Source organism: Diadema antillarum, unplaced genomic scaffold, assembly GCF_040938485.1.
Source record: "Diadema antillarum isolate AM-2024a unplaced genomic scaffold, OU_Dant_1.0 seq00001010_RagTag, whole genome shotgun sequence".
Lineage (NCBI taxonomy): Eukaryota > Metazoa > Echinodermata > Echinoidea > Diadematoida > Diadematidae > Diadema > Diadema antillarum.
The window spans coordinates 633,840-755,735 of NW_027271846.1; the positions used below are offsets into that span (position 1 = coordinate 633,840).

Genomic DNA, 121,896 nt, shown 5'->3' on the forward strand with positions numbered 1-121,896 from the left:
TTTAAATCTTGATATCAATGTAAATGACCAGCTTAAAGCTATACGGTCCGATAAGATATTCGAATGGAAAGATGAATCCCTAAAACACTGTTATAACAACAGCAGGTATCGACCATGATAAGTATCAGTACAATCTGAGACTGTTTATTTAAAGGATATTTCTATCCACTTTATCCTTTCACTTGGCGTTAACCGCAGAAACAGCTCAGTGTTCTGAGCTTCACACCAAACAACTAAGAAAACAGACGGAAGAAAGACAATTCTTCGAGGACGGTTGCGGACAAGTACCAGTTGCCCAAACTATAATCCATCTTGAGAGTACGATACAACCAAACAAGAGGAAGAAGAAGGCGACCGCATCGAGAAGAGCACGTCCTCCCGCTGCGTTGCTATGGCAACGGCAGTGCCTGAATTGCCGTGACTCGGCACTTCACGAGATATAAGAGGAGCTAACTACAATGATTTCTGATGTTTTTCGTCGCCTTACCGTCTGCTCTCTCCCTCTCCTGACTTTTATCCCGCTCTTTCCGATCATCATCACCTTGCGCTGATGAAATTACCTTTTCTGCTCTGATGTCAGCGAAATTTCTTTGCTTCCGGAAGATGGGAACACAACAATACCATCGGGAATAACGAGAGCCGGATAGAGTCGTGAAAAACTTAGAAACACATGGGCGCTCCCCCTCCCCCCTCTCTCTCTTTACAGACACACAGACACACGCACGCACACAAATAAACATTAAACTGCAACATGTTGTTATTTGATTAATACTGCTGACTTGTTTGTAGTCTCACGATTTTAGCAATGAACAGAGACAAAGTTCCCTCTGGGGAGTCTTCTTTCTTCAAAGACACTCGTCTGGGTGTGCCGGCAAATATATTTACTTGGCGAAAATAGCAAGAGATGCGTATGCTTTATGCGCATTAACAAGTTTGTGCCTCTGTTTTGACGAACCCGAGCTCAAGCAAAAGGGGTAAAACAATTTTTGAAAATCTGAAGAGGCTGCTTCTGTTGTGAAGTACTTTCTCTTCGCAATCACAGTTACCATAATGTTCTTCTTTATTCCCCTCCTCTTGTCGCGGAAATCTTTTTTCTCTTTATTGGTTCCCGTCAAGATGAAGAAAAAAAGATGCGGTGAGGATGAACTCAAGATTCTGTTCCATCCCCTCAAGAGACGGGGGGTATCGGGCGATATTATTTGTACGTACCGAGTCGCGGTAAACACAAGTTTGCAGAAAACAATGGTGCGTTTCCGTAGAACAGCGATTGAACAATACCAGACTCCCCCGACTCAGCTCGGGGCAAAATCTTCCTCTGAAGCCTTTGAAGTGCGCAGGTATCTTTTTTTCTTCTGTAGCTTAACTCAAGAACCTCTGATAGTAATAGACAGTCCCAGTTTGATGAAAGAGCGAATAAAGTCCCCCCTTTTATAGTTGGCGGTGGTATTTACGGACTCAAAGTGGGCATTTCAAAAATGTCAGCTGTGGAATTGGTGGTAAGATAGAAGTGGGCAGGAAAGCATGAGATTTGTACTAGGCAATATTGCTCCTATTTCTAGAGTGGTGCTGGTCCGTAAATCTCTCCCTCATATCTATCAATCTTCCAAGACAAGACCCTATAAGACACTGTCTTACAGAAATGAAGAAGATACAAAAAGAAAGAGAGAGAAAAAAAGGAAAAGAATGAAGAAAGAAACCACTTTACTTGGGCTGGTATACATTTTGCATCACTTCTTGTTTCGCTTACTTGTAATAGGTTTGACTGAATATATTTCTGCGTTTGTTTCTTGCTTGCCGTGCATGTCGCAAGTTTCAGACTGACGTCAAAGTAGAATCTGTGATTTGATTTCCCCCTTTTTTTTTCTTTTTGTTGATGTTGATGATTATATTTCTTTCGAAATAGATTGTCCTTGTGTATCTGGAGTTGGTTTATGTTGCATTTGATTAGATGATAGGAGGATATAGAAAAATACAAACCTGACACCCTTTCTTTAAAGATCATGAGTGTTCGTTTGACAAGAGTTAATTAAACCGATGAGTAGCTGTAAAGACTTACCATAAAAATGCACAATTATTACGACAGAGACAGTCAGACTTGCCGGCTGTCTGATTTCTCAATTGAGATGATGTCATAAATTCTGTCGAACGGACGGCGCGTGCATGAAACAAACAAGCAAACAGACGAAAACAACAAACAAGCAAGCAAGCACACAACAAATAATTAAAATAAAATCAAAATATCATCTCTTCTTTGCTCAAGGAACATGAGATAACAATCGGAACTGCTGCGTCTGAATCGAGAGCTTACGACCGAACTTGAACTCTAGGATTATCATTATCATCATTATTATTATTATTATTATTATTATTATTATTATTATTATTATTGTTATTATTATTATCATTATTATTATTATTATTATTATTATTATTATTATTATTATTATTATTATTATTGTTATTATTATTATCATTATTATTATCATTATCATTATTACTATTATCATTTTTTATTTTTTTTTTTTGGGGGGGGGTTGTTACGTCATGAATGATCATAAGTGTAAGACATGATTTTGCTTCCTAATACAAAAAGAAAAGAATAAAGCATCTGGGTAACTCTTCGATACCAAAAGCACATCCTTTTCGTTTCTTGTTTGTACACATTAACTTGCTTTCATTTCGTTGAACAGAAAGCACACACGGATGATTTACATTGCTTTCTTCATCTTCTTCATTTTCTTTCTTCATCGTCTCCATCGTCTTCTTCGTCGTCTTCTCCTTCTTCTTCGTCTCCTTGTCCTTTCCTCCTCTTCCATTTTCCTTCTCTGTTCTCTTTTTTCTTTCCCTAAGTCCATCTCATCTCTCTTTTTCTTTCACTTCCTCTTCTTCTTCTTTTATTCTTCTTTTCTTCTTTATCATAATCGACGTATTCTCTCTTCTTTTTTCTTCCTCTCTCATCCTTTTCCATGTCCCTTCTTTTTCCATTTCCCTTCTTTTCCTTAATGTCTTTCTGTCTGTCCCTGAAATCTGGATGTCATCATAATGTTCAGCCGTGAAGTATCTGACCTGTATAAATTTCATTCTCATCGTGTGATGTTGCGAAGAAAAAACAAAACAAACGAAACATATTCAAATCGAACTGTACTGTCAGTGTGCACTTCAATTAGATAATCACATCACCCCCAGCGGGTGCTCGTATAGTAGTACCTCGGTTACAATTATTACATTACTCCACCGTCCAGTTTTTCCAGCCATCTCCAATTGATCCGCATCAACTAAAGTCAAAATAAAGCAATGAAGGAATGTGCAGAAGCAGAAGAAAAATATGGACTGAGAACCCCCCCCCCCTCTTTTTTTTTCTTTTTCAATTACACGAGCGGCCATGAAGTCAATTCTAGCCAGCTGCGGCTTTGTCAAATCTCTATAACGAAGACAAGTTTGCCCCCTTACACTATTGATCGGTCCGCACAAAATAGTGGCGCAATATAGGTCGAGGGATCATGTACACTTCAATGCTGAGGCCAATCAAGATTTCATATATGTGGGACCATTAACAGACGTCGCATCAGTCACCACCAGTACTTTCTCCCCCCCCCCTCTCCCCCCCCTCTCCCCCCTCTCCCCCCCTCCCCCCCCCCCCCCGTGCCTGATATTCTGATATCTCCATAAGGTGTGCTGATATTCCGATAGCATTTGAAGCATTAGCAGCTACAACTTACCGTGCTCATCAGGGCCGAATTGAGAAGACCATTACGCGTATACCATCATGTTATTCCAACGTGATGGCTTAATGTGCACCGAATGATTGACATTCATGCTTGTTTCTGTTTTTTAAGTAACTCTTTGTCTTGATATACAAGTTGTGCCTCCTATAAACGACATCATTTCTTGACGACCGTCCCCAAAAGGGTTACAAATGCAATATCCAAAGAGCGCACGTTTGCTTAAACGCTATTAGATGGCCCTTCCCTTCAGAGTATAGGGGGGAAACGAGGTGTTTAGGAGCCGTTATAAACGTGTTTGGGAACATTATTCCGGTGCGATGGATATACGTAGTGCGCATTCGAGTGGCCTTTTTCTTCTATTGCCTACTTAGTGGAGCGACAAGCACACAGACACACAGACAGACAGACACACAGACACACAGACACAGACACAGACACACACACACGCACACACACACACACGCGCGCGCGCGCACACACAAGAAAATGACCACAACTACAACATTTGAGAATGTTTGAACATTATTGAACGTTTGAGAATGTTACCATGTATGAAGTCATTCTGAAAGGACTTGCCTCACCCCATTACGCTGAACTAGCTTCACTATTTTTCTCTTTCACCCCACTCACTCTCTCTTTATTTCTCCCTTGTCAATTGTCATACACTATCGCACACAGAGTTCGAGGTGATAATGATATGTAATGATTATCCGCAGTGCCATAAAATCTTTCCAATCTCGGCTCAACTCTGTAGAGACATCAATAAATTGGAGGAGAAACTGCTCAAACTTTCTATTAAATTTTGCAGACATAGAATCGAAACGCCCACTCTCGCTGCACTTGCATTCATCATTATTTCTTTTCCCTTCTGAGTTTGAAGACTCAGTCCACACTCCCAAAGTTCATGATGACTTCGTTCTGATCAGCTAAGAATACATACTCCTTCTTGCATATTAAAACTACCAGACGGGTTCGCCATTATTTCTTATACGGGCAGCTACTAAAGGGCAACAGAGATAACCCATGTATGAGAAATGAACGCAATAAAACTTGCCAGCCTAATCAGATTGTTCCCTTATTTATAGCACCCGATTTCTGTTTGTGGCGTGCCAACCGATCCATTCGCGTCTGGAGTGTGCGAACATCCCAGGCTACATAGAAATCATTATCTTCAAGGCTATACTTTAAGGAAGGCTGTTTACACGTGATGTATATCACTATACACCCGAGCTGTTTCCCTCGCACTAATCAATGTCTTCTTCTTTGTTTCGTCAATCCATATAATCGCGTAATGCCCACCCAGACAAGACGTAGTGCGGTGTGGATCCACGAGGTATACCCCGTATTTTTGCTGGTTTAACCAGTGGTGGCTGCTGACCGACAATGATCGTCTGTTCCTCCTCTTTCTCCTCCTCCTCCTCCTCCTCCTCCTCCTCCTTCTTCTTCTTCTTCTTCTTCTTCTTCTTCTTCTTCTTCTTCTTCTTCTTCTTTCTGTTTCTCCTTCTCTTCTTCTTCGCCCTCCTCTTCCTCCTCCTCCTCTATCATTTTTCCTTCACCCTTTTTCCCCTCTTCATTTCTTTCTTCTCCAGGCTGGAAACGCCATTATGGTCATATCTTATAATCTAATCTTCTGTAGATGCTAACTGCGCGGCTGTACAATTAGTACTAGGAGTCCATGGCGTCGCAGCATTGGTGTAGGGCAAGATTCAGTCCGGGTCAGAGAGCTGATACGGTGGCGATGGGGGGTGAAGAAGCCGAATAAAGAGTTCAAGCAGAGAAGCGCCATGTGTTGTTCAAGAAGTTGATGACACACCCTAAAAAAGGCTGTGCATTCATGTCATAGTTTATGTAGGTTCCTTCGAGTACCTCATACTTCCAACCTTTAATATATTCTATCATGCGCTTAACATCATGAACATGAGCCTTCACGTTTGCCAGAGTTGCGGAAGAAGGGCCGTTGGGTTATGGCTGGGTATTTCCTTTCTCTCTTTTTTTTTCGGTTGTATTGATCAATGACAAAATTGAATATGAAGATATCGTGGATATTCGTCGACTTTGTCACATCTTCAGAATGGCAAGAAGACCGACGTCGATAATTGCCTCGAAGTTAAAGCAAGACCCGTGGCAGATCGTGGGCCAACGAGTGGGGCAAATTTTCGTGGCCTGCATGTGGGGATGAGAACGCGCATTACATATTATACTATGTAGCGCAAAAGTGAATGGACTTGGGATGATGGTCGATACCATTACTGCTTGTATCCTCTTACGTATCCTTGAGGGGGACGAATGAAAAGCTGATGTGAAATCATCTATTTCATTTTCTATTTTTTTTCTCTCTTTCTTTTTAAGGCGCAAAGAGAGCGTGGTACTGGCAGGCGATTACGTGCAGATGACACCTTTTTTCTCAAGAAGAAAAAACTGAGCTGCAGATGTTTATGCTTGTATGGTTACGGGCTATGAATGATTGTTTTGGGGGTCGCCATGTGGATCGCGGCTGATGGATATTGGATGTTTTGGTCGTGATAGAGCTGTCAACATTATTGATAACCAAATGCGTCAATCTTAATCCGATGTAATTCTCGTATTTTGGCTATCAATAATAGATTATTATTTACAATTAGTTCGCTCTTTCCAGCTCACTGACACCATCAATTTTATAATCTGTCTACTTCTTCTTCTTCGTCGTCTTGTTCTTGTTCTTGTTTTTTCATTATTATTGCTACTACTAGGCCTACCACTACCATTATTTCTACTACTACTTTTACTATACTACTAGGTGTGAATTTTCTTCAATTTCTCTCCCTCTAACTAATAAAATTTGGAAGATCGCAACTGCTGATCTGTAATTTAACAAACAAGTCGGAAAGTCGGAAAAAAGGAACCACGGGACTCGAACCTGTCATCTACTGCTTTCCGGCAGCGACACTACCACCAGGCTATCCCTGGTTGCCGGCAGGTGATACGATGAACTTGGAACAAATACCCAAGCTCCGAAATTCCGACATTGTTGTTAAGTAGTCCAAGGCGGACAATGCATTAATGGAAGCAAGAGAATATTAAGCAATGGGGTGAAAGGTTGAAGTGTGAATTTCTCTTCAATTTTTCTCCCTTTAACAAATGAAGCTTGGGTATTTGTTCAACCCAAGTTGATCGAGTCACTACCGGCTACCAGGGATAGCCTGGTGGTAGTCTCGCTGCCCGGGAAGCAGTAGACAACAGGTTCGAGTCCCGTGGTTCCTTTTTTCTGACTTGTTTGTTGAATTACAGATCAGCAGTTGCGATCTTACAAATTTCATTTGTTAGAGGGAGACAAAAGAGGCAAAGAGAGGAAAAAGCGGGAACTACTTTTCTTTTTTTTTTCTTTTTTTTTGAGCTTCCGTTGAGGTTGGCGTCTTATAACAGTATTACGACATGTGTATGAATCTTTAAATAGAAAAACTGGAGTCTCGATTCGAAGTAGGTGGACATGAATTATACTCACTCGACTCAAGCTGGCATTGTTCCTTTCGATATTTTTTTCTACTCCATAACTCACCGAAGCGCAATACTAAATGTCAATAGTGTAATTTCGAAAGAGACAAAGACAAACAAACAAACAGACAAAGACAGACAAACAAACAGACAGAGACAGAGAGACAGAGAGAGAGAATAGGTGACATCGACAGGCAAAAAAAACATGAGACTTGCACCGAAAAGGCCACTATTGACAACTGTATCCTCGTAGTAGTGTAACGGACGTGTCGGTTAGACCACAGGGGGTTGAAAATTTCGGATCGTCGCAAACTTTACCTTTTTTAAGTTTCCAACGGTATTTTGAATTATCTGCCGTGGAACGCTGCCTACATTGTACGTAACTGGATTTGAAAAAAAAAAATGCCCCAGTTGTTGTGATCCCTTGTCGACAATACTCTTCTCCCGGTGCGCTCTTATCCCACCTACTTTATGCTACCCGTTGGTCTCTACTTTGCGCAGGGTTTAGTTGCTCAGTGGAGGTCGCCCTAAACACTACTGGAAAATCCTCTTATACGTCTTTGCGTAGTTTCCCTGTCAGACCTTTTTCTTCTACTTTTCTTATGTAAATGATGTCCAATAAAATTACAGAAAGTTACATCTTAGGTCTCAATGATGTTAATCTTATTTATCATAAACACTATACACACGAGGAAAGTTATGTACTCCCTTAAGTTACACTGATATGAAATACCCGTTGACTTCTATTATGTATATTCGTGTTTATCTCATGTTAAATTAGACTACTCTTACGCTAAAAAAAAAAATACAGAAGTCATACTATGCACTGGAGGGGGCTTCATGTTTTAGATGACGCAAACAGCTTTGCTCCCCCATTTTTGTCCATATTGAACAAGCAAATCCGCTAAGAAATTACCATGAGTGCTAAATAGAGGTACCGTGAACAAACATCAGTCCACAAATTTCCCCTTCTCCCCTCCCCCTCCCCCCCCCTCCCAACAAAAAAAAAAATCATCGCATGACCTAACGCGACTGATAAAGAGTAGGAGGAGAGAGAGACTGTGTACGGTAGACTGGCACTGTTACCATGGCAACCCATCCGATAATTTCAAGCTCGGATGAGGCGCACGAAAACATCACGTACAGTTTGTCATCACGAGCAAACGTTGATCGTCTGTACCGCCAAGTATTTATGCGATTACACGAAATGTTGACCCACGGATTATGTCTTGTCAAAATAGCGGTATGATAATAGGATTCGTTTCTAACAATACCAAAGTCCCCTTTTGCTGCCAATTCATCAGCTAAAGAGCCAAGGCAGTGTGACAAAATTTGTAATAGTCTGTAAATTGGAGATGGTAAATTCTCACTCGCTAATAGGTCACTATAAAGCCTCATCTCAATAGTCTAGCGCGGAGTTTGGTGTCATCTTTAACACAAAACTTGGACAAGGTGTAAGTGAATATAAATACGTCTACTTTCTATCATATCATAAGCATGAATCGTTTTTCATTTCTAAAAGAAGACACTTTATTGTGATTGAAAGCAGTATAAATATGTAGAGTATATCCGGCTGCACAACATTAGAAACGACATTGATTGAGTGTTATAAAGTACAATGCATTGGCTTGCTCAGCGAAGTTAACCAGTCGTTTATTGACACCGGCTGTTCAATACATTCGATACATATAATATTATTTCATGAGGGACAAGGACTTAAGTGACAACTCAGCTTTCATATTGTATCATTTCGTCGGGCAGTCGGGCTTGAATCAGTTTTATATCCAACAAGAGATTATTATTTTAAAGTCAGCTTGGAGTCAGCACAGGGTTACACAGGGCAAGCTCCTCATATAAGACCAGCCACATCATAACAGTACGTGGTGCAATATCATCATACATAATTAATGCGTCCCCAATCAACAGCGTTATGAAAGTCATAGCGACATCATCTCTCCGCTAGAATCTAATAAGCAGGGGCGCTATGATTAATATAGCAGGCACTATATAACGGCAGTCTAGTGCCAACACAGCCGCGCTGAAAGACAAACACACGCAGGCGAATTAGCAGACATGGCTTCGAGGAACAGAAATACACACACATACATCCTTTCATTTCCTTTCCTGTCTCGATAAGTGCAACCTCACGTCTCAATATCTAGCACTTTCAAGACATGAATTGACATCACAATGGATTTCATAGTCAATACCAACACTGTATGATGTATACTCGGTACTCGTAATTACGAATTGATCAATTTTAATCTGAGCATTTTCTAAGTTTCTCTCCCGCAACGTACGCACTGAATTTTACATAGAGTGAAGTATAGTTGCGTTCCACACTAACGCTGAAAACATTCATGAGAAACGAATAGTAAAAAAAAAAGGCAACTTGACAAAATAATGATTTCTGATAGTATGATGGACCGTTTGAAATCGCACTTATGTGTTTTTCTCCTCAGTTCATTATTGTTACCTCTAATCCGGCCAAAGAATCTATCCGCAATTAGCATAGCCTGTATAGTCTTCAGGTTTTCACAGGGGAAAGAATAAACTCTCTAAAGTATTTGTATTCACACGATATCGTATTGGCAGGCGATTTTTTTTTTCTATATCACTTCACCCCTTGGTGCAAATCTTCTTTTATAGGACAGAATCACTGTTTCAGGAGCAAACTGTTAATGACTTACGTCTATATGCTTGTACTGATGTTTATTTCCTTCAGTAGGGATGTTAGCTTTCCTCCCATTTGAAGTTAGGCGCTGAGAGTAAAACCAAATATCGGCGAACGATGCATATTGTTTGCAACGCTTTCGAACAACATTTCGTTGGCTACCGTTAGTTGTTAATTGCTCATCGAGTCGAATGAATAGGGATAAGGGAAGGGTAATAACCAGGCGAGAGAGATTTCGTTGGGGTAGTAAGAGGCGTAAAGTTCAATAGGTTATGGTGTGAAATGTAAACATTGCCACTGCTCGCCATCCGTGGATTTTGTTCCTGCTCTAGAAAATGGCTTATTCTCCCTTTCCGTCAAACTGATCATGGTGTAAGTGATTTTTAAACGGTCTACGGTTGCCCCCACCCTCACCCCTTTCCCTTGTCCACACACAAACACCTTTGGATTGTAAAATCCTCTTCGTCCATTGATTCCTTTTCTGTTCAAATTCAATCCAATCTATCTAAATCCGTTTTAGGAGATTGACAGCAAATTCCAAGCATGCCGGACAACGTGTTGATCATATTGCCATGTCACTTGTACTCCAAAATGAAGTTTGATTTGGAATATCGACGGAAAAGGGCATCGTATTTATTCTTATAAATAAAACAACTATCTCAATAAAGAGGTGAAATCAAACATCAGAATACGCCTCTACTAACTGACAACAAAAATTTTGTTGACTCTTTTTATTACTGACCGTCACTATTAACGACTCTTTGTATTAATGAACTATCTATATTATTTTTTACACTAATAAAAACATTTCAAGTGACACTGAAACATAATTAGCCATCCACCTCTGATCTCAACGAGTAGTAGACGTAATAGTAGTGGTGATGGTGGCGGTAGTAGTAGTAGTAAGAGTAGTAGTAGCAGAAGTAGTAGTAGTAGTAATAGTAGTAGTAGTAGTAGTATAGTAGTAGTAGTAGTAGTAGTATAGTAGTAGTAGTAGTAGTAGTAGTAGTAGTAGTAGTAGTAGTAGTAGTAATAGTGGTAGTAATAGTGGTAGTAGTAGTGGAGGTGATAAGGGTGGCGGCAGTAGTAGTAGTAGTTGTAGTAGGTACAAGTGTTGTTGTTGTTGTAAGACAGAAGTAGCACTAGTAGTACTGGAAGTACTGATTCTTGTTTGAACAAATACGACAGCAGGATGCTTGTATTCGTCTCATTCTCAAGCATCACAAGTATTTTTATCATAAGTCACCATTTCCACCATATCCGGTGTAGTGTGTAGCCTGTCTGTGTTATCAGTATAAAGATCATGAATTAATATCAAAGCGATCATAATTATTATTACCTCTCGACCTTCCGTCGGTTTCACTCCATGAATAATTCGATTTTATCATGCATTATTTCGTTGCTAGGGTGCAGTCTAAACGGCTCTGCGTGAATGCTCGACCGATAATAATGATATCTATCGATCGATCAATCGATCCGTGGTTTGCTCAACGCGATGTGTTCAACGTCTGATTGGTGCTCATTACTCGGATATGATATTTTGTCCACTTCCCGGCGGGCTCGCTGGATTCTAATTAGTCGTTGTAAGAAGAACCCAGCCAATTCGCAAACCTTGCCCGTCGTCAAATGTAATGACGACACGGACAAAAACCAAACTAATATCGTAAAGTGACCGGCACTGACCTCGTAACGGGCCCACACCATTTTGTAATTTCGCGCCCAAAGTCTCGCGATCAATAGGCATTGCATCGCACGAAGCTCATTTAGCGTGTAATTAAATCGGCGGTGAATGTCGCTGCAGCGCCACTTCTAATTTGTCACATTTCATTAGAAACCTCGTAAAACATCGTCTAGTCTGCCTTGCCACCAAGAAGGGTTGTCGGCGGAAGATGATAAATTCCTAAAACATTTTAGCGTCAGTTTATCTGTATTCTGTTACCAAAGGGTGCAGTGGAATGCAAAAGACAAAAGGCGTCGAAAAAGCGACAACCCCTCCCCCCAAAAAAACCCAACAACAACCGCACACACACACACACACACACACACACACACACACGCACACACAATACTCGTAGCACTTTGTCTAAGTCACAAAATCTTGCGACAACACACAATTTACGCTTTTCTGTCCCCCTCTCTCTTTCTATCTTTTATTCTAAGATGAAGTATAAAGATGTCTGATTTCAATCGAGATCCGATGACGATGTCAGAATAATCATTCGGAAACAGAAATCGTGTCAAAATCGATTCTCACAATGTTCTTTCTTGTTTCGTGTTTTTGTTTTCTGACACCAGTGGTGACATTATTGTTGGTGATCGATGTCGTCTAAGCTCGTCATAGAAGAGTCGTTTTATACTTTTTAGTAAAATCTTGTAATCTACACTGTTTGGACATCCATCTTTATCCTCTCTGTTCTTGGAAACGAACTATATCGGGAAAAAGCAAAGTCACTTGATACTTATGTATGTTTCCTGTCTATTTGCTTGGGTTGGTTTGTGGTTTTGCGGCGTACAGCATTGGAATGTATAGACAAATTCTCCTAACGGATTCTTCAATTTTTTTTTTCTCTCTCTCTCCTTTGTGGTTGACGTATGAAGGGCACCATACAAACCGTAGTTAGATTCAGCGAGACGCATTTGCTTCCGTTTTCGGCCTGCTTGAACTCAGCGGAGGGTCAGTGGCGCCAACACCTGACGGGCGGCGGCCAGTCGACCGTGGTTGCAGGAATAGCGTCCCTCCCAGAGACATCGCTACTTCCTTTTTTCCCCTAAAATCGATACCCACTTTGGTCAATCACAGTGTCTTGTTACTTTCAGGAGCTTCTATCCATCTTCTTCCCGCCACGATCCATTCCCCAGCTCGATGTGTAGAGGACAGTGACGCCTACGATAGGACAAGAACCTCACGGAAAACTTCAAACAGGGATTGGGGTGCGGAGGGGGGTATTACAACATCAGTACCACACATTCACGGCATGTTGTACTTGCTTGGGGATTAGATAGGCTGCTAAATGAGGAATCCAAGACATACATGCTAGGAACAGGCGACGTGAGTGTGCGAGGAAATTAGTTTCGAAATTAAGGACACCGATATTCTTCACTTCAGACGTGATGTATAGCGTGCGTTTCTTATGTCACGCCACTAGCGTTTCTTCTGATCCGTCTAGGTTTTCTCCGTGCCATACGTTGTCATTTCCCTTTCGTATAAGATAGCTCTTCCGATCGAATGTCACCCCTTGCTACGGTACTACTGCTTGTGGTCGAGTTGATTCCGTGCACACTTCACGCACACGCATACACAATAAACAGATGCACAGCAATCACACACATAACATGCAGTACCACACACACACACACAGACTCAAAGTGAATGTATTCAAAATATCATTATGGTCACGTGATCAGAGTTAAAGACTGTATTTCCTACTTCGCATAAGATGATGCCATGTCATAACATGACAATGACATCCACTTTGTTGTTGTTGTTGTTGTTGTTGTTGTTGTTGTTGTTGTTGTTGTTTTGGTGTTTTTTTCTTGTTGTCTTTGTACTTTTCGTCTGATTCTGCCCAAATTGCATCAACTCAACAACATCGATTTTACCAATTTCAATCCAGGGCCTATACAATTTATTTTCATCATAAATTCCAAGATACCCTTCAACCCATTGTGTGCTTTGAGTACTGGTCGGCGCAGAAAACCCCTTAAATTGGCGTTTTACACACTGCCCACAGTCCCTGGCACAGAAAGGGTTAACACTCTCTTTCATATCGTTCTTCCTCGCCCCTTCCTCCTCCCTTTTCCTCCATTTATTCATCTCTCCAGCTCACGCTTCTTCTCTTTCGCTATACCTTCTCTACTCTTTCCATGTCACCCATAGCACGCCCCTCTGTATCGCAAATGTTTTAATTTGTCGTCTTGCATCCCGCGAACTCCCCGGAGATCCCGCTTTAAATTATTGCCTAGACAAACGTGAAGACATTTAACGACGCTATAGGGCCGCCCAAGCATCTCAATTTGGGCATCATACTTTTCACCTTGTCCTTCGGACAAGCTGCGATAGAAGACGAACATGAAAAGAAATGTTGTTGTAGGAGCTATAGGAGAGTCATATGAGTACACTGCCGAAACTCCGTGAAAAAAAGTTCTTTGAACCCATAAGTTTGTTGTTGTTGTTGTTTTTAGTGTTTCTGTAATATCACTGGCAAAACGGTAAGAAATGATTTGTTCCATTGCGATATAAAAGCAGAGTGCACATGACCTCTCTCTCAGGAGCTTTGCTCATAGATGAGAAAATTCCCTTGAAATGATAGCGATTATTCGCTGATTGCTTCATTATTTACTTAAATTGTATTTAACATGACAAGAGTATAATCACCGTCGTGAGAAAAGAGCGCACAAACTTTCGGATAACGTTTTATCACAGACGCTGTTTTGATATGCTTGTCAAACATTGTCAAACTTACAGTACTTAAGGCTTTTATATCCTGCATCTTGATTGAAATAACTACTTTAATTTCAAACCTTTCGGCTATGTTCTTTTTCTCCTTTTCCAACCTTAACCATTGTGATATTTCAGATGTTTTCGTTTATTACAAAATGAACATCTTTCACATTTTGTCAAGCACCTAATATCCTATCACTTTTTTATTTTCTTACGCTTACTGTATCCATCATACTTATCGGATCATTGTCATTACTGGTTCTTTCACACGTTTTTTCCGGCATTGGTATCATTCCTATTATCCCCATCTGAGCAAGCAACATAAAAAAAAAACCTCACTGTAGACTTTTGCATTCGAATGTCATTCCAATTCCGCTCTGAACATCCCTTCACTCAGTATATCAGGTTAGATTGTCAAAAAATGACGAGGATTCTTCTTGGAAAGCCGAGAATGATATTTCGAGTTATGTTACGTGATCAGAAAACTTGACAATGAATTATCTTATTCTTGTGAGAGACTGCTTGAGGTCAGATGAAAATTATTATACACTGAAGTATACTCCATCACAACAATGACTGGGTACTGTCATTGAAAAATGATCCCCTCCTTTCGGATGTTTTGCAACTCTTTTGTCACGATTTCAACGACCTGTATGACAAGGCAGTACATTTGAAACTATAGAAAAGGAGCAAAAAAAAAAAAAAAAATCTCCTTTTACTTCATCGTTACCTCCAACACTGGCTATACGGTTTCCGTCGATCCAAGTACATCTCGCTCGCTGCGTCAATCAACACAATTCCTCCCAAATCAATTCTGACTGCCTTGCCAATATTTCCAAACCGGAGGAGAAGGACTATTTTCAGCCTTGAGTCGCGGAAGTTTGAAAGGGAAATCGCATCGCAAACAGGGATATTGAATTTGAGACGGGCGACACACTACGTCACGTGTCATCATTCCTCATTATGACGTCATTATGCCATTTCAAAAGATTAGGACTTGATCCGCTACAGTATCCATAACACGGTGCCTGGATTTCTTTTCTCTTTCTTCTTCTTCCTTGTCTTCTTCACAACCATCATCTTTTTCGTCCTCTTTGATTTTTTATTTTTCTTCTGCCTTAATGTCAAAAATTTGAATCTCTCTGAAATGTAAAGGGATAGCGAGGCACTGACAACACAAAAGCCACTAGTTTTGAGCAACATGTTTGTCGAGTGAGGACTTTGACTGAAAACAGAGGATATTTGAACGATTTTCAGTTTTGGAAAAAGATGTGATTCACAAGCTTGAGATCATCAGAGTTTTATCAGCCGTTTTTATGGGCGAACGTTTGGAAAGAGTGGTAATTGCAAATCTGACAATAAAAAAGAGTGGTAAGAGTGGTGGCATAAAACAACAAAAGAATGGTTTTCTGCAGTTACTGGGGATGATAATGATGATGATGATGATGATAATGATGATGATGATGAAGGTGGCAGTTTTATTAGTGAAGAGGATTAGGCTGATGATCAAGGCGAGCAAATGAGGCTATCGTCGTTTTGTACATCACAGTCATCATCATTATTATTGTTATCATCATCATCATCATCATTTTTATCAATGTCATCATTATCATCATCAGTATCATCAACATTATTATCATCATCATCATCATCATCATCATCATCATTTTTATCAATGTTATCATTATCATCATTGTCATCCTCATCATCATCATCAGTATTATCATCATCTCCATCATCACCAATATCATCATCATCGTCATCATCATCTTTATCATTATCATCATCATCACTATCATAACAATCATCATATTTTCGAACAGCGCAATGATCACTATAATCGTCTTGTCTCATCTCAAGTGATTGCGTTTGTATAAGGCACGACGAGAGGCCCAATGGAGTCGTTTTGATACTGGTTCAGCTCTGCCATTTTGTAAAGTGTACGTGAAAAATTACAAACTACATGAACTTTGATTGTTTACCATCACTACGTCCGCCTTCTGAATTGACTGATTTTAACAACTCCTTTTTATCCTCTCTCCCATTCTTCCTCATGTGCAGCTATGTATGGCGGAAACGAACAAAAGCTGTTCGAAGATCTCTTCCGGCACTACAACAAGCTGGTGCGACCCGTCTGGAACTCGTCGCACGCCATCAACGTCACACTGACGCTATCCATTAACCAGATCAACGATATGGTAAGCAGAAGGAGATGAGCTTTCAGCCTTCTTCACTTCTGTATTTTTTTCTCCATCTGTCCTTTCTTGGAAAATGAGGTTGGTTGAGATGGAGATGATATTGATGATGATGATCATAATGATGATGATGATGATGATGATGATGATGATGATGATGATGAGGAGGAGGAGGAGGAGGAGGAGGAGGAGGAGGACGAGGAGGAGGAGGGGGAGGAGGAGGAGGAGGGGGAGGAGGAGGAGGAGGAGGAGGAGGAGTAGGAGGATTGTGATGATGGTGGTGGTAATTGAAGTTTTGATATGAAATAGTTGTGATATGTTATTACCATTATTTTATCACCGTCATTATAATGCTCGGCATTGTAACAACCAGAAAAGTGCGGGAAATTAGTAATGACAATAATGATAATGATGATGATTATGAATAAGATGAAGATGATAATGTTGGTCATGATAATAATGATAATAACAATCATCGTCATCACCACCACCACCACCACCATCATCATCATCATCATCATCATCACAATAATGATGAAAAGAATAATACATAAATAGTCTTATGTACCCAGGGTAGTCTCCACAATGTTAGTGCTGCTCTTCCAGGGGCTCTGTCATTATTCTCCTATTTACACCTGGGTTGAGAAGGACATAATGTGTAAAGATATCTAACGACGTATTAGCATTATATGCATCGAATTGGGGACCTCTGCTTCGAAGTAAAGATTCTTATTCACTAAAACCCCACAGTGCCCCCGACGGCATATAGCAAAATTGAAGACCTACACACAGACACAGACATACACACACAGACAAACAGATGTGACACACATACACGCACACGCACGCACACACATATATATATATATATATATATGTATTATATAGATAGATTGATAGATAGATAAATAGCTAGAAAGACAGATTTTAGGTAGATAGATGGGTAGGTAGATAGATAGATAGATAGATAGACAGAGAGATATATAATAGATAGGTAGATAGATGAATAGATATAAATCCAAAGAATTGCTCCAACACACGAAAGTAACGACCAATCGGTATTGGCAGACGATCAGTTTGCTGTAAGATCGTTGCTGCAGCAGCAGCTATCTTCTGAAGAAGTACCGGGACCCATCAACTATTGATGCGTAGGCAGGAAGTTACGCACACAGACACTTTTTTTTTATCATGGGATGATGCTGCTCATCAGGGTGTCAGTCGAGGCGAGGATGTCCAATTCTGCTCCTCCGTTATAACAACCAGGCCCATTCTCCATCTCAATCTTGAGGAGACGGGGAATGTAATATTGCGTCGGCGCGATCTGCTCCAAACGGATATATTGAACAAGACATCCGCATCATCGGCGCGGGGTGATGAATTTCCTGTAAATTTGCAACAACATGGGTAGTCTCCGTGAGAAAATGTCTTTACAAGCCAACAAATATTTTTTTTTATTCCTTATGAAGGCGATGACAGCGAACCATGTCGGAATCTTGTCTCTCAACCTCGTGACGCTAATGTTTTACACGATTCCGTGGGCTGTCAGTGACCCCACATGATATTTTACCATCAAACATTATCATGCGATGGAATGACATTTGGAACGTTGATTACCTCCCATCATGTGTTATAAGATTTCATCGCACACGTACTTTCTAGTAAACTCAAATACCATCATCACCTATGACCCCACAGTGGTATATACACGAACTACTGAGCACTCTTCACTGCGTTCTTGCGCTGACGCTTATCTAGTCCCCATTGCTACGGAACGTTCTGTGACGTTTTTGACGCAACTTTCATTTTTCGACACTCTAACTCTCATATACTTACTTTTGTTGTTCTCAGTCTCCTTCTTCATCAAAAGGGTGGGGGGGGGGGTTGCCCATCGTTTTGTCCAAGATATCTGTTTCTTCCTTACGGAAATCTTTCCTTTCCTCACTCTTATTTGCCAGTTCTTTTTGTTGTCTTGTTTTATGTCCTTCCTTCTTTTTGAGTTTTTTTTTTGAGGGGGGGGGGCGGGAGATCTGCTTACCTTCTTCTGATAGTGTATTTCATCTCTTGTTTTTTTTTTCTACCTATATTCCTCCCTCTTGTGATTTTTTCGTCGTGATAACATTTCTCCTCCTCCTTCTTCTGCTTCTCCTCATCATTCTCCTCCTTCTCCTCCTCTTCTTTCTTTTCCCCCTCCGCTCATCCCCTGTTCATGTTACCTTCTTTTCTATCCTTATTTCTCCACCATTCTGGAATTTACCTTGTGCGTATTCTCCTACGTGTTCTGTATTCATTTTGTAATCAGGATGTTAAGACAATCTTTCAAATAGTTTTCATTATCAACACGAAAGCAGCTTAGAGGAAATAAATGAATAACTAACTAAATGAATAATGATTTCGAGATATGTGAGTGATGGAAATAGGCGTAAACAGTAGATAAAAGGGCATTTTTGACGGAATATTAAAGTCAGCAAGTCTGGGCTCTCATTTCATGGGACGGCGACATGTACATTTAAATCGCCTGCAATCCCGACCGGGACGCAAAGGCATCATGTTATCGTGTCATGTGTGGAAGAGACTGGCGCAAAACCGCTTCGAATGAGAATAGAGAAAATGCCCGCCCTGTATTAAGTTCGGCGGAGTGCATGTATGTGCATTACCCCCTGACGTGCAAAGGGGAGTCACTCGTGTCTTGGTTTCCCGCCAAGCGAGAAATCGGCAGACGGTAATGTCGGCATCTTTCTGCGCAGTGAACAAAGTGCGCCATACGTCCGTCGATGACCTCGTACACAAGGATTACAGAGATTTTTGCATCGGCATACGACATGGACTACCATTTTGTAAACCACAAGTCACGCAAGTCACGCAAGTCACGACTTTAGATTCGTTGAACGTTGTTGGATAGTTAGGTTAAAAAAAAATCGAAATGAACAAAAATGAATCTTCTTTTAATCCCCATCTCAAGAGCGCTCTCTCTCTATCTATTTCCTAAATCTTTTATATTTCTGTTTATCAATAATGACACTGACTATCTGTTGTTAAATAAATAAAATTTGCCAACATTTTTAAGAGTATTTGTTTGTGTTTTTTTTCAGAATCCTGCTACTCGCATACGTTTATGTTTAGACACGCAATCATTACGCACTGAAAATAAGGAAGGAAAGCAATGAAAATCATGTCTTTGTCACAAAACAATCACTCGGCAGAGAATTGTTTAGTCCCTGTGGTGGTCACTGAGAGTATAGTCAGTAGATGACAATAAAAAAAAAAAGATGGCACCGTGGAGCAAGGGGAGGCTTTGCTCATCCCTTCGTTTACATTTAGTAATCGCATCTTTTAACGTAAGCGAACGTTAATAAAGGAATAAATGAATGCATGGGTGGATGGATGAATGACTAGATAAAGGAAGGAATGAATGAGTGAATGGATGGATGACTGAATGAATGAAAGAACGAATGAATGAATGAATAAATAAATTGACAATCAATCGGGATAACGTAGCTCAGATCAAAGCACTGACGGATTTTCATTATTAGTTTTTTTTCTCGAAAGTTTGAATAACCCAGAATATTTAACGTGCAGACCCCCGTCAAGAATGAATTAGGACCGGCCCGGGTATTGGATGAAAAGGAAATAAAGATTCAGGGATATTTAATGTTAAATCGCCTTGGGGAAAAGCCAAAGACGGTGTTGTTGCTGATGGTGATAATGATGAAGATGCAGATAATGATAATTACGAATAAGAAGGCGATTTTGATATCACTGATGTCACTGAAGAAGGAACAGAAACTTTTGGTGATGATGATGGTGGTGATAGAGATGATGATGTGGATGATGAAAATGCTGACTGTGATGAAAACTTCACAAAAATAATGCAACGCGCTTCTGGAATCTTGAGGATGACGAAAATATTTGATGCAAAGCCCACACATCATATCAACTCCCAGAGGACATTTTCTCATTACTTCCCTTTTGTCATCCTTTACGTATCGATGTTCGGGGTGGTTTGTCGGGACAGTTTTTCTCATTTCGAACCCCCGAATCAGTCCAAACGCCAGGATGATAACTATAGAGGAACCAGGATCTACCCCCTTAACGTTGCAGGAGAGTTTCAAAGCTGCCGATTGTTGGTTGTTTTAATACATCTTCCAAGTACAGTGCGGATGTAGGCTGGCTACGACAGCTCCCGGCCATTCGATGATCGATAGGCTTTTCCATTGCTAAACTATTAAGTTTTGTATACTTTCCCTCGATTTTTTTTTCTTCCTACCAAATTTCTCTCTCGCTGTGAGGTAGGTAAGGATCTACACCGCAGGAGGCGGATGCACTTTTCCTCCTCTCCATACCCCCCCCCCTCTTCCCTGATTCTTTATCAGTGACGTCACAGTAGCGCTGTCCACTGTTAGTCAGTTTGTATTAGCATCAACGCGTTGAAACGTGAGGAGGCGGATCCAGCGACTTAGCACGAGGGGGGGGGGGAGGCATGTTATAGAAAATGAAAAGTTTGCTTTTATTTGAGGCATATTATGCAATAAACGGTGAACGACTTTGATTGACAGGTTCTCTATTATTCGGGAATGAGGAGATCAGCGAGTAAGTAGGATTACTCTCGTGTGTGGTTTCTCGTGTAGTACGCAGTCGAGTGGATGAAGGGTGTTATCCTAAAACAGAGATTTGCCGGATTGAAGAGGACGTTAGAGGGGCAGGAGATGAGAAAAGATGAGCGGTAAAGGATGGGGGGGGGGAGGCTGTTGTGAAGAGTGCAGGCAAACGGTATTATGATCGATGCATCACTGTTCTCTCTCGCTCCCTATCTATCTATCTATCTATCTATTTATCTATCTATCTATCTATTTATCTATCTATCTATCTATCTATCTATCTATCTATCTATCTATTTATTTATTTATCTATCTATCTATCTATCTATCTATTTCATCTCTCCCTTTCCCTTTTTATCTCTTTCTCTCTCCCCTTCTATTATATATAGAAGGGGAGAGAGAAAGAGATAAATAGCTATCTCATCTACCTGTTTGTCTCCCTCTCTGTCTGTCTATTAATCTGTCTGTCTGTCTATCTGTCTGTCTATCTATCTTTCTGTCTGTCTGTCTATCTGTCTGTCTGTCCGTCCCTCCCCATCCCTCCTTATCTCTCTCTTCACGCTTACTTTCTACCGTATGCATTTTTGGAAGCCGGAGAACCATTTTGTGAGAGAGATAGGAAGGTGCATCAAGCAAACTTTGAATTCAAGTTTAGCCCTCGAAAGTTTTGGGCACAGACCTAATCCTGGTACGATGACATGGCACACATGATATCACTGTCTCTATTTTGTAGCTCATTGCAGCTTTCTCCGTTCGTAAAACTTCCCAGCAGTGTCCAGTCGAGATGAGGCAACATGTCCATTGACTGCCAGTCTGTGAATTTCAGGTTACTCTTTGAAGGAAATCTTAGACGTGTATATATATATATATATATATATATATATATATATATATATATATATATGTGTATATATGTGTGTGTGTGTGTGCGTGTGTGTGTGTGTGTGTGTGTGTGTGTGTGTGTGTGTGACTGTGTGTGTGTGCGTGTGCGTCTGTTGTGTGTTTACTTTTTGTGTATATGGGTTCTGGGGAATCCAACTCAATATTGGTGAAGTTGTGGCATCTCTCGTCAGTTGAAGACCTCAAATGAAATACACAAAAAAAGTAATTCAGAAAAAGTAATTCGCAAATGTAAAAACATAAATTTATCGAGTTATAGTACTTAGTGCAACATATCATACATATACATCGATATTTATATACATTACGTGTTTGTGTGCGTATATGTACATTAAAGCAGATATTATGTGATAAATGATAAAGATGATAATTTCTAGGAGAGTTAAGAGACTTCGGTGTGCTAGCGGCCATTAAAAGCGTCACCCCGCGGCCGTTGCTTACCTCACAACGGCGATTCCTTTTCTTCTACATTGGAGGCACCTGTGTCGTTTTACCTTGGACACCGAATGGATGAAAACAATGGCAAATACAAGAAAAAAAAAGAAGAGGATTAAAAAAAATCTTCAAAAGTGCCTAGGAAAAAGGACAACGATCCGAGCCTGATCTCATTACATTAATATGTCTGCAGATTCTCGTCTTGGACGCACTCCGAAGAAGGAAACTAATTTCGGAGACAAACAAGTCCTCAGAAAAAACACACTCTTGCGAAAATGTTAAAGCGCCGACTGATCGGAGCGCACGCGGACGCTAGCAGATCAAGCCCCGCTGACAGCAGCGCTACGGTGATGACGTCATAGGGAGGTTAACATCACCCAGCTGCACTATGCTTGTATGGCGCACTGCGACCAGGCGACTTTACTATCCAGAGCCGAAAGGGGGTAATTCGAGAGTTCCCGCCTATTCCTGGAGTTAATATTCCATTCCACAGGCATTGTTTCCCAGGTACCTTTCAAAAGGCGTGCTGACACCGTCTGGAAAAGTGATAAGAAGCGTGTTTGTCTTGTCAAGCACACGCTTCGATTAGTAATTGAAGCTCTTCGAGTGATAATCGGAAGTCGATCTCACTCCTACGGACAACGGTGACAAACCGGTGCTTTTTGTTTGTCGAGAAGGATAGCCTTACCGACCACTTTGATCATGCGTAGGTGCGCAATTTTAGTATGTAAATGTGCCCCACCCTCAACTCGGATAACAATATGTCACGTGATATTACAATTCGACAGTATTTAAGCCAACAGTTGTCGGTGAACACTCAATATTGAGAGTCCTATGCTTTACAAATCGCATCGCCACTATTTTCCTGATTGGAAACCCCCCAGATCTATCTGCGGTCGTCGTATTATGGCTTCAATAAAGTTAAGGAACTCGCTTCTTTTTCTTCTATCATTATGGTTAGATAGGTTTAGTATTTAATGACGCAAACGGTAGAGGGCGTTGTACTGAGTAGCGAAGAAACGTTGGATCATCAGGAGTGAATCCGCGTGGTGTAGCACACTGTCCCAAAATTGACACAAGATGACCATACGAACATGAAATTTTCACTTACGCGCAAAGTATAGCCCCGAACTTTGTTAAAAGCAAATCAAAAGCCAAAGCAAGTACGGTCTTTTGATAGCAGACTAAGAAACTTCGACGGCGGTTATAAGATAGCTTTAAGCTGCCCTATACCCAATAACCAAATTTTTGTGTAATCAGCGCCGAATTTCAACATTTCCTCTATCGTGTGTCCATCTTTGTTCAACTTCGGGACAGTGTGACGCCTGCATTACAGCATACGAGTCTAATCGTTGCCTCTCGCTCTGTTAAAAAAAGTAAGACTTTATTGATGCCGAACAGATAAAATGGAATAGCGGCTTATTCACCTACAGCCAGCCCGTTTCTGTTTTGTTTTCTTGCAATATGCTGGCTTACTAAGTACTAGTACTTGAAATCCTTTTGAAAATAGGGCAAAATTCTCACACTACACCATACAAACAAAAATTGAATGATTTTAGTGAAAACAAATCAAATAGGGGGATGTAAAGGCCTAGTGAAGTAACACGAGAAAATGGGGAGAAAAGTTCGTTTAGAGGGCACTCTGAATGCTGAAACAAGTAACTCTATGACTTTGTTCTATGTGCATGTGTATGTGTGCTTGATGTGCTCATTTACGCTCGGCTATGGTCTTCTTACTAGATTGACATGGTCGAAATTTGCACGCAAAAAAGAGGTCCTTCGCCACCGTGCAGTACTATGCTAAGTCTATTTGCGAGGCAAGATGGCGGTCCTGTGACAACATTATAGCTGTATCACTTAGCCGAACCAATAAACGTGTTAGCTGCTTGCAAACCTTGCGACACTCAGCTTGTCATATCCGTTGCTAGCCCTCTCACCTGTATTTAACTTTGCGACACTCGGCTTGTCATATCCGTTGTAAGACTTCTCATCTGTATTTGAAAACTTCATCTCAAACACACGTCGAAAATAGTTTTAAGCGTCTTGACCGTTGATTTTTTTAAAAGAACTGAAGGCAAAATATCTGCGTTCGCATTTTCATCATCCCATGATTTGAATGATCGTTGCGTATGTGAGGGCAAGGATAACAACTGCACATTGCCTTTTACAGCAGTAAATAAATCAAAGCAGCTAAATTAATGACGGACTGACTGTCTGACTGACTGACTGACTGACTGACTGAATGAATGAATAAGAGAGTGAATGAATGAATGAATGAATAAGAGAGTGAATGAATGAATGACTGCATGATTGAATGATTGAATAATTGAATAAATACATAAAAGACAAAATAGATGTTAAGCGACTTCTTTGCAGACTTTCTTGTTGTGCTACTGGGTCGTAAGTAACATCTTTTTTTAAACAATGATGAGTCAAAAATGGATGAATGACAAATCAACAACAACAAAAAAAGAAATTAAAAAAGCATGCACTAGCGAAATGAAACGATGGCTTTTTCATCTTATATATTATTTGCGCACGAGAGAGAGAGAGAGAGTCAGGGGAAAGAAGAAAATGATAATCTAATGACGTAACCTTTTTACATCTTTAAAGTAAGACTATCAATGTGTCCCCTTGAGAAGACTGGGTGTGAATGAACTCGACATACTGTAGTTCCTTTGTTCACTGCGAGACGATTTTTCCCCCCCTGTGTGTTCACTTTTCTCACTCTTCAAGGTTGGTCCAATCCATCCTAAATAACCATGTTTCTCACACATGCTTATTCAGGGAGAACTCGTGTGTGAAAGAAGGAAGTAACCTCCTTTCTTTTTGTTCTCTTTTTTTTTTGTTCGTTCAAACAGTACGATGGTGAAGAATTACTCAGCTTCACCCGACTGCTTTTGTTAGGGAATTCTTTAGCAAAATTTTTGAATGACCCAAAACTTTTAATCACATCTTTCCCCTTCTCTCTGCTCTGACACGCTTTAGCGCAACATCAATCTTTGCGCACTGCAATGTAAGGTTCTTCTTAAAATTGATGATACTGCTGAATCAAACAGACTATAAGTATTTGGTTTATCTTAAATTCTCCTTGTTACTTTTTTTTCCATTCTCCTCATCTTCTTCCTTCTTTTTTTTTTAACTTCTTCTCTCTACCTTTTCTTTTCCCGTCTTAATGATGACTTCATCTTTATCTGTTATCTTCACCATTGTTTTGCTTGTTGTTATCTCTTTTGTTTTCGTCTTTTCTCCTCCTTGTTTTTTCTTCTTTCTCATACCCACGCATAAACTTAGGTTCTATAGTAATCAAAGTGAGGTGTTTCACAATGCATAATAATGGTGTGTGCAGTTACCTTTTTCATTCTGATCAAAGTGCGTTCATATCCAAGTGAGTTTAATGTGTACAGTAACATCAAAGGTAATGAGAGAAATATAATCTAAAATCAGACGCAAAAGAAAAGAAGGCTAAAAGAATTTAAGTTATCAGAATATAATTTTTCAATAAAACAGTGAGTTTGGTAGCAACCGCATCTTGTAAGTACGGCAAGGCAATGGCGTCATCACCGACATTATGTCCATTGGTTTCTTTTAAAGACATTTCAAACAAGTCTCGTGTATAGTCGATGATTTTAGCAATTACTGCCGCCTCTTGAAATATGTCGCTGCTAAGACGTCACAACTCGATCTGCGATGTTTCGACCGGAAGGTTATAATGAATTAGTTTCTTGATTCCGTAAAAATCATAAATTCAGTGAAGATTTCAGTGCAGTTCATAGGGAAACTTGTGACGCAATGGCAACATCACTTCATCTGATTTCAGTACACATGTATTGTGATTTGGACCAATACACGTGTATAACCCAATTTACCGTGAATGTATAAGTTTCAAATTTCATAATGTCATTATGCGCGTGTAAAATTCCATAGAATATTCCTACCATTCCATTGGTTTAATTTCATTTAATGTAACTAACTTCAATCACTTTTACTTGAACGTTCTATCTTTGACTTGACGCAAGTACTTGTCTTGTTTTCGTGTCCAATTTAAGTTTGCTGTCCGCGGAAAATCAGGGAAGCATTTCCATCCTGTAGAAAGATTGCGGGTAGGGATGAGATGATACGCTAAGTTACGCATCTCTTCGATTCCACTGCCTCAGACCTTCTTTACATCTTCCATTATGGGTGTTTAATCCGTCAAGTACGCCCTCCATCCTCCATCTCCCCCCCCCCCCCCCCTCCCCCCTCCCGTCATCCATCCACTCCTGGTGTTTTTTACCCCCCACCAATGACTCTCATCAGAGGCTGGCTGTCTGCGTCACCAGCCCATCGCGTCGAGTACTGCCCCGTGGGCCGTCGTGTTCAGCGCTGCCATTCCAGCCTGGCTGGATTAACTTGGTACACACCAAATACTCGCAGCCCTTCCATCCCTTCCTCCTATACCTCCTTGTACAGTGTACATACCGACATGATGCTGGAGGAACGGTGGTGTGGTGAGAGCAACTCGCTTCACAGAGCAACCCCGGTGTAGCTGGCTCTCCCCGGGGCGAAAATGATAAAAAGAAAGATACCTACACACGCAATAGACTGACTGAAAGAGAGGGAAAGGAGAAGGGGATGGGGAGACAGACAGACAGAAAAAACAGACAGACAGACAGACAGACAGACAAGCAGGGATGGTGGGAGAGAGATATGAGAGAAGGGAAAAAAAGGGGGGGTGAGACTCAGAGGTGTTAGGGTATGTACGAATGAGATGTAATGAACAATTAGTTTCTTGATGCCCTGCGGTGTAACAGCTTTAGCATTACGTCGATGCGCGGTACATAACACACCCATCACCACAAAAGTGCAGAAACATGCACTCACATTTAAACATGCTAACACACGTCACATCCATAAATAAAGCACGTTTATTATCAGGTATGACTGCCAGGCCTTTAGCGTTTCTTGTGTCTACATTGTACACTTGGCCTATATATAAATAGTATAAACTAATATAAAGTATCCTTGACTTTGATCCTACAGCAATTCGACTTTGTCGACTCATACTTCTCTTAATACTTCTGTACCTTGTTCCTTTAATAGGAATGAATAGTACAAGCCCTGCTGTTTAGCTTTCGCTCCCGAAATGCATCTTTGCTTTAAAACCTATCATAGTGTGTATTTAAACTAAATTTTGCCATATGTGTAAAATATACATATATACATATTTTTTTTCCGGTAACATGATATGCTTTGAACATTTAAATATATCAAAAAAATGGTAAATGGAATAAATGAAATGAAATGAAATGAAATGTAAGGTAATGAAATGCTATCAAATGAAATAAAATTTCATACGTGGATGGCACACTATTAGAAAATCCAGGTCCTGCATTCCAGACCCTGTTTTTCTTTTCTTTCTTTTTTTGTCGTGTTTGTTTTCACATCCGTCCACATACTCGTCAACGAAACTTGTAATGAGTTGTATAGTTTTTTGTTTTGTTTTGTTCTATTCCTTCCCATACACTGTCCAGTTTAAGTTCCTTTGCGATTTAAATTGAACAATAGAATCAAATGAATAATCTGCAGCATATAGTATCTTATGTTTTTATGTTACACACTAGTATCCGCAATCATAATACTATAAATGTATAATATGATCTGATTATATGTTTCCTTATTTTGTATTCTCTTTCTTTCTCTTTTCCTTCATCTTCCTCCAGGACGAACGGAATCAGATTTTGACGACCAATGTATGGATTGAACAGGTGAGATGAAGTTTAAACAGAAAAAAAAAAACAAATCACATAAACAAAACGAACACAAAACATGAAAGAAACAACAAAAATTTCAAAACGCCTTTTGATGAATTATGATGAGAATATACCCGTGGGATATCAAATATAAAAAAGTCACAAACATAATAAATTCTGACTAAAATGTGTCAAAGATTCTGATTGGCCCAAGGAAGTTAAGAGCTGGCATTTATAGTGTTAATCTGCAAAATAATTTCCAAAAGTTCAAAAGTGATGGCATGATTACTTTCAATATTTTGCTCAGCAATAAGAGCATCTGCATCCTCTATGACGGAAGGCTATTACCACTTTGTCGATATGGGTGACCACGTGACATCTCCGCGTGCTCACGAAGATGATGCTACATCTCATCATTAAAGCACACCAACACATGATTTGTGAATAAAGCATGGGCCCAGAGGGAGCTATCCCACCACTGCGTAATAGCCGGTGAGGGCATCTATTGCGAACATCAAAAAGAGGGCGCCATAACGTTATCTTAAGATACCACCTGATGAGACGGGAAGGGGGGGGGGGGGGGGGGGTAATTGAACACCTTCCTCAGTCTGGACATAGCACCGGAGTCGTTGCAAACAAGACTGGTTACCGGCACTGAAATGAAGGAGACATTATAGCCGCAACGTTCCATGAAACATTCAATCATATGGGATAACAGATACACACTCCACTGGCATGCAATCGAAGGGAAACGGTAATTACGCTGTGCAAACGGGAAATGTGCGAGTACAGTGTATAAGAATTCAAAAGGGTATTGTACTTTTTTAAACTTGAGGGCATTTTGCGGAAAATGTACATTTTTTATAATCAATTTTTCACTGAAGGTCACGAGACAAATGTTTCTGGATAGCTGCATTGCAAGGTAGGTTTTAGTAAACATTTAAATACTTTCCTTCAAGTGATTAAAAAAATTAGATGCACTAAGAGAGCCCAAACCTCCGCCAAGTCAACAGTATCACACTTGCCAAGAACTGTGAACGAATCACGAGTTTGATCTTAATCATCATTATCCGGATCACCACCCAAAGCAGAAAAAAAAAAATCGGATGCTCCTTTTTCCATAACAGACGTATCCTCAAAACTTCACCCAAATATGCCGATATCTTTTCGAGTAATATAGCTAACATTCATACTAGGAAATAAACAAACGCCGGCAATGACATAAAGTTTGAGGAGGCACATGATGGTATTTCCGAAATAGTCGCTGACATCCTCGTAATCTGTTCTTATTGATCTGTTTCGTCACATTCAGCATTGGCACGACGAAAAATTGGTCTGGGATCCAGACGCCTATGAAGGAATCAACATTCTGAGGATTCCCGCCACTGAAATCTGGATTCCTGACGTCACACTTTACGACAAGTAAGTATATTGACCGGACCGGGTCCAAGTCGTCTGATCTTGAGGAAGCGAACGAATTCCTTGAGAGCGCTAATGTGAGAACATGATTATAAGTCCATGTGATCCATGATAAAGAATACTGTAATGGTTAACTTTAAGAGCCTGCAGCTTTAAACACAAGTGAGAGTATTTTGGAGGACCTCAACCAGGAACCAAAAGCCAACAACTCATTCCTCCTAAAGTAATTGTCAATGAAAGCTATTAAAGTTAGAGCTACAGACCAGAGAAAATGAAACGAACAAACCTTTTTTGAACGATGTGAACAATTCAATTCAATTCAATTCAATTCAATTCAATTCAATTCAATTCAATTCAATTCAATTCAATTCAATTCAATTCAATTCAATGCATTAACTCTTGTGTCTGCTTAACGTGACTAACTAGAGCTCTATTCAGACATCAGAAGTGACTTTCATTTTGCTCAAACAAACGAGGTTCCCATTTCAGGTGGAGTTTGTTTGTGGCAGTCAGGTATTGTCAGGTGACCGATTTCACTTGCCCACAAATAAATCGTGAAATCTGACTCAACATTGAATGTTCTTCATTAATACTCCGATATTGAATCTCCCCTGTGGTATCAAGTTTTTTAAATGTATGATAAAATTAATTTCAGGCAGACTGAGATTCGCTTTGAAAAAAAAAAGAAAAGACACAAATATTTGATACATTCAATTTCGCTGACGATTCCCAAACGCAGACATAATTAAATACTAAGTTGCTGTATTGTTTGTCGAGGAGTGTACATACTGATATCTCCGATCATCGAACACAATTTGTAAATAATGTTGAAAATGAAAGCGATGGATGGGAGATGGAGTTCTAAAGTTAAGATGAATCTCACTTCAAACAAAGCTGTGGTTATCAGAGAGGTACATTTTGCGGAATGTATCTGAAATTAGACCACATGGCACTGATATAAGCTTATCGATAAATTGCGATCCTTTCATCATTTTTTATGTCTTCTTCTTTCACCTGTCTTTGAATGAGATAAAGATGTTTGAAGTGCCGCATATGGACGGACAAGTTATATAATGTTTTCTTAGGAAATGTTGCATACATCATACTTTTAATAATATCATTTGTCATATCACGAACACACTTTGAATAGCACTGGTTAATGTGACTTCTACGAAGACTCTTTTTCATTACTGACACGACATCTAGCCCCAGGTGGTACATGTCGACTGAATTGTTAATGGCATCAAACGGGGTCGAACGTCGTTCGCTCCGTGCGTGCTCCCCATAATTGATGCGATATGGCTGTGCGGTGTGTGAGTTGCTGTGAGCATGTTCGGGTGATGTGACACCTGCTTTTCGTATTCATTCCTACCACCTTCTCACTCACTGCTTGAGATCGGTTTTGAAGACATTAGTACAGAGGCGAGGTTCACGTCAAAATGACTTTGCCGATAGACTTTAAGGTGTAAGAGCAGATCAAAGCGCGTGTGTAGGTTGGGAAAACAAAACCCGTCTCCAGATAAATAGTAAATGAACAATGCAAAATGATGTCATCTAGTAGCTGTAAAATAATGGTAGTATAATTATTACTTTTTGAGTCTCATTTCTTGACAGTCAGGACTGTAACAGGTGAACTTTGACCGAGAAGTAATAAAAAGAATGTGTGCAAGCAGCTTCACACGTATACAAGGCAAGTTGAGGAGAATGTTAAGGTAACATTCAGTTTGAACGTTTTATTGTAGGGCATCAAAAAGCTACACAGTTGGATTCACCTGCTCAAAGGGCGCCTACACGTTTCTTCACTGAAAGTTGGCTGGTCAAAAAGGGTTCGCATCTTTCAACAGCTTGGAATGTATAAAGCTTCAGCAAAAATATAGATTCATCGGAACATTATAAATTCGCACTTTCTCGATCTTCAACTTGCGGTATACAATACTTATACTGTAGTCATGAGAACGTAATTGTCATTGTTTCTCTTTTTTGTTGTTTCTTGCTCATCAACCTCAGCGCTGATTCCAATGACTATGTGGCCCATAGTCGCTCTTCAAACGCCCTGGTGAACTACAACGGCAACGTTGACCTCTGGTCCAAGCCCACGCTGGTCAAGAGCACCTGCAAGATCGACGTCAAGTTCTTCCCCTTCGACGAGCAGATGTGCTCGATGAAGTTTGGCTCCTGGACCTATAACAGTTTCCAGATGAACCTCGACAAGCACACCGATGACCCCGACCTCTCGACGTTCGTGGCGAACGAACAGTGGCACATGAAGTACGCCGTGTCGCGACGTCACAACGTGAAGTACGAATGCTGCCCAGAGCGCTACCACGACGTCACGTTCTACATCGGTCTCAAGCGCAAACCGCTTTACTACATCTACAACCTCGTCATGCCCTGTATCCTCCTCTCCTCGCTATCCATGCTCGGCTTCTTCATGCCCTACGACGTCGGCGTCGTCAAGGTGTCGCTCAGCGTCACGCTCATCCTCTCGCTCACCGTCTTCTTGCTGCTCGTCGCCGAGATGATGCCGCGGACGTCGGAGGAGGTGCCGCTTATAGGTAAGCGGCTGTAAAACAGTCTAGCTCCTTGGAAGTCTGGGCAATTATGTAACACAGCCACATAACGTTCAACATAAACCCATGTGCCAAGCCTTTTGTTGTTGTTGTTGTTTGCCGTATTTTCCTTTGCTCATTGCTTCTTGTCAATTTCAGATTATTATCCGGATGACAGAAACGGGCATAATTCTGACAGAGATGAAATGCTAATCTGTTGCTGCAAGATACTATCCTTGCCATAGTAATCGTCGCTTGTCTAATGAATTGACTCCTATTTAGAATTTGAATAAGTGCTTGGTACTGAAAAATCGGAAAATAGCATTCACAACAGACTTTTAGAATTTAGAATCTATAAATGAAATAAAATGAAATAAAATAAGAATATATAAAGTCAAATCAAATCAAATCAAATCAAATCAAATCAAATCAAATCAAATCAAATCAATTCAAACCAAACCAAACCAAACCAAACCAAACCAAACCAAAAAAAGAAAATAGAAATGATAGCTTATGATAGAAATACACAATCAGGGTTTTTTTTAAATCAAAAGTAACAATTACCGACTACAAACTATGTTTGCCTTTGATAGGCAGATGGAAGAGGTTGGAACATCTGAAGACCAAATTAACGATATCCAATTAACTCTAATGAGCAACATTGCTGTTTCATATCATAATTTGATAAATACTGATCTGTTCATGAATACACTGTGTCCGACGAAATGTGTTGGACAGTTGAAAAGCATATGCTTCCGTAAAAGGGAAACCACACTGAGATAACACATTATCAATGAAAGTCCTTGATTTCCTGTTGGAAATTTTTTCATACCACTGAAGTGTCACTGTGCCTGTCTGGACTGGTTTTCGTTAATTTCTAAATCCCCAATCGTAACACTTGGTTAATACACATTTCTCTTTTCGAGACAGTCGGAACGTAGTTCAGATGCTTTAACAATACGATTGAGATATAGTTACGTAACATTCCTTGTCCTTTCACCTATGTTGCCAGTTTCGAGTCATCATAAGTGGGTATGAATCGCAGTTCTGGAGTGACAATAATTAAAATCCGTGCTCGGAAAAACTGCCGATATTAGGTTTATCAAAATTTGCCTTAGCATTTATACCAATATCTGTGCTTACCATTGCAGGTCAATATTACGCGGCCACTATGTTCCTCATTTCACTCTCGACGGCGATGAATGTGCTAGTGCTCAACGTGAACCAGCGTGGTAAGATCGAAGGCCAGGACGTGCCCCGGTGGCTGCGCATCATCGCACTCGACTACGCGGCCAAACTGCTCTGCGTCACACCCTGCACGGGCAACTCCTCGCGTCGGTCCGGACGCGATGCGTCCGACTACCGGCAGTACGCCGGTCACTACTCATCGCAGAATCATCACGTGACCTTCAACGGCACGCATCAACGCATGGAAAGCAACGCGCATGGCACGCTAAATACATACGGCCAGGCGCTCAGCCGCAACAGCATGCACGTGCGATTCGGCACCGCCACGTCCCCGGCGCCTACCGAGTCCGATATGCTGTTGGAGGACCGCGATGTTAGCGGAGGAGAACTGGAAACTATGCAAGAAAAGCGCCTGGCGCGGCTTGAAAGAACAGTCACCGATATATTAAAGCACATGAAAACTCTACAAAAGAGGCGAGAACGACAAAACCAGCTTAAGTCGGACTGGGGCAAAGTGGCGCAGGTTCTAGACAGAGTGTTGCTGCTTGTCTTTGTGCTTTGTACTATGGCAACGGCATTGGTTTTACTGCTCAGGAGATCACCGGGTGTGCTAGCGCCACCAGACGACGAATGAAGGGAGGACTTCAGCTGTTTCACGTTTACAGACTACTCTAAAATTTGCTGTCGAATGTACATAAGTCGCTCTGTGACTCACAGTCGATCCTTGTGCGAAAAAAGAGAAAGAATTTGGACTTGCTTCCTTTCTCCAAACCAGTGCCCCCTCCCGTGATGTTCGTGAAGTTATTTAACAACATTTAACGACAGTAACCGTTGTTATGGTTTCCTGTAAGGTTGAACGCAACAAGAAGTTCGTGGAAAATGTATGTCTAATGTAGAAAATACTGATGCTTTCCGGTATCAAGGCTGTGAGATACGCCGATGCAATCAACATTACTGTATTGCCACGAATTGACTTCACTGCAACTCATATTCACCGCTCAATAGTAGTGGAAATGATGTGGCGTCATGTCAAAAGTAAGCTGAATAGTTATTTCACCAAGCGTCTTGACGGGTGATGAATTTAATATATTGGGCTCTTTTGACCTGAACGAAAGAGGGAGCTTTACACTTGGTGTTTGTTAGTCTGGTTCCATTTTTGAGAGACAGCCTTCTTACAAACATAATCAATAGACAACAAATTAGCCTCTGGAATTGATATTATGGGGTAGAAAATGCAAATGCTATTGAAAATGAGACAAGCATTATTTATATACAGGGTGTCAAAATCACTGCAGAACATTTTAGTCCTTAGAAAAGGCGTGTAAGACTTAGCATGCAACATCGATTTGATATTAAAGTCTTACTGGAATTGATTGTACCGGTATCACATCAGAATGATAATGTACGAAACGTTATTCTTGTTGTAGCATTTCACTTCTTCTTTCCGTATCAACACGAGGTGCAATTTCATCTAGCGTAGATATATTATATATCTATATCACTCTGCCTTACGTGAATCCATTAGGCAAATTTGTGTGCTTTCTTCCCCTTAACAAGTATTTTCGTGTGCCAAATGCCCATCTCTTATTGGGGAGAATAAGCGATAGTATCCTATAACTGTTCGGCCTGCAATAATATTTTGCTCATTATACGGGACGTTTCCTATGGAGAAAAAAATCACTTTCGATTATGGTCTTGCATACATTTGCATGACATGAATTACGTTGTGTTTTTCCATTGTACCACTGTGATGTCATGGCCTTTATGTCGCCATTTAGTTATGCCAATAAATTTTACACGAGACAAATGAATAAACTCATTACTTTCACGAGCACTGGCTCACTCTTACGTCATGCATCCCACTTTAATCCAGCTAAGACACGTATTGAAGTGTAAATCAGATAGAGCATTTCTCCCCCTTTTTAAATCAGAATTTTGTCTGAGAAATGAAACCCATAATAATGTATTTTATTGCCTTCTGTAAATACCCTTTGCATGCTTTGAGTAATAAATTCAGGAAGTCTATCAAACAGGTTTATGCATTTTGGCATGGAAGGAGATGAGAGGTAGAAAAGTATTTCCTCATTTCTGCCTATGGTACTGGTCTTTGTCCTTGCCCATGTGATTATTCTTAACCACTTTTGTGATTGTGATCTTTTGGCGAATGCATTTCTTACTGTCCAATTCGCCATGTACTGGCGTACAATTAACGTAGGGTTCGCCAGTCAACACTGACAATTCTGTATTGGAATTGCTTAATCTTTCTATGATTATGATTGTATGACAATTGTGCTTTGTCTGGCTGACGAACCAAAATGAATGCTACAATGTTAAAGAGTTAGGCCTCTGTTATGATGATTATGCAGTTGACATACACTTGTGTATCAATGGTTGGAATATGACAACGCATCGTGTGGTTGCTTTACATTAACAAATCAATGATATTTTATGTCACTTGCGATAAAGTTTTGATGAGTAGGTGGAACATTTTATTAACCCATACATTTAATCGATGTGTGTCATCAGACTGCAAATTATTCATTACTCGACAAGCTTACGATTCAACTCTCGCAATCGAACCGAGATATTAACGTGTCTGGAGATTATAACGAAATCGCAACAAACGCTGTGAACGTTCACACCGGTGGCTAATGCTGTAGCTCTGTTGTGCAATAAGATTTATCCATCCATATTCAGCGAGGCAGCCTGAACAGCGCGCTGATGATCATGACTTTGTGTCATTTCGTGCGTACTTGTGTTTGCGTGTGTTCCTGTATATACGTTAATCTTCTTTTTGTATGATACCAACCTGTACATGTTATCAAATATTGTCTATAAGATTTGTTGTATTTTTATAAACTCCACGTTCTGAATCCAACTGGCGAGCAATTTTTGCGCATTGTAAAAGATACTATTTGCATAATCAGTGTGTCAAAGTAAGAATTTACTCATTTTACAATTAGCCTGTGTACATTACGCATGTGAGGAGTGATAATGAAGCCACGATTTTGTTGAAACATTAAACGAGTTGCAAACATTTATACTCTCATAGCAGCATCGAAATCTGACAGGAATATTGAAGTAATCTGTAGCCTTGGTTACTCATTGGCGTTGTCAACATAGTATATTTGATGTAGTGATACATATTTCACACAGCTTCACAAAAAAAAATGCATGTTTTACGAGTTTTATTGATGCGAAATATCTCAACCAAGGCAAGTTTTAAACAGCAAATATTCTCGTTCGTTCTCTCTTCCTCGCGTTTGTTCAATTTCGACGTATCTTTCGGTGTAACTAGTTGATGTTTTAAATCAACAGTTGATAGATTCGTGGCAAGAAAAAATGAAAAAGGTGATGAGTATTTTGCGAGGCTGCTAGAATACGGAAGTGGACGAAAGTTGGCGTGCTGCCTCAAATTTGTATACAATTTAATCGAGGTCTTTTCTTTTCACCATAAATTTCGATACAACTGCTACCCGTAAGATGAATCTAACAGTAGTGAACTGAAATGCTGTTTTCACGTGATTGGAATTGTCCCCAGTTACGATAAACTCGTGTCATTTTACCCACGACATAAAAATTGAAACTCTTTCCCTTTATGCAATATCATTCTTCTTTTTATATTTTTGTTTCCTTCTTTGGTTGTTCTTCCGTTTCTCTAGTGTGGCTTCGGTTTTTTGTTTGTTTGTTTGTTTTTGTTTTTTTTTTAAGTAAAGGCAAACGAAGAAAAACATATCAAATGAAAGAATGATATTATTCAGAGGGGTGAAGGTTCAGGTGCGAGTTTCTTCACTTTGTCTCCCTCTACAAATTAACTTTGTTAAGATCGCAACTGCTGATCTGTAAATCAACATATTATTTTGTATTTTGTAAATTTTGTTTGAGAAGTAGTTGATGCTCTTGCTTTAATTCTATGTTAGGGACAGTTTTCGTTTCTTTGTGTTTATGGTGTCTAGCAATATTTGCATCCCACTCGTTTCGTAATAATATGCCAAACTTTAATAATAAACCAATCTAGCACGATTTCTCCAAGCCCCCACCCCGAGGGTTTGGTTAGATAAAGTCAAACATATCTTGAGTGTGAGTTTGAAACCAATGCTACATTCATTTTTCTTATTCGGCTTCTTCTTCTTCTTTTTTTTTTTTTGTTAAATCATCTTGCTGTTGTTTTTTCTTCCATGGAAAGAAAAGAAAAGAAAAGAAAGGAAAAGAAAAGAAAAGAAAAGCTAGAAAGGAGGCTCCTGGGTTGATATAAATTGGTATTATCTGGCAGCCTGAATTATCTGAAAGGTCACTTTTTCCTACTCATCGATGGATGATATGAGAATTGAAATTATTGAAATAGGGCCTACTGATTTTCTATAATGCTAAACTTCTAACGCTAGTTGGCCTTTTCTTTTCTGTTTTAGTTTACTTGGCTTGACCAATGATTATGATTATGAAAATTATTGGAAGAATGCGTATATACCACGAATATCACGTTATGGTATACGATGTAAATGTTCGAATACATTTCAGATTATCTGCGTGTAATCGTGGATGGGGGTTTTATTAGTTGTTCTTTTTCTCCTTTATGACTTTTGAAATCACCCAGGTATACCCCCTCCACCATAGGTACACTTACGTAATTTCTCGGTTTAAATGTCAAAAACCTATACAATGTATAAATGTCGAGTTTTATCACGGACATTATGTACACAACTTCTTCGGAGTAGCCCCAAAAATGATATTATATTATTATTCGCTATCGTTTCTTGTTCCTGTTTTGAATATTTTTCCTATTGCATAGACATTCCCTTATCACTTTACATACATTATAGTTTGAATTAGATTAGTGAAACGCAGCTTAGTATCATCATTTTCGTGCTGACACCATAAAACGGGGAGTGGCGTGTTCAAAAAACTTGAATCAAGATAACCATCATACATCATGCCGACTTCAAAATGCACAGGTTTTGCAGTGACTGGAAAAACGATTACAAAATATTTGTGTAAAGATGACAATTCTACGGACTGAACTCAAATCCATATTGACGTGCAACTGCGTTGTTTTTGTTTTGTTTTGTTTTTTTCTACTGCCCTCTCCTTTAGCAAGTATACAATTGTGTTTATTGACTAGTGTTACTTTGTTTGAAATCGCCGACTAATAACGAACATTGTGACACTTATTGTATATTCAGTTGAAACTATCGATGAATGAATGGCAACACGGGGTACTTGACCGATGTTCATCGGATTGGATTCGTGGAGGAGATCGTTTGTTATCACGATTACATTGTAATGTCATGCTTTCTTCCATAAAAAAAACGATGAATATTGTGAGTAATAAATTTCATATTGTGATGATCATGCACTAGCCATGTCGTCGACTTTTGTTTGTCCGTTTGCAACATCAATGAACATCATTACAAGCTCTCTGTTATATACATAATTATATCATTATATACATATATACATGCGTGTACACATTATACATGCATATATAAATATGTGCATATATCATACACACATACACATATTGTACACGTGCACACAGGCACACATTCACACACACACACTGGCAATGAATACAGCAATCGGATTTCATCCAGTTGATACAGTCATCATTCATCTACATGCCATTTCTCCTTTCTTTTTGTCAGCCAAGGTTTCAAAAGAGGCATTCACATCACACCCTCAATAATTGCAAGCATGACATTGATGAATTTCAGATTTTCCTGCACATTTTAATTCTAATATGTACAAGGTAACTGCTCAAAGCAAACACAGTAATTTCTGTTTTGGGTCATTGACAGTATCAACCATGGCATTGCTTCCAACTTTCTGCATCAATGACCCAGGTGGAGTTACGATAGCTAGAATTAAGAATGGGTTGAATACCAGAGTGGCAGTACTGCATACATGGAACGAGCATTTCATTTGATCCTTTTTACCATTCACACTGTACTTTGGAATCAGCTTTAAGGGCTTAACATGCTTAAGATTCACTATGCTCTTTACCGCTGTAATACAAAAAAAAAATTATTCCCTATAAGGATGTTAAATATTGAAGAAAAGTCGCAAACAACAGGACTGATATAATCTTATGTTGAACGTTTCCATTAATATATACAATTATTTCATTCATCTTAACATCACCAAAGATTCAATAAAAGTGTGCCAGGCATCAAAAGGATAGATAAACTAATTTGTGCCCTTTAATTTCAAAGATTTACAATACGAGAGATAAGAACAGTTTAGCTGGCAAGACTAAGACACATGAACTACTTTTATTTCAAAGAGAACTCCTTTCACAACCATCGATGTTGCAATCTTGACTCTATGAAGAAGAATGATATTTTGTTTTCTCTTTGAAAAAAAAACATGACACTTGTCTTAACCTTCCCAAAAACTAAGTAGAAATGACCCTGTGAGGTAAACCACTTGAGCTTCAGAATTTGCTCTTGCAGCAAAACCTGGTATTGTGATAATGGAAGAGAATTTTCTGCAATAAACAGGAAACAAATATTCCAGTGTGTTCAAAATGTTCATCCTACACCTAAGAGCAAAGCTATTATACAGACTGTGGTAATAACGCACAAGAAAGTTCAGTCTAGTACAGCAATGAATAGTCATCAGTCTTCTATCATTTACTTAATGTCTTATCAGTATGCCCGGTAACTATGTATTTTCAACTGTCTTCATGCAGTTATTCTTGCAATGCCTTTTATAACCTCTCATCTGGGAAGACATACAAGTAATATTTGGTGTTGTTTTTACTTCCACCATGGCTTATTTCAGACAAGTTCAGATACTTTTGCAATACCTTTATAGCCTCTCATCTGGCAAGACATGCAAATGAAATTTGCCATTGTTTTTGTTTTCACAATGGCTTATTTCAGACAACTTTGGTTTGCAAAACACAAACAGTAAAAGACAGGTCATTTAAATAACGATCTGCACTGTCAATCACTATTGATTTACCCAACTTCAAAGAAGAACGGATATTAAAATCAAGACTCTGGGGGCTCAGAACAGGCAAAAGCCACCCTTGCCTGGTTCACCGCCCCAGCCTTCTCTTTGCCTCGCTGGCGACCCATTGTCAAAATTGAGACTGAAGCCCACCGCCCCCTGCTGCGACTGGTCCTGCTGGGCTGCGACGGGGGAATCCCCGAACATGGACATGGTGCTCCCGACGGGACCCGAGGAAAGCGGGGCTGTTGGGGGCATCTGAGTGCTTCCCTTGGAGGTATTGGACTCGCCTGCATTGCACAGAGCACATGGAAGTCAGCTTATTGCTTACAGCACACACTCTTGGTGATGGCAGATTACTGTGTCCATTGGAATATCTCATGAGCAAAGCATTTAGCAAATGTGGACTGGTCAGACAATCTTATGAGTAGATGAATTGCAAAGGAGAACCATAGAAACGAAATAAGTATGTAGCAGCATTTATCTTTTTCAGAAGCAAATTTAACCATTTCCTGCCAAAATTGTGATGTAGATACATATCACTTATCACACAAGCAAAAGGCTTAACAAGTTTGTTACCATGAACATTAGTTGATTCATAAAATTTAACAAAAATAAAACACCATGAAATGTATGGCTTAATTAATTATGCTGTACGATATCACTAGCACATCGAATGGGTCTGTAGTAAAGCCATGGACAATCAACAAAAAAAAACAACAACAAATAGCATGCATTTTTTTCTTGGGGGGGGGGTGATCCACTTCTATTGCAGCTCTGCTTTAAAGGGATGGTACAGTATTGGTGGAGATAAGAATGGGGCTTTTTACTTTTTGTGAGATACCAAGAAACACTTATGATATACCGGTAGTACAAAGCATACCATTTTATGAGGAATTCAAAGTTTATTCGATGAAAATCGGGTTTGGAATGACTGAAACATCCAAAACAAAGTAAATCAAAGGGATCGTAACAAAGTGTGGGTCCCACACTTTATTAGAATCGCTCTCTTTTGGATATCTCAGCCATTTCAAAACCAATTTTCATCAAATAAACGTTGAACTCCTCATAGAATTACATGCTCTTTCATATTTCGTAAGAGGTTTCTCAATATCTCACCAAAAAATGTTAGAAACCTGAAATTAGGTCTCAACCAGAACTATACGATCCCTTTAAAACTCTACATCAGAGAATCAGGCTTCCTTTTCATAACACCATACAACCATATATGATAATTGCCACAACAGCACTGGTTTGTGCAAAAGACTATGTTCACAAGAGTTCATATGGGCCATGATGGGGGAGGAGGGCTGCAGAGGTCACAACTACAAAGTGCCTTAACCCCTGGTGTGCTGTTGGGCACAAAAAAATCCTGTAACATTGTATACACATTGTCCAAAGTCCCTAGCACAGAAAGGGTTTATGGGAAAAATCAAATAAAAAGTAATGCTTACCGTCCCCTAGCATCGCCTTTGGACCTGTACAATAGTTGGATTGCCTGGAGTCCTTTTCCATCTGAAACAAACAACCAGACACAATACATTAACAACTAAGGAGAAAAAAGAAATCCACATTATGAACACAATATTTGTCTTTTCAAAAGAAAATGTGTATCATTTCCACACTAAAAGTTTTGTGCTTTGAGCAGTATTCATCAGAGACATTTTGCGACAAAGTAGAAACAAAACAGTTTACATGTACATGAAAATATCTGCAGATGAGAATATACACAATTGATGTACAGTACTTTGAGGTGCATAGCACAGCATTGTGTGCTTAGAAACATCTGTATAAAGCACCAAATCATCATCATCATCATCATCATCCTCATCATCCTCATCATCATCATCATCATCATCATCATCATCATCATCATCATTATCATCATTACCTGGTAGTTTGAGGTACATAGCGCAGAAGTACGGTCTGCACGGTCCCCCCTCCCAAATCATCATCAGTTAAGTGCCCCATAAAACTGCTTCCACCCCTGCTTATCTGTATCAGAAACCTTCGTGTGCTGAGAGTACCAATCAACCGAGAAAATCCTATATCGTTGCACACACTGTCCAGAGTCCCTGGCACACATACACATAAAGGATTACGGATAATGACCTTACACTTTATATGCCTTGAATTTTCCTGTTCAACATGAAACACAAGATATTCACCCTAACCTTTGATCCTTGAACTCTTTTTTTTTTTTTGGGGGGGGGGGGGGGTGGGAGGTACAAAGCAAAACATCCTGCCATAGATGAAGTCACAGCTGTGCCATTACAATGAAATTTTCATGAATATATCTAACATGGCAAATGGAAAACAAAACAAAACAAAAAGTAAATCAATCGATGACCTGCAAGACAACCTGAAGAGTATGAATTCCTCAGACAACTTTTTTTTTTTGCAGATACGTAAATACCACGTTCATGCCCATGGATCATGACATACCATTCCAAACATGGTGCTGAAGAAGGGATTCTCTTGGAATGAACTGGAATCCAATGTCATGTGCTCATCCTGAAAAGCAATGTTTGTAAAATTAGGCAAAGTAGAAGTACATCTAAATTGAGAAAGCATCACATCCAGTAATCTGTTAGAGAAAAAAATAGGATAATCTATATCTGACAAAAGCAGTAAAAGCCAAATTCACAGATTTCTTGCATATGTTGTGAGTATAATTCTGCAAGCCAACCACACAGTCAAGAAGTGAGCACTCTGATCGCATTCATGCTTTCTAACAGTGAAATACAGGAATTTTGGCACAAGACTCTCATTTCAAGATGAAAACATATTTGCACTGATCCATCAAATCATAGTATCCACTTATAATGGGCATATTTTGGTGCACAACAAGAGAAATTAATGGCTATGGTCTGATAGCGAGTGATTGAAATCACAATGAAATTAAAGGAATTGTTCCCATTAAGAATCCCAAACTTCGATGAGGGGTACCAAAAGACCAGAAATTTTTGTGTGCATTTTAATTTTGTGAATTCCACTAGAGCTAAGATTCATGAAATTACAATGGGCGCTAAAGTTCTTATAAACACTATGCATTGAATGCCAGTCGCAATTCATGAAAATTTCCTGCTGCAAAAAAAGGCAGTCAGCTCTACTTCGCAAAAATTTCATGCTGCACGTATTTATTGTTTGACAGTAATTCAAAGAATTTTTAGGTGTCACAATGTCATGCGATATAACAGGCTGCTCTAAAATCTAAAATTACTGTGGATATCTTGCAGCATGGCAGACAGACCAACGGAAGGACAACACAAGATATGTTTGATAGGTATGTGAGCACCGTCCCACCTTTGTGCCACTCTCTTGGATAGTCTCATCGAACATGGGTCTGAAGGAGTAGGAGAATTCGCTGCCTGGCGACTTGGGTGGAAACTTGCTGTGAATGGCGTCCAAGTCTAGGGGACTCACTGGAGATGGCTGGCTGGTCTTATCAGATGACTGGCTGCACTTTGGGGTGTAAGGATAGCCTGCTGTGGTGGTCATAATACCAATACAGGCATCACATTGGTTTCAGGAGTTGGACAAGATCAAAACTTTTCTCTGTTCAGAAACATTGTGTTCCACCATCAGTTTTTCCACATTTACCCTTTCCTCATGGCTCATCCAATGTCCTATTTTTGTTTGTTTCATTTTGTTTTCTTTATGACCACAGGAAAGGGGGACACATGCAACATCAATGGCACGCTTTCATTACTAGGGGGAAATAGCACACGAAATGCGCAACACAATAGTGTGTCATATGAAATTTCTTACACTATGGCGTGATTCATTTTGTGTGGGTTCTTCGCAACCTTTGCTCTCGGCGCACATTCTCCACCTACCTTCACCCATTTCGAAGTCACCGGTGGCACCCACATCGGAAATGACACTGGGTTGGGAGGATGAATCGAAATCCATTTCCTCTGGCATTGGATCCCTACTGGGACTTGGCTTTTCGGCAGAGGGCAAATCAAAACATGCTAATTGTTATTGCCTCCTGCTCCTCAAGACCTTGATCACACAGAGATGCCAACTTGTCTTACTCTCTAAAATTTTACAGTTTACAGCCTTATTTATGTGTCTGAATAATCCCTTCAAATTTTTACCGATCTACTTCTCTGATTTGTCGGTTTTCATTTTTTTTAAAGTAGCATGACAGCAGAATGGAATTTTTCTTTCAGATGGTGATCAGGCAAATACAATTATAGTGGCAGCAGGAGAAGAATGATATTATCATCAGAAATAGCAACAGTAATAGAAGAGGTAGTACTGGAGGGAGGAAGAAAGTGGAGTGATAAGGAAGAGGGGGAGGGGTAAGAAAAAGAAAAGAGGGATATTAAGTAAGAGTCACAGAGACTGTAGGAGCAACACCTGTGATAGGATCATTTGGAGATGACAGATAAAGCAGAAGCATTAAACAATATACCAGTAATGTGGACATACAAACATTCCCTGTAGCATGACAAGACCACGAAAGGGACTATAGTCTAAAGTTTTCACAGATTAGATATTAATCCAAAAAAAAAAAGAAGATCAGCTCCAGCAACTTAGAATATATGAAAAACAAGTCTACTTTGCCAGCAAACAAATCAAACATGAAAACAAATCAAACAAATGAAACAATTTCCTCTGATACTAAAATGCACTATAGCTTTTATATGGTAGTGACAGAGAATATCTAATGCATAGTTTGCTTACTTGTGCATCTCCCCCAGGCCCCACTGGCATTCCACTCCTTTTAACCCCAGTGGGTGTGGATGGAGATGGGTGTGCCCCTGCTGCACCACTGCTCCCTTTGGAAAGAGGGCGGGTAGAGGCGTGTCCTGGCTCCACCAGAGGCGGGGCAGCAGCAGTTGATGTTGTAGGTTTGATAGTCATCTGATGCATGGTCTTCAGAAGGGATGAACTTGACATTGCAAAATGCTGTGGGTCCTAACAAAGAGATGTTGAAGAGTACAGGATATCACTCATCAAAGTGCATTCAACTTTAATACCTACTGCTTTTAATACTACGAAAAAAAAAAAAAAAGATCCTGAAGCATACTTTCAAGGAATTGTAGAGCCACATCAATATTCATGGATTCTGAAATAAACCAAAAAAATTAAAGCAACAATCTGTCAAATAATACAGGATGACACAACCACACTGAAATGTGGTTGCATGAAATGTGAAAGATACACAAACGATTCCGTAGCTACATACCATGAATTGAGGTAATGATGCATTGCAATGAGTGTGAACATTCTTTCAATGAAAGTGAGTTCAGGAGCTCATGAAGCGCTGTCGTATGTGGCTGCGCTGTGGTTTACTGGATAGTGTGGTTATTAGTGTGTGGCTGTACTGTGGTAAAGTGGATACACCTCTGGACCCTCAAGCACAAGATCCTGAGATTACATCCTGCATGGTTTAGGCCAGTTTTGTGGAAAAGATGTACTATTCACTATGTCCCTCTTGACCCCCATGTATAAATGGATAGGTGACAGTGATAAGTAACAGACTCCTCTGGGAGAGTATATGAAAGAGCTAGGTTACCCTTTGGATGAAATCAACACCACAAAATTTTATCTAAATAATGTGACACATGTGAGAGAATTTCATGCAATAAAAATAACATGCCAATGCCTACCGTGGCTGCTCTACCAGCTGAGAGGAGGTGCTCCCTACCCTCCACGCCAACAGCCCCCTGTACTTTCCCCTGCCTAGACCTTGAAGGGATAAATGGGCTTCTAGGAGGCATGTTGAGGAAGTACTTGCTGGGCTGCTGGGGCCCTGTCACCTTCTGGGCGGTGGCTCCACTAGCCTCACCGGGCGTCACACTGCGAGTATGCACAGGCACCCTCGGTGCACCATGCTTGGTAAGCGGTGCCTGGGAGTTGGTGCTCGGTGCTCTTGCTGGGACCCGCACAGCACAGCGGGCTGGGCTGGCGATCAACAGGGGGATGCGGGGCGAAGGAGGGGGCTGGGCTGTAGGGCTCCCCTTGGACAAGCGCTTTGGCTGATCAGAGGAGCGATGGATGAATTGGCCAAACTTGTACATGCCAGGTTGATTGGAGGATTTATTTTCCTGCCCCTTCCTCCTAGATAAACAATACAGACCATGCAGTATTCAACCAGCACACAGCTGTATAGCATTATCGTCTGTCACTTAGAAAAGATATTAATTGCTTTAAGAGCATTAATTACAACCCAACAGACATCGGAAAAATTTTATGAAACATTTTTGCATTTGAATAGCATTATGTGATACAGTGTAAGTGCAACTAAAGACAAACAATATAATATCAAAAGCTACATTTTTCATGTATGGTATCAAGGCATGAATTGTAAATGTGTGAGTGGGTAATTGCTTCCTTTATAATTGGGCATGGACTAAAAGAATAAATCTATTTCACTTTATCCATCCTGCACTCTGTGTGATTGTAACAAAATTCTATTTGGTGGTCTAATGTTTTCAGAAATTTACTGGCTTGAAAGTCCAATCAAGTTGTGTTCTGCCATCTGCTTTCACCAAGATCTTCATCATATACTTTTATCCAATGGATATCATACAGATATTTATCCACTCTTGGAAGTTTAGAAAATAAACTCCTGATATTACATGTTTCATTTCAATACAAGTGATAATGATCTCAATAAGGTTACATGAGTATTACAGCAAAATGATATCTGGTCAAGAATGTTAATCCCCAGTTCTCTCTCTTTATTTGGTTTGTTTCCTTAAGACTTAGGTTTCTGAAAACCATCATTTCTTGCTTGACTTTACCTGGCCAATTCTTCCTGTTGTGCCTTTTCCCTTTGGATCTTTTCTTGTTCCTTCCTTTTCTTTTCGGCTTCTGCCAGCTGTTTTTCTTCTTCAGCTTTCTTTAAGGACAAATAACAAATCTTACTAATGGCGATAATACAGCAATAGAGATAAATGCATAGCACATACCTTTCACTCATGAAATAACTGCACCTGTGATGAGCACATTCTAATTGACATCTGATTTGTAGATTTATTCTAGTGATGCCTGTAATGATAATGTGCTGTAAGGCAAAGGCATAATGGATGACACTGCATAAAAAAAAAAAAAAGGATTAAAAAGTATACACTGTAAAGACAATAACATTACACCCCACCAATCAACAAGTGTTCACAACCTTCTATGTCCGCTGTTCTGACAATCTGTTCATAGGTGTGTATGTATGTTTCACACAAAACCCAATGAAATACACAAGGCAACATGAGCAAATCCCCCCCCCCCCCCTAACAAAAAAAAAGGAAAAGTAGAAATTACGCAGTGCGTAATATATGTCCCCGCCGGAAGTAGCATTTAGTAGCAAAATGTACAATATAGGTAAAAAGATCAAGGTCAAATGTCAAAGAAGTCAAAGGTCAAAATTCTGTGTAGAAGTTTTGAAGCCCTCACCTAGTGCCATCACATAAAGCAAACGGAATCGAAATCGGGTTAGAAATGGCGAAGGAGTAGCATTTTGTAGCCAATGTACAATATAGGTCAAAGGTCAAAGAAGTCAAAGGTCAAAATTCTGTGTAGAAGTTTTGAAGCCCTCACCTAGTGCCATCACATAAAGCAAACGGAATCGAAATCGGGTTAGAAATGGCGAAGGAGTAGCATTTGGTAGCCAATGTACAATACAGGTAAAAAATCAAGGTCAAAGGTCAAAGAAGTCAAAAGTCAAAATTCTGTGTAGAAGTTTTGAAGCCCTCACCTAGTGCCATCACATAAAGCAAACGGAATCAAAATCGGGTAAGAAATGGCGAAGGAGTAGCATTTTGTAGCCAATGTACAATATAGGTCAAAAATCAAGGTCAAAGGTCAAAGAAGTCAAAGGTCAAAATTCTGTGTAGAAGTTTTGAAGCCCTCACCTAGTGCCATCACATAAAGCAAGCGGAATTGAAATCGGGTTAGAAATGGCGAAGGAGTAGCATTTTGAAGCAAAATGTACAATATAGGTCAAAGGTCAAGGTCAAAGGTCACAACTGAAATTCTGTGTAGAAGTTTCAAAGCTCCCATGTAGTGCTATCATATAAAGCAAACAGAATCAAAATCGGGTTAGAAATGGCGAAGGAGTAGCAAATTGAACATTTTGATCACACACGGACGCACAGACGGACGGACGGACGGACGGACAGACGGACAGACGGACGGACACACAGACACACACACGTACGGAGCCCGTTTCATAGTCCCCTGCTCGAACTCATTCGGCGGGGACAAAAAAATTCACCTTCATAATCTGGATCTGATTTTCTTGCAGTTCCTCAAGCTCTTTCTTTGAAGATGAAATGGAGCACATCAGATCCAGCGTCACCCTTGAATTAGCCATAGTCGACAGCTTCAGCTCCGCACTTTTGTTTGTTGTCATGGAAAACAGAATGGCTGCCTCACTACGGAAGGTCTAAAGATTACTCAAGTTCCCCCCCCCCCCCCCATTTACCTGTTGCTGAAGTTGTTGTTGGGTTTTTCTCTTCTTTTTTTTTTGGAAGAGGGACATTCAAACCAAGGGCCCTCCTCTCAGCCCTGATTACATCTCATTTCTGAGAAGCCTGATACTATAAAAACACATATCATTTTTTTTTTTCTCGTGAGCATAATATCAGAATGATGAACAATGCAAATGTACATTTTATTTTCAATTCTTCCCTGACCAGTATAACAGCCTCAACACATGTCAGTATTTTTTTTTTTCAATCAACATTCCACACAAGCATGCAAATAAACTGTGCTATGCACGAAATACGTTTAGGTTGGTTTGAATATAGAAGTATTAATTGTTCTGTACTTGAATTTTCCAGAAGAGAGAATTTGTGCATTCAAAAATGAATTGTACACTACATAGTTATAAAAAAAGTAAAAATCTTATCTATGCAATTTCACATTGTTTTCATAACATAGGATACATCTTCAGAATGAAGTCATTGATGGTTGGAAAAGGAGATTCACCTAAACAAAGAGAACAGAACAAGGGAAGCATGATTATTACAAACCAGTTTACAAAGACTGAAAGCAATATCAGAACACTACATATTACCACAAATGTTTTGCATGCAACAAATGAGAAGTTTATGGAATAAGATACTGTAACAAAACAGACAACAGCTCAACAGTCCGCATAAGGACTTCAGCCATGCATCAATATTTTCTGGACCAACCACCCTCGAAGAATATGGTTCTTTAGCGATCAAGGCATCACTCTGTTTTGTGGTCATTTGTTTACTTTAATAGGTACATAAAGTCAGATGTACATAGGTGATCCTGCATCTCAAAATCGATAAAAGTTGCCAGGTAAGATTTTTGATTAGCAATTCAATTCTGACAGAGGAAATTTTCTGCATAGAATGACATGCATTTCATTAAGATCAGATATTCATAAACCAGCAAAATCTTAAATGGTAAAAATAGATAGGAATACTTCTCAGACAATTTTATTTATTTATTTGTATTTATTTATTTATTCAGTTTTCTTTACCCAGGGTAGCCCCATCAGTGGTTTACACACTGTTATCCTAGGGGGCCCCGCAACAGAATGACAAAATATAACAGTTCAACAAACACAAAATAACAAATCAAAGACATCCCTTTCTGCATCGTAACATCAACAATGGGATTTGAATTGATGTATTGGATTTATCAATTTGCACAGTGTCACCATTTCTTGTGTGTGGAAGAAAAAACGGATCTATAATTGCAATCACTCTTCATTCTTTAATAACATTCTATTCAAGATTCTAACACACTATCACAGCTGCTGATAGCTGCTTTTACCATTTCTGTGCATGCTCTGAATGCTTACGACATGGGTGGAAATTAAAAAAAAGCAACCAGGCATTCAGATAATCAGTCTTAAAAAAAAGTTAAATACATGTAAATGCCACATGCTTACAAGTTTCAAATAATATGACAGGGTAACTCTGTCAGTAAACACCCAAAAATCAAAATCAACTCAGTTGAACTAAATATTTATTGTCGGGCTCACAAGAACATCAGCCCATGTGACTTTTGGTGGGTATAGTGATGCATGATTATATACAATGCGCAACCATGCATAAACAGCACATGTATAGCCTCATCAACTATCAGGTGAAGATATGAACACAGCATAAAATTGTTACACCCACAAACCGCATTTCTGGTATGCCAAGAATTATTATAGAATATAAATTCCCTAAATGTAGGATTACTTTTTTGCAAACCCTGGCAGCACTATGATGAGGCACATATTTTTGATTTCACTGTACACTGCTAAATCTCTGTGTTTCTAAACATTGTCACCAATATTGGTCACACAGCAAAATCTGCTGCTTCTATGATACTTAAAGAACTCCTGCTTCTAACAAAATATGCTACCTGGTTGCATAAATTAAAAATACAACAAAGCCAGATGTGTACACATAATTTCATCGACATACACACTGCAATTTGTGTTTAAAAATGGGTTTTCATTGCCTCCTTGTGCTTGTGCGATGAAAATATCTTTGTTTTTTATTAATGAAAATTGTTTCTGAAATGCTGAGATATCCAAAAACAAAGTAAAAGAGAGTGGCCGTAATAAAAGTTGAGTCCCACCTTATATTGGGACCTCATTGTTTTTGGATATCTCAACCATTTCAAAACTGATTTTCATCAAATAAACTTAAACTAAATACAAATAAACTAAACCTCTCAGCATTGTATGCTTTTACTACTTCATATAAATGGTTCCTAATTATCTTGCGAAAAATTAATATCTGAATCCCCATCTCAGCCACAATTATATACCACCCCTTAAAGTTTTTTTTGTTTTTTTTTGTCATTTATATTTTTGTACTCACGGGCCTCAATCTCTGCCTCCACTTCCTCTATGCACCCCTGGAGGTGGGTTATCTGAGCCACGCCCTGTTTAATGGCCTCTTTGCGCTGGAGGACCTCCAGCTGCCACTTCTTGAGCTCCTGTGCCAGCTCCTGCTCCATGTACACCTCCTCGTAGGACCGCCAGATGGACTGGTAGTGCTCCAATGTCTGCTCATGCTGCGCACTAAAGTTTTGGGCAAGAAAGGCAGAGAATCAATCTTGAAAGACCTTCCTGTCTCAATTCCTTTTAGAATCAGACTGCTATCCCTGAGAAAGATCGGAATGGTAGCATCCCGAAGAAGGTAGGAATTCAGAGCTTCAATTTGTTAATAGTGCAAAGAGTGTCAACATTTTCAGGTTCTTTCACCATTACTTTTGAAAGATGTTTCATTTTCCACAAAAAGTGAGAAGCAAAAATGACAGAAATGTAACAAACAATATTTTTATTTCTATACACACACAGCCTTGCACATGTAATACTCCTGAGCTTCAAAAGGAGACAGTATACAATCGCAGGGTTTAGATCTTAATGTTACAGTTCAGAAGAAAATAACTTGGTAGTCCAGAGGAATTAGACCAGATACAGGGGCGGATCCAGGAATTCTGTAAAAGGGGGGGGGGGGGGGGGGGGGGGGGGGCGTGACTAATATTTCTGGTGCCACTTCCGGGTTTCATGTCATTGTTTTTCTTTTTATTTCTTTTGTTTTTTACAAAAAATAAAGGGGGGGGGGGCGTGCGCCGGTTGCGCCCCCCTCTGGATCCGCCACTGAGATATATGTAGAGCACACTTGTTGGAATGTGCAATATCACATATTATGCTGTTTTTTTGCTCATCCTGAATATAGAATTGATACTTCATTAACACTTCTCCTACAATTGGTAAGAAATAACAGCAACGATAATGCAATAATAATATGTGCCATAACATGGATATATATGTCAATAAGATAGAAAAACAGATGTCATAATAAATGATTATGCTAAAAATGTAATGATACTGCTAGCTAGAATGTTGATTACAGCAATAATAGCAATTATAATGTCTAATTCTGATGATGATAATAATACTGATAAAGATAATAAACATATTACACACCAACTCGGCAGAGCTTTGACTCACTTCTCTGATTTGAATTTCTTGTCCAGGTCAATGATCTTTACTTCCAGGTTTTCCAGGTGTGCATTGAGGACAGTGGCGTGCTTCTTCAAGCTGAGAGAAAGTCAATGAAGAAAACGAGTCAACCTTGTGGCAATGTCTCAGTCTCCTTGAATAAACTCATACTTTAAAGAAACAAGATGTCTACATTTCTGCTAAAAATTAGCTAGTCAATTGAATGGTGAATCACCCTGATTATATGACAGAGAACCGAAAAGGTATTGCCTAAAGAGTTTTGAAGGATATTGCTTCATAACACAAGGAGAGAGTTGAATTACTGTCCTTTCTTGGGAGTCAAATTATAACCTCATATATATTTTGATGAAAGTTTATATCCATAGACACGCAGTCCAGATATGGCAGATTAGGTAACAATTCCATACCAAGGTAAGTTTGCCAAAAACAAAAGTCTTGCAAATTAAGCAAAGTTTTCCTTGAGAATAAAAGTATTACAAAAGAAAACAGGAGAAAAACATACTGAGGACAATCACGTTTCATATTCCGAGTCTGCATTGCAGACAATACATTGTGGTTAAGCAAAAAATTAAAGTGTTTGTACAGAGTAAGAATAGAAATCATATCACAAGTTTTCGGAGGAAGGCACCAGCACACAAAGGAATCTTCAAAACATTTAGGCCGGCATGTGTTCTTGCTTTACCTGCAACATGATGTGTGCCAAATCACATTAAGCTGAATTATGCAAAGAGTAAATGTAACATTTTACTGTTGGTAACATAAAAGCAATCAAGATGTTCATAATGTTAGGTTGCATCCATGCAGGCAGGCTTGCCTTTCTTTGCTCTCCTTGTTCTGTCTGAACTGCCGGTGGCAATTCTTTGTCTCCTCATCCATTTTCGTCAGTTCTTCCTCCATCCGCCTTATCCCGTCCTGTTTTTCCTTCAGGGAAGCTTCAAGAACTAGGACAACAATGCACACACGGGTATTATGAGCAAAACCAAATTCACAAGAGTCTTACAACAAGATTTTATAAAAACAACAAGGACTTCACAGCAATATGGCAGACTATGAATTTGGTAAGTGGTCTCTATGGCTTTTGTGATTCAACACTCTACGATGTTTTTGCCTTGGGTCAAAAGATTATAATCAGAATTACACTGTACACAGAAGACTACATACTTCTGTTTCATTTCCTAAATTATAGTGAGTTACCTAACAATTTTTCATGTGCAGACTGATGCCCCACGGATAGCCAGCCTCATACTTCAATGACAATGGGGAAACATCTCTTGTGACAGCACATTACAAGCATTATGGATGTAATGTCTTGTATGGCAAATTCAAGACACATATGTTATTCAGAATGTAGCAAACAAAATATGTCATTGTTTCTATATACGTAAACCAAAACTTGATTATGAAAACACATACAGGTACATTCTTTACAAAGTTGATATGTATGGCATGGAATATGCCCATAGAGCAATGTTTGTGCGATGGATGCCAAAGAAACTTGGGAATGAAGTAATGTCTTGTGAGATGCTTTTTTCCCCCACAAACAAGTAGATGAAGAATTCTAATGAAAACTATATTATTCTGAATTCTTTGAACATGAAAAAAATGCTATGGCTGGAATAGATAAAGAATTAAAATCTGTATATAAAAGGAAAGGGAAATTACCAGATATTTGCTGCTGTTCCTTTTCAAGCTCCCTTAGCTGCTGCTTCTTCTCAAATTCTGTAAAAGAATTTCAGAAAACGAGTAAGTTGGTACTGCATGTTTACATTCAAGTGTAGTAGATTTTGCATTCTACATATATGTTAACTATGTCTAGTCAGCATGCAAAGTATTTCCTGGTAACAAAATACTGATGATACAAAATGCACACTCACATACATAACAGGGTGTGACAGTATGTTGGCAAAGGTAACACCCGAGGCACAGACTGTGATTATCTTTTGCATTTATCAAGTTGCTTCCTTTTACACAATTAAAGTATTAATGTTTCAGTGAGCATGTATGCCTCAACGGTGTCATGTAGCCATGTGCTAATGATGATAAACTGAGGTTGTCATTATCAGAATACAGCACAGAGGACAGAATGAAAACAAAGATTCCATTAGCATTCATTCTGTAGTACTTGGGAGTGGTAACATGAGTACATGTAGGTCCCAGGTTCCTATAACTTTTCTGTTTCAATACACCATGGTCATAAAATGTGCAATTGAATACTGCTCTCTATTTGGAATCATTTGGAAGTAATGCTGTAGAACATGCATTTTGGCAAAATGCAGTCACAGAGTGTGAAATATCACTAGTGAAAAATGTAGCATCAAAGACAGTACAATGAGAACAAAGTTACCATTGTATTGTATTCATTTTTACAGTTATGACTGAGATCACAAGTGAAGGTTTAGGTTTATTTCCTATTTCAGGGGCAGATCCAGGAATTCCGTGAAGGGGAGGCACCTTTACAAAATTAAAGGGGGCACCAGCAGCCCCCCATTTTTTCTTTTTATTTCTTTTGTTTTAACAAAAGATAAAGGGGGGGGGGGGGGCGCCCGGTGCGCCCCCCTCTGGATCCGCCACTGTATTTGACAATGCAGGGGTGTGAGAGTACTTGCAGATCAAAATCTAAAAAAAAAAAAAATGAAGCTTATGAACAGAAATTCATTTGAAATGACAAAAAGTCTGAAAAATGGGTTTAAGGTAGTGTAAGAAAAAAAAATCACAAATCAGACTACTTTGAACTCTCAGATCGATAATAATTCTCTTAACCCGTTAAGGACTGATTTTGCTACAACACACATTTCCCATAGACACTTGCACGAGTATACTCGGGACTTGTCCTCAACGGGTTAATGTAAATGTCCCCAAAATCTTGCAAAGTTCATCACCAATCCTTTTATGTGGGCACCACTATAGAAATTTGTCAACAAAATTCACATTGTTCAATACTACAGTTGTGTAAGACTGCTAAACAGGCATTTTGAGCACTTTATAATTGCATAATGAGGATCTAGCTGTCTCCACAAATATAAAGTTACACAAACCAAGATTATGAATGGCCCTGTCCAAGTCCTCTGTGTCCACAGTCATAGCTGAGCTCTTGGCAACAAACTGAGATGCCATTGCTGCTTCAATGTTCGATCTTTGATTTGTGGAATGTGGTGCTGAGATTTCTTTCCTGTAGAAGATAATGATGAACAATTTGCAGATTGTGATTACTTCATCTGGGCACCGTTTCATGAAAGTTATCATCAGCCCTGACAAGCTGTCACTTTCTGACAATCATCATGGTAACAGTCAGATGCCAGAGCTCTCAGCCAATCAAAACCAAGGATTTTACTGAAGTTGCCAGAGACTGACAACTTGTCAGGGCTGACAATTTTCATGAAACGCAGAGACTCCAACCCCAAGCACCTTCTGATCTGGAGATTCTCCCGCCTGAAAGCCCTAGCAAACGGGAGACTCCAAGTTTATGATCATGTGCACGAAGCGCGAACTTCCTTGCGGCCGGGGTCCACGGCCCGCAAGGGCCCTGGAAGCTCTAGGGTTCTCGATGCGCTCTCATGCTATCTAAGGCTTATTTTTCAACATACTATGGCAATAAGTAAGAAATCCTTTCCAATGGGAGACACAGAGCCAGGGCGGGAGAAATTTAATCTAAAGTGGGAGAACAGGAGATTTTGCCAAAATGGGCTTTCGGCGGGAGATCTCCCGTCGCGAAAGCGGAAGAGTTGGAGTCTCTGGAAACGGTGCCCAGATGTAACAATGCAATGAATCCACAGCTTGCCTCTCAAGTTGTAATTTAAAGGGATAGTTTTTGTGACATATAATATTTATGACATGTCTTTAAGGTGATGCAAGTACTTGTACCTTTTGTGATTCTTAATTATGGTGAAATCTGAATCTGATCTACCACATTTGCTACATTGTTGTTGCTGGGTCCAACAACAACAACAAAAAAACCTGAAATTGTTCTTTAGAAGGTTAAGCATGAACTTCTGACTCTGATGTGTCTGAAAACAAAAACCAAAGAGGAACACACACATGCAGATCCTACACATAAATCTTTTGAAGAAGGATGTTCCTGATTAAGTGAAATAGAAAGTAGATACCGTACATGTAGTTCTAGACTTATTCCACTAGCACCTAGGCCTACTAGATGCTTGTCTCTAGTCTCTATAGACTACTACAGATTGACTATAGACCACAGCTGAGCCAGAGGTCTGTCCACAAGAGATGTCTAATGTCAGATCTACACTCAAGACATGTCTTATTGTCTTAGACCCAGCATAGCTCACCATAAACCACCTACACCCAGACACCAAAGACATAGAAAGTAAAGTCAGTGGCTCCTTTCTTTATCTTCTCTGCAACAACACTCACCCTTGGGTCAACAAACACTAGAATCTAGACATGGGCCTAGGTCTAGAAGAGGCAGAGGACGTACAACTTGTCACGATATAGACACGATCTAGACATAGGCCTAGAGTAAACACCTAAAACTCGAAATCACCAGGAAAGCAAAACCACACATAGACTTCCAATAAAAACACAACAGCTCAGGTTTGATATAGTCTACTCTACAATGCAATGACAATAGACTCTATTATGGTTTTCCAGTGTGCATAAGATATTAACATGATTATGAAGATGTCACATTCAACTATATTAGGGTTCTAATCTATATCATAATTAATTTGGCATAGATCTAGCCTGAACAGACGACGTGCTTCGCACGGCTACTTACACAGCGACTGGGCTGTGTATAGACGTCTAACGTTAGTTAGCATAGTATAGATCTATGTACTAGACGTAGGCCTACCGGTAGTTAGTTTATCAATAGTGCTCTATGTGATTATGCATCGCAAAACCCAACAAATAGTTTGATTAGTTGCACACCTGGTGATATTACATGAGAACTCAAAATAGGTCTAGTTCTTCTAGATCTAGGGTCTAGGTGAAATGGGTCAAGACAGATAGATCTACTCGTAGTACTACTCCCTAGGTCTCGATCCAACGTTAGTCAATCTACAGTTTTTTTTAAATATTTTCTGAAAGAACTAAGGTCTATTCTTCTTCTACAAAGACCTCGGCCTTGATCTAGGGGTCTAACATTAGATAAATAGATCTTGAAACTATTAAACGTTACAGTTTGAGATCATAAAATTAAAGGGGAATTAAGTTTTTTTTTTTGTGCAGTTTTTCTAACATTGTTAGAACTCTTGTTTGTAGGATAAGACCGTAGGCCTAGTGTCTAAACTGTGTGCAATTTGAAATGGTAGAACTTGTCTAATGTTATGTCTTAACTACTTAAGACTGAGGCCTCTTTTCATTTCTTAAAAACCCTCCCTTGCTTTTGGCGTAGACCACACTCTACATTTTCAACAAGGCAAAGGGGCATCTAACGTTAGATCTATAAATGTTAGATCTAACGTTAGGTTGTAATGTATCTAACCTAACACATAGATGCTCGTGGGTAGTCCAATGGTTAGATCTAACTTTTGAAAGGATGATATCACCGCATTATAAGAATATAACCGTTAACTGCTAACGTTAGAACTAGATTAAGATTTGGCACAAGCTAACGTTAGTGACTTAGTCATTAATACTAACTTGGTTAGACTTAGATCATCATGAATAGGTGTTTCTACAAATCAACGCAAGTGTCACGTGTTAAATTTAGTAAGAAGACTCAACACATGCAAAATTTCAGCCTCTTAGACCCAACAATTCACTGACTGAATTGACTGTAAGCATCGTTGCACAGATGCGCAGCGCAGTAAGATTATCAAGCACTTAAGTTGGATCTAAAACGTTAAATAGATCCCAAACGATAAGGGCCTCTTGCGAGTCTTGGCCCAACATGGGGAGTCTTTACGACGCCTATGCCCCGTGGAGCATCTTCACAGAGTAGAACCCATAGCATAGGGCCTACGTATTTGATGTGGGAGCTTCACGTTCGGGCTGCTGGTCGCAGTTAACGGTCTCCGGGGCTACAGTTAACGATGCCGCTAACGACTAGAATCTACGCCCAGCCTACAAATACGTGGTCGTTAGTTTCCAGAATGTGTAACGTATTTTCTTTCCATTACAAAGTCCAATTGTATTGAGTGATACGTTCATTTTGAAGCATATAGAGTCTGCTCTTTTAGAATCAATGTCTGGCGACCTTTTAGTGGTTTTGTGATGCAGAGGGCAGAGTTGACCGAAAGATCGGTCTGTATCTGTCCGTCGGGGAATGTTCCGCGGAGACTGCGTCTGGCTTCACGGATCCCCTCCGTATACAGACCGAAGTCAATGATTGCGGCTCCTGTGTGGAGCAGTCGCGCACAGATCAAACGTTACGATAAACCAAATTTCAGACAGCTTTTTTACATTCAAACAAGTATGACATGACATGACACATTATGCAGCAATATTTGGGATAAATTTCTCACATTGTGCAATCGAAATACTCACATAACCTCGGTTATAATGCAGAAATTTTATCGATATCGCAACATCGCCGTTCGCGAGCAGTAAGTCGCCATTTTGAATCTGTAACAATTGCTAAGCCAATCACATGCGAGGTACGTGTTTTAGTAAAACAAACACGTAGAAACTACCTCGCATGTGATTGGCTAATAGATTCATAGTGTATGTTTCTGCAGTTTGAATGTGACGACGCGACAGGCTGTGTTTTACGTTGAAAATTCTCCTAAAATGTTGGATTATTCATTAATCTGGTGAGTGTAACGTATTCTTAAAAAAATCATTTCACCATACAAGCTTAAATTTGCCGACCTAGGGCCGTGATTTAGACGCAATCGAGAAGGGTGAGGTACCTCACCCAATTTTCCATAGAGACAGTGGTTAAGAACATCCACACAGCAATGGGTACTGCAACCTTCCGTCTGTCTACGGAGGACAGCGTTAATGGCAAAATATAAAAGAGTCCTCCGGACAGACGGATCTTTCTGTCTAAGGGCAGAGTCACTATAATATGCAAATTGATAAAGCCACAGCATAGCAGCCGGCGCCGGCCTCGCTTGTTTCTGTGTGAGCGGCGGCGTGGATCACTGACTCGTGCGTCGACGACTACGAGCCGCAGGCCTACGTTAGTAGCCGTAGGGCGCTCCATACATGATTGACTCCACTGTCAGTGTCAGTGTAAGCATCGCTTTCGGAAAGTTGATGCTAACCTTAGAAACCATAATACTCACTTTATTCTTGCCTTTACCGATCCAGCGTTACAAACAATCAAACAGTTTATAGTGTGAGAATAAAAAGTTTCGGATAAAATTTACCAACGATATGAGCCACCATTCATCATCCGTCGTGCGTGAGACGTGCGTGTGTGTGTGCATGTGTGTGTGGTTACTATCGATCGATATACGTCCGTCGGTGATATCGCGATATTATGAGCGGCGATGAAGAATCGTTCATCTACGATACTAATTTAGTAGATGTGGATTTCATACGTTCGCGGAGGTGGGTAGAAGCTGCACCCCTACCAAACTTTTTTTTTCTTTTTGCTAAGAAAACATAATGAAACAAAACCAAAAGAATTCTCATGAGGGTTCTGCCCGAGAACTGGGGCCGGTCTTATAAAGACTTGTGATAGAAATCAATCACAAGTTTCTTGTGAGCTGCAATGCAAGTTGGCGATTGATTTGGGGACTTGTGATTGATTTAACAGGGCCCTGGAAGGGGAGGCCTTGGGGGAGGACGGAGAATATTATTTCACCCGTCATCCAAGTGCAACTACCGGTACTCAGTATTCCCCCTACAATACACGCTAAAAATAAATAGATAAATAGATGGATAAATTAATAAAAGAATCAAAAAATAACAAAATTGATACATTGATTAATAAATAAATGAATAAATAAATAAATAAATAATGCAGTGGCACCTGGTTAGCAAGCAAACAGTAGGCCTTTGAGATAATATGAAGAGTTTTTATAGCCAAATTAGCTGCAATTACAGAATTACTATGTCTCTCATTAAAGCATGGTAGTCATTATGTTTCATTGAATTATCTAAAAATAATGGCAACACATACATTGTACACTGGGATTCCCATGACGATCAGCAATAACTGGGCCTTCAAAAGCTACACTCTACTGAGAGCGTGTTCTAATAATTTGTGTTGTAAAGATGACTAGTGCACAATAACACACAAAGACATCTGCATTTCATTCAAATAGATCAGATTTTATTCATAACCAATCAAAAAAATAAGGTGATGAAGGCCTACCGATATTTCAAAAGTGCAGTTATATATGCAGAGAAGATTGTACAGATTCCACTGGAATCCCTGTGTGTAGTGTTTCCCAAAAAACCTCTTGTGACTTTTAAAGGACACTTTAACACACATGAGGATTTAGTGAATGCAGCAATACTAGTATAACACATTATCAGCGAAAGTTTGAGGAAAATCAGACAATCCGTTCAAAGGTTATGAATTTTTAAAGTTTTTACACAGTCACTGCTGGATCAGAAGACTACTACAGTGTATGACGTCACATGCGTAGAATAAAATGATAATAATAATAATAATAGTGGCTACTTGTATAGCGCACAGGTCCACTTTTCAGTGCTCATGGCGCTTCAAAAATGAAAAGATATCATATATTTACATGCATATATATATATTCAAACATTTCAACAAATACTCTCTAAAAAAAATCGAGTGAAAATATTCACTCTTAAAGGAGTGAATACAAAAAAGAGTGAATTTAGAGTGAAATTGGAGTGAATTTCGAGTGAAAATGTTCATATTCACTCATTTTGGAGTGACCTCAGGGATCACTCGAAGATTTTGGAGTGATCCCTGACGTCACTCTAAAACGAGTGAAAATGAACATTTTCACTCAAAATTCACTCCAATTTCACTCTAAATTCACTCTTTTTTGTATTCACTCGTTTAAGAGTGAAAATTTTCACTCGATTGTTTTTAGAGAGTAAGGAAATGGTAAACAAAAACAATATATACCAAATAAAGAATACAACATATACCAATTAAAAATACAATATTGATCCAATATTAATGACATACAGCAATTACAGTCCTCAGTATGAAAGGAACAGATAAGTTTTAAGTTTGGATTTGAATGACTCTGTCGATGACAGTTCCCTTAACTGAAGAGGTAACTGATTCCACAATTTTGGTCCCATAACGGAAAAAGCACGATCACCATGTGTATGTTTTACTCTGGGTGTTTGAAGTAAGAATGCATCCGATGATGAACGTAGCCTTCGTGTCGGAATGTATTTTCGAACAGAATTACTTATGTATATTGGGGAAAAAGAATGAACTGAATGATACTAATAACAGAATCTTGAAAATAATCCTTTTTTCTACAGGTAACCAATGTAAGGAATGGAGAACTGGTGACATGGAATCAAACTTATTAGTAAAAGTTAACAATCGGGCAGCAGAATTTTGCAACCGTTGAAGTTTTGTGACATCTTTTTTTGAAAGATTACACAACAATGAATTCGAAAAATCCAACCGAGAAGAAATCAATCATGAATAAGTATCTCAGCTGCAGATTTAGACAAATATTTCCTTATGAAACTTAAATTACGCAACTGATATCGAACATTCCGCTGAATATGAGTTACATGACTTCTGAAATGACATTTCCTGATCAAATATGACACCTAAATTACGGGCTGTTTTCGACGGAGTAATGCAAGTGCTACCGATGTTGACATGACATGACTGATAATCAACTTTGCTTAACATATGCTTTGATCCCAATAACAGAAACTCAGATTTATCATCATTTAGTTTAAGGCCATTGGATGTAAGCCAGATTTTCAGCTTTTGCAAGCATGCTTCGAGTTTTGCATTGGCAGATGACGATGAAGACACAGTGGGTTTAAAAGACAAAATATAGTTGTATATCATCCGCATAACAATGATAACTAATACAATGCTAGCAAATACTTCACTAATTGGTTGCATATACAGAGAAAAAAGCAGCGGGCCTCCAACAGAACCTTGAGGTACACCAAACTTTGTCATAGTTTTACAAGAGGTAGAATCACTAATTCTGACATAATGAGATCGATCACATAAGTAGGATATAAACCAATCAAGAACAGTTCCTTTGATGCCCAAATATCTCAGTCGTTGAATCAGAATAGCATGATCGACTGTGTCAAAAGCTGAGCTCATATCAAGCATGATAAGAGCAGTGATGTTACCACTATCTAATTCTCTGAACACAATATCTGATAAGTTGACTAACAGTGTTTCTACACTATGACCAGGCTTGTACGCAGATTGAAATGAATCAAGCAATTCATTATCTTGCAGATACATTGTCAGTTGTGAGAAAACAACCTTTTCAAGCAATTTACTTAAATAAGGTAAATTTGAAATTGGGCGGTAATTTTTTAGACACTCCTGATCTAAGCCTGCTTTTTTCAAAGTTGGATGAATAACTGCTTTTTTTACACACCTGTGGAACTACACCTAATCTCAGGCTAGCATTCATGATTCTTGTGATAACGGGTGCTAAAACTTTGCCACACTTCTTAACCAAATCTGTTGGGATTGGATCAAGTTCACATGATTTGTTAGGTGAGTTCTTAATAAGCTTTTCTATCCTAACAGTGACAGACTGAAACTCACTCAATTCTGACTTGACTTCACATACAATGTCATTTGGCTGTTCACAACGAGTTGGGAAACTCCGTTGGATTGCCACAATTTTATCAATGAAATATTGATTAAAACAATTGGCTAACTCAACTTGATCACCATGAGTGAGGTGTTCTGGGAGATCGCTGTTTTCGGTAAAGGAGATCGCTGTTTTCGGTAAAGTAAAGCATTAGCAACTTTGTACAACTTCTTTGCATCTTTCCCACAATCCGTAACCTTTTTTGAATGATATTGTAACTTAGCATCTTTAATCAAGGCATTTACACATCGCCTTTGCGCATGATACATCTGCTTGTGAATCTCCAGTTTTGTGGAACTTGACTTCCTTTCTAACTGTCTGCGAAGCAGTTTTGCTTGAGCTATTTCTGGGGTATACCATTCAGTATTGGGGTGTATTGTGACCTTGATTCGTTTCTCAGGTGCCAACTTATCAAGGAATGATGTTAAAAGGAAAATATAAAGAGAATTCCACAAAATTTCATTTTTTGAAAAAAGTACACATTCCCTTGACTCGCTACTGACATAATGCTAAGGGTAATATTACTCCCCCTGCCTTCTGAAAGAGACAAGTCAAGTGCTCTATTATTATACGAGAAAACTGAAAATATGTTGAATTTTCCTTATACTTTCCTTATTATCCTTCTATGCGTGTGACATCACAAGCTGTAGTAGTCTTCTCATCCAGCAATGGAGGCACTGAAACTTCAAAAATTCATAACTTTTGAACAGATAGTCCAATTTTCCTCAAACTTTCACTGATGTGATCTACTGATATTGCTGCATTCTCTCAGTCCTTGTATGAGAAGGTAGACTTTCCCATTAAGTACATGTAACTGCTGTTACTGAACTCATGACATAGGCGTACCCAGGATTTTTTAGAGGGGGGTGTTCAGTGGCGTACCGTGGGTCAAGACATTGGGGGGGGGGGGGGGGGGGGCGCACCTCATGGAAGCAACATCAGAATTGCATAACTGTACAATTGAATGCGAGCGAGCGGAGCGAGCGAGCTTGAAAATTTTGACATCTTACAGTCCCCAAACTGCCGTTTGTAGCTATATATGATAATAATAATAATAATAATAATAATGATATATATATATAAATATATATATATATATAATATATATATATATATATATATATATATATATTTATATATATATATATATATATATTTGCTTTGGAAATTAAGGGGGTTGCACCGGGCGCATCAGGAGAATGGCATAACGATTAAATGCGAGCGAGCTTGAAAATTTTGACATTTTAAGTCCCCAAACTGCCGTTTGTAGCTATATTTTTTCGCTTTAGAAATTAAGGGGAGAGGGCGCACCGGGCGCAACCGCTGGTAATTACTGACAGCAACATCAGGAGAATTGCATAACGATTAAATGCGAGCGAGCGAAGCGAGCGAGCTTGAAAATTTTGACATTTTACAGTCCCCAAACTGCCGTTTGTAGCTATATTTTTTCTCTTTAGAAATTAAGGGGAGGGGGCGCACCGGGCGCAACTACTGGCAATTACTGACAGCAACATCAGGAGAATTGCATAACGATTAAATGCGAGCGAGCGAAGCGAGCGAGCTTGAAAATTTTGACATTTTACAGTCCCCAAACTGCCGTTTGTAGCTATATTTTTTCGCTTTAGAAATCAAGGGGAGGGGGCGCACCGGGCGCAACTGCTGGCAATAATTACTGACAGCAACATCAGGAGAATTGCATAACGATTAAATGCGAGCGAGCGAAGCGAGCGCACTGGCGTAGCCAGGGGGGGGCGATGGGGGCGGTCGCCCCCCCCTAAGATTTGGACCGGGGATTTGGGAGGCGGAAAAAAAAATGCGTGTATACTATATGCATGCACATGAAGCGGGTCTCCTTTGCAACCTTTCATCAAATAAGATTTTTTTTTTTGGAATATTTCACTCAAAGTGTGCACCAGATCGTTGAATTTCAATTCAAAATATGCAAAATCTCTCGTGCTTGGGAGGGGGTATCCCCCTCCCAAACCCTCCCCCTCTGCGCCTCTTTCCCTAGCTAAGTACACTTTTTAGATTTACAAAAAATTATGAATAATTCTGAGTGCACAAGACTTATCACTTATATTCCGAAAACTCAAGGTTCCTTCATGTATAAGGGGAATTTCCCCTTTTAATCGACCCTTTCCTCCCTCAGCCCCCCCCCCCCATTTTTTTTTTTTTTGTGATTTCCCAAATGTTGATTCCATCAAATATGCGTATACGAGATATCTCAATTTCAACCTTAAAAAGGCAAAAGCTCCATTGGAAGGGAAGGGTGGAGATAACACTCGCCAACGCCTTCTCCCTGCTCGCCCCCCCCCCCCCCCCCCCGCCATGCATAGAAGTAGACTGTGGCTATACCCAGATCGCTTTATTTCAATTCTAAAAACGCAATAAGCTCCACGAGCGGGAGGGGGAATCCCCCTTCCCCTAAGCTCTACCTCACTAGACTTTATACATACACACAGATGGTTCACATTTGGAATAAGAGCTAAATTCCGTGATTTTAACACTTCGATGAAAAAGTATTGCACCAAAACTTTGCACCAGATCGCTGAATTTCAGGTCTGAAAACGCAAAATCACCTTCGTGTGGCAGGGGATATGCCCCTATCTACACCCTCGTATGCATGCTTTTTCTGCTTGATTGCTGAACAGACAGCGTTCATGATATTCAGTGTAAGAATTAATACAAGAAGACTAGTGTATTTAAATTATACCATTTTATAGGCAAATTGTTCAATAATAAGCTACACTAAAATATACTGCAACCTTAAACAAGTGGGACTGTTTCAACTCGTTGAAACACGCAAAAACATGCATCAAATTGCACCATTTGCAACGTCAAAATGCAAAAAGTTCTCACCGTGGGAGGGGGGACACCCCCCTCCCACACCCTCCCCTCCCCCCTCGCTCGCTCCACTCGCTCGGGTTCAGTCGCGTTCATGATATTCAGTGAAAAGAATTAATACAAGAAGTGCATTTAGATTTCACCATTTTAAAGGCAAATTGTTTCATAATAATCTACACTAAAATATACTGCTACTTTAAACAAGTGGGACTGTTTCACGTCGATAAAACGCGCAAAAACATGCATCAAATTGCACCATTTGCAATATCAAAATGCAAAAAGTTCTTACCGTGGGAGGGGGGACACCCCCCTCCCACACCCTCCCCTCCCCCTCGCTCGCTCCGCTCGCCCGGGTTCAGTCGCGTTCATGATATTCAGTGAAAAGAATTAATACAAGAAGTGTGTTTGAATTACACCATTTTATAGGCAAATTCTTCAATGATAATCTACACTAAAATATACTGCTATATACCTTAAACAAGTGGGACTGTTTCACGTCGATAAAACGCGCAAAAACACGCATCAAATTGCACCATTTGCAACAACAAAATGCAAAAAGTTCTTACCGTGGGAGGGGGGACATCCCCCCTCCCACACCCTCCCCTACCCCACCGCTCGCTCTGCTCGCTCGGGTTCAGTCGCGTTCATGATATTCAGTGAAATGAATTAATACAAGAAGTGTATCTAAATTATACCATTTTGTAGGCAAATTGTTCAATAATAATCTACATCAAAATAAACTGCTACCATAAACATGTGGGACTGTTTCACATCGATAAAACGCGCAAAAACACGCATCAAATTGCACCATTTACAACATCAAAATGCAAAAAGTTCTTACCGTGGGAGGGGGGACACCCCCCTCCCACACCCTCCCCTTCCCCGTCGCTCGCTCCGCTCGCCCGGGTTCAGTCGCGTTCATGATATTCAGTGAAAAGAATTAATACAAGAAGTGTGTTTAAATTACACCATTTTATAGGCAAATTGTTTCATAATAATCTACACTAAAATATGCTGCTACCTTAAACAAGTGGGACTGTTTCACGTCGATAAAACGCGCAAAAACATGCATCAAATTGCACCATTTACAACATCAAAATGCAAAAAGTTCTTACCGTGGGAGGGGGGACACCCCCCTCCCACACCCTCCCCTCCCCCCTCGCTCGCTCCGCTCGCTAGGGTTCAGTTGCCTTCATGATATTCAATGAAAAGACTTAATACAAGAAGTGTATTTAAATTATACCATTTTATAGGCAAATTGTTTCATAATAATCTACACTAAAATATGCTGCTACCTTAAACAAGTGGGACTGTTTCACGTCGATAAAACGCGCAAAAACATGCATCAAATTGCACCATTTACAACATCAAAATGCAAAAAGTTCTTACCGTGGGAGGGGGGACACCCCCCTCCCACACCCTCCCCTCCCCCCTCGCTCGCTCCGCTCGCTAGGGTTCAGTTGCCTTCATGATATTCAATGAAAAGACTTAATACAAGAAGTGTATTTAAATTATACCATTTTATAGGCAAATTCTTCAATAATAATCTACACTAAAATATACTGCTATATGCCTTAAACAAGTGGGACTGTTTCACGTCGATAAAACGCGCAAAAACATGCATCAAATTGCACCATTTGCAACATCAAAATGTAAAAAAGTTCTTACTGTGGGAGGGGGGACACCCCCCTCCCACACCCTCCCCTACCCCCTCGCTCGCTCCGCTCGCTCGGGTTCAGTCGCGTTCATGATATTCAGTGAAAAGAATTAATACAAGAAGTGTATCTAAATTATACCATTTTATAGGCAAATTGTTCAATAATAATCTACATCAAAATAAACTGCTACCATAAACAATTGGGACTGTTTCACGTCGATAAAACGCGCAAAAACATGCATCAAATTGCACCATTTACAACATCAAAATGCAAAAAGTTCTTACCGTGGGAGGGGGGACACCCCCCTCCCACACCCTCCCCCCCTCGCTCGCTCCGCTCGCTCGGGCTCGGTCGCTTCGCTCCCTCGCAGACTAACCGCCCCCCCTAAGATGAAATCCTGGCTACGCCGTTGAGCGAGCGAGCTTGAAAATTTTGACATTTTACAGTCCCAAAACTGCCGTTTGTAGCTATATTTTTTCGCTTTGGAAATCAAGGGGAAGGGGCGCACCGGGCGCAACTGCTGGCAATTACTGACAGCAACATCAGGAGAATTGCATGACGATTAAATGCGAGCGAGCGAAGCGAGCGAGCTTGAAAATTTTGACATTTTACAGTCCCCAAACTGCCGTTTGTAGCCATATTTTTTCGCTTTGGAAATTCGGGGGGGGGGGGGCGCACCGGGTGCAACTGCTGGCAATTACTGGCAGTAACATCAGGAGAGTGGCATATAACGGTTAAATGCGAGCGAGCGAAGCGAGCGAGCTTGAAAATTTTGACATTTTACCGTCCAAAAACTGTCGTTTGTAGCTACATGTATATTTTTTTCGCATTGGAGGGAGGGGGCGCCCGGTGCGCCCCCTGGATCCACCACTGGTAGTCAAAGGTGTCGGTTTATGTTCATGATTGGGGGAGGTATGACCAGCGAGGGGGCGTCGAAGTGACCAAGCGGGAGAAGGATGTCCAAAATCTGCACTTTATATAGAGCATCCCCTAATTTGTTTGTGTTTGTGAGTGTGTGTGTTTCATATAGATGGAAAAGTTAGGAAATAGCCAAGGTCAAGTCTTATTATTGGCAGTGCAAGGCATTTTAATATAGACTAGTATGTAAAGCAATACTGCAAAATCAATGATCAAGCTTTGATAGCAAATGTGTACAACCTATCAAACATTGCGAAACATTGCAGCGACTCTTTTTGCCATTCCGATATTCTGAGTACACTGCGCACATCCTGCTTGTATTCAAAATGCCAACCAGGAATCACGCTGAATCACAATCTTTTGTCGTCTCCGGGCTTTTTGAACAATGTTATACCTCTTTAATTATATGGTTAAAAGAAATCTTAGAAAAATATCTTTTTTTCTTGATCATCCTTTCATGTCGATATCAAAAGCAGTTTACTAACCCTTGAATTACCATTTTCGTAGTTTTTTGTTTGTTTGTTTGTTTGTTTTTTTACCAGCGGATGGGGGGGGGGGGGGGGGGGCACGTGCCCCCATGCCCCCGTAGTTACGCCACTGTTCCTAGACCTTAGATATATAGTGAATTTTAGGCGCAATAAAGTCATCCAACCACAATTTGTAGACTCACACTCAGTTATCTTTCAGTTTTAAAAAATTCATATCTACTATTACTAAAGATTACCAAGTCCGTGTGCTATTACTAATTACATTGAGTTGCAAGTAACTTGCTACTCCCAGAGCTTCCAGAGCTTGCTGCTTCCAGTAGGCTACTATACTGACTGTACTTGGTAGTCAGTGGCGTATCTAGGGAAAACGGCGCCCGTGGCAAGCGCGAAAATTGCGCCCCTAATTTCTGAAAAAGTGTTCAACCCCAACCTCATCCCGGTAGGGACTTAAAAAAAGTCCTCATGATATGCTTTTTGAAGCACTTAAGAGGGGTCTTTTGAGGGTGAAAATTTTTGTATTTCAGCTTTATACATAACATGGAATTCTTGTCATTTTTGGTTATTAAATCTTCGAATTACAATTCTAATCATAGTGACGGCCTTATAGATAACGATTTATACCAACAGTGTCCAACCCCATCCCGGTATAAAATAGGGACTTTAAAAAAGTCCACATGATATGCTTTTTCAAGCACTTAGAAGGGGTCTTTTGAGGGTGATTTAAATGTAATAGATATTGAAGAATTTTTGCGAGCGAGTGCAGCGAGCGAGCCGAAAATTTTTGTATTTCAGCTTACAAAACATGGAATTCTTGTCATTTTTGGTTATTAAATCTTCGAATGACAATTCTAATCAAGATATAGTGACGGTCTTATAGATAACGATTTATAACAACAGTGTTCAACCCCAATCCCATCCCGGTAGGGACTTAAAAAAAGTCCACTTGATATGCTTTTTCGAGCACTTAAAAGGGGTTTTTTGAGGGTGATATAAAATCTGATAAATTTTGATAAATTTTGGCGAGCGAGCGCAGCGAGCGAGCCGACAATTGTTGTATTTCACCTTACAAAACATGGAATTCTTGTCATTTTTTGGTTATCAAATCTTACAATTCTAATCAAGATATAGTGACGGCTTCATAGATAACGATTTATGCCAACAAACTAAGGACTTGGAAAAATACTCTAAATTACTACGAGTGAGTGAGCCGAAATTTTTATATTTCCACGTCATCATTACGTTTTGTTCTTCTTCTTATTTTTTTTTTGATAAATTTTGGCGAGCGGGCGCAGCGAGCGAGCCGAAAATTTTTATATTTCAGCGTTACAAAACATGGAATTCATGTTTTGTTTCTATCTTGTTTGATTTGGTTTTCTGCCTCCCCCCCCCCCCCCCCTTTCTCCTTCCCCCCGTCCGGGCGAGGGTTTTTTTTTTTTCTTCTTCTTCTTCTTCTTTTTTCTCGTTTTTTTTTCACGTGCCCCCCTTGCCCCCCCCCCCCCGATACGCCACTGTTGGTAGTTGATACTACTAACTTAGCATGCAATGTGCCTATAATAGGCTGCAGCGCAGCATGCATTGTACACACATAATATTATGCATCATACACAATTTACGGTACCGCGTACGGTAAAATACCGGTAAACGGTGAACATTATGCGCAATGTATCTTCGCGATTCGGTCAGAAAGCAAAGCAGGGATCGGGAATGTCTACTGTTTGCGCGTCAGCTTCGCGCGCGGTGCAGTAACGTAGTATTAACACGTACTGTACACGAGTTCTTTAGTGCGTATGATATTATGTAACTCCATGATGTATCATCATCCACACAAACATTAAAACAAGGAAGAGAGAGAGAGAAAGAAAATGAACGCAAAAGAAAGGAAAGGCGGAATTCAAAACGGAAATAAAAGCGGTAAAGACAGCTTTTGTTTCATTTGTCAACATCTAAACATTGCTGAAGAGGGGTGTTGAATAGCTCAAACACCTCCCTTTTGCCCAAGGGAGGTGTTTGAACACCTCAAACACCCCCCTTTTGGCAAAGGGGGGTGTTTGAACACCCAAAACACCCCCCCTCGGTACGCCCTTGACTCATGATATGAATATAGAGTAATGCACACCATCTCCCTATTCACATCACATATGGGCCGAATGCATAAACGCTAGCAATTGCTTGTGCTAGCCTTTTACTCGAATCCGTATGCATAAAAACAAGCAATTGCTTGCGAGCAGAAGCTTTTGCTGGCAAGAACAAGCAATTACTTGCTGCCCGCAAGCAATTGCTTAGAGACCAAGCGTTTGCTTAAAAACGTATGCATAAACATACCTTTTGCTTGTTCTTGCTAGCAATGCTTACGATTTCCAAGCTCTGTAAAATGAACTTGAGTACGTGTGTGTGTATAGATGTGTGTGTGCGTCTGTGTGCGCATTTATGAGTGCCATTTCATAGCTCTATTGCTATGTCAGGAAATGTTTCGCACACACACCCCTTTCAAATACATGCTGTCACACTCGCCTTTGTTCTTGTGTTTGCACAGGCGTGACGTTCCTTTTGTTGAAAACGCAAGCAATAATGATTGCTTGTGCGGGACAAGCAAAAGGTATGGGCACAAGCAAAAGGTTATGCATATAGATTTAAGCAATTGCTTGAGCTAGACCTTTTGCTAGAAGAGCTTGTGCTTTTGCTTGAAGCAATTGCTTACAAGCAATTGCTTGTTTTATGCATTCGGCCCAGTGCGCCCAACCGCTGATTGCGACACTCCACCAATTGGTACTCCCGTGAGGGGTGAATAACTGGTATTGTGTAATACAGTGTACACACAGACGTCACTAGACACCATCAACGTACGTCCGTACGTACGCGGGTACACTGCATACGAATACAGTCCAGGAAGTGGACTAAAGTGCCACCTGCTGAGGATACACACTGGCTGGCTCTGGTACTAATATTATAAGTTCCCCTCATTGATGGTATGCCGGTAAGGATAAAAAAACGGGTAAAAAAAAGGGGGGGGGGGGTAAAATTCATGCTCGATTCCTGTACTTTCAAAACTAAGTTGCGATCGAGTTATTCACTATTTCAAAAAGATTAACTCTCATTCTTTGAGGAAGAAATCGTTATTGCTTTTACATTTCATTTTTTTATTATTTGAATTATTAAGCACATTAAAGATCATAAACTTTTGAATACCTATGAATTCTGAACACCACGTGGAAAATACAATGGTGATAAAAAATAACCACTCCAAGGATCCTAATTTAAAATCATAAACTCTTATCAACACCCCTGGACTATATAATGTAAGAACAAATGTCCGGCGATGCGCTCGCGCCATATGAGCGTACCGTCATGTTTTTTGTGATCGGGATAAACGATCGTAACCCGTTTATCCCGAAAGTTTACTCTCGTAAGTCGTATATACGTATATTACTAAGAAGTGCACAATCTTCCGTGGGACTTGTGGTAATGATGACACGTATTCCTGATTCATCAAGGACGATTACTCGGAGGGGAGGCCGAGCTCATTGGCAGGAGAGTTGAGATAAAAGAAATAATAAATCATAAAATCAAACGTAAATCACAGATTCCTTGATTCTGATTGCTTGATTAATGATTTAGATTTCTAACTAAACTATATATGCTTATTAACTTCTTAGTTAATTCTAGTTAGTTAGGTAAGGTAGCTGGTAAGTGAATTACTTATTTGTTTTGTTTCAGTAGGGTAGCCCCGTCAGTTGGTGAAAAAAAGCTTGTTTTTTCGAAGGCCCTACACATACATCACAAATTACACGGTAAAAGACACAAAAACGATGAAAAAGAAAGAAATTGCATTTTTCATCATGCAGTTAAGGTTTGCTTACACTACCATGGCCACATTGTTGAGTGCTGGGTATTGCTGAAATAGAAAATACATAAATTATCTTATTCATAACATTGCAAACATGACTTAAGTTTTTTTTTTTTTAACTGATTAAGTATATGCGTGTGTGTGTGTGTGTGTGTGTGTCTAATTATGTCTGTGGGTATGTGTATTTGTGTGTTTAGTAAACTGCCCACTAAAAAAAGTTTTAACAAAATTTACACAAAAAAAAACCCTGCACAAATATTTCGTTATAATAATCAAGTCTATGAAAGGTCCATAGATACGAATGTTTACTAGAACATGTAACATTTTGTAGTACCTTAGTGTGTGGCCAGTACACTACAGACTATTTAAGTTCTTATGGGTACTGAATTGTGACTATTTAAAGCCATACCTACATACTGTCTGCACCAAACTCAAACATATACAGTACCACAATCAACACATATTAGTGAACCAAAATATTCTTCAAAAAATAATGATAATACCTTGTTCTATTATCATGAACAAAACATTGAAGTGGAATTTTTTTCCGTTTTGTCTCTCTCACCGCACAGTTGTAGAGCTACCAAGTCTCACGCATTCTGCGTGAGACTCCCGCATTTAGGGTCTGTCTCACGATCTCACGCATGGCACCCATTTTGGTTACGCAATCGGGTGAAGTCTGCAACTTGAGCCAAAAATAAGGATCATAGCTCAAAGGATTAAAGTGATAGTTGCAATTGAAGGTATATTTCCCTTTTGTCTTTCAAAATAAGTACAAAATAGTCACTTAAGTATGCACCAGATCGCTTATAATTGAAAAAAAAAAGTTTCCTACCATCGGAGGGGGGACACGCCCATCATCAGCGCGCGAGCGCCGAGACGTCGAGTGATGAAAATCTCACTCATAAAATTTTTTTGAACTTCCACCTTGGTATCTCTGCAGTTGGAACCAGTGGTATGTGCTTCCACCACCTCCCTCCACCCTACCGATCATGTTCTCTACCCCTCCCACCCCATCCTCTCTAACTTCCTTTACAGACATGTTGCTCCAGTCACTTTCATACTTATAGTTATGCCTAAAGATTTTTCGATCTACTATAATCAATAATCATATTATACAGTAGTTTCCCTCATTCATCGAGTTTGTTTGTTTTTTCCATAATCGAGTGGAGTCGAGTGGAGTCTATGATCGATTTCTTTATTTTAAAAGCAAGTTTGCAATCGATTCTTTCACTTTTTTTTCAAAAGCAATATTTATACGCATATCATTCCTTACGGGAAAAAAATTATTATTAATCTCTTCATATTATTTTTAAAGTGTTTTTATACATACACATATATTTTCAGATCCTTTTTGATTCCGCATCACACCGGCAGAATAGAACAAAGATAGAAAATAACCACTTTATGTTCATACTTCAGGTTATTCAAGTTGTTACTTGTCCACAGTTAAGGTGAAAATGCAGAGAGTGCTGTACGCTCGCGCACAGAGTGTACTGCTATCCAATTTTTGTGATCGGGATAAACTTATCGTTGCGTTTGTCCCGAAAAAGTTTCACTCAACGAGAGCCGCAACAATGTGACCAGAACTGTCACTCTGGTGACAAAATGTTCTCATATCATCTGATGCTGTATAGAGAGGTCCCATTCTGCAGTAGAGTTGATAATTTAGTAAGGAATGGTACAGTATTGGTGGAGATGAGTATAGGGCCTTTAAATTGTAGTAAGATACCAAGAAAATACTCATGTTTATGCTACAGATCATATCATTTCAAGAGGAATTCAAAGTTTCTTTGATGAGAATCGGGTTTGGAATGACTGAAACATCCAAAAACAAAGTAAAACAAAGCGATCGTAATAAAGCATGGGTCCCACACTTTATTAGAATCGCATTTTTTGATATCTCAGCCTTTTCAAAACCAATTTTGATCAAATAAACGTTGACATTCCTCATAGAATTATAGTTTCATGCTCTTTCGCCTTTCATAAGAGGTTTTTTCATTATTTCGCAAAAAAAAAAAAAAATGTCAGAATTCCGAAATTAGGTCTCAACCAAAACTGTACAATCCCTTTAATTAAGTGTGGTATATGCTCGTCATCGTGGTAGTAACTGAAGGAAATAAAGCTGATCTTTTGTCACATGGAGCTTTCCTTCCACTAGCAATTTAAATTGTATAGGGCCCCATTTTCTCTCTCTTCTTTCTTTCTATAAAACAACAACAACAACAACAATTTAAATTGTATAGGGCCCCATTTTTCTCTCTCTTCTTTCTTTCTATAAAACAACAACAACAATTTAAATAGGCACGCACTTTTTTTCGTGTTTACCTCCCTTCGTGAGACAGAAGTTTAGCTTTAATTTCCTTCATATTTCATATAAATTAAAGCAAATGTTAGTAAGTGATAAGTACTTCCTTTAATCGTGTGATTAATACTTTGCTTTCGGTTGCATGACTAGATACTCTAAATAAATAAATAAATAAATAAATAAATAAATAAACAAATAAATAAATAAATGTATGTATAAATATATATATGAAGAGTTTGTTCTCAAAACCTGATAAGTCCATTTTTAAGGATTTTGAAGTACAGTCTCTGTCATAAAGTACAAAATAATACCTTTTAAATGATATATTGGTCACGACATAAATATGAAGGTACATTTTTGGAGTTATGGTCAAAAGAAGCAAATATTTTCTTATTATTCTCTTTATTTTTCTTTACCTGTGCGCAAATATCTCCATTTGGCAAATATGGACTTATCGGTTTTTGCGAACAAACTCTTCATATATATATATATATATATATATATATATATATATATATATACATATAATAATGACTGAACGTATAAGAGACTACGTTACGTAATCTGCTAATTCTTTCATTCACTCTTTTGTTTATTCAGTTACTTATTAATTTTTGGTTGTTTTTTCGGAAAGGTAGCTCCGTCGGTGCTTTCATCACATACAATCACTAATATTCTCATTATGCTCTACACATACATCAGAAACTACAGTACACACCAATAGACGAGAAGTGATGCCACTGAGTTGGCTCAAACCTAGGAATGATTTATTATAGTAAGAATCATGTAAAATATTCCTTCGCAAGTCTGTGAGAGTATTTCTGAAGGAGCCACCAAGTATCACATTCTTAATCGAGCAAAAATTTAGCTTAAGGATCGATCGCGAATAATAACGATAATGATAATAATAATGATAATAATAATGATAATAATAATAATAATAATGATAATAATACAGATTTCGCAATTTAGTGAATTTGTTTTGCTGAAAGTACAGCTTGATTTCATTATGATTGAGATATGCTGAATTGTTAATTTTGAAATATATGTCATTTGACTTGTCATGAATTTTGTTTTAAATATGGAATAACATGTTATGGAAACACAAAATTACATGCTTTACCAGTATACCGCATCATACTTGCAGTATACGGCATTGGGCACTAGAGGGAAAAATACATTGTAATACACGTACTCGCACACAGCCCAATGTGCGCTTTGGGGTGAGGCTCAACATTATTGTGTGTGTGCGTGACTGAGTGTGTAGGCCTACATGTTTGCGTGTTGGGGGTTGAGAGATAAAGAGAAGTAATATGCAGGCCAAACCTGCTTTAGCGGATACCTTTCTCTAGCGGTGTGTGAGAAGGAGACTGTGTGTCCTTTATGCACGAGGTTAATTCGAAAGCTTCCTTCATACTTAATTGTTCGCTCTTTTCCAGAAAGAAGTAAGCCTGCAATATTTCAGCATGAATGATGATTATCTACTATATTTAAACATCTTATTATTTTGGATAGATTGGATTTTTCACAAATATCCATCTTACCTCTGAGATATGAAAATAAAATGCAATACACTGGCACAGAAGATAAGCTAATCCTACGATAACTTACGATAGGATACGCATGATTTATCGGTGCGAATCCTGGCAAGGCGAGTCTCATTTTCCGTGTTAATCCGTTATCTACGGGACCCTGGTGACCTGTGCATTAAGTTTATGGGGATTCAAAAATCCATTATGAAACGGGTTAAGATGGTACGTGGCATCTTCGACGTCTCATAGCAGAGTTGCACGCACTGATCACGCGTTTCACGCTCTCCCTCTGTAACCTCATTGGTCAAAACCAATGTCATCAAGTATGGTAGGGCGATTTCGCTTCTAAACGATAGGAATGACGTGATCGATTCATTTATATTACATTCTTACCCAAATTATATTATCATTATAGGTCGCAGAAAAAAAAAAAACCCATTCATATACCATAAAACCATATACCCTGTATATTCTATAATGCAGTAAAAGAAATCAAGTTATCATAAACAGAGTAGTCATTAATCTCACCAAGAATATGAGGTCTATAATATAAAACTAATAACCTCGGAAATTTACAATTTTATTCAAAATACATGACACTCGCCTGCTTTCAACAATTTAAATACACACTACATCTTGCTCGCTTAATGAGCAAAAGTATGTGTCCGAACGATGAAGTAATTTTTGATTTACGGGATTAATTTGTATAGTTTATCCCGTTCATTACCACATTATTGCAAGTCTAGAAGAAAATACCTTCAGTTACCTTCAGAAACCCTTGGGCACGTGTCTCCCGGTACTGCGTGATGATGAAAATTCAGTTGGTTCTCATTTAGTCCATGGGCCAGGCCAGATATTGATATACCATCTGAGGTGGCAATACCTTTTTGGTGTCATTTTGTTTGTCGGGCAGAGATATGCTTATCAAGCTATGACAGCATTTCCAAATGAGTAGCTTAGTCATAGTAAATGAATATTAAACCAATTTGGTCTCGTTGTTACATCCCTGTACTTCTGAATCGAGACCAACCGCTATACAAAGAAGAGCACTGTTTTCTGTATGTTCACAGGTGTTCTGTTGTATAAAACGCGGTGCGCTTAGTCTTTATTCAAGGCAGCGAAGGGAATATCCAAGGGTTATGATGTCCACAGCGCTTAGTCTAATATTCATATCCCTTTATCTAAAAACAACAAAAAAAAAAAAACAATTTCTCGGGAATTTTAGCGTATTTTTCAATTATTTAGCATTTTCCGGTGAAAACGCTACGTTGAAAACGCTAATACCACGCCAATGTCGCTTTATTTCCATCCAACAATGAAAGATAATGCAAAAACAATGTACCGGTACACTACAATACATTATGATTAATAATGTTGTAAATGAACAGAGTGATTTTTGTTTAAAACTGATGTATTTGTTGAGAGGGTGGTATAAAAACAGTATAGATAATCCCTTTTATTAGGAACTTTAGATATGATAACGGTACATTGTTCTAGATAAAGACTAAGCGCACCGCGTGTCAGCTGTGGACATTATAACCCTTTGGATATTCCCTTCGCTGCCTTGAATAAAGACTAAGCGCACCGCGTTTACAACAGAACACCTGTGGACATGCAGAAGGCAGTGCTCGTATTTGTATAGCGGTTAGTTTCGATTCAGAAGTATAGGGATATAAAAACGAGACCAAATTGGTTAAAAATTCATTTATTATGACTAAGCTACTCATTTGGAAATGCTATCATAGCTTGATAAGCGTATCTTTGTCCGACAAACAAAATGACACCAAAAAGATTTTGCCACCACGGGTAGTACCAACAACCCATTTTCGGCTCTTGGCCCATGGACTACATTGGGATAGAAGGATGGTACATAGTATCGGTAGAATAAGGATTGGGCCTTAAAGGGGACCTCCGAATGATTTTCAGACTTAAACATTTGAACAACTATTTTATAAATTAGTCAAATAGAGTACAGAGATTCAGAATCCATAGTGATTGGGATGAGGAATGAGAATGTTTTCAAAATCTATAACAAATTGCAATGAACAAGGATGGTGACATGGCAGCCTCACCATAAGAATGTATGAGTTGGGGCTCAAGGAAGCAGAACAAAAGAAGAAGGCATGCATGGATTTTTCACAGGTGAACTTGTTGAGCAAGTGGTATTGTAATGGAATTACACTGCTTCATTTCTGAAATATATGAGGCTCTGATGTCATCAACATTGTTCAGTGTAATTTGTTTAAAGCCCCCGTTCCACTATCACGATCTGGACCCCGATCTGTCCCGATCTAGCAGATCGGGAGAGAGCGGCAAAAGCGTACGGGGATCGGAAGCATCGTAGCAGCAGCGTGTGGAGGTCGGGGTTGGAGCGGGCATCTTTTCAGATCGGGAAGAAATTTTGAACCTGGTCAAAATTTCTTCCCGATCTCCCCGATCAAAATTGACCTATTTTTAATCGTACGGCAAGCGGGGAGAGCGTAGTGACAGCGTAAACGCAGCGGGATGAGCGTAACAGGGTCTTTCTGAGCGTAGTAACATCGGCACAGGAACGGGAAGAAACTTACACAAAAATGTCCGCCAGAAGAAGATCAAAGAGATCATGCGAGAGGCAGAACTGTTGAGGAGGAGGAGGAGGAGGGCACTGGGCTGAATGCATAAACGCTTGCTTGTGCTAGCCTTTTACTCGAATCCGTATGCATAAAAACAAGCAATTGCTTGCAAGCAGAAGCTTTTGCTAGCAAGCACAAGCAATTGCTTGCTGCCCGCAAGCAATTGCTTAGAGACCAAGCTTTTGCTTAAAAACGTATGCATAAAACATACCTTTTGCTTGTTCTTGCTAGCAATTGCTTACGATTTTCCAAGCTCTGCAAAATGAACTTGAGCTTTTGCTTAACTTGGACATTCCTTTTTAAGTATCATTGTCACATTCATGCAAGAGAGACCACACTTGTGCAGGAGTGGTATAAATCTACAAGAAATTATTCTTTAGCAGTGTTAGAAACTTTTTCATTTCAACAACGGGAAAGTCCAGTGGTCAGCACGCAAAATGTGATGAAAAACAGGTAGATGTCTGACCTCGGTGGAGAGCAAGGAGACCCCTCTCCACGTGAGATCTGGCAGATCCGGGCTATCTCTATAAGCAGTGATGGGAATCAGCCAGTACGTGTGTGTGTATAGATGTGTGTGTGTGTGCATCTGTGTGCGCATTTATGAGTGCCATTTCATAGCTCTATTGCTATGTCAGGAAATGTTCGCACACACACGCCCTTTCAAATACATGCTGTCACACTTGCCTTTGTTCTAGTGTTCGCACAGGCGTGACGTTCCTTTTGTTGAAAATGCAAGCAATTGCTTGTGCGGAACAAGCAAAAGGTATGGGTACAAGCAAATGGTTATGCATATGGATTCAAGCAATTGCTTGAGCTACACCTTTTGCTAGACGAGCTTGTGCTTTTGCTTAAAGCAATTGCTTACAGCAATTGCTTACAAGCAATTGCTTGTTTTATGCATTCGGCCCATTATCATATGTAGGAACACCCATAAGCTGGACAACAGTCTAACCAAAGACATCTACAAAGGCCTACACCCTTGCAGGCACATGTTACAATAAAGGCAACTCCAGTTATAATGAAGTCTTTGGGGAGCCAGCAATTTCATTTCATTACACTGACATTTTAATAGTACTCGGTAGCCGAACAATAAAGTGTTCAAAGATACACCCTTGTATGTACAAAGTGTATAATCGTGAGTCCTGCATTTTTAGTTCATTGTGTCCAGAGTTTCGTTATAATCATGTTTGTTTAGGGGAGTGCACTGAACATGAGAAAAAGAGAAATTTTGTATTCAACTGCCTTACTTAAGATGTGGACTGCTTATTCCATATTATGACTGGTAAAGCAAACACTTTATATCAAATTAGACTAAAAAGTGATGATCACCAACATCTACTTTTTCTACTGGAAGAGCATAGAGAACTCTGATCAATTATGTCTACATAAGAATAGCCATAATTCTTGACATTTTTTCTAAATTCAAAAAGCATCACACATGCCTAAAAGTATGAGAACATTTAAGCACAACTTCTTGGACTTTCAATTTCATAGGAGCATACAATTGCATGAACATCCTCCTCTCATTTGTAACATTCTTGCCTTCATCAAAAGTAAAAGAAAATCATCTCATTAGTTTGCTCAGTTTAGAGTAATTTTGACACTGGCATTAAAATGATGCGTGACCAAAATAACATTCAAAATATCTTTATTCTATCTTATGATAATATACAGTGTACTATCAATGAATGAAAAAGAATAACCGCAGAAATACTTTCTTGGACTTCATGGGTTAAAGAAACATACCACGGTCTGTTGTCCTTGTATCTGCTTTCCTTCAAATACACTGAAGTGCACTTAAAGTTCGTTACCTTTGGGAGCAGTTATTTCAAAAAATATTCAGGTTATCACATTTGATGCATATGTGTTGGTCTGTTGTATCACAAAACATCCTGCCATGTAAAATTTTAGCAATAAAGCCTAAAATATAAGGAGATACCAGTATTTTTCTTTAATAAACCACAACTGTAGATGGTTTAGTCTGGAAACATTTTTATTGTAACTATTGTTCACATTTTGTGTATTTAACAATACTTAACATCGATAATACGGATTCAAATTTTTACAGTGGTTGTTTCTATCCCAAACTCACATTCTAGAACAATTTTAAAGCACTAATGCTGGGTTTTGTTTCATCTGCAAATGGTAGGGACCTATATTATGCCTTTAACTCCCGGGACTTAACTTTCCTTGCCAAATCTTCTCATCTGCATTCAGTAATTCCTCCCCTTTCACTCGTTGTAAAGGTAGCAAGCCCATTCATGGGTAGCAATTTGCCTCAATTCAACAGGAAGACCACTCTGACACAATAGGGATACGGGTGTTTTGGTAGTCTCTATCTTTATTTACGATTAGTTTCTAGATACATGTATCTAGCTGTGCCAATCAGCACAGAAAGCACTCCAGTATGCGTGCCAACTGGGGACCAAAGGCCCAAAACCACTATTTCGGCACAATTGGACAATCACAAAACGGGAAAATTAAAGTTGTTAGAATAGGTTTCATTTTTATACCAATCCACGAGACAAATATTCAAGTTTGTAGTTGAAAAATATGAACACATAGTTTTGCTTTATTTTAAAGGTGTGATAATTTCTTTCATGGGGCGTAAATTTCATCATGTAACATACGTTACCATGTCATTCTATTTCAAATGCATTAAGATTGGTGACTACATTCTATGATTGAGATAATTATGCGTCAGATATTGAAGTATACCATCGGCTGCCATGTTTGTAAATGCCACCTGCAGATGGGAAGGATGGCAAATTACCTGTATGCTATACTGAACACAGCATGTCCTATTGTGTTAAACCTTAGACAGGTAATGTTTATTTGTTTTCTCGATAAATTGACGTCAGACTTTCTTCAGAAAATATTTTCAACATTTATCAGTCCCAAATTGCCAGCTAATTCTTGAGTATCATCGATGAAACATGTGAAACTATGTGCGTAAAAATATAGTCGTTAGATTCCACGTAACGTATGTTTCACGTTAATGTAACGTAAGTTACAAAGACAATACTACTACATGTGCAGCAAATTTTGGAACATTTTCTTTTTGGTTTTTGTATATATTCTTACACTAATTTCTCTTCAACTCTAAGTGAACGAATATTAAAACACGATGTCGCAATATTGTGGCGATACAATTCTCAAAAATAACAATTAAAATAGTTGTAAAACTGCAAGACTTTATAACATGTCCTCGTATAAACTCTTCAGTAGAACAGTAATCCGTAACTGTTGATATTTTGAAGACAATTGGCTTCATACTTATGAATTTGTGGCATTGAAATGATAAGAGTTGGGAACATGCTGTTTCGTGCCTTAACGGATGAAAATATTGTCATGATGTACGTGTAATATAAAACGAGTGGTGGGTAACGTAGGTTTCACTTTAATTTTATCATAATAAAAGTTTTCGTATGCTTGATGTCTTGTGACTTGTTATCTTCATATTGATGTCTTGTAACTTGTTATCTTCATGCTGTTGAAAGATATTTTTCGAATCCATAACTTTGCAGACTCATCAGCTGTCGCAACAGTTACTCTATGCAGGAACAGTTTGAAAATAGCAGTTGCAATAAAATAGTATTCACAAAATTCTTAACACTTGTATGAAACAAGAAACGGCAGAAACGAGATGATTACTCTGTTAAAGTGCTTCATAATGAACAATAACGCCGTATTGCTTGTATTTAAAATGTTTGAACTCGGTAAACAAGAGATAGGGAAAGAAGGAACCGAGAAATGTTCTTTGTTAACTAAATAAATGACCACTTTACTAAGTTGACTATGGCAAAATGAGGTCCATGAAATAACGTCAAATTACACAGTTTCATTAGCACAATACTGGGTAGGATGAAGGAAATTGTCATTAGTAAAATGATGAACTCGATTTTCCTTGTTATGTATACATTAAACAGTATAATCCACAAGGATAACAAGAATAACAAGTCTTGCATTAATAATTCTTGCCGTATCTTGAAATTGTCTCCAGGAAAAATGTTTTGAATCTTTGAAAAGAAAAGTGAAAGGACAAGTTGCTATACATGCACAACAAAGGTACTGATAATGATTATAGGCATGCAGGCCCGTAAGTAGGATTTGTATGGGGTGGAGGATGGGGTCAGGAGTTAGAAAAAGTCGACCACTTCCAGTTTTAATCTCCTGACGGGCAGAAAAATAAAAAGCTCCCGTGCCATTTTTGTTTGTTTGTTTTGTTTCATTTCTTTTGCCGGGTTTCATCGACTGACAAGCAAGAAAAAAAATAAAGAAAAGAAAATTGAAGAAATATAAAAAAAAGGCTTCAGCTCAATTCGATGCTGCCAGTACAAGCCCAATTTCATGTTTGTTTGTTTTTTATTTCAAACGGGGGAGGGTGAGTCCGCGATTCATTTTTTTTTCTTTTTATTTCCTTTTGTTTATATTTTGACTGCTGGCAAAGGGGCGGGGGACCCTGAACCCACTCCCCTATAATTACCCTGATGTGGTAGGGTAAAAAAAAAAAAGATGTGTGACTTTTCTTCTTTTCTTTGTTAAATATGAGACGGGCATAAGTTTTTTTTCTTGAATCTTTGATTAGAGATATGCTTTTTCGCCATTCTGATTACAGCTAACATGCACGTTCCCTATATATGGGGTTTTAATCCTAGCACTGCTCTTCCCCATTGCAACTGTATTAACTTCAATTAGAAGGAAGAACAAAAAATGTTAATGTCTTAAACATATAGCTTACTGAAACATATATTACTATAATTACTATTATCATTATCATTATTATTATCATGTAGGCCTGATCTATGATGGTAACAGTAATAGTTGAAATTACATTTCTCTAATGCACTGTATTTTTGTTGCCTTTTCTTCATTCAAAATGTGTTTTTCTTCACTTTGAGATCATCAACGACATTACGACAGAAATTTGAGTTTATTTTCTCCGTTAAAAATAGTCAGGGAGTAAGTCACCATATTGGTTTATGATAACCAAAGATAAATATAATTGAAAAGACGTATTTCCCTACAGAATTCCTTCAACAATAGTTCTAGAACAATTAAATGTTATTTTTATCCACGCACATTCTCTAAAATATCCTTTTTCAATGACATGAATTGATGAAACTTACGTTACCAAAACTAGAAACTTACGTTACCTCATTAATGCAGGGACCTGGTCCACTAGTTTTGAAGTAGAGATCTGTGTAATCTCTAATTTTATTAGCTATTCATTGAATTTTCTTAGAACAATGTTAAATTCATTGCTTATACCTGAAATATGACATCATTAAAGCCAAGATGAACATCAACGCCCACCAAACGATTTTTTAAAGATACTATGATTATGTCCCCTTTTACTGCATCCTCCAAACAAACAAGAACATTATAGCTGTAAATAAATTTGATATGTTTTGACGTAAAAATTCATCAACATCATAACTGCAACAATTAAATTGTCTCAGATTAAATGGGTTTTTCCGTAGATTGTCTGTTATCAACATGACAACATCTTGAAACTTACGTTATCAAAATTTGAAACATACGTTACTCAACAAATTGAGTGATTTATTTCAAAAGAATAAGCCTGTACAGCAAAGTAATTGCTGGATTTTTACGGTGGAATATACTGACTTAATAAACACACAATAAACAGGAGTAAAGCATGATTCTATGAAAAACAACAACACATTTCCAACAATCAAATACTTACTCAGTTTTTCAACACATCATGTAAAATTATTTTGCGCGCTGTCAATGCTCAAGATGCCAGTAAAAGAGGTTGCTGAGCTATCCCATGACCTCAAATCGACGGCACAGATTCGAGAAATATACATTTAGGTGGTAATTAATGGTGTAATCAAGCTTTCTGTCATTTGGTGGTAACGTAAGTTACATCACGTATGTTACACTTGTGGATTAAATCGTATAAGTTAGCAACATAATAATGAATCTTTTACCACCCATGGGTATGAGGACAATCTACTCCATAAGTCTCAACTCTAGAACAATCATTCAGAGCCATGCACCTTCATACTTTTTACAAAGATGGTAACGTATGTTACTTCTCTTAAATCTACCTTTTTAAAATCTATATTTGCGAGATTAGCAGTCGCATGTCTTTTGAAGCTGAGTGATGAAATATTTTTTAACATAGACTTAGACCCCTTTTGGTCAGAAAAACAATACAATTGTGTAGTATTCACTGTAATAGCATTACCAAGTTTGCAGTACAAAGATGGTAACGTATGTTTCAGCAGATCTGGCAACACATTTCCATCAGGTATTTTGTTGTTAAAGAATGATAAGCTTATAAAGTTGTGTTAGGTTTTTATAGAACGTTGGGCTACTTTTCTGAAACTGTGAGTAAGCTTCTTCTTTATGCTCATATTTTCCCACAAAGTTGAGAAAACATAAAAAATCATCGTTGGCGACATGCACTTTTGAGCCTGTTGGCCGAACTTAACCCTCCACCAATGGCTTAGTGGTACAATCTCGCCTTCGAAATGATTTCAGTTTTTGTCTATATGTCCATTGGCATCACATAAAATCACAGGAGCATTTTGAAAGAGCTTTTTATCTCTCCTAGGTGAGAAGGAACATAAGCGACACGATTTTTGACCAATTGCGCCGAAATAGTGGTTTTGGGCCCAAAGCACAATAAGCAGGGGCGGATCCAGGATTTCCGTAAAGGGGAGGCGCCTTTACAAAATTAAAGGGGGGCGCAAGAGCCCCCCCCCCCCCATTTTTTCTTTTTATTTCTTTTGTTTTAACAAAAAATAGAAAGGGGGCGCACGCCTGGTGCGCCCCCTCTGGATCCACCACTGGTAATGATTAAAACAAGAAGTACTGCAAAATTACAGAGATTACCGAGTTGTGCATGAAATATAAGACAAATTATAGTTGACTCCTTTCACGTGTAAGAATCACTGTAACTCTATAACAAACCATCATTTAACAGTTGATCTTCATGCTCACAATTTCAATGTTTCTTTGTATTTTGTTTTGCTAGCCCCAATAGAATGAAAAATTCAATATAAAGTGTAACAAAGTTATTTCACAGGTGCAAAGGTACAATGTATTTGCTGACGGTCCATTGTAAATCAAAGAAATCACATACACATCTGATATACAAAAGCAGTACATCCATGCCATAACGTTGCATAAATGCAAAAATACCCAATAGAAAATCCCACAATAACAAAACAAGATGAAACAAAATTAGACAAAATACAACACCGTGAATTTGTGGTATTCAGTATTGCAGTATCCAAATGGGTATGACAACTCAATTCTTCAGATTCAGAAGCGTAATAATGGTGTGCATGTCACGTACATGTACTTACAAACATATAATTCACACAAATAATTGTAAATTTGGAAAAGTATACATATATAATTTCTCACTGGCTAATATCCCACACATTAACAAGCTACATCAACAAAGTGGATTGGGCCCGACAATTCAACAGGACACACTTGCCAAGGATCTACATGAAAATACATATGGCACACTTATAATGCTTCTCTCTTGATGAAATTAAATAATACTCTTGGTATATCTTTAACAGCAGTGGGCTTATTTACCCAGAGTAGCCTCTTTAGAAATAGCATATCACTGTCTCCGCAGATGGCTCTTCTATTACCAGGGCACTCACACTGCCACATTGTACATGGTTGTCAAACTAACGGAACTGCAGTTCTCTGCAGGTTGAAAAGATCTGTTTTTCTGGTGGAAAATAGTACATGTACATTTAACACCTTTCCTGCAGTTGACATATGTACTAAATGTACAATTTGGGAAAAACGGTACTTTCAAAACACCTTCAGTACCGGTATTTTTTTGGCAAAATATAATATAAAATACTGTATGATAGTAACAGTTGGCATCGCTGGGTAACCTACACTGTAGACATCAAAGAACTCCACAGTAAAATGGACACGACTTTTCAGCAACTTTACAGGAATTACGTAAAGAGAGAGAAAATAAGGTAGACTACAGGGTGAAGCACACATCTTTCTGGGACACGCGCAAAAGTGAGACAGCTAATACTGTCAAACCAGAACTATTCGCGGCATGAAACTTTCGCAAATTGGAGCAGACGGCCATTTTGGAGGCATGAAACATTCTCAAATTACCATTGGCATTCAATTCATGATGTCGACAAGAACTTTTGTGTGCATTTTACTTTTAATAGCAAATCTTGGTTCCTGGAAAATTTGCACAATTTTCATACACGCAAACATTTCTGGTTTTACAGTACTAGTAGTAGGCTACTTAGGTTATCATTATCTTCAGCATCACTAATACATACATAAAAGAATAAATATGGACACAGGCATAAATCTATCAACATTTTCTACTGTATTATAACATGCTTAAGTTTGGCATAGAGATCTAGAGGCCCTATGTTGCAGTATGACAGATCAAAAATATTGGCAACAGATTTTCTATGTTTTGTTCTTCGCGGTCAGCAACACTTTCATTGCCACCTTTGTACTATTTGTGTTGCCAGAAACTATAAACGTATACGCTTAACAGCAAAAAGAAAATCCCACAAGGACAATAAATAGATAAACAAACAATAAATACAATCACACATAAGCATGAAGACAAAGTGCAACAAAGATTCTACATTTGAAAAAAAAAAATCTTGTAAAAATATAGCTACAATTTGAAGGAAAAACAAATATTTCATTAAATTCATCAAATTTCCAGTCCAAGAGTAATTTACAAGATAACTTTTTCATGACTGTAACACATATTTACAGTATTGCTGAGGCGAGCAATGACTACTCAAGACAAAATTCAGAAAGATATTGACAAAACTTTATGCACCATCAAGGGGAGCATAAGATACTTATCACTATGTTGTAGAACTCAGAAACAAACACATGTAAATGATTTCTTAGAAAAAAAGACCTTAAGTACATTACAAAATGTATATCTGGCAAAATCAATGCAGATGTAGGTATTCAAAACTGGTCTAGACAAGATACACTTGTACACACGAAACTGAAACTTTCCCCGTCTTTGCAGAGACCAGAGTTTTACAGTTTGGAAAAGTGTGTACTGAGAAATGAGGCTCTGAAGTACAGCAACTATTCAAGCAGTTACAATAATAAGCCATGCTCTGTGTAATGAATGAGACAAAAACAAGAGTGTAAGATTCCAAAGCAACAACAATGAATGAATTATCAGACTAAGCTGAAATTGAGCATGTTCTATCAACACATTCTATCCATGACTAATACATGTACTATACTTCAAAAGCAGTAGCATCATCCTTTCAAAAGTTACACACTGTTGAAAGCGAAGAGTATGAAAAGGGCTTTTGAGACATGAAAAGAGGCTTCTACATACAGACACTATTCTTTGAAATAGAAAATATTGCAAAAAGACACTATTTTCCATTCATTTTGTGACCCTAAACTGTACGACAATATCTAAGAAGAATTGCTTTTTCAAGGAATAACAAAAACTCAAGATTGACCAGATAGACCCATTTCACCTATTTTGAGTCTTTACATAAAATCAGGCGTACGACTTTTTGTTGGTTTTGTGATGTACGGTCACAAATATGATTTCAATTCTTACTTAGATTCTGAATTCAGATATGGTGGGATGGACAAACGATAACTGATAGCCTTGGCATGACATACTGTAAAACACAATGTTTTCGCGGCATGAAATTTTCGCGAATTGGCGCCGACGGCCTTTTTCGCGGCATGAAATATTCGCGAGTTGCTTCTAACATTCAATGCATATAGTGTAGCCAAGACTTTTCACGTGCATTTTAATTCCGCGAATCTTTGGCTCTCGCAAAATTGAAATGCACACGAACATTCCTCGTTTTACAGTAATGCTTTTTGACCTTTGCACTCATGGTGGTAATCTATGACAATCTAATGAATTCCATTGCATCAGAACTCAGAAATCTGAAATCAAGTCAAATGGTTGTTACACATGTGGCCCATTACAGTCAGATGATGGGCTAAGAAGACATTTTACCGAAAGGCCACATTTTTACAGAAACCATCAAATGTTTGCCCTCTCAGAATTGTAACTAATTCCAACATGCTGACCTACGTACAATATGTACACAATGTGTAAATGTCACAAAACAAAGTGAATCACAGGATCATTAGCATATAAGCCAGTTCACAGTTTGCTAATGTGCACATTTTTGGTTGAAAAAATGACCTTTTTCTTTTTACTTTCTCAGTTGGTTTATAGGCACTTCAGCACCATGTATAAGGACTGCATGAATAATCATCACATCGCGAATGCAATATCTCATTAGATTTAACAATCAACATGCCTGATTGTGCAAATGACCTTTTTCTGCTCATGCACAAAGTGAAACTGTGGACTGGCTTCTAAGCTAAGGAGAATTCTTCACAAGATAGTGACATCAGAAATACACTGTATAATGAGCAGCTCAACAGGTATCCCCTGAGCATGACTACTGCATACACTGAATATTTCATGGTGTTTTTATTTTTGTGAATTTTGTAAGTTGGGAGCGATTTGCTGATTTATCAACACGTGAAAATATGAACTCTGATGCCGACTTGAATGTGACGTGCACGCATACATTTCCCCATTCAGTACCGTACTCCACATTTGTGAACTTAATCATTTGCTAAATTGTTGAGAAGTCCCGATTTGCAAAAATTTAGACCCGCTAAATATATGGCGTATATGCAGTAAATGATACAGCTCTCTGTTAGCTGTGTGTGTCTCACAGAACAAGTGCTGCTGCCAAGTGTATGGGTGCAGAAATGATACTCAAATCCCTCTGGTAGTTTTTTGTTTTTTCATGATACCAGATCCCTAGAAAAAGACAAGATGCACATGGGGAAATGGCTTGCAGAAATAAAACTTCAATGCTTCTGTTGCATACATTCAAAAGTTATAACTTTAATGTATTCCTGTTTAGTTTATTCATACAATGTACATGTGTAGCTTGATTCCCATGGGAATTGTTTTATTTTGGTGTTAGTCTTACGATTACCAGGCCCACTCTGCACTGACTGCATGGGGGGGGGGGGGAGGGGACTGCGATCCTCATCACTATTACGTTCCTTTGCTTCCTTTGCTATCACTACCAAATTCTAGACATAATTCCGTACTTTTATTGCTCATAAATATGTATTTCTCACTTCCAATCAATCACAATGATGTATAGGGCCATCCCTTGAGCAAATTTGAAATGCCAATATCAGCAATTCCGTTCTGACGCGATGGCAGTTGCTTCTTAGGGATGAGCAAAAATAAAGAGAAATCATTACGTTCTCGTTAAAGATAACACTGAATCAAATGCCACGTGTGAGGTGAGCCAAAAATGCTCTTATATTCAACATGTGGATAGAATACATCACAAAAAATTTCAGTCTGGTGAAAATGAATGATTGTTTTTCTGTCAACTATAATAATTCAACTATCTATATACACATGTATGCGACAGATCCTCCACTTACTGTGAAACTAGAAATATTTGTGGCATGAAATTTTCACAAATTTCTACTGACATTGAATGCACAAAGTGTGGACAAGAATTTTGGCATGCATTTTAATTTTGCGAATCATGCCTCTCATGAAATTTGCAAAATTAAAATGCACGCAAAATTCCTGCATTTACAGTATTGCTGAGCTAGGAACAACACAGAATGCAAGCTCCAGAAGATATCATCACAATGACACGTCCACATTAGCAGGCCATCATAGTCTTTGTTAATTACATGGAAGAAATGTTTTTCAGTCGGAGCAAACGCACAATCAGTTCAAACTATGACTGCTTCATCCAACAAGCAGGGCAGATAGTATACCAGGGGCAGATCAAGGAATTCCTTTACAAAATTAAAGGGGGGCACATGCATCCCCCCATTTTTTTCCTTTTTATTTCTTTTGTTTTAACAAAAAAAATAAATAAAGGGGGAGCGCGCGCCCGGTGCGCTCCGCCCTGGATCCACCACTGATACACATACAATTACAGTGTGTGATGAGAGAACTGTATAGATTGTATAGTTTTGGTTGAGATGGGGATCCAGGTTTTAACTTTTTGTAAAGATAATTATAAACCACTTTAAAAACATACAATTCCAAGACAAATGTAAATTTTATTTGCTGAAAATCCATTTTCAAATGGCTGAGATATCCAAACACAAAACAAAACAAAGTGGTCCTAACAAAAGATGGGACATCATATGCTCTTTAATATTTCATATAAGTGGTTTCTAATTGTCTCACAAAAGTTAAAACCTGAATCCCCATCTCAACTACAACTATAACATCACTTTAAACAGAATGACAGGACAGTCATTGCCCGCCAATTTTCTCTCCTTTAAGAGAATATCAAGATACCCAGATCAGGTTTCATAAGGTGGCCAGCCACACTCCAAATTCTAACTTTCATGCTTGTAGTGCTGATGAAATGTCTTTCAATGAATGCCAAAGAGTGTTATGCATGAGAGATTTACCAGCACATGGGATCCCCAGTGTAAATAATGTCCATCGTTGCAGGGCTGTACCAAATGTGCAATCAGCAAACATGTAGCATTTCATTGACCCGTTGAGGACGGACTGATTTTGCTACAACACGCATTTCCCACAAACACCAGCCCAAGTATACTCGAGGCTCGTCCTCAATGGGTTTAGTTGAACTTTGAGGGGGAAGATCACACACTCTGAACGTCCAAGATCAAAACTCGTCGTGCACATTCCTGGCATAGTTGTAGACCTTGCTGCCAAGGAAGACAAAGTAGGCGTCATCAACCTCCCTCCGGGTCAGTTTGTTGTCCCCGTCCCGGTCAGCGACTCCGATTAAATGTCTCGCTTCACTCTCGGCATGCTGCTTGTTCCTTGGGTCCATGTATTTCTGTGAAGGAAGCAAGCACAGCATCAACGTTGGTCATTATCATAGCATGTGACCCTGCATTGCTTAACTCACAAACAGCTGCATGGGCTGTTTTCAAGTAGGCCTGAATAGCGTGTATTATGCATTTGGGGTCAAGTCAGATGTTAGGACTTACTTTTCATCAATCTTAGAGAATGAGAGTACATTGCATATCTTTCAACAGAAGGTGCACTCCCCAGTCTGATTGCTACATGACCAGTCACCGGAAACATTTTCTTTTTTGTTCTGAGAGAGGAAAGTAGGATGGGTAAATATGCATTCAAAATAAATTTGGAGTTTGCACCAATGATCTGAGTATCAAAGACTCAGTTCATGTAGCATTTTTGAGGTATGTATAAGTATAGCTGCTTCTGTCATATGTGACCCGCTACAACAAAAGGATCCTAAAGTCACTGACGGCTGAGCCGAGAAAATCAAGCTTGAAATCACAACATCAAAATTAATCAAAACTCTCGAATTTCTGTTTTTGGGATAATTTTGTAATCTAATGTTTTGTCTATCATCTGCCGAAATTTCGAAGCTAAATGATCAGAGGAAAGGTATGAAATCAGTGTTTTTCTGGGCCATGATTTCTCTGACTTTCAACGTAACAGACACGTGTCCGAAGATTTGGATTTAGTGCCGCTGCTAGACTCTGCCCCTAGCAACAAGGAAGTGATCTTATTGGTCAGTGCGTGGCATCCTGATTACTGATTGGTCGTGGGTAGACCACTGGGGCTAAGCTTGAATGAACATTGCGGAGGTTGCTACGAGCATGCCTTCTATTGTCAAGCGGCGAAAACTGTCTCGCCTCCCCTTGATCATGATAGCGTCGGAAGGAAAATTTTGAAGGCATTTTTCTCGAAACTCTGATTTCCTCAACCACTTGACATGTGCTAATGAAATCATCGATATCTCCGCAATCGAGTACTTTTATGAGTTGTGCTATATATGAAATTAAAGTAGAAGAGTAAGGGAATAATGTCAGGCCATTTTCAGAAAATTGTCCTCCCCCGACTTTTGGATCCTTTTGTTGTAGTGGGTCACATACATGTATGACTGCCAACCAGGTGTTATCTCAGCAATGTAACGTTGTACACAAAAGGATTCAATCCTGTTCTGCTAATTCTGTTGTTCATACGAAGGAACACTCTTCCTCACTGGATGAACAATAGCTGGTATCATAAGTGTGACATCATTGACACTAGTACGTAATCTTTTTCAAGGGGGGCTGGGCTAAAAAAACATCTCTAACAATATCTACCAACCAATTTTGTGCCAGCCCATGAGAGGATAAAAGTGAGATCCACAATAGTGATGGTCAGATATCTGGGCTCACACAACAGTCAAAAAATGCCCATAGAATGAAAATGATGGTCCGTAAAAATTCTGCATAACCCATTACAAAAAGTCTACACGCAAACGGTGACAAACAGATAAGGAGCTATGACGTAGATCCGTCACTTGCATACCACCTATCACAGTGCGTTGAGCGTTAAAGAATAATACATATTCATGATACAATCACGCGCCGCAAATGCTACATTGAGCTAATGTTATAATGAAATCTAAATAGTAATAAAGACGCGCGCACCTATTGTCACCTCACGAATTTGCTTACGTGCTAAGTCATGATCACGCGTTGACCCCATGCCACCTCGTAAGGCCAATGACATTTAGCCAATCAGCGTAGCGTATTCAAGTGAGAAGCACGCAATTGCTTTTCTAGTGTATAAACATATTGGTGGGTTATTCACTCGGGGCTAAACTGACATGGTTTATGAATATTGAAAAGGTACCGATGGCGAAGTTTCATGAAATTCCTCCAAACTCAGTATGAATACACGTGAGTATTTGCTGCAACTTACTAGGCAGGTGCATTGTACAAATACAACAGGTATAGCAGTAAAATAACCTTCCCAAAATGGCCTTCAGGCTCACAGTTGGCTCACCGCGCACCGTCAATGTAAAATTGCGTGTTGTCGTAGAGCTGATTGCGTTTGAGTGAGAAATGACACCTAATTTTCAACTCGAAAGGTACCGACGTAAAATTTTCACAAAACTCTACAAATGAGGTATGTAGAGCAAGCTTGAAATCTAGATTTTCATAAAAACCAGGTGCATTTAAGCAAAAAGACATATTCTGGGAGGTATGAGTTCGTAAAGTCGAGAGTCCGTGTAAATGTCCTATACCTGATTGTGCGCTCTGCGCGGTGCATTTAAAAACGCCCGTTTCCTATGGAGGGTGTCACCGCACTTTTTGTAATGCCACATTAAAGCTGATCCACGCAGATCTGAGACCACTTGGGAAAGAAAAAGGGATGTTACGTACCTCAAGCTCTTCAAATGTGGCGATGCCATCATGGTCGAGGTCGATGTTCTCTTCAAATTCCATCTTCCTCTCCCGCACCCACTCGTCCGTCTTGGCGATCTTGATGACGTCCATCTCCTCGGTGTCGGGGAGCGAGAGGAACTCTCGCAGGTTGAGGGCTGTGTCCTCGTTTTGGTCTGAGTGCGATTGAAAGGGAGAGAGAGGAAAGACTGATGAATAGCAAGAAAGATATGGCAACTGATTTAAATATTGCCCTTTGTAAACAAACGTAAACAAACAAATATAAACAAATGTAAACAAACACTAATGATTCAGTGCTTGAGTAGTGGCCATGATTTAAAAAAAAAAAAAAACATGAGCAAACAGGGTGCGATATTTATTCTAACTATTTTTTCCCACTTGCCTGGTCAGGCAAGCAGATTTTTAGATTTTTACAAAACACTTCCCAAATACGAATTTTACTTGCCCGAAAAGAAAGTCCAAAAATAGAAGAAAATTAGAAAATCTCTAGTAAGTCAAGGGCTTAGTAACACACAATCATTAAAATAAACAGCACACATTGATTCGCATGCTTTGACACATTGGAGTAACAAATTTGGTTCAAACGAGGGTTTTTGTTTCACTGCATTCGAGTTCCTTCACATACTGTAAAGTGGAAATTTTCGCAGTGTTGAAATTTTCGCGCATTTCGCGCAACCAGAAGCTAGCACGAAAATAAAAGCACGCAAATATTTTTGCTTGCCATTTGTTCCAGTAGTTCAAGTCTCGATTCCGCTGAATTAAGAACACACAAAACTCTTCTTAACCAGCCGATCGTGAAAATATCCACATTTACAGTAAGTGTTGGAAAGTTGCTACATAAAATGAAATTATGTGCATTGCATCACTAAACAGTTATTATCTTGGGGCTTCTGAGTGGTTGACTTCATGGATTTGTAGATGGGGGGGGGGGGGGGGAGTGAAAAAAAAGGGCTTCAAAACTTTTTGTTTGCCCAATTTGGGCAAGCCTTTTTTTCTAATTGTTCCAAAACACTTGCCCACTTTGATTTTCACATGCCCCAGGCAATCGCGCAAGTGCTTTTGTAGCACCCTGATATACATGCATTTACTCGAGTGGGATCAAACCCGCTACCTCCTAATTGTGATAAGGGATTAGAACCATCATTGCCTATTGGGTGGAAGCTTGGTTTTGTAGTGGATATGATGCCTGTCTAGTAATCATGGATCGGGATGTCATGGGTTTGAATCCCACCAGCATATGTATACCTATGATTTGTTTAATAATGGTTAATCCTCAAACACTGAATCAAAAGTGTTTATTTATGTCAATGAAGGGTGATTTGTTAATCAGTTTTATAAAATGGGTTCAAGAATGTAGCCAATAGGAAGCGCTGAAATGAGTGACGTGTGCTTTGGTTACTCAGTCCCATTGCACTGCGTGTTAAATCCTATTGCCGATCGTCTGTGCGCGCGGCGGCTCCTTGTGGCCTTTGAATTGCATGCATACGCGCTGTCAATCCTATAAACAACTTCTAGTTCGGGCTGCCGGCCGCCGGCCTTTCTTCCCTTGTAATAGTGCATAACATGTGTGGCGTACGTATACTCTTATACGTACAGTACAGTAGACCAAGCGTTGTGGGACCGGACGCGTACATGGAGTCACTTTGAAGGGCAAATCCAACGATTTAGCAGGTTAATTCTCACGCCGTTTTCAAAGTATGTTGTCTAGTAGGCCTATATGAGGAGTCTATCCAAGTCTTTAAGGTAAAGGGTGCATATTCTATGTAAAATAAGTAAGTTTTCATGCGGGAACTTAAGTGTCCGGAAACCCAACCCCCCATCATACTTATATGTGTGGGATTTCCGAGTGCGACGTGCGTAAATGTTTGGGACGAACATCTTCGGACGTCTTGACCCACAAAGGTACGTGAAAAACGCTGAAAAATGCCGTTAGTTTTCAAATTTTCGACCCATTTTATAAAACAAATGATGCACAGGATTATTTCGTGGCGTTAGTGGAGGCGTATAGCTCACTCTCGGGTATTTACAATGCAGTGCAACATGCACTCGGCTTCGCCTCGTGCATGTTTCACAATTGTAAATACCCTCGAGTGCACTATACGCCTACACTAACGCACTCTATCCTGTGCATCATTTGTATAGCAAGAGAAACAACTTTAAGCAAGAATTATCAATTACAAGCACGATGTCCTTGAAGTACAGGCATCAACTACTTTGCTTCTGATATTGTGTGTCTTTGTATTTAACTTTCATCCAGTTTTCCCTCTTTATTCTTAGTAATTGTCTTTTCCTATTGATTCAAAATTATGAATTCTGTATATTTCTACATATTGAGAAATGAGATAATAAAAAGCATCGTCATGAGCGATCAGCAACTATTAAAATGCATTTGATTTCTAATTCATGAGCAGCTCTCAACACTCCTGAAGGACTATGCGTGCACATTTCAGTGCCATTCTAGACAAATATTGTTCAAATGGCTGAATTTGACAAGTCACAGAGGGACCAAAAATTCTGAGTAAAGAAAATTTTAGGACCACAATTGAGGATTCTCCTTTGCTTGATACTTATTTTCCATTACTTTGCTCTCTTTTTTTTTGTATCTTTAAGCCAACTCCTGTTTACTTCCGTACGATACCTGCACCAAAAGCAACAGGTTTTTGGTACATTTTTGCTTAACAGCATGTTTCATTTGCTTTTGTTTTTGTTCTTGCTACGATGTATGTATCATGATGACACAATGGCAAAGCAGTTCACAGAGGACATATGTTGGTAAACATTGATGACTACACCAGTTAAGAGTTCCTAATAACACAATCACAACTGATATCTTGTTATACCTAGGGGTTCCTTGTCTACAACAATTGCACTTCCTATAGCAGCAGTCTTATGAATGACCAATCAATTCTAAACATTTGGGCCGTTACCATGGCTACTGTAAAAAACTTATAGTTTACATACTTGTAAACTTCTCTCTAAAACTAGGGTGAGGTTCTCCACTTCTGTATCTGGAATGCCTAGCCACCTATTTACAGCACAGATTACCTGAAGAAGCTTTTCATTCAAACGCTACAATAGGATTATTGTGTCTTACCCAGCTGCTCTAGTATTAGCTGCAAAGGCTACTTCTGGCAACTTCCCATTGTTTGGGGATTAAGGATGGAGGCATCCCTCTATTGTAATGGACTTTTAACCCTTTTAATAGGACAAGCCAATTTTGCTACAACACACATTTCCTATAGACACTTGCTGGAGTATACTCGGGACTCGACCTCAACGGGTTAAAGCTCACTGGGGAAAGGGAGTCATTTGAATTGCCTATCCAAGACCAACTCTAGCACCCACTTGTACATGTCACTCCCATCACTTCAATTTGATATGGCATTTGTGGAGTGCAAGATGTCCACAGTGGAGAGAAAATGAATGATGATCAAATAATATTAAGTGGTCTCTGCTTCTTACATAATGTCTCATGATTCTTTTTGACTTTTTGGATAATCATGCAACTTAGGAGAAAACCAGAGAACCTGAGGATAAATAGGAAAGGCAAAGTTGACAGAAAATTAAAGCTTTACCTAATGAATGGCTCAACACAAACTTTCTTTTTTTCCTCTGGTGGCCAATTCGGGCCAAAAAAAAAAAAAATCTTTAAATTTGAAGTTTTAGTGGCCAAAAAGGAAATGTAGAGGTGAAAAATAAGAACAAACACTTAGAATCTTGTAGTTGTCCAATTTGTCCACCAAAAGAAATCTGTTTCTGAAATTTGGTGGCCATGTATATATTTAGTGGCCCCGAGCCACCAGGTCACTGCTCACGCCGATCCCTGTCCAATGGATAAATCCATTAAAGGTATGGTCACAATATGAATATCTTTTTTTCTATCATCTTCCTGTGAAAGAAGTACACTTTCCACTGCATAATCAGGGGGGTGTTTCATAAAGCTGTTTTAAAGTTATGAACGACTTAAGAATGACTGGTGATCAGTTCTTGTGTTGCATTACTGAAATTCTGAAAAGTATAGCACATCAGAACTGATCACCAGTCATTCTTAAGTCGTTTGTAACTTTACGAACAGCTTTACGAAACACCCCCAGGACAATTTGGGGCTAAGACTGGTTCTCCAGTAAAACATTGAAGAAGCAATATGCACTTTAGTGTAAATACACAGCATATTTCATCAACCTAATACAAATCCATCAGCCAGTACCTGAAGTAATTTCAATGTTGTGCTATTCATTGTCAGTTAGTATTGGTAATGCAAACTGAATGCAAAATTCTGAATGCACCATTAGTCTGCCAGTTGTTCTACAATCCTGGCCATCATTCTAACTTAACCCGTTGAGGACGAGTCCCGAGTATACTTGGGCAGGGGTCTATGAGAAATGCGTGTTGGAGCAAAAATAGTCCGTCCTCAACAGGTTAAAAGGGCAAGCCGTAATGGTTCGGGCCAAAGTTGGGGCCACGGTTGCTTCATCTTGTTGGCAAACTACATATCGTCGAGAAACAAATCCTAGGCTGCCATTGAAAATTCCTTCTGTAGTCCCCACGGCCGGAAGAATGATTGGTAAAAGACCATGGCTACATCTAATCCTGTATTTTTTTTTCCATTACAAAGACCTCTAGCAAAGTTTCCATTTTGACTAAATAAAGTAAATGTTGATATTTTCCTGCAATTAATTTTTTCCCACTGAGCAGCTCAAAAACATATTTGCTGGTTCTTGAATTCCCCCTGTGCAAAAGTCAACCTGTTTGAAATGTGCAGAAAAAATTTGTGAAGATATTTTTGCTGGTTTTACATTTTTTTTTGGCGCTAGCCAAAAGTAGCGCGAAATACGTGAAAAATTAATGTACCACAAAAATGTCTGTGTTTACAGTACCTGATGAGAAAAGTGCCCTGTTTATCATTTAAGTTTCATCCTGTACATGGGCAATTCCACGGTAACTGACGTTACGCGTAAGGATTTTCATAAAATTATCTATGTTGTAGTTTTGTGAATGAAAGCACCCGGGGCTTGTAATTAGCATTGATGAATGAGTTTATGAGAATGAAGATATAGGTGGAAAGTTTTTCTCTCAAACTGCATTTTTTATCACATAGCAAGTGAAAATGTGTCGGTAACTGATGTTACGGAAAAAGGACACAGGAAATTATGGTGTAGATTTAAATGGAAATATCTCATGTCCCTGACTTCTAAACTGTATGTGTTTAATATGGCAATATACCTAGGTTCTTAGGAACAGGTGTGCAAAATAATGTGCACTTTAGATATTTCCTTTTAGCAATATGCCAATTTCAGTGAAGGCATGACGGTAACTGACGTTACGTAACTGACGTTACGTAACTGACGTTATGCTTACATTTGCCATAGGGTTTACACATGGAAAATCATGTTTAGGAATAGTTTTGTGATATTTTATAATTCTGACCTTTCAGAGTGATTTGTTTGATATGGAATCATACCTTAGTTCATCAATTACAAATACCCAAATGAAATGAAACATAAGTCCATTTTCTTTATGTTTTATGAAAACTTAAAGGTAAACATGTCAGTAACTGATGTTACGTAACTGACGTTACACATACGTTTGCTATGGGGTTTACAGAAAACTAATTTATTTAATAGGTTATCATACTGCAGTATACCAGTAACAATCCCAGGCAATTACTTAGCAACAAATCAAAACAAAATTTAAAGACAAATGGGGTGGGGCTCTTAGGGGCAAGCAAGCCCCCCCCCCCCCCCCCCCCCCCCATGCCATAGGACATTTAGGTAAAAATAATGTAAATGCACCAGAGGATATTTCTGGACATTTGTCCTAAGATTAAATGCTTATTCAACAGTTATAATTACACAGAGTCATTTAGATTCAGCAGTTCCAAGTATAAATATTGACATAACTAAGGTTTTTTTGGTTTTTTTTAATGAACAGGAAAGTTTCTACCCATAATGCCCTGCAGTACTACACAAAACACAGATGTTTTTGTGTGTGAAAAAAAAAAAACGTCTTTCAGGTCATGGGGAAAAAACACATACAAATAAAAATATTCATAAATATGTATGAAATCTACTGTGATATATTCTTTCTTCTTTTCTTTATTTTACTTCTTCTCCCTCAAGGCATTGTTAGGGCCACAAATAAAAAAATGATCTCCATTATCAATAATGATTTAAATGAATAGTGTTACACTTTTAATATTTTTTCTGTGAAGAAGAAACATGCTTTTTTGGTCAGAAGGGCATTATTTGTTTAGTCCTTGCTTGAAGAAATGTAATTGTTTTTCTTTTCCTTTTCACTGGTATATCAAGGCTTGCAAATACATCCCAGATACCAAGAAATAGGACTTTGCACCGAAAGAATTCTAAGATCAATATAAACGAATCTTCTGTTCATAATTATCATGTATTACAAAAATGTCCCTGCATGAATGAAATAAAGTAATCAACAAATATGAACAGTTTTTTATTTTACCCTAGAATCACCTCTCACTTTGAGCAACATCAGTGTTAAATGTTGAGCAACATCAGTGTTAGTTTCAAACAGTAATGACAGTACATGCCTTATGTCAGGCCTGCTTATGTACCATTTCAAGATGTGCCATATTAACTAAACCACACATTTAAGTGCAAGCGAAGAAATATATCTGTTCCTGCGTTTGCCTTGAGGTAGAAACTCCACTAAGCTTCCAGAAAAAAAGAAAAATGCTTGCAAAAGCAGTCATTAGTAAAGATTATAAAACTGTTGGTATAAAGCTGTACACAAGCTTTTTAATAGAAAAAGGTGGTTACCATGCAACCACGTCATTGATTAGGCCTACAAATTTGGTAGCTTTATCATCCTGTAGGACAGTGAGTACTGTATAGTAATTTGAGTGCATTATATATTGCATGTGGTAAACCTATACTTCCAGATGAATTAACCTTAAACTTGTGCTGAACCGAAAATCAAAAGCTCAAGTCTCCCCCCCCCACCAAAAAAAATCTGATAAATAAATAAGTAAGATAAAGTGAACACAAAAAAAATGTATCCATGGACATACAGTGTACCATGGTGATGACATCATTCCCTATCAAAGGGATTGCTGCTCTTTGTTGATAACCTTTGACTTCCCTGATGTGTATTGAAATGGCCTAAAGTCAAAAAATTTGCCTAAATTATAATTACTGTCATGGTAACTGACGTTACATACTGGTATATGACCTTTCGGTAACTGACGTTACACATTTTGATGTGTTCATTTTACTCTCCTGTAAGCCAAGTATCCTTATTTTCTGGTATTGAAAGGAAGGCATATGGGCATACATTAGAAATCCTAAGTTACATCACACACCTCACTTTCTCTGATGAATAAAGTTAAAAATTCCTTGTTTTTGGTAACTGACCTTACATTCATCATTGTCAAACTAATCAAAAGTTTTTATAAAATTCTTTAAAGCAACCAGCTTTTTCTTTCTATCATGTGGTAAAAGACTTGTCTGGTAACTGCATGCATATAAAAGATTGTTGTTTAGAGTTCTAGTAAAGTGGATATACAGAGGGTAAATTATGTGACGATACACTCTTTCTTACCAATGAGTTATAGGCATATTTTGGGAGCCATTTTGAAAATCAAAATGGCTGCTTTTATTGAAAAACATAATGATTCTTAAAACTTCAACTCAAGTATTGTCTGAAAATGTATGGTGTTTCAAACAAATATCATTTTGAATTTTCGGCATCTGTGTCCTACATACCGTGGAATGCCCATATACGGTTTTATGACAGATGATAGATTTATGATAGATAAACAAAAGTGAAGACATGTTGGAGTATACTCACTCAGGTCATGTAGGACTTCCTCCACAAGCATACTGAGCATGCTCTTGCAGTGCTCCGGATGGAGGAATGCCAAGAATTCGTCAACACTGAGGGCGTTGTCATTGTCCTCATCCGCCCGGTCCCATCGATCGCGGTACATCGCGTAGTCCTCTGAATTCAGCAAACGAGAAAGCAATGCATCACAGACAATCGTCATCAACTTTCTGGGAAGGAGCTGTTCACATTATGATTCAGTTTGAGCTCGCTACAGCCAAAACTTTTTTTTTCCCCACGTCCAGGTATTAGCACAAAATTGATGAAATGATTACAAAGGCTAACAAATGAATTGTAATCAGACATGATTTCTCATTACGGTATTCATTATTGTTACAATCATGAATATTGATCTTACAAAGTATCCATTACTTTAACTCTTTTGGCTGCCAATCAACACCATCAGCATTTGTGTTTGTAGAAGTCAACAGCTATTGACTCAATAATACAAAACAACAAAGAACATGTATACACATGTGTATAAAAGTTTCTGTTCTTTTCATAAAGTTCAAGAGAAGAAAAGAGCTTTTGGTTGTTAGATTTTTCTTCTTCTTTTTTTTTTCACATACAAACATTCCATATTCATAGGAGAATTTATTTATATGGAATATTAATTGAATGTAGCACAAGTTTAGCTCCAATATGATTGTATATTCCGTGGGTGGATGGCAATGCCATATTTTTCTTGGGGCTGAAACCATAAATATCAAAAGATCTGTAATTTCATCTGAAGCCTACTAGTTACATGATTAATCATTTCATCCACTGTCTAACCAAAACAATGACAAAGTTATGTCAATTGGATGGACCATCAAAACATCAAAGCATACAATGTATGTGCTATTGTGACCATGCATCACAAAACCAACAAAAAGTCGCACCCCCAACCAAGTCAATCTTAAGTTTCACATATTTTCTGACAGAGCTAGTCTTCTTCTAGATTATGCTTAAGTTTGGGATCATAAAATGAATGGGAGAGTGTGTTTTCAGAAGTTTTTCTACAACCCCTCTTTTTGTACAGTAGTGTGATCAGGTATGTGTTTATAGAGGTCCCTTTTTATTTCCTGAAAATCCTTTGCACACTCTTATGCTTTCAACTTAAATAACTTTTAAAAAGATAATGCCAGTGATTTGAAAGTTGGCATTAATCATGTGTTAAGAGAGCATGCTCAATTTTAGCTTAATCTGATAATCCCTTCATTGTTGTTGCTCCAGCAGTTTACATCCTGTTTCTGTTTTTGTTTTGTCCCATTCATCACACAGCCAGCACAGCTTGGTGAAGACTAAGCGCTTGAATAGACCCTGTACTTCAGAGCCTCTTTTCTCTTTTTCCAGAGTGTGTGCTTTTTCTCCAATATTAAGATAGGTTAAGAGAGTCAATCTGAATTGAGTAATGCATCATTTTAAGAATCTGCCCTTAACAAAAGATCCATGTCTGGTAACTTTTTGTTATTTTTGTGATGCAGGGTTACATATAGGTATGTGAATGTGACGCTAAACTCACGCTCCAAGTTCTCATCAATGCTGGCTTTGCCCTCTCTGTAGGCTTTCAGCTTCTCCTCGTTGAGACCTCTGTACCTGAAGAACTGTTCCCTGTACTCGTCCCACTGTAGAAAACCTGGGAAACAGAGGACCAATTGTCAGTCCAGAGAATAAATTCAGGTTTTTGCTGCCAGGGGTTCCATGACATATCTGCAGCCTATAACTACACAGTAGCCAGGCGGGCTACTAGTGGCTATTTCAGGCTGCACGATACAAATGAAGTACTCTAGCTATCAGTATATACATTCTTCCATTACCTTGTGTGGACATTTCAATAACTGCTACTGTATACGCTATATATTTCGCGGGGGTTTTATTTTCGCGAATTTCGCGAGTCGGGAGCTATTCGCGAAATTAACAACACGCGAAAATATTACCTTCCAAAATGAATCCCTTGCCTTGATGATACGAACATTTCAGTACTAGAATACCATGTTACGGCTTACCGAACAGACCATACTGGCTAAGCTTGTTTACGCACGTCCACGTCTACTTACGAAGACTGTAGAGAGCCAATCCATTATCGCAAGGGGACTACTCGTCAGAAATCTAGCGCGATGGACTTAAACACTTCAAAAATGTTGAATTCTAACTTACTAGTTCGCAGAGTTTGGCAAGTCTTTTTCATGCAGTGTATAACTAGTATCATTCTTATATGCTAGTAAGTTGAAAATTCACACTTTCTTTGCCACTTCATATTTTCTCTGGTCCCCCAATCGCGAATTTAACCACTCGCGAAAATGTGTGACATCGGCAATTCGCGAAAATTTATGTACGCGAAAATTATAGCGTATACAGTATTAAGAATCTAATGTTTAAAACAACTACAAGGATTTTGTTTGTATGAAGGAGACAATTTTCTCAATATTGAAATCATGCCAGTGATACTCAATATGCAAGGAGATTTGTTACTCTCCTCTGGCCGGTGAACTTTCCTCGAGAGCCATGGTGTGATCTATGTCATATATTAGTTCATGTAGTTCAAAAGGTTGTCATGAATGTTTAATTCTTTTCTTTCATGCATCTTCGCAGTACTGGTAGTTCTTTTACACCCTATATATGAATGAAATTAATTCTTCACTCAATCCCCAACCCCTCTCCCATTCCTTCGCGGATGACCTTATCACATAGTCACATAATTAATCAATCAAATGCTGTGGGTTGTAGAGCTTAGCATATATAATCATCTACAAGCTAGGAATCTCATTAAACAAAAAAAAAAAAAAAAAACCAAGTGTAGCCAAAAAAAAAAAAAAGGTGCTGAAAAGTGCTTTGATATCCAATAATGGCAAGCCAATGGAGTAAAATGAGGTCAAAAGGGGCCTGAGCTTTCGATCCTAACAGAATCTTCATCAGAGGCAAAATGACAAACAGGCAGGGAAAGCAGTCAAATCAAAGGACAACACACAACAAGAACAGTCAAGGGAGGGCTAGGGACACTGAACACAGAAAACAAAAGGGAAGGGTTGGAAATCATGGGCAAGGAGCCCAACAGGTAAAGGGAGGGGGATTAAAGCAGGAGGGTGGACAGACAAAAGGCAGAGGAGGGTCAGTGATGATCCTGAGGACCATGGGGGCAACCTTTGAAAGATAAAGGATGAATAGGGAGGCAACATCAAACAAGATAAGGGATAAAGAAAGGAAAAGAGTGAAATAGTAACATCATGGGGGGGGGGGGGGGGGGGAGCAAGCAGTGAGCCCTAACCTGGTATCAAGAAGAGGCAACAAAATGAAAGTGAGAGTCAACCAACAAATGCAAGTTACCAAACAGATCATATATAAAAATAACAACAACAAAAAAAATCAGTTTTAATATCAGCATATAATTTCTAGTGTCTTTTGTGGCAGGCAAAGACGTACAACAAAGTAACGAGAGAGAGATAGAGATGGAGAGAGAAAGACATAAACAGATAGATAGAGCACTCAGAGAGAAAGAGAGAGAGAGAGAGAGAGATTGGAAGAGATAGAGAGGAGAGAGAATCCCTTTGTGTGCTGTTATAACTTCCTGATTTCCACACGTAACATTGTCATGGAGATTTTAACATACAATATACTCATATCATACCATCTTTGTTGGTGTCCACTTGAGGAAATCCCATTTTGCTAGACTCCAGGGCCTCTTGGTAATGTTCTGCAGTCTTCTCCTCAATCCACTTTGAGAGCTCCTCCATTGATAACATCTTGTCGTCATCTCTATCGACTCTGCACAGATTTAAGAGAGACATCATTTACATTGAGTTAGCTCAATACAGAAAACTGTCAGGCCTTCCTAACAGAGCCAGGTAAGTACAATGATGTCTAAATGGGAACAAGAAGAAAAAACAAAAAATGCAAGCATATAAGAAATGTAAAATTATGCAGTCATAATTAAGGTTATCGATAAACCAAACCATGCAGGACATGGTAAACAAGATTACTGTCTATTTGGAAGTATTATAAATGTGGTACAATATATTATGTCACTCAAAGATCACAGGTCAATTTCCAGCAGCTTGTCTGGATTTCAGCTGGACTTTTCCACTGCTGCTTCCTCCCTTTATCTAAGCATTCTTAAAAGAATCTGCCACCAGATGTTGCTGAGCCTTTGTATGATTAAGTATAAAGTGTACCATGCTCTGTCATTGTTTTATAGTTTGCACAAGCATGAGCAGAAAGACTAATATTATCTAAACAGATTTTTCCACTCAAGTAAACAATGACTACTGTAAGTACATACACCAGACCTGAAGGTAAAACATAATTCTAGGTAGGGCTTAAAATTCTTCTTCTACCATTCGGAATTTGCTTGTAATGATATATCGAAAGGATGTACGAAGAAACTTGGCTGATGCACTTTGCCAGGATAACGAGTTGTATTGGAATTTTTTTAGATCAAAAGTGTGAACCTCAGTTTCCATTATCGCACACAACTTTTATCCCTGAATGAATGATTTACAACGAATACCATCCCAATTCAGAAGTCAGTAGGTTGAATGTCACGTGATGATCGATCATGCCAAAGCAGCAGTAACTGCATGTGATTCGCTCTTGCATGGAAGATCGATGGACACTGCTACGGCCTGGATTGTAATGAATTATAAGCATCACCATAGCAACCATGATTGGATATGCTCTGAGATTGAAATACTATCAGTGTACTTTTTTGACTGATACTTCACATTTTGTCATTACCCAACTGAAATTGCATTATAATGCAGCACTGCTTCACACATTCCGTATGTATACAGTGTATGTATCCATTTTCAGAGCACAAATCAACAGTGTCTGCAAGCGTATGGAAACTATGGGGGCATTGTAAGAAAAGTTGCAATCAATTGCAAATCCCCTAAATCAAATTGCAAGTCTTGCAATTGATTATATTATGTCGCAATTGATCTTTCAATTGCAAGATTTGCAATCAACTGCAACTTGACTTTCTTGCAATGTCCCAACATTATGCCTTTACTTTTTGAATATTTCCATCAGTCGTTGCCTGCCCTCCTCCTCCTGTACACTGGTGATCTCTTCGTGCTCGGGCCCCCAGAATAGCTCCTGCTGAAACTCCTTGTTTAGGGCTCCATTCCTCTCCATCTTCACCGCATCAATGTGGTTGTTCGGGAACAGGTCCTCCTTGAGAACCTCTTCACCGCCCTCCTCAGGCTGGAACTTGAGCTTGTTGTCCAGTGGGATCACGGCCCGCGCCGAGATGCGCAGGGCAAGGTTTATCACGAGGATTATTGCACAAAGGGTACGGTAGGCAGAAGGCCGCATGACAAGTTTGCTGAAAGACATGATGAAAGGGGGGAAACTGGGGGGAAGGGGAACACAGGGAGATCTATACAAATTACACATTGGCAAGGAAATAAAAGCCATGAAGATGTGCTATACCATAATTCATGGGAAATTTAGATTAGAAGATGGGTGTAAACATCTTGTACCTCAATGTATCTCTGTAAAAACTTATTTTCAGCCGTAGGCATGAACTTGTGTGTATTGTTGAACAGATCTGTTGCAAAGTGGGACCACATGCAGTTTGGATAAAGGACAAGCTTATCTCAAGAGCAATATGCTTATAAAATGCAATTCAGTGAATGAAGAAAATCTAGACAAATCGGATTTAAAATCTGATTTAAAATCGGGCCCAGTAGCATGCTATCTTCCATTTCCTTCTTTCTTTTTATTGTCTTTTCTTCCCTTTAACATTTTCTTTCTTTATTTATTTTTTTAAGGTCCCATGACTAATTTGAAAAAAGGATAGAGTAAGTGTCCCAGTTTGCGGTTGCATAAGGGGTTCTCCACTCTGAAACGCACACTTGCAAATTGCTTTAACCAAGGTTATATCATAGAGGTTGACCACTTACCAATTTATGTTATTGTAACCATCGCAAGACCAATGTCCATCGCGATAGTAACAAAAAGACCACAGCCGCGATCCAGTACAGTGCCCGGCGGTTCGCGACAGTGATAGCTCAGTTCGCGGCCTGATGTATAATTCCTATGCGATACGCGCATGCTCCGCGATCTTCTGCTGAACAGCCTTCATTTGGTTCATGAACGTTGCGTAAGCGCCAAGTCCCATTGCGAAAGCACTTGAAAAGGGCTGGTGTGCATGCACTGACCACTAACAGGGATTGCAGTTGTAGCGGTGTTATTGTTCTCATGTTTTTTTCCATTTTTTCGTTCGTAACATCCACTTCCGGAAAAAAATGGCGGCCCACACTGGCTTGCGAAAGTTCTTTTTCTCTTTGAGGACATGTATTCAAAATCCATGAACATCGAGAAAATGACAAAAAAATCCAGTTTCTTGGACCCCTTGTTCCTTAACTGTGATGTTAAAAAGTACCGAAAATGAAATTTTGGATGCGAGATGTCGTCATTTAGGTGAGCATACTTCACTTTGGTTGGAGATTTTTGTAGATTAGCAGTATGGTAGTGAATGTGTGGTATACAGTACATGTACAGAGTGTGTCGCTGTGTGTATATTACCAAATAATGCTGTAATGGCCACAAACAGGTGCCTGGCCGCAACCTGGGACATTTACTCTAGTACTGCTCTCGTGTATTACACTACCCTAACCTTGTTTGCTAATGCACGGATGCAAGCGTCCTGCGCGGGGTCTACAATTTATGATTTTTGTCGATATCTCTGTGCTGGTCAACAAATCAACAAGCCTATGATATGGGCTATTTCACAATTTTGCAGAAGTCTGTTGCCAACCATCCAATAAACCAGTATGATGTGAAGTCTGTGTCCATAATTTTATCATAAATACAAAATACAACCCAAACAAACTTAGTTTAGACTACCACACTGTTGTACTTAGCAAATATTGAACCTGTTAATTAGTAATTATTCATTACACTGCATGTATATGTACTTAATTTGTACTCTCTTTACCAACGTCAAGTTGTAGGCGTAAATACTCAATCTTGAGTGATACACACCATTAAAACCAAAACAACATTAGAATTACAATGTGCCATGTGAAGTCTCTAAAAAACGCACATACATCACATCATACATGTAATCCAGTCCGGGAAATCCGCTCATGAGGACCGCCCCCGCGTACGAGGATGGTCCCTCCTCATGAGGACCTCCCCCCGCCTCATGAGGCCCCCCGGGGAACGCCTCATGAGGCCCCCCATTCACTTCTTATTCATCTCACATCTGACGTATAAATTGTCGCAACTTTGCACGGTGATTTTTTGTTACACACACATGTCCACTATCCATGATGAAAAGAAAAAAAATCCTGTCTGTTTTTTTTTTTCAAAAATCGAGTTTTAATCAACCGATGCAGAGCGCCCATCAAAACACGGGCGCCAGCGCGTTCGCACAATGCAAGACTGTCGCACCTAGCGGCCTGATCCGACTATATATTTTCGATGCTTTTTTCTGCGGCTCTCACCTCTCCGCGCACGAATCAGCCTCGTGAAGCTGAAGTCTGACATCTTTTTACACAAATTCGTAACGAGAAAAATTAAATCAGTACTAACCTGATCTTGTCCATATATTCCAAATTACTATTCCACACTGATAGAGTAGGTGGGTAGATGACATACTCCAGTTTGTTAGCAAAATAATCACTTTGTAGGTATGACGAGTTCACTTTCTTCGTCAATTCCGCCCACGATTCCGCCGCCCGCTTACCGTTTGGGCGCTTTCTCTGGAATCATCCCGCGACGCGACGTACGTCGCATCACATCACGCATCCAACACATACCAGTCTGGTATGTGCTGGATGCGTGATGTGATGCGACGTACGTCGCGTCGCGGGATGATTCCAGAAAAAGCGCCCAAACGGCGGAATCGTGGGCGTAATTGACGAAGAAAGTGAATTCGTCATACCTACAAAGTGATTATTTTGCTAACAAACTGGAGTATGTCATCTACCCACCTACTCTATCGGTGTGGAATTGTAATTTGGAATATATGGACAAGATCAGGTTAGTACTGATTTAATTTTTCTCGTTACGAATTTGTGTAAAAAGATGTCAGACTTCAGCTTCACGAGGCTGATTCGTGCGCGGAGAGGTGAGAGCCGCAGAAAAAAGCATCGAAAATATTTAGTCGGATCAGGCCGCTAGGTGCGGCAGTCTTGCATTGTGCGAACGCGCTGGCACCCGTGTTTTGATGGGCGCTCTGCATCGGTTGATTAAAACTCGATTTTTGAAGAAAAAAAAAACAGACAGGATTTTTTCTTCTTTTCATCATGGATAGTGGACATGTGTGTGTAACAAAAAATCACCGTGCAAAGTTGCGACAATTTATACGTCAGATGTGAGATGAATAAGAAGTGAATGGGGGGCCTCATGAGGCGTTCCCCGGGGGGCCTCATGAGGCGGGGGGAGGTCCTCATGAGGAGGGACCATCCTCGTACACGGGGGCGGTCCTCATGAGCGGGTTTCCCGGACTGAATCACATATTAACATCGATCACAAGCACTTCACACTTCGTAGTAGGGTGTCTGAAGGTAATTTACAATATTGCTTTGAGATGTCTTTCCGAGATTTTGCCTACATATTTGATAAGAGATATGTCTAAATACGAAATGTGCCAAATATCAAGGCTTATAGATGTTTTAATCACGAGATATAAGCTTCGAAAGTTGATGCCAGATTAGACTATTTTGGCCAGAATCGCGTGAAAAAAGTGGTTCACAGCGCGAGTGCGAGCACGTAAGATTTGCCCGCACAGCCCGGCTCGCGTGCGATCAGTTGATGAGCGCACAGAGGCCATTAATACGCAACCTTCCATAGCGATTCTCGGCTTGGATACGCACTCGATAAGTCCCGCCCACTCTAACGTACGGCGCACGTTACGCTCTGCAGTGTGTACTGTATACTGGACATAAACACGGAAGCTGTATGAGCTATCTCGCCATGAAACCATCCATCGGCCTGGCCTGCATCACCGGGACCGGGGCCGCCTAGGGATGGGCCTGCAGATCGCGCCCGGTCGAACGCATACTGCCGGCATTAAACACTTACGAAGAGCCTGAAATCAGCGCTGATCAGATCGGAAAGGGTGTGTAAAGTGAGTATGATCGATATTGAAGTATAGTTTGACCTAAATTGTAAAATCAAGAATTCAGAGTCGGCGGTGTCTACCTTACCGATATGCGTTTTGATTCCACTTTCATACACGTGGCCGGCTTCTACATTGCTCAGTGTACGTTAATACGCGCACACGTGTACCTGTACAGCAGTACGACATACCGACTCAGGATTTTAGCTATTACACTGTATTGCGTTGAATTGAATTGAAAGCGCAAGCACGAACTTTGCGCAGCTTTTTTTTTTTTCATTTTAAACACTTCTCTACATTTTCCTCTTTCCGTTTAAAAGTATATTTTATTGATTCTAGTGGTCTATTATTTTTCCCGTGAAAACTGTACTGCTCTCGTAATGCTTTATCATATATGTATTCCCCCTTTCATTTATTACAAGATATGTTTTTATCTAATTTTGTTTTTCCATCTTTTTTCATCCAAACTTCATCGCCTATTTGTAGCTTTCCTCACTCCTTCATTGTCTTGTTTTTTCTTCCAGGTATGCTTTTGATTTCATCAAGGTTCCAGGCTCTTGGTTTTCATCACATCTCTGCAGAACGGAACACGCAGACCTTTTTATAAAACGGACATTTTTTTTTTAATTCCATGATCAACATTTTTAACGAGTGTTTCAATATGCATGTTTAGTGAAATACACGTGAATAATCAGCCAGTCATGTCACTAAGCTTATACATGTATATTTTTGTGAATTTGCATTTGCTTCAAGCACTCAACCAATTACATCCACGCTGTGAAGTTTCACGCTATGAATTTGTCTCCGTATTAAATGTTGAATGGATGTAAAATTCAAAATGCTAAGGCTTCCTTGCTATCTCATCCCTGTATTTGTATGTCACTCGTTGAGATTTATAAAACTTAGAAATACAGGCAAAACGATCAATTCTTCATAATTTTGACGAAAAACAGATAATGAAATGTTCACATCCTCGTATAGGCCCTATCACACACATTAATTGGTGTGCTCTTGTTGCAAAATATTGTAGTGATAAATTTGTGGAAAGAAATAATGTGAGAACAGTAATATGTCCATCATCGCATTGTTGCAGATCGAGTATGACGTTCGATTTTCGTTTGCTCTTGGGTATAATTTGTGAGATTTGGAATCAACATTTACGGAAACGGAACGCTGTTATCGACTACCGTTATAGCCGGACAAACGAGTGTTTAAAAATGAGAATATCAAATATGATTATGACTGGAAAGTAATCAGAATAAAAGCAAAAAAAAAAAAACGGAACAGATAGTTATGAAAGAAATAATTATTGCGTCTTTAGGTTGATTTGTTGTCTCTTGTTTTACGTCGCGACGTGTTCGAAGCAGATGATTATGAACGGATCTAAACGGAAAATAATCGTTCCTTTTAATGCGTATTTCTAAGTTGGCGTGAGTTTGTGTGTGTGTGTGTGTATGTGTTTGTGGGGATTTATTGTGTTTTGTCATTAGGTGATACGCTATCAGCGTATCACCTATTGTGATTGTCAAAATCTCTCTTTATTTTTTTTTATTCTTCTTTCTTTCTGGACAATTTTGTGTCGTCAATATCTCAAGAATGACATAACGAAATAACATGACATTTTCAGTCAACATGTCTCATGACAAAATCTAGCCACAATAAGGTTTTCATGACAGTAACATATCTATGACGTCATCTAGGCGCCATTTTGTGATTTTCGGACCTTGTCACATGATCGATCATAACTTCATAACTAGATGTCATTTCTGTATCATTTTCGGTGGACATGAAGTTCAGGTCACGCTCTATCTTACTTTTTAACGCTAGTTACACAGGTCATCATTACGCGCGCGTAAGCGCGCGTCAAAATTTTAAAAGGCTCAAAACGACTTCCCAATGGGAAATCTCGAAGTTTCAGACAATTTTAAGCGTTTCAAACATTTTCTCGCGTGCGCGTCCGTCCGCGCAATTCCGCGCGCAGAGCCCGTAAGCAACATGAAAATGCAATTTTTTTGACTGATTTGGATTCCTGATACTTTGAGTAACAATATCCATTGATTTCCGATCGATTTCGACCTATAACAAAGGAATGCACTGGCGTCAAAGTTGAAATTCCACGTGCGCGTCTTTCTGCAAATATAGTGAAAAAACATGTCTTTGTTTATTTCGCCATGGCTCTTTAAATCGTCCGTTGACCCTATATTTCTATTGCATATTACAAAAGTATATGAATTGTAAATAACATTCCTGGTATCAATATTGCCAGGAAAACGCGATGACGTCATCATATCGTCATTTTAGATGAAAAAAGTGGAATTGATTTTTTTGAGATACTGTTTCTGACATTCATTTGCTCGTATCTCTGTTGTTTAAGCTCAATATTATCCCAAATTCAGATATGTTGCAGTTTGAACATTTGCCTTTCAAGTCCATGTGATGGTTTTGAAATATGATGACGTCATCACACTAGAAATTGTGATTAAAGGTAAAGACTCAAAATCAGACAAGTTTACGTGTTATGTCTATGGGAGGTGATTTTTTTTTTTAAACCATGCATTGACTTGACAACGTTTAAGCACCTTTACCTCATCTGATTTTGCTCCATTTCCTCTGAAACATAAATATGTTGTAGTTTAGACAATAAGCTTTAGTAATCATGCATTTTATGTTTTCAAATCTCCTCATCAGGTTGACAATTTTGCAATTTAAAACTGAAAATGAGAATGCAATCTGTACGGAACGATTCCCAATTTTTCTTTGCAACTGTATATTGATCGAATCCACGCTGCCACTTGTGAGAAATTGAATAGCGCCATCACAAGTCGACACTGTCACAATAGTATTTACATTTAAGTTTTGCACTCGATCTTCAGGACAGCAATGTGGCATAATCTGTTAGCGCGCTGGTTCTTCATAACGCCATACCGGAAGGCGAGAGGTTCGACCCCCGCAGGACTTTTATCCGTTCTTTCTTCTTTTTTTTTCTCTCTTTTTTTTTCGGCAGTTCAGCTTTACTCCGATGTCATTTATCGTATTATTTTATCAAGTGTACGTAACCCGTGAACACGGCTGCTCTATTTCCCTTGCTTTGTATTGGAGTTTGGAGATTGGGTTTGCTTCAATAATTTTGTCACACTTAATGTTGTAAATTTCCCCTTGTTACAGTGTCCCGCTTGCCACGATTCGTTTTCTCTTTCCTTTTCTCTTCATTTGTTCTTGTTATACTGTAGCAGGATATTTAGGAACGTGTTCGTTTACATAACTAACATGAATGGGAACTGAATTAATTAACTCTAGTCCAGGTGCATGGCGTCTCGCTTATCTCTTTGGAATTCCAGGTTATTGTTTGACCAAATAACGGAGTTAAAGACAGGCAGGGAAGGAAGTGACTTGATATTGCTTCATAATGAGGAATTTCGGGCAACACCTTTCCAAGTGTAGTGATTATGACGGGGTTCTCTGTCGTTTATTTTCGTCATGGCTGTTTCACTAGTTAGCCATAGGTGATATTATGTTGCTGGCATCTGGGAGAATAGAACAGATCAGTACCAAACTGGAATAGCCCTATAAGCAATGTGGTAAGCGTTCAATTTTTTGCATCATCTTTCTTCTTTAAAGTCAATCACTACTGATCGAAATACGCAATATAATATGACACGTTCCACTGGTAGTTTAGGCAAAGGGAGTTAATGCATGATGCAATGATAAATGTGCTACCATTGATTTTAGAGACGTCATTGTGGTGTGGTACTGGTGATGGTAAGGGAACCATAGATTGCTTTTAAAGTAATGAGACAATCATTGGACCTTTGCATCAAGACCGTATTCCCATCTAGAATATAATGCATGTTCGTGCGGCGTTTTTTTTTTTAATCCTGACGTGGACATTTTTTTTTCTTGTTTTTAATTTAAGAATGTTATATCTAAATTTGTTTCTTTCCCCTAACATTTGTTTTTTGTTGAATATAGAGTTAGACGTTCCGTGATCGAGTAGAAGAGCAGCGATTTAGTTACAGTTTCAATGCATCTTGTTTACCATCTTCTCTGACATTAAATTGATGGTTTTTATATTTGACATTGTCTGTCTATTTGCCAGTTTATGCTCATAAACCACTGCTATAACAACTAATACATTTGCTTCACCTGTCACACGCAATGACATGGATTGCAGTTGTGCATGCAGTTTTCCTTTTGCCACCTCTCGTTTTTCTCTCCCCTTTTCCCTCACTTTGGTTTTGTTATACTGCAGATGGGAATGATTACAATAGCATAACCCAACTTAAAGTAGGAATGAGAACTGAATAAATTAACTCTGGGCCAGGTGTATATAGCGTCTCGCTCATCTCTTTGAAATTTCAGGTTGCCATTGTTCGACCAACGGAGTTGAAGACAGGCTTTATGTTGCTATAGAGGTATCTCGCGCCACATGAATGGAATGCATACGCTGTTTAGTATTAGTAATACACTTTTTCATGCCCATCCCTGCCAATAAAAGTGTGTTTGACGGGGTTCTGTGTCATTCTGCCTACGAGAAAGCAAAGTTTTATTTTCGCCATGGCTGTTTCTCTATGCGTAGCCGTGGGTGATGGGTGTTGTTGGCATCTGGGCAGTAAAGAACCGAGTATCATGCTATAATACCCCCCCCCCCCCCCCCGTTAGGTTCTAAGCGTTCAATACGGTGATATATCTTTCTTCTTTATTATATCGATCACTGCTGATGGAATTACAGAATTATGTTATGACACGTTTCACTCAAAGCTTAAAAAACAAAGTTTATGCACGATACAAGTAATGGTGCATGAGTCCTATAGGCCATTGATTTTAGATGAGAAATTATGATATGCCTAAAGTAGTGGTGTCATTGATTAGGAATTAATGACACGATTAAGCACTCCTTCCACTTCTAACTGTCCCCTTTGAATGTGTGTCGATCACGTGAGATCGTCATAAATTATCATTCACGTATAAGCTTACGTTCAAAGTGTACTCTTAGTTGGAGGAGACCTATAGTTACATGGTTAAAGGTGATGTTTTGCCCTTTTCTCTTTAATTGAGGTATCACTTTCGTCCAGGATAAATCACATTCTCATGTAAACAGACTCACTTGCTCTATATCCCCTGTTTTGTATCGGAGGCTTCATTGGTTTTACTGCTGGTAAATCTCACAGGCTTGTATATAGTTGTAAGAGCTCTCTGAACTGATCATTGTGATAGCAAGATTAGAGGGAGTCATATTGGTTATGTAAATAATGGTCAAAGGTCATGTTTTAAAAGGCCACTGTTAAAGCCAGGATGGTTATAAACACTTAATTGTCATGTTTTATTTGTACGTGCCGAGGATCACTTGGACCCCGTTTACAGTGCGAGGCTCGGCCGCGTTCGGTGTAAACGCGCAAAAGGCCAAATGCGGGGCCAAAATTGGCCTCGCATTAGGCCACGCTCTGGAGGTGGTCTCGGCCGCGGCCGAGCCGCGGTCGCGCCCGGCCTTTTTCTCAGTGTAAGCGCAAACTGGGCTAAATGCGCGGCCAATTTTAGTCTGGCTTCCAAACCCTCGCCTGTACTATTTCGCTATTCAGGATATTAACTACTTCAACGTCGAAAACTAGTATAGTTTAAGGTGGTTTTGTCCTGCAAAGGATTTTCTCCTTCGACAAAGGCCTTTGCCCGAACGGCGACTTCGTCGCCACGGAATTCAGTTGGCAAAGGATCTGAAAACCAGACAATACCAAATTGCGTTTGTTTAAAAGGGTAGAGCGCCACTACGACAAAATATTGAAAGGTTCGAATCAAAAGCGCGGCCGAGCCCGGCAGTGTAAACGGACTAAATTGCGGGGCTCGGCCTCGCAATTGAGGTTGTCCTTGATTGCAGCTCGGCCGCGGCTCGGCCCAGCCCCGCACCGTAAACGGGGTCTAAGTTTATGCACTGTAAGTACTCAAAAAGTCCGTAAATCGACTTAGTCGCACACGCACAGAATTTCCACTTAGTTTGTGTGACAGAAAAACAAATGTGATCTGAATAATGTAGGCCCAAAAAAGTTCAACTAAGTATCTCATTAGAACTTCAAGGTTCTGTATTACATTCTTTTCTTTGTCGATCACGGATGACCGACATCTGATGACCCCAAGCGTATCACCTAACTCGTCTTCAGTGTGACGAGTTTCATATCTCGTTATTTGTTTATGATTTGATCAGTGCTACGTGATATCGCAACTCCGTCCACGTGTGTCATGAAAACGTGATGCCTCCGACTTTCTAGAATATGCGACAGTCATTCTTCCGCTGGAAGCAGTAAAATGTATATTTCGAACAGATAGTAACCATCGTTTGGAACCGTGAAACTTGACTTCGATGTAACAGAAGTGGAGAGGTAAGTTTTTTTTAACCTATTTTATCAGGTTTCCGATTTCCCGACACAGTAAGAAAGCATTGCAACGGAAATTTGTCTGCATTGAGCTGTTCTTGCGATTGAGCGACACATTTGCGCAAGAAACAATTGTGGACAGATTCTCTCTTGAAGGAATAAGATTACAAACGTTAATCAAAACAAATACCCTGATTTTTTTTCTTTCAATTAGTCATTAGTTGCGGTTGAAAAACGTTCGCATTAGCGTATTATAAATGCTTTCAAAAATAGCATAAAACAAAATAAAAACAACCCTTGCGTGCGCAAAGTCACGCGTATGCCGATAAGGGAGAGCAAAATGACAAATACAAGATATGCATGAAATTATCTACTTTGTAAAAATATTATTTTGACAAATATCAAAATTTGACATTTAATTAAAAAAAAATACGGGATCCCAGGCGGAAACGAAGACTTGAAAAAACAAGACTTCGAAAACGTAATTCTTGGCAAGCTAGTTTATTGTTGATCGGCTAAGTGCAGTCATGAGGAATGAGCAAATATTCATAATAATGTGAAATGCTTTAATAATAAATGAATTTATTATTTTCTTTCATTTTTCAATGTTTTATTTCGCGACTATTTTCCCTCCGTTACCTTACGTTTTTGAGTGCTACGTGTACTATGTTATGCACGTCAAGTACTTCACACGTATCGGGCGGGCCGGCTCTGTATGCATTACGCGAAGCACGTGCGGGCCTAATCTTCGCGCCGGAAGCGTCATTGTGGCTTGTTTCGCGTAAAATGCATATGCATCAGTCCGCTTTACGCGTTGTCGCGCTGAAGTGATGAATATGCAAGCCACGCCTCCTCTGTTCGATGAGCTAGGGAGTGAGTGATATGGGTACTTTCAGCACACTTTTATAATATGATCCCGTGGAGCTAGCAAAAAACTAACCGTACCAATGGATTCCGGATAGCCGGCCGAAACCTCTTAACACTCAGTCAGCATTGCAAATAACGAATCCGTCTCGGAATAACAGCTAAGTTTATGTTTCTTTTGCCGATTTTCCCCAGAAATACTTCGAATTTTGAAATGCTGACTGAGGGTAGTATGGAGCAAACTCTGCCCTTTCAGATGATACCTAACTTGTCGAGATTGTTTATTGGGATCAACCTAAGAAATTGCTGGAAAGGTGATTTTTTAGCGGAAAACCGTGACCACTTTTTGATGCGCGCGCTCGCCATTCATAATACACGCAGCGCCACGCAAAACCTATGGGGAGAGATTTAGGGCGACACAACTCGGTGCGCGATCAGACACCCTATTCGTAGGTGGTTGATTGACAAAATGATTCATGAGGGTTTTCTGCCGTGATATCACATTTCTAACATTACAGTATTTTAGCAGATTGTTGACGTTGGCAGTCAAACGTTGGAGAACATTCATGGCATGGGATGTAACGACAACGTTAACACTAAAAGTTAGACCTAGTCCTAGCTAGACTCGTACAATTGTAAAGTCGTATTTCTATGGGTTTTGAATTTGAGATCGCTGCTGACCAACGATCTTATACAAAGGAGTGGTGGGTTGGGTAATTAAGCCTAGACCTCCCAAACGGAGACATCTGTCAAACTAGACTAGCCCCAAGCCCGAGAGAAGCCCTTGCGCTCTTGTTTGGCCTATTGCAGCTCCCTGTCACATCCTGTCTTTTTCCAGAGTGGACGGAGACAACACAAAAATAAGTACATGGGACCGGTGTAGACACGGTGCATTTAAAGAGTAAAATTTTATGTTTCAACATTCATCAGAATCTTTGGGAGGACCGGCGATATAATTCACAATGAGCGGTCATACGTACATGCAAAATTATTCAAGGATTTTTCACAGATGTGCTTCACAGTGTCTCGAACTTCCTGTCTTCATGGCTCGTTTGGTTAGTCGGCGGTTGCGAACGTGTACTAATGGCAGAAAGGAAGTATGGAAGTTGTCGTCCAGCATCACCACTCCTAGCGCCCTCTCTAAACAGCTCTGCCTCCGTGTTCGCAAGATCATGAGTGATGTGATGAGTTTAAAGAGGGGGACAGAACCTCTTTGGATGAGTCCTACAACTTCTCGGCTTACTTGACGTTGGTAAAGAGAGTACAAATTAAATACGTATACATACAGTGTAATGAATATATCACTAATAAACAGGTTCAATATTTGATTATTATCAGTCGATGTAAGTAGTATGATTAAACATGGACTGATCTTTTTATTCTCCTGGTATCGGGAACCTAATACAATCAGTATCCTAACTATACGAAACCAAACTATCTCCCAAATCATAATGTTTGTTCATCTCTTCAGGTGCCCATGTAACAGAAGATTCCCAAATATGTACTTTGTTCTTCGCGTAGTCCAAAACATACCTCCACTGAAATAAAAAAACAAAACATGTTTATTGTTTGTAAAAAGAATAAAATGCAAGAACCTACCACGGGAGAGGAGGTAACATTATGCAAATTGTATTCCCAAAATAAAACCAAATACAATCATGTATCATGAACACGGCCGAGGGAGTGCCATCTCTGATAGTCTATTATTAGAAACAGGCTTGAACTTTGAACGGCAAGGCAAAAGGCTGGCGGAAATGAGTAACACAATCCACTTATAACAAATGATATACAAACACACGCAAGCACAGAGAGAAATGATATCTTGAATATGGGAAGACAGTTTAGTTAAAGGTCCGTGGAGGTGTAGGTCTACTAAATTATTTTACTTTCAGTTTTGTTGTTCCTGATTTTGAAAAATAAGGAATGAAGCTCGCATTTCGGTATAGACAGAAATAAGGGGAAGGTACTTCAAAAAAAAAAAACTGTACTCAGGGTAGCAACTAAACCTCACAATTATCATCATCATTTTTTTCCTTTTATTTCATTTCATTCTTTTAAATTTCTAACAAAGTCAAATGCAAACAGACATTTGAATACACAGTATTTTCACAAAATCAATACATCATTTAATCAATAAAAAGAATATAGGACCATACTATGAAATGACATAAAATAGGTGCTGGGATTTTCATAGTAAAAACTTAATCAAAATTGATTGGAAATGGAGTGGTTTGATGTAAAGCAGAGCTTGTATATTTTGCAGTCTCCTCATCAAAACAACTTTGCTGAACTAACACGACTGAGGAAATCAATATTCAGTGTACTGTGTACATGTGAAGTGAAGTCGAAAGAGTACAAGCCTAAGCTGTCATCGTCTTAACCACAACATTTTCTTTCACCTCTCCAAACAAACAAACAAACAAACAAAGAGCAAGCAGTCTGCTTGCGATACGGCCACCCAAAAGAAGAATTTTATACATCAGATATCTCCAGTATCGTGCCCTCATCATAGGGAAATGGCAACACAATCTTTACAGGTTGTTATCATCATTTAAGAGTATACCTTTGTCTTCAAAGGGCAATTAGATTCCTTACTGAGGTTTCTCTTTATGCATTTTGTATTTATATACTTTATTGACTTGTTAATTCTCTCAAATTGTTTAACAATATGCATTGACAATTATATACTTTGTATTATGTATTACTCTTGTTTGGTGGCAATAAAGTATAATTAGATGAAATGAAATGAATTCAACAATGAATAATACTGAATTGGTGGGGAAAACACACAATGTAACAACATCATGACGAAAGAGTTTTATATAAATTATTAGTGTCCTTGAGCTAAGAATATTTCATGTCAAGATGAACCCGACACAACAAATGTATCCCGCTCAAATCTGACAACTGAAGAAATTCTGTGGAGCATTGAAAGAGAGATAGAGACTGCATTAATGATATGGTGAAAACAAATGCTTGATTCCACATGTGGAGATCATGATCATTACAATATCAACATTATACCTCAAATGTCAATCAACCTTTAAACCTCATGTACATACCTTGATCTTCCTGTGTGGCAGAGAGTACTGGCCCCTGGTTTCGAGCTAGTCTGGCTGAAGAGACCCTTGTTCTTGTATAACAAGACAATAGTCATATAACTTGAAGCTTTACATCTGAAACAGATTTCTGGGTATATAAACACAGTATACACACTGTATCACAGGCAAGGATAGGTATAAGAGTAGGCTTAGAAATCAAATTCACTGATATTTTTTGTTTATTTTTAGTATTCCCAAAGGATCCAGTTATCGTATAGGGACCACGAGATGATTAGTATAAATACCAATTTATCTCGTGAAACCAAATGATTTTGACAGGCCTGTCAAAGACATGACTGAAATAGTGTGCTT

At 39.1% G+C, this 121,896-nt stretch overlaps 3 protein-coding genes across 4 annotated transcripts; 1 reads left to right on the forward strand and 2 right to left on the reverse strand.

The window, feature by feature from the left end:
* Positions 1 to 16,374: 16,374 nt before the first annotated feature.
* On the forward strand, positions 16,375 to 34,175 carry LOC139742637 (neuronal acetylcholine receptor subunit alpha-10-like). Its single transcript, XM_071653161.1, has 5 exons — positions 16,375 to 16,509; positions 28,139 to 28,183; positions 29,481 to 29,590; positions 31,595 to 32,142; positions 33,288 to 34,175. Exons 1-5 carry the CDS (start codon positions 16,375 to 16,377, stop codon positions 33,956 to 33,958), a joined length of 1,509 nt encoding a protein of 502 aa, XP_071509262.1. The 3' UTR covers positions 33,959 to 34,175.
* Positions 34,176 to 47,032: 12,857 nt separating this feature from the next.
* Positions 47,033 to 55,351, reverse strand: LOC139742632 (uncharacterized). Its single transcript, XM_071653156.1, has 8 exons — positions 55,273 to 55,351; positions 53,900 to 53,956; positions 53,052 to 53,178; positions 52,226 to 52,315; positions 51,087 to 51,289; positions 49,176 to 49,218; positions 48,503 to 48,623; positions 47,033 to 47,134 (listed from the first exon to the last, which is right to left on the reverse strand). Exons 1-8 carry the CDS (start codon positions 55,349 to 55,351, stop codon positions 47,033 to 47,035), a joined length of 822 nt encoding a protein of 273 aa, XP_071509257.1.
* A 36,392-nt stretch (positions 55,352 to 91,743) lies between these two features.
* LOC139742638 (45 kDa calcium-binding protein-like) lies at positions 91,744 to 119,581 on the reverse strand. 2 transcript variants are annotated; one of them, XM_071653163.1, is made up of 7 exons: positions 119,464 to 119,581; positions 107,196 to 107,537; positions 105,816 to 105,952; positions 103,713 to 103,826; positions 102,176 to 102,325; positions 94,337 to 94,512; positions 91,744 to 91,986 (listed from the first exon to the last, which is right to left on the reverse strand). In XM_071653163.1, exons 2-7 carry the CDS (start codon positions 107,519 to 107,521, stop codon positions 91,810 to 91,812), a joined length of 1,080 nt encoding a protein of 359 aa, XP_071509264.1. In that variant the 5' UTR covers positions 107,522 to 107,537; positions 119,464 to 119,581; the 3' UTR covers positions 91,744 to 91,809. The 2 variants fall into 2 exon arrangements, with proteins under 2 accessions (XP_071509264.1, XP_071509263.1); XM_071653162.1 differs by lacking the exon at positions 119,464 to 119,581 and having other exon boundaries at positions 107,196 to 107,871.
* Between the last annotated feature and the right edge of the window lie 2,315 nt (positions 119,582 to 121,896).

Excerpts from the sequence above, each read along its gene's own strand:
- LOC139742637 (XM_071653161.1), top strand. The coding sequence starts at position 16,375 with ATGTATGGCGGAAACGAACAAAAGCTGTTCGAAGATCTCTTCCGGCAC. Across the intron at positions 29,591-31,594 it reads GACGTCACACTTTACGACAA|CGCTGATTCCAATGACTATG; the intron begins GTAAGTATATTG and ends CATCAACCTCAG. Across the intron at positions 32,143-33,287 it reads GGAGGAGGTGCCGCTTATAG|GTCAATATTACGCGGCCACT; the intron begins GTAAGCGGCTGT and ends TTACCATTGCAG.
- LOC139742632 (XM_071653156.1), bottom strand. The coding sequence starts at position 55,351 with ATGGCATCTCAGTTTGTTGCCAAGAGCTCAGCTATGACTGTGGACACA. Across the intron at positions 51,290-52,225 it reads AAGAAATTCAAATCAGAGAA|TGCGCAGCATGAGCAGACAT; the intron begins GTGAGTCAAAGC and ends CCAAAACTTTAG. Across the intron at positions 49,219-51,086 it reads GGAGGCAGAGATTGAGGCCC|GTGAATCTCCTTTTCCAACC; the intron begins GTGAGTACAAAA and ends CTCTTTGTTTAG.
- LOC139742638 (XM_071653162.1), bottom strand. The coding sequence starts at position 107,602 with ATGGCTTTTATTTCCTTGCCAATGTGTAATTTGTATAGATCTCCCTGT. Across the intron at positions 103,827-105,815 it reads AGTGGACACCAACAAAGATG|GTTTTCTACAGTGGGACGAG; the intron begins GTATGATATGAG and ends TCTGTTTCCCAG. Across the intron at positions 102,326-103,712 it reads CATTGATGAGAACTTGGAGC|AGGACTACGCGATGTACCGC; the intron begins GTGAGTTTAGCG and ends TGCTGAATTCAG.